The sequence below is a fragment of the Bacillus rossius genome, chromosome 1, assembly GCF_032445375.1.
Source record: "Bacillus rossius redtenbacheri isolate Brsri chromosome 1, Brsri_v3, whole genome shotgun sequence".
Classification (NCBI taxonomy): Eukaryota; Metazoa; Arthropoda; class Insecta; order Phasmatodea; family Bacillidae; genus Bacillus; species Bacillus rossius.
In genome coordinates this window covers 242,410,532-242,532,427 of record NC_086330.1, presented here as the reverse complement: position 1 = coordinate 242,532,427, position 121,896 = coordinate 242,410,532, and the positions used below count along the sequence as shown (strand labels likewise).

The 121,896-nt window shown below is 38.5% G+C and overlaps 2 protein-coding genes across 2 annotated transcripts; both read right to left on the bottom strand.

The window, feature by feature from the left end:
• Positions 1-13,643: 13,643 nt before the first annotated feature.
• LOC134527422 (uncharacterized) lies at positions 13,644-17,176 on the bottom strand. The gene is made up of 2 exons (XM_063360094.1): positions 16,060-17,176; positions 13,644-15,920 (listed from the first exon to the last, which is right to left on the bottom strand). The coding sequence occupies exons 1-2, from the start codon at positions 16,433-16,435 to the stop codon at positions 14,491-14,493; spliced, it is 1,806 nt and encodes a 601-aa protein (XP_063216164.1). The 5' UTR covers positions 16,436-17,176; the 3' UTR covers positions 13,644-14,490.
• A 77-nt stretch (positions 17,177-17,253) lies between these two features.
• LOC134527423 (GMP reductase 1-like) lies at positions 17,254-108,385 on the bottom strand. The gene is made up of 6 exons (XM_063360095.1): positions 108,188-108,385; positions 107,932-108,051; positions 101,473-101,730; positions 82,966-83,154; positions 81,605-81,807; positions 17,254-35,710 (listed from the first exon to the last, which is right to left on the bottom strand). The coding sequence occupies exons 1-6, from the start codon at positions 108,272-108,274 to the stop codon at positions 35,530-35,532; spliced, it is 1,038 nt and encodes a 345-aa protein (XP_063216165.1). The 5' UTR covers positions 108,275-108,385; the 3' UTR covers positions 17,254-35,529.
• Between the last annotated feature and the right edge of the window lie 13,511 nt (positions 108,386-121,896).

Here is a 121,896-nt window from a genome sequence, read left to right as displayed (position 1 = left end):
TCCTTACAAGAGTTCTTAAAACAGTCTTAACGAGCAACCTTAGTAACCTTCTCGTATGGAACCAGAAATATCTTTATATTTCAAATTGCAATTTGGCTTTGTTGACTAAATGCAGTATGTTGTTATAAAAAGATAATTCCAACTGTATTTTGGCAATCTTGCAACGCCTCCTGAAACTGAACCCTCTTGGGGTAAATCAATAAGTCTTGAGGTCTTCTAGTGTATGTTCTATTTTTACAGCCTTATGCAACCTGTAGATTTTATTTTACTCATTAAGACATCGCTTAATAAACATTATTCACTCAAGTTCTCGTCTGTAAAATCATAAGTCTAAAATCCTGCGGTGGCTTAGGGCCGAACCAAGGAGCCAGTGTTGCCAGACGTACCCGAATTCGGGTATGCATACACGAATGGCATCTCTCTTCCACTCGATTGGAACGACCATCAATTTGACTTTTCAATAACATTTTCGTCGTTTGAATTATTAATATTATGTAATTTAATGATTGTCCACCGATTTTCAGCACAATCGGTACAGTTATTTAAAAGTAATGTTGAATATCCAAATACGTTTTGAACCAATAATGGTGTTTTACAGTTACACATAATAATTCAAATTACAACCGGGATCTTTTGCACAATGTTTTAAAAAAAATATTGTAACACATTATAAATAAGTTTGGTGTATTTGGGATGCGTATTTGTTATAAAATCGAGTTATAAAAACGAAATAATATTATTCCCCTACTGTGAACAAAATTTTTATAAATGTATATATAACATCTGAAACTAATAATTATCGAATGTGGCCTTGTGGGTGAACGGTCAGTGGCGCTGTCTTCTAATTGTAAGGTTGTCGGTTCGAAACCCGGTAGGTGCGAAGTTTTTTTGTACTTTTAAAAATAAATACGGCGCACGTAACATTTCAAAAGTAATAAATATATTTGAATAATGAATGCAATTAAAAGTAAATTTATTAATTAAATTGTACATTTCATTTCACTCCTTTGTATCCATACAAAATAGTGATAATTCAATAAAAATGATTCAATTTTATTCATAAAAGTATGCAGAGGTAGATTTTATCATACAAAAGATAGAAAAATTTAAAAAAAAATTCTTCCTCAAAGAATATAATATTTTTAATGCCTAAATGGTTTGGTTGCAAAAACCTATTACGGCTCAGTCTCAGGCCGAATATGATATTTCCTTTTCTTCTGGATCAATCATTTCATCAATGTTTTGTTATGACGTTGTCACGTTAAACTATCGTCCTTAAACCGACTTTACAGACAACCAATTTTTTTATTTTAATAAAATATTTCAGTTTTATAACAGTAACTTTATTAGCTAATATTTTAATATATGACATTGTTTTAGGCATTACTAAAACATACATTTTTACAAGATAAATCCACCCAGGAATCCTGTTTTCTTTTTTACCTCTTTGTCCACTTAAAAAACTGTGATTCCCCCGCGTTAGTCTGAAGCAGGTCAGTGAGGTAAAGGGTAAAGAACTGTTTCTATTTCTGTGTGCAGTGTGTGGTTGTAGTGTGTTAAGTGGCAGAATATAAGTAGTGAGATAACTCTAGAGTTAAGTTTGACCCAACATACTTGGAATATATTGGGGATTTACAGGTAAACTAATAATAAATATGAAATATTTTCGTGTGTAGAACCACTTGCTTGAGTTGCCTGTTTTTATGTATTACTACTCCTGCATTTTTAATTGTGCATGGTTTACATGAATGAAATTATTCAATGAGTCTTTTTTCAATTGTAATTGCCTGGTAAACTGCCTGCTAAACGTATGTAACGTCAGAGTTATTTGGCTATTTATATTTATTTCACTTAAAATATCTTAATATTCATGGCACTAAGGTGGCATGTATTAATTTGATAGCTGGTTTGTGGATAATTATGCAATATAAAAGCCAATTCTATTGTTTCTTTGAGTAGTTTACAATTCATGAAACCATGTTCTCATGAAAGACATTTTAATTGCCATAAAAATCTCTGCATTATTTTTTTTCGCAATAAAATAATTGTATTACTTAACTCACAAATAAACTTATTGCTATGTAACACCAATAAGAGATTACTCAAATATGAAATGTGTGGTGTGTTTACATCGAACTCTTGCAACTGTATCTTTCGCTGACATTTTTCTTGTGAATTTTTTGTTGAAGACTTAAAGCATTTTTAATTTATGCATTGTTATTATACGATCAATAGTCAAACTCCCCCCTCCCTTTTTGTCATTTTGTGCAGCTATACCAAAAAATAAGTTATAAACCAAAATACGTTAAATTTAAAATATTAAGAACATATATATATATATATCCAGATGTTCATGCCAAAGTTAAGAATAAGGACAGTCATTCGTTCTTCATTATGCAAATGGGATATCCTATGATTTCATGACAAAAATGTTCTCATCCTTGCTGAAAAGTTACTATATATGTATTTTAATTTTATTTATTGCATTTAGAAGCACCAAATAAGCTTTTGGTTGCTTTATTATATAAAGCGAAATTCTTGACACTGTAAGAAGCCTAAAACAGTGATTGTTCTTAGTTCATGATATGATTTTGTTGCGGCGGCACTTGTTGCGGCACCACTTGTTGCGGCCAGGGGTCGTTCGGACGGCTTTAAGGTGATAAGTTAGTGGGCGCCACCACGTGGTGAGGCACGTGGACCCGGTGAACTTCTAACTCAGGGCGTGACGTCGCCCATGTGAACCGTGATTTTACCCCCCTGAAAACACCTAGCACTAATTCCTGCCCGCTCTCAGCGTTGGGCACGCTATTATCTACGCAGTGGGCTCTCAGGCGTCCCACACACCGTCACACTCCACGTGGTCATGCAGATTTAAAATAATAAAATAATACGTTAGATTTACACACCTGATTTATTCGGCTAACTCAACTCGCACATGTACACGATTGAAACTGTATAAAATGCCCGCGGCACGAATCGGTTTAGGTGTAATGGCCCGCCACGTGGTCACATCTCAAATTACGTATTACATAGGAAAAAAACCGTTACTGGTCGTAAGATAATTAATTAAACAGTCCCCCGACCGAGAGTAGCTCCGAGGACAAAAAGAAAGCGATTTGGAAAAGATTAAAGTTAAACAGAATGACTTAGCAGTGAAAACAAGCGGTGAGGTCCCCGGAGTGCTGAAGCGTCTGCTCTCGGTCGTTGATGGCGGAAGACTGGGCTGAGCTCATGGCTCGGCTCGACTAACATGGCGTCCTCACGCCGAAACAATTGCCGTTAAAGATATTTATGAATTCGTGCCACGGGAAACTAAAGTAACATGACAAGAATGATTTAAAAATTATGTGACATTTTCTGAATAATGAAAAAGAATACTACAAATTACTATTATTAAGAATAACATTTAAATATTGTCTGGCTTCGGCTTTCCTCGGGAATGTCCGGAAACGCTCTTATATTTTAATACATTATTGTAATTAAAAGTACATAAAACCCTCCCGGCCGACCTGCCGTCACGTTGCACTTGGGAAACATTAAAACAAATGACATAATTACATTTAATTATGTTTTAGGGGTGCGGCGCACTGACTCGACAGCGCCCTCTTGCCGGGCGAACACACACGCACGCACACATACGCACGGGTAAGCGGGAGGTTTGAATGGAGGGTGGGTGGTGTTTGGGCGGTGGCATATTGGGCTCAAAGGGGCCGCAGGCCCGGACGATTTCAATTTATAATTTACGACTCCTAAAAGCAAATGCGCCTTAGGTGACCTAAATGCTGCAGCTGACTAATCCCAACAGCAAGTTTTTTCAAGGTGCTGTATGGCAGTGAAAATAGTTCAATAGAGTATATTTGGCCTACCCTAATCTTGTAGGTCATCTTAAGCCTTTCTGTGCATGACTATGTCACATCTAAGCATTTTTTATAAAATTATTATGCTAAAAATAACTAATTGTGCACTTATAAATTAAAATTATATTTTTTTCTGCAGACAAAATGGCAGACACGAGTGAGGACGATACAGAATGTGGACGATCCACCCCAAAGAAAAAAGCTAAAACAACATTCACGAAAATTAAAGGGAATTCGAGATTGCAAAAGTACAGAAAAGAGTGGGAATCAGATAAAGAAGTTAGTACATGGCTAGCACCTGATTTAAAAGACTGTTACAAGGCAATGTGCAAAGTTTGCAATTGTAAAATAAAATCTGACATTACAAATATAAAGTGTCACGGGAAAAGTTCACGACATATAAAACTCTCAAGTGCCTCCACAGAAAAAAGTAAACAAAGCCTTAATTTTTATCTCCAGTAAGAAAGTAATGCCACAATCAATGTGCAGGTAAAAGAAGCTGAAGTAAAACTCGCTGCTGCATTTGCAGCTCACAACTTGCCTTTTTCTGTAATGGATCACCTACAAGAAGTACTAAAGGGATGTTTTCCCGACTACACATTTGGACAGTCCATTCAAATGAAAAACACTAAAACCACTGCTGTTGTAAAAAATGTTATTGGAGACAGTCATAAAAACATTTTGGCAGATCAACTTCGTGATTCAAAGTTCTCAATTTTGACAGATGAATCTACAGACATCAGCTGTGTGAAGACGTCTTGCATCATTGTACGCTTTTTCGATGATATTTAAGGAAGAGTCGTCAGCAGATTTTGGGAACTAATTCAAGTGTTCGAGCCCAGTGATGCTGAAAGTGTAGAAAAAGGAGCAACTGCGCAGCATCTGTATGCAAAAATAGTAGAAAGCTTTCAGAAGGCAAACATTTCACTAATTAATGTCATTGGGTTCGGGTCGGATGGCTGCAACACAATGATGGGCGAAAAAAACTCTGTTGCTAGTAGTTTCAGAGAAGCTTGCCCTGGGATTGTCATAATGAAATGCATATGTCATTCACTACACTTGTGTGCTAGTACAGCATGCTCTTCCCAGGAGATGTGAAGATTTTGCAAGAAACATACATGGGTTTTTAAAGAATAGCAGTAAACGACAGTGCCAATTGGCAACATTCAAAACATTACTTAACATGGATGTACATAAAATGCTTCATCCATCTCAGACTCGTTGGTTATCATTGTTAATGGTTGTAGAAAGACTTTTAGAAAACTAGGAACAACTTCGCCTTTTCTTCATCGACAGGTTGTTAGGAGAACACCTTCTGAATGCTGAACAAATTAACCAATGTTTGAATGACCCATTTATAAAATCGTTCTATCTCTTCCTTGACTGGGTACTTCCAAAAATTGTCAATTTGAATAAGTACGTACTTTCAGTCACAGAGAGTTTTAATCACATCTTTGCACGACCAGCTGACTATAACATATATGAAAAGACAATATGTAATGAAACAGTCACTGCAAGACAAAAAGCCAGATGACTCCTGACATTTTGTACCCTTGCATGAATTGTACCTGGGAGTTGGAGTAATGAGTCGGTTACAGACGAAAGAAGTCATAAGTAATCCAGAGCTTGTAGAAGACCTGAAGGTAGAATGTAGGACTTTCCTAGTAACTCTCTGCATAGAAATAAAGAAGAGATATGATTTTTCAAGTGAAATAATGGCATTCTTATCGGTTTTCAATCCAGAAAATTCTTTGTCACAAAAAGCAAGAGAGAATACCTCTTCCCTACTACCACTGGCATTAAAACTACCAAGAATCACTTCAGATAAACTTCAAGACCTGGATGATGAGTGGCATCTCCTTCCTTTACATTCACTGCCCGACGATATTTCATCATGCTCAGATGTGGACGAGTTTTGGAACAAGGTATAATATTGTCACATTCTTGTAAATTATATTTACTTTAGATAGATTGATCGCCACCATTTTGGAGTTTTTATTAGTAACAAATAGAAGCAATTTTTGTTCATCAATTCGGAGCTTGACAGATGAGAAGGCATTGCTTAATTCATTTTATAACATGTCAGTATTTATAACATGTTGCAGTATTTTTTGCAGTTACTAAGATCTGTGATTTCTTCCTACTGTTATAAATAAAAATGTATATACTTAGGTCAAATGTTGGTAAGTTTCAAAATATATTATTTATGCCTTGTTATGTAGAAAACTCGGAGCATACTCCGAAATTGAATTTATAGCGAAATATCGATCAATCCATGATGGTGGTGATCTTTCTGTTAACATTTTATGCACAGTTTGTAAAAACACTTTTGTTCTATTTTCAGGTGTGAAAACATAAAAACAGCACAGGGGAAAATGTTTTCAAAGTACTTCCAAACTTTGTGCTGAATGCAGTCTCGATCCCCCACTCTAATGCTGACCGTGAACGTATATTCAGCAAAGTGAATTTGATCAAAAAGAAACAAAGAAACAAATTAATCACTCCAACTTTAAATGGTGTACTGCTAGCTAGCGAGTGTGTCAAAAATCCGAATCGTGTTGCCATAATTCTAGGCCAACACCAGACATGGTTAATCCAATGACAAATGCAAATGTTTATGCAGACCTGCAACCTCAGACATCAAACCAACTACATATCACTGCTGAAGACGATTTCTCTTTTGATGACTGAACGTCCCACAAATATTCCCTGAACTTTCTATAAATTGTTAAACACACGTGTGATATAAAAATTTGTGTAATTTTTTTTTTTTTTGCGAAAGTCTGTTGCACTTAATTCTAAAACCGCGATTCACGAGTGTAACACTTAGCAAGAAAAAATATCAGTATATAGAAACAGTTATGTACGTAATTACAATTTAACCCCAATAAAAAAAATGGTGTTTAAAGCAACGTCAACTACAAGAAAACACACACACTTTAAAAACAAAATTTTATCCTATGTGTGCAACAAAATTACGGAGTGCAGACACACGGTCAAGAACTAGACAGTGGTAAGGTAAGTGAGAGAGAGCAGTCTTAATACTACAAAAATGGACTGTACTATTCCCTCACAAAGCATTCAATCATTCGTAAAGCTAGATACATACAGTATTCTCAAAAATAGTATCAACTGATATTACAAACCAATCTTAAAAAATTATAATATGCCCATTTGTTCACCAGTAATACTCATAAAAAGAAGCAGCAGCATAGCCATGCGTTAAGGGGGTTTGGTATATTTAAAAAAGAGGGGTAGTTGGGTGTGAAACACACTTCACAGTACCAGGAAAACTTATATATAATGCTTAAGATCTTATATTCATTTTAATTTACTTTTAATCATATAATTGAGCTGTTAACTAAAAACTATAATATTAGCAAAGTTATTTGTTCCTGTTACTTTTTTTTAATTTGAGACCTAATCTACCCCTTCCACCTCGTTCTGCCAAAACAACACATTTTAATATTCTACACACGGGCCTTCAAACTATAAAAGTTTTTGCTATGAGATTGTGTCATATCAGGGCCCCCACATGGCCGGTGCTACCGTTGCTATGGCAACGGGGCCCATGGGTCTAGGGGGCCTGCGAAGGAAAGAAAAAAAACCTTAATACAAAAAAGTAGACAATTTTAAATAAATCATAGAAAACAATTAAACAGTAAGGCCTAAATTTAGTTACCGATGAAATATTACACCAGAGTAATATTATTCGGAATATTCTGTGCGTACAGAACGTGTCTGAATCTACAACTGTGAGTATGTAACAAAACCACCATCAATTGACGTGACACCATTTTGACAGTGCAGAACACTTACACTCAATTATTTGCCATTGTTCAAAATCAATTTACGTTGACAATCGAAACACTGACTTAAAACTAGTTTTAATGTGTTTTAAAAATAATTGTGAAAAGGTTAAAAAAAAATATAACTGGAAAAAAAAAAACATTTTTTTCTCTCTGTTAGAAAAAAAAAGGAGGGGGGGGGTTTATCATGACTTCTAGCAACGGGGACCACAGAATGATGTGAGGGGCCTGTGTCATATGACTTTTTTTTGTTTAAGAAGATAGCCATTTATGTTTTAATCCTTTTTTTTTGTGTGTACCGGAATGATACCCAAAATAAGAAATTCTCGTACCCGTAAGTACTCAAATTTTGAGGTAAGTGTATCTTTATTTTGTGTGCTACGCCTGGCAACACTGGTGCTCCGTCAGAACCGACGTGATCGCCACATGGCACACACTTCCAAGAATTCGGCGAGCAGAGACTTTAAACATTCTGGGTGCAGATGGCTCCTTGTAACAAGATCGCAGGGTAAGTGTGCATGTTTAATTTTCAAAATGGACAGTTTGTAAGAGAAGCATGAATGGGAACGTGTTTCATGAGTAGGGAGTATGAAGAGAGAACTGTACATTTAGTATTCGTGAAGGGGACTGTTTATAAGAGCATGAGAAATTTCAGTTCGTATTGAAACTGTACCCGCACAGGTGGAGACACATGCTTCAACATGTACGCACACGAGCATGTGGGCTACAACTTTCTGCGATCTAGGTGGGATACTGCCTGCTGAGTAGCCAAGGGCTACAAATGCAGTTGGCGCTACGAGTACCACGTGTGCAGGGTGACAGACACTACGATGGGTCCCGCTGCCACGACTGCAACAGTATGTGTCACCGTGTCTCAGCGAGCACGAGCGAGCCATCCTACGCAATTACTTTACCTATAGATGCCAATCAAGTGTCACCTACCGAGCTAGCCAGATGCAGTACATCCTCCACACGCTTGCTGTCTGACAGATGCCCGAACCAATTCCGCAACCACTCTTTGTGATGCTGATCGCTCCTATCACAGCTTTATCCAACGTCCCGTGGTTCGTTAATTTGACATCACTCATCTCGATACCATTCCAGCCATCTGTGAAGCTTCCTTATCTGGTGGAGATCGCCACAGTTACGACTTCCCCGATGGCACCTTTAATTCGGCCGGCACAACACCCCTTATTCCACTCCCTGACACAATGCAACTTGCCAGCATTACACTTGCACTGACATTAACACCTGTCCCGACGCAATTCACATCGCTAGCAACGACGCGCAGTGTGTTGAGGCCGCTTCTAGACGTCGCACAATGCCACCAATGCCCCACACCTGATACCTACACCACACCAGTACATCGTGATGCCACACAAACCCCTACTCATATGTGATGTCATGAAGCCTAACACCCGCATTAGGCACAATGTCTGATTCGTCGACACCACGTAACGAGATCGCAACCAGCTGAGTTCGTTGTTTTCGCAAAACCAGTGTTGTTACACGACGCCCGACTGTACCACCACCATCGGAATTCATCCCCTGTGCTTGCCTAGCTGCACGGCACAACTGGTGGAGATGATTCCAATGCCAGATTGTGCCAGGGGGCCCTATTCTTGACACTGTCGGCTAGCAGAATTGCTTAATTCCGACCGAGATTTGCTAAATCCTATTCTTGAACACTCGCTAGGTTGTTGTTTTCTGTACTTTTGTTCAAGATGGATGCTCTGTTATGGTTCTGAAATACTTTAAATTGGCGTGGATGGCTGGTTAAGTTAGGTTAGCAACATTTAAAACCAGCACGAACTTATTCACCTCGTTATATTGTGATATATATTCAGAAAAAAATTTAATTTATTCGTAAAGTTAACAAAACATTATTTATATAAACTCATGTGCGATGGGTTTTAGAATATGTCCAATTTCCTGCATTTAAAAATTGCAGCACAAGTGTCAATCCAACCTTTAAATTTTGTGTGTTCATGACTAGAAATAGTTTTTTTTTCTTTTCTTCCTAACCTAATTACAACTAAGAGTATTTGGGAGGGTTTGGGTTAGGGAGAGAATTGAGCTACAATTTAGTCTAAGAATGTTATATTTGTATCTACGATTGGCAATGTCAAGTTTCTTAAATATTAGGTAACAAAAGTTATTTTTATAATTTTTTACACTAAATATTTCAAAAATGTGTCATGTTTTGATTGGATCAGAACTAACTTGGCAGGGATATATAAGCCATGCACATTTATTCATAAGACAGTACATCTATTACAGGATCAAAATAAGTCCATGTATATATGAATTTAAATTACATTTGAATTTGAAAATAAAGGTTATCCTTTTTACCCCTCCCTATCTAGCAAACCTAGCCAATATTCCTGCCATGCAGAAAATTTAGTTAAAGACAACATACACCCATAAAAACCCACATAAATATTATTAAATAAATAATGATAGAAAAGAAAGTTGCTGAAAGATTTTTTGATAGATTGTTTTCAAGAAGCCCCTACTCTAAACAATTTCAAAATTTCTCCCCGAAATAGTTCATAAAAGCTATCATTTTGTAATGACTTGAAATTGTAATAAAAATCTTAACGTACACATACATAAATTATTGCTGAACCAAGAAACTGCAAAAAATTTATCTTCTCCTCAAATTATTCTTGAAAATATGATACAAGTTGGAGCCAATTAAGCAGAGATTATTCACTAAAAAGTGTCCTTTAAGTGATACAAATTTTTTTTAAATAAAAAAAAAACACCATGAGACTAAACATTTTCGTAAATATTTGTGTTTTTGTAGTATTTTTTCCAACATGAAATAAAGTTTCCAATGGCATTCCAGCAATAATATTTTTCCCTGCTAAAAATGTATTTATACACATAACTTACATGTCCATCAACTAGAGAAAAAAGATGAACATAATAAAAAAATTAATACATTTTTTGTTAAATTGTCCTTCCCACATTGTGATTGTATTCCTACCAGTGAAGTTATGTAAACACAAAAAACAACATTGTCACACTTCCATTACAGACTTTTCGTCAACCCGACAATGTTGATTCTGGTAGCTGCTATAGCAGTGTCAAGAACTAGGCCCTGATTGTGACTGACGCTGACACCACTTCTGAAGGATTAGTATGCCGAGATACCTGAATGAGCAATCGTAACGACAACCACTCATACTACTACTCCGGCTGACATGTGCTTGCCTTGATGCATCGCATGCCACACATGAAAAGTTGAGACGCCTTGCGACTGTTGCAAGTTTGCCCTGGCTCCATGTGCTCTATCGACGTGATGCAGGTGGACATTGAGCGCCACCAATCCACGTGACGTACGCTGTAAAATCGCCAGTTGAGATCAGTTACTAAACACCCGGCCACCTGTTGAGCTAAACCAGACTGCTGAACGTCACACGCAAGAGAGCGCTGTAGACGAGCCGGCCTACTTTGAACGCCGCAGCTGCCACACCTGTCGGCTGGCGCCCTGCCTGCCACTATCGCCACACCTGACTGTGCAAGGGCGCGAGGCCACCCACAAGCAGTAGAGACCAACACTGCACCCGGAGCATCACCCCACTAACAGTCCACCAGCGCCCAAATTCTGAGTGTATACATCTCCAAGTGCCCCAATGTGTACTCAAGTCGGGTCAATGTAAACATTGCAATCCCGCCACCTCTGGAACTTGCAGCGGTGCCAACACAGCCAAGCCTTATCAAATATAAAAATGTGAGCCATGCCCACCACATACTCAGCAGAGATGTGTTGACATATAAAATTACTTAAGGTTGGGGGAATTAACATCGTCTGGGGCTGTGCCCATCTTAGCCTGCTATGCCTCCGCCGGGTATGTGCATGTGCCTTGTTTGAATAGTGCACCACAGATCACTCTAAGATTCACTTAAGCCAGCTGTGCTGTTAGGCATTTGATCCATTCTACTTAAGTCTAATTGTAACTGCTGTTGTTTGTGGTATTGTGGCATGTATTAAAAAACTTGTACATCAAATTGTTTTCCTCTGTGGCTATCCACGTGTGTAACACCTACTACATGCTGGCATGTGGGACTCCCCAAGAGCCCACTGCATTCCCCACCATAGCATCCCCAATGCTGAGAGCAGGCTGGGTTCAGGGAATTTGCACAATTTAAGGGGGATATGAGTCATGCCTCAGATTCAACTGTTGATTACTTGACCTGGTCGTAGTTGTGTGCATGCCAAAAGATTTTGATGTTGCATGTGTCACTTCGCATTGGTTCATTAAAATTAATGGTTGTAAAAGTAAATGAAGGTTTGTAATTTTTTGAAACTTTTTATCCTGATTTTATTCTTATCAAAAGTTATGTTTGACTGTACTTATATTTTAATTTTGTCATTGTTATTGGACATTAAAGTTGTTTGAAATAGTAAATTAGTGTAATTTAGTGAAAGAGCATTGGTTGCAACTCTGACCAGAGAGCGACAGTGTTGTTCACCTTCACTGGTGAAGTACATGACTGGCAGGGGTGTAACACCTAGTAGCCATTGATTATTTCAATAAGTGGCTTAAGACTTATGCTCTTCCAAACCAGGAAGCCACCACCATGGCAGATACACTTGTCAACAATCAAATTTGCAGATTCCAATTTCTGAAGGAGATGCTCTCAGACCAAGTCCAAATTTTGATTCGACTTTACTCCAGGAAGTACGTTGGTTACTGGGGATAAGAACACAAGGACCACAGCCTTACATCCTCAGTCTGATCGCATGGTGGAAAGGTTCAACAGCACCTTGCGAAGGTTGTGGCTGAATCAACAAGATTGAGATCAAACCATCCCATTATTATTGATGGCTTAAAGGGTTGCCATTCATAAATCAACCAGACAGACTCCTGCAAATATTGTGTTTGGCTTCAAGCAGTATGGGAAGGCCCACATGAAGTGTTGAAATGGCTAAATGATGTGGTCTACTGCATCCAAAGAGAAGAGGGGGCCGATGAATGTGGTACATTTGGACTGATTGAAGGAATACACTAGAAGAGTTGGGGATGAACAGGTTTAAGAAAGGGGCAATGTTACGAGTATAATGGAGGCAGGGCCTGGTTAGTCAGTCAGCTGGCCCATTACTGCTAAGCGGCTAATTGGATCAGCAATGGTGCCTCACTACCGCCCTCCTCAGCACCTCTGGAGGGTTCGGCACGTTCCACAGCCCTGCTTGTGCAAAGTGGCGTAACTAGAAGCCATGGTTTTGAGAGCTTCCGGTGTCAAGTCAACCCTTATGATGCGACACTTCAGAGGGTTGCGAGATGATTCAAGAAGGGGCCTAAGGGGTATAAAATTGGCAAAGCCAGCCTCACAGGTGAACAAAAGCAGACGAGTTAAGGGCTTCATATGCGAAGATTGGTGCAACAGGACTACCCTCTTATCGCATAATAGTCACACCTATATTTTAAGGCGTCAAAATTTGGATAAAAAAACCTCTCGCGTCAACATTGCATGATGTTTTTGGTCCTGCTTTTAGATTCTGAGCGCTTTACGTGGGTATTTTTTCCACATGAAACAATGTATTTTAAAGTAGAAATCTATTATTTATTTGGACATAAACATTAACTTATTTAATTAACGGAAATACGAAGTTGTCTGATGTGTAAATTTTCTCTTAAAGACGTTTTTAAACGTTATAACCTTTATCTGTTCATTTGCGTCGCTGCTGTGTACCACTTGCAAAAATTTAGCCAGCGCTAGTTGGCATCATTTATGTTTGGTTATGTTGCTTCCCGTATAGAGCGCGCACACATAGTCAAAAATCGATATCTCGCCTATCAACGCGCGCTCTCTTTCAAGTGCCGAGTTAACTACATTTGATGGCCTGCACTCTTTCGTGGTAAGTGTGTACTACGATAGTTACGCATTCGTTCAAGCTCGCATTTGGATCACAGATTTTGTTTTTCTATTTTCTATTTAAAATTGAAGAAAGGTTTATGTCGCATGACTTATTAATTTAAATTGTTTGGCGTGCTCTTGTATACTTCACTTTTTAAATAAACGTACTTTCTATTAATGGGTTATGTTTTCCTCGCATAAACGTAGCACCCCTACTTTTCAAACTTGATTTTAGAATAAAATGTGCGACGATTATGCGATAAAACACAGTATGTTGTGTGTGACGGGCAAATAAGAATGTGAGAGAGTGTGTTGGGACAGAGGTGCGGGGTAATAGACAAGCAGTAGGGAGAGCCTCTGTTGGGTCGAGCTCGAGTGGGGGGAGTAAACTGTGGACTAAATAAAAGAATGATTAATTTGTGGACAGACATTTTAAGTGTTGTATTTTCATTAAGTGTTAAAGTAGTAAATAAATAAAACAGCATTTAATTAATTTGGTGAAGGAGTTTCCATCATTGCCTTTGCTAGAATGGATTCATCTAAAGGTTTTGAGAGACATTTTACTGAAAGAAAAGATCCTATTACAATTATTTAATATTATTTTAGTTTCTCTTTTACTACGGACTATAACGTAGAGCCCTACTTTAACGGTAAATAAAATAAGCAGATTTCGCCATAAAAATTTTTATATTTCGTCATAAAAACTGCACTTCGGAAGTGTGAATTAAAAAAAAATACACGCTGTACTTACAAAAATTATGTCATATAGAATGCAAATATAATCGGACAGGCCTACATTTTTTTCCAGCTTTCCACAAAACAATACAAATTACAAATCAACAGTTTCAATAGTTAAAAATTACAAAAATTATTCAATATGTAAGACAAGAAGCAAAATTTATGCTAATAACAATTCAGCACTGTAAGTATAACTTAGTCCGAGTTTCTTCAACATGTTATGTTTTACTTCCAAAGTACAATGAGACCATAAGCTCAACGTTTTGAGGTTTCAAACTTCGCCTTTTGTCTGAAAACACATCGGAATATGCTGAAAATGTCCTTTCAGAGTCAACATTTGATACTGGTATCCAAATGGCTTTCAGAGCATTGCATGCAAAAGCTGAATGGTCCAGTTTCAAGGCCAACAGAATTGGAATGATATCCACACTTCCTTCACTCTTTTTCACTTTCTCAACTACTATTTCCTTTAAGGCTGAGTATCCTTCCAAAAATTCTTTTCCTGAAACAGTTGAAACTGAAACAAATGGCAATGATTTTCCTGCCCTGACCATATCATTGCAAACATCATCCAACATTATTTCCCGTGGATTAAACAGTTGCCCCAAGTTTTGGAAGATATTTTTGGAAGGATCTTCATTAATCAACTTCATCAACTTTGTGTGACACCTCAACCCACAGGACTGGAACTGGGATTTAACCAAACCTTGTTTAACAGCTGCCAACAACTTTAGACTCTCATTTGTTTTTGAGCCAAAATTAAAATCATTCACCAGCTGCAAACTTTTCAACAAGTCTGAGAGTTTTCCACTGATCAAGTGGGACATGGGGTAGCTTGAACCCTCCAGCTGCTTTGTCAGCTCAACCAAAGCACACCCATGTTCGACGAGAAATTCAGCCTGACATTGAATGATTACAATCTCTTCCACTGACAAGGTTTGAAAATACATCAGAGCTTCTGACGACTCGAGCTCCAGTGACTTCAGGTATGTTACCAAGTCGTCAAGGTATGTGTTAACATAACCCACCGACTCAAACCATGAACCCCATCTTGTAAGGACTGGTGATGGAAACAGAACATGAGGCTTTTCTTGTTCTGGATAGCGCTGCTTGAGAAAACACAAGTACTTGTGTTTCCTTTTGCGCGTGTTCATAAATGCTGTTTTCGTTTTGCTAACAAAATTGTTAAGCTCCGGCAGAGATTGGGGCCAAATATTTTGAATGAGATTCAGTTTATGACTCCAACACTGATCATGAATGACGTCCCTACCCTCAGACGAAAGAACAACTTGTAAAGAATGCACACACTTTGTCATGTAGCGTGCACTGTCACACACAACCGCAACAACCCTTGTATGGTAAACCTTAAATTTTGTCAGTACTTCTAATATTGCCCGCGAGCACTCACTAGCATTAGAATTCTCTAAAATTTTGACCCCGGCAACAAGAAGAATTTGTGAGTCTGAAGCTTGTAATGTTTTGAAAAGCACCACAAAAACACACTGTCCCTTTTTGTCAGTGGTTTCATCACACAAAATAACAATATCTTGTCCCTCAATTGATTTAATCCACTGCTCCTCAGCCGCTTCTTGGATCTTGGGCACATACGTCTCACGCAATGTTTTTACACATGGTAACTGCCCTCCACCTGTAAGCAAATGGTGCCCTCTAGCGGTATAAACATGAAAAAAAATTTAAAAAATTTTTAACTTTAACAAGTTTTAACAGATTAGATGGGGTCTTGGAACGTAACAAATAATTTATAATAAACAAATATTCATCCTTACCAGGAACAAAAGTTTCCACAAAGTTTTTTATTGCAGGATCGCCGAGTTTCTCCAATGGTATGTTCGCTTCCTTGAAAGCTTTTGTCAAAGATAAGGCAAAAATTTCTTTGTCAACTTTCGTCTTTTTTGCCACCTGAAAGCTGTCACCAACAGAAATTTGCCTTTTGCTTGTGCAGGCTTGTGATTCAGCTGCTGCTTTTTTCTGTCTGTGCACTGTACCATCGCGGCAATGCTTGACACACGTGTCTTTGCGAGCCCACTCTATTTTAACATTACAAAATTTACACATCAATGTTTTGTTCACTTTGTCAAAAACGTAAAATCCATCGCTCTCAAATTCACGTGCGCGATCAAAAACACTTACAACTTTCGGCATTTTCAACACTCAGTATTAACAAACACGTATTTCATCAATCACGAGATAATTTTATTGTGAACATCCCTTTAGTAAACACATGAACACAATGCGCGTGGCCACTGACGCGGTAAACGGATAGAATCGTTAATAGACTGCACCGGCTACACTTTTACGCACAGAAAAAACAGTTGCCATGAATGTATCGACACTTAAATCGATTATCTCGAACTCGGGCGCTTATCGCCTACGCTCGCACTCGCGTCTAGCAGGCGTCGATGTGTTTGTTTTGGTTTTCGTTCGTAGGTTACGTTACGTGGAATAGAAAACAGAACAATATTAATTCACATGGGGTTATGAAATGTAGATTTTATGAATAAAGAGCATATAATATTGCTGTAAATAAGTGTAACGCGAGTTTCGGGTGAAAGCAAAATACGTAAATTAGGGTGAACGCTTATGTAAACCAGTGAATTTAAATGATTTAGCGGTTATTTCGCGAATAGATGGTTTATTGTGGAATTTCGCATATAATGTAATTTTGGTGGCATTTCGCGGTATTTCGCGTTATTTCGCGGTTCGCGAAAATTTCCGGGCCCTAACTATAAGTGTTTGCTTATTAAACACAGCAAAAATTCCATTGCAGAAAGCCACACCATACCACGATACCATGGAAAATAAGTACATTAATGAATCAGTCTTGTCAACTAGGGTCATTACATATAGGAGAGATGTTGATGGACTGATGGTTGGGGAAAAGAGGAGGTTCAACAAAGATGCTCATATGATGTGTGTATATATATATCAATATCATATGTATAATGCATATACAACATGAAAACAAATTCTTTATGAATTTAATGTCAACAATATTTCATACAACAAAAAACAGAATAAAAATATTTTTTTTCAAACATTTCTTATATCATTATATTAGATGAACAACACAAGAATAAATGAGATAATACATCACAGCACAAATTAAATACTTACAACAGGTAACTAAAATAGTCCAATATCTACCTATGCATCTTGAAGTAAAATACTATTAAAGTCTTTAAAATCACTAAAACCAATTAAACATCCTGGTTGATTATTTATGCACAAAACAAAAAACACAGCAAGTCACAATCCATCATCCAAATAACTTTACACAATTCAATTTTTAGGCAACATGGGCAGACAGCAGACACACATGTTTTGAAAATCTGAAGGTCTTTTTAGCACAAGTCCTCAGATGGCCAGTACCAACACTATTATATCCACTATATTTCCCCCGCACCATCTCTCTCAATAAAGAGCTTTTTGCCTGTAATTGTTTCTGGAATATAAGAAGTGAGGGCTCCTCGTAGACAACCCTGAAAGAACGAAAGAACAAGAGGCAGGAAGAGTAATGATACTGCTGCTGTAAATAACTCTGTCAAACAACTCAGGGTTCATCACACTATATGTCACCAACCTTTAATAATTATAACCAACTCCTTCTTTTCCTTCTACAGACAGTCCTCAACTTTCTTATGTTCAAAGCTCTTACATTTGTATGTTACATGTTACTACTGATAATTCAACTTTCAAACAACAAATTCTGATACTTTTGTGTAAACATGCCCACATTGATACATTGCAGTTAGCACAAACTCATGCACAAATATTGATTGAAGCCGTGAACCAAAGAAAGAAAAGTATATATTTTTTTTGGTCGGTAGGCTGTGTTTAAAGATAAAATTTCCCGTTGAGGTTATAAATGGCAGTGAAAAAATTTTTTTTTTTGCTTGTAGGTTTTTTGTAAATAGTAAATAAGAATCACAAACAAAAGAACTAAGTAGAAGAAAATGTGATTAGTAAAAAATACAGGACAAAATGTAAATACTATAGAAAGAAAGTCATTAACTATACCATCTAAAAGTGGAATCATATCCAGTCATCGGACATGTGTATAATTTAAGTCGTTTCATTATTAAGGATAAGAAAAAAAATCCAAAATTATGTTAAAAATACTGGAAATGTTTAAACAGTTATCATTTCAAAGAGGCACGTCATCGTAATTGAAGATCGGGAAAGTGTGGATTGAGAATCACCATAAAAAAAAATTCCTTGTCCCTTTCAGTGATTCAGGGCAAAGCGACCAGTTTGTATAAAGATTGTAAGCAACACACGGGAGAGGAAAACACTGATTACGCCAAGGTTCCAACCGTTCCAAGCAAGCAAAGGTTGGTCCGACAAGTTTAAGGCACAAACTTTGTTTGCACAGCATTAAACTGACTGGAGAATCTGCTAGCGCCAATAAGAAAGCTGCTCAAGAGTATGTTTAAACGTTTTTCAACATTGTTGAAGATTCAGAATATTTTCATCAAAATTTAAATGTTAATGAGACAGGCTTATTTTAGAGAAAAAAAATGTCTTCACAGACATACCTGTTGAGGACATAAGGCAGTTAAGAATAGACTTATAATATTCCTTGGTGGCAATGCTTTGGGAGACTTTAAACCAAAGCCAATGTTAGTTAATAATTGAGAAAACCTCAGGGCATGTTTAGGGGTAAAGAAAAGACAAAGCTGCCAGTTAAACAAATTTGTCTCAGTAACTTATGGTCATTACTCCAAAAAAATTGACAATGACACACTTTTGGTGTTGAAAACATATTTCCTCATATTACAGATCATATTTTTCATAATTATACTTCTACAACGTAAAATACAAGAGTAATATTTTACACATTACTTTCTACATAAAATATTACATGATTGCACACATTCTTTTGAGGGAAATTCACAATCTGAAAGTATTTGCAACACTTTTCATATCAATGAATTTATAGACTGTGCTTTACCAATTCAACATACCGTAATCACTCGCGTAATGTCCGCAGTAATTTGAACACATTTTTGGCCAAAAAAATGGGGTGCGGACATTATGCGAGGAAAAATAAAAAATACAAAATTTTGTGTATTAATTATTACTAAAAAGGCACAAAACGTATCTAAAATCAATTTGGATTTCACTAGCTAGGTATTTTAAAAGAATATTTCTGCGGGATCGCTTGCAAACAACCCGGCTTAGACCACGTTTACTTTGCTGTAATTGCCACCGGTAACCGTCTCGCACCCGCCGGAACATTAAAAAAAATTACGCGCTACACTGAAATAAGTGTGGTTACGTGTGCCTTATTAATGTGATTAATATGTGATGGATTAAAACGGCTATTAACGGCATGGCTGCAATATTTTAGCCGTACCATATCCTTACGTGCGGCGCGTAGGGAACCAGCGAGCTGGCAACAGCGCAGTGACTCACCAGTTCCACATCTTCTGCGCACTGTACTCCCCCCCCAACCCCCCTCAGGGTAATCTGATGGCCTTCGTGATGTAGAGAAGGAGGAAGGGGAAGGAAACATTTAGAGCGTGAGAATGGCCAAGGGAGGGATTCCAACCAAATGTAAACAAAGAGGGGTTCTGTTCTATCCAGACACGTAAAACAGGGTACACACTAATTAAAGTTGACGTTTCTTTTACGCTGCGCTGCGTGTCTTACCGCAACAGAAAACAAGACTGATCCATGCCGTGTTGCATTTGTTGACTGCAACTGTTCTTTTATTTTCCGCCACTGACGAACACTTTTTTCGTGCACTTCAAACTCCCTTTCAGCAGCCCTGTTCCCATGCTCTTCAGCATAACGAACAACTCTTAATTTAAACCGCGCAATGAAGGATTTATATTTACCCATTCTGTACTCTACACTACAAAACTCGACGCGAAACTCATGCCTTGAACTTGCGTGCGTGTTGGTCAGCTGTGTTTACCGTTACCGTGCTTTGTTCAGTTCAACGAATTTCCCCACCCTTTCAGGACAGGAGAGAAAGAACAGCTCAAGGTCACGGCTTTGTTTACAGAGCCGTCAACTTTCCATTCCTACTGCGTCCTTTAGGGGTGGCCAAAGTTGTGTTGCCCGCCGTAGACGACTGGTGCGGACATTATGCGAATTTTAAATTTTTTCTTTTAAGGATATATAAATAAAGGGTGCGGACATTATGCGAGGGCGGACATTATGCGAGGGCGGACATTACGCGAGTGAATACGGTATTTAACAGTCTGCATTTTTTACACCACTTGTACTACTAACACAATGCATGCCCAGACAAGTCTACACCAGGAGGTCAATAAGAAGAGAAACTCATGAAAATGAGTTAGCCATGCTAAATGCATGGAGATAATTTTGTATACATATATAATCATTTGAGAACTTGTCATACAAGTTTTGATAAAAAAAACTGCATTTATAAGTGTATAAGAATTTGTAAATACACTGAATGTTGGTAATGAAATTATTTTAATAGGCAACATGAAAATGTAATAATTTTGGCTTATTTAATAACAATTTACTAATAGGTATATATTTTCAATGCTATGCATTGTTTACAATACACTAAAAGTTGGTGGCCAAGTTTTTTTGAATTCAAAATACACAGGTTGTTAAGGGATTGTCATCATGTGACAGGAGTAACTATCTGGGTTTACTGAAATAACAGCATTCAAGTAACAAAAAAATATTAATGCTTTAAAGTAGTTTACAGCTTACATTCATGATCTTTAAAATGAGTATATGAAACAAACATGGAATCTTTACCTTAATGCAGTTATAAGAGGTTTAATTCTAAAGTTAAACACAAACAACCAAATTCATTATTTGCTTGTGAATCAACAACTTAAGTCCTTACGTTATGTGATGTTATTGTCTAACCAATCATGGTTATTAAAGAGTAATGCATAAATAACCTTAAATTACAAATACTAAAACAAGCCTCAGTGCGGTTTCTAGTTGCAAATAATTACAACACTTTGCTCTTTGTTTTAAGATAATAGTATTTAAATAAAAACCATCTTTTTAAAGAAAAACCTAGCAGAAGTGTACATAGTGTTCGATGCAACAGTATAGTGGATAACCAGGTACTGTGAATATAAGCAAGTGTTTCAGAGTTATAATCAAAGCTCTACCAATATATATTCTTTAAATATTCTGTAAAACAAAACACTAATTTTCAGGAATGTGGAACTTCTTCGTGATACCTTTAAATACAAAAAACTGAGCAACATGGAAACAACAGGAAGCACTGTCATTAAGTCAGACTACATTTCTTTGCTACACTACAAATGGTACAATAGTGCACTTTGAGAACTCAACTCCTTACACAGCAGAGGAATATCTCGGGCTGTGAAAACACCAGTTTCAACAGGTGCTTATATCAATGCAACTATAATCTTCAGATCTTTCAAATTTTAACTGGAAGGCTACCATCATACAGGCTCACAAAGACAACCTACCCATTTGGCAGGAAAAATGCAAACACTTATTAAGGCCAAATTGATCCCAGTCAATTACACACATCAAAAGGATATATAAAATACTTGAATGAAAGATGTTGCAGATGTTACCTGTAAAAATAAATTGTATCTGCACCCAACTAACAGCACACCTGCCCCTTGAAGTAAAGCTTTAATTTGTTCCCGGAAAATAGAGCTAATCATAACAGCGCTAATAAAAATTGTTTTTTCTTTAAGAAAGTATGTTAATGAAAATAATTAATTTGCCAATTAGGTAAGTGATCACTGACAAACATTTTAATCAAGACATTACTCATGTTGAAATCAATTTACAGTGCCAATATATGTATAACCACATTTGAAGTTCAATTAGATAAATATTGAGCAACATTTTGGGATAAAACAACCTGATGTTTTAAAACAATTCAGGGACCACATTGCTTACATAATAGTGCTTGGGCATAACAATCCTAAGAGGCTTTAACAGCATTTCTTGTTTACAAAATAATATGGTTCTTAATAAAGGATCTATATATATTTAAAATCTAATAGAATTAAAAAAATATTATAAACTAAATATTTTTACTATTAGAAGGGTTATTCAAAACTGTTAATGTAATTCCCCGACACTGTTGTTTACTAAATGTGTGTCTGCCATAGTGTCATGATTTGCCACTAGCTCATCCTACTAGGCACGGAGTACACTAGCCCTGAAAGCCTATGGCTTGACTCTCCAGAGCTGCTGCATAAATACGGGATGGTGTACTATAAACGTGGGCTGAACACTTGGGCCATTATAGGCGATAAATACACAATGAAGGAAGCAAATAGCTATTAAAGAAAGAGCAAAATAAATACAGTTTGTTAATTCATCAAATTGTTGATTCAATGTAGTGTATTTAATGCTACATACCGTAATCGCTCGCGTAATGTCCGCAGTAATTTGACCACATTTTTGGCCAAATAAATGAAGTGCGGACATTATGCGAGAAAAATACAAAATTTTGTGTTCTATTCAAGTCGTGCGTCTGTTCCAAGGAGCATGTAAGAAGATCTGGAGTGGACATGTGTAGGGCGAGAGCGAAGCCAGCCGGTTGCGAAGAAGGGTTGAAAAGAAAGAGGAGGAGAGCGTATTTCTACTGCAAACGCAGCCCCAGCCCACTTGTCCTTGAGGTTTGAGTGGCGCTGGTGTGCGGCTACAATGGTGATTTCCTGTAGCGCATATGGCTGTACAAATCGATGGAATTCCAAGCCGGATGGCGTTGCTTTTCACATGTATTAAAGATTTTTTTTTTTTCATTTGTTAGCTAAATTAATTCCCAAAACTTTTGAAGCATTAGAAAAAAGTGGCAAATGTTTTAAACAGAAGTAACTAATCTTCGAACTTTTAGAAAAACCTAAGAAAACTATTTAACAAAGAGAAGTAGTTTCAGTTGTATAATTCTTTACTTTTTTCATAGATTTCCAAAACGTGACGATCAACGACAGATCTGGGAAAAAGCGACAAAGCGGAAAAATTGGACTGCGTCTCCGAACCATGCATTGTGTACAGGAAGAAGACAAATGGGTCTTAAGAAGCGAAAATCTAACTCGATTAAAGGATGATATGGTGTTCGGTATAATAAGGTTTCCCTCAAAGGAACGGTTTCACAATGCTTTTAAGATATTAGATAAATCCCAACATAAGTTTAAAACATTTCTCTTAAGAGTGTGCTTCGTAGCATTAAAAGACGTGCCTTAATTATTTTGCAAATTTATCATTGTTATGGTGACGATGTCAGGGGTTTTCGTATTTTTTTTAGAAATATAGTACAGTATGTATTAGCAACTACGTTAAGAACTGTTATTTTATTCACACAGAGAAAAGAAATACAAAATGCTAAAATTTGGCGTCTGTCTTTTTATATCCTATATAGGCTTGTTATTATATGTGTGTTGTAACATGTATAAAAATGTTAAATATATTCAACAATATTTGGTAATTATATATATTTAAAAACTTTTATGTACGCTACTTGAAACTACGTGAAAGGTTTTCAGTCTATAAAGGCTTATTCTATGATTTTTTAAAATTATTTATTCTTATGCAAACAATTAATAAAATTGAAAGTTTCTTACATTGTCAGTATATGCATAGCATTACAGTTATTACAAACAATTCTCTACCAGTGTTAAGCTAAGGTTTGCATGTTACGTTGGTTGAGTAAGTAGACTGGAACATGAACATGATATTGGAAAGACTTCTAACTCCTACTAATACACGTATATTACAAGAGATTTGTAATAGATTAAATGAAGTAAGTAAGAATTCGTTTTTTATAAACGTTGTGTATGAAATTATAAAATTTGAGAAGTATAATAACAAAAAGAAGTGTGTTACGAAGACATATGTCGGTAGTGTTACCCACTGAAACATTATTCCCACTTCAACTCTCTGTAAAAATAAAAGTATTGGGTTGAATGCGTCTAGAGTGGTATATAAATAAAATTTGAAGCTTCTTCCTAATTTCATTCGCAGGTGTCCCCCACCTATAATTGCAAACAAAAATTTTTCCTCGATGTTGAAATTTACTCTGCGTATTCACAAAAAAATTTGGCAGTAAATAGGTATTTAATTTTTAAAAATGAAAGTATTCATGTTTCGAAAAAAATATTAAAGCGGTGTGGGGAAGAATGTTTACAGGTAATCCAGTAAAATTTTCAGTTTGATTGTTTTGATAGTTTCGGAGCTGTTGCGAGTTTAGTTTGGAGGATTTTTCCGCCGCGCGAGACAAGTTTGGCTCGTTTTTGTTTTCTTCCAGCGTAGGAAGCAGGGTACAAACGGTGATACCCGGCTTCACCTCGCATCCTTTGCTGGCCTTCCCTTGTCCTCTCCAGATGTATTACTGTATATTAGCTCCATGGTCTGTTCTAATGTGAAAGGACGGGGGAGGCAGCGACGCGGCAAGAGGAAGAGAGGCAACGACTCCGCAGGGGGGAGAGGCAGTGCAATGCCGGGGGGGGGGGGAGAGAGGCAGAGGCAGTGCTAAGACGGGGGGGGGGGGGGGGAGAGAGAGACGGGTGGAGAGGGACGGGGGGAGAGGGACGGGTGGAGAGGGACGGGGGGAGAGGGACGGGGGGAGAGAGACGGGGGGAGAGAGACGGGGGGAGAGGGACGGGGGGAGAGAGACGGGTGAAGAGGGACGGGGGGGAGAGAGACGCGTGGAGAGGGACGGGGGGAATGGAACGGGGGGGAGTGGGACGGGGGGGGGGGAGAGAGGCAGAGGCAGCGCATTGGCAGGAGGGGAAAGAAGCGGGGGGGGAGAGAGGCAGAGGCAGCGCTGTGACAGGAGGGGAGAGAGACGGGGGGAGAGAGGCAGAGGCGTGGCTTAACCTCCCTCCTGCCAGCTAGCCAGCCAACCAAAGGAGTGTTAGAATCCTTGACCCACTTCCCTTCCTCCTTCACTTCGCCTCTTCTTCTCCGACAACACTCCACATCAACACAGCGGCAGCGCGCGAGACCAGCTTTCTTTATATTTATGTCGTTTGAGATAGGACTAACTGCTTACATCTGGCATGTCTCACGACGGTCCTACTGAGAACGGAAAACTATAATACCAGTCTCTGTATCACTGCCGCTTACAAAATCACCTCCCGCCGCTCACAATACATGGCTTGTTTGATGCATGCCAAGCTGCCCTGCCCTCAGATAAACCCAGAAAAACACGTTTTTAAATTTTTTCTCAAAAATGTTTACAAAACAAGGAGGGGGGCTTATACGCGGGCGGGGCCAATACGCACTCATGCCTTGAACTTGCGTGCGTGTTGGTCAGCTGTGTTTACCGTTACCGTGCTTTGTTCAGTTCAACGAATTTCCCCACCCTTTCAGAACAGGAGAGAAAGGACAGCTCAAGGTCACGGCTTTGTTTACAGAGCCGTCAACTTTCCATTCGTACTGCGTCCTTTAGGGGTGGCCAAAGTTGTGTTGCACGCCGTAGTCGACTGGTGCGGACATTATGCGAATTTTTAATTTTTTCTTTTAAGGATATATAAATAAAGGGTGCGGACATTATGCGAGGGCGGACATTACGCGAGTGAATACGGTAAGTGCTGTTCTTGTGTGCGCATGGAAATAAAGATTCACGTAAAAGAAAAAGAACACTACTTCAGATCATATAGTAATTTATTGGCGCAGTTACTTCAAAACCACGCCAATTGAACACCGTTACTTAGAGGGGCGAGTGTAACGTATAACTTAAAAACATTCCCCCCCCTCCCCCCCCTCCCCCAAAAAAATTATCAAATATTTAAAAAAAAATTGAATGAGAACTAGCTTACAATGGTATTGAAAAGTTGCAAATGAAAGAAAAAATCACACAAAAGGGTGATGAATCTTAAACCTCACATTATTGTGTGTAAAAGTGGAAAGAAAGAAGAAGAAAAAAAAACCAAGCTTCAATTTTTTTTAAAAGCAATCAAACTGTAGACAACATGATTCATAAAGAAAATTTTTCAGCTGAGTCATCGTAACAGTGCTGACACCACGCTGATATGGGACCTCCTGATGTCGGCCAGTGGTGAGGGGAGTGTACCCACTATCCCCAGAGCACTGGTCGGCTCCTGGCACTGGCCAAAGCAGCCTGTGTTTAAGATAATTCGGTCGGATCAGGACCACAAGCAACCATCGCCTGCAACTTCAGAGGAATCAAACACCAGGCATCCAAAACATGGATCACTGTAACTGCATGTTTTGTCACATCACTTGATCAGGTTAGGTAGTTCCACATGGTGGTCTATTACAGGCATTAGTTAATATAAACTTTGTTTAATAAGGGACATTTTAGCTATAAAGGCTTAAGAGAAAATAATTGTTAAAATTAAAAATGATAATTTTAATTGGTATTGAGTAATAATATATATAAATAAAGTAAAATATGTTCCCATGTTTATAACCTTTGTTCTATTGCATTTTGCATAAAATCAGAGGTTTTTGGGAAAGAAACTGGGCTTAACATTACTATTATCCACCACAAGCTTAACCGAAGTTAATACATTCAAAACCGTAACATTCCATGTACAAAAATAAATACAAATACACAAAAAATCACACTCTTCCCACAAATACAATTGAGATGCAAAATAAAGTAGAACTTACAATGAAACTTTTTATGTTGGAAAGTTTCCCAAAAATATACTTTTTTCACAAATAGAATATTTTACAATTACAGTGATACCATCAAATGTGATACAATATCAGTTTGTAAGAATTGTGTTTTATGAAGATATGGCAATATGAAAGAAAACCTTTTTTTTGTCAAAGTTAATACGTACAAGAGATGTGTAAGCTAAGTCAATAAAGCATACTTATAGCTAAAATGTTGCAGAATACATCTATTCAGGCACTTGACGAACTAGCCTTACTGCACTTTACACTACTTTGCAAACTTACTTAGGACATACTTACCACAGACTTCAGTCAGGAAAACCTCATTGTAAACACTTTTATAAATTTCAAAAATGATCTTTATAGGGAAAATTTACAGAAACTAATCTACACTACAGGCTTGATAATGGTGATGATTTCTTGCTAAATAGAAAAGTGTTTCCAACTATTTAAGTAGCAATTATCCATGTTTGCAGAACAAAGTGCTGAGCCATCTGACCATTAGTGACGACAAAGAATAAATCCAAAATCAACAATAACATAAGTCAATACTTAATCTCTTCAGCACTTTAAACTTTGAATTATTATTAGCTAATTAGGCTTCTGCATGCTGAAAAATTAGAAAATATTAGACAAATCTTTTTTGTAGGGTTGCACTGATGCCATAATGATGGTTGGTAAAATGTGTGTTCCCTGGCAGAATCGTTACTGGTCGTATTTAAGTAATGGCCCCACATTTACTGGGTAACAGAGAACTTAAGAAAAAGTACGTAAGACCTCAATGGTAAATGACTACTACACGCACAAACAATACACATTTGGTAGGGGAAGGAACAAACTGTTGCATTATGAAGTTAATGTGTGGATATATGCCACAGAGGATGGACCATATAACTTCACCCCACATACACACACATACATACATACACACAAACATGCACACACAACTAGGTAGGCAATCCCATTGTGCTTCATCTATAAAAAGCATCACTTAGTCCCTTTTAACCACTGCCCATTGCCCGACTCACTCTTTGCCAACATGCTGGGCACATCGCTCTCTCCTACTTCTTCTGTTCCAGTGTTTAATCCTAGTGAAATGAGTTCACTCATTACAAACAGTGAAATGTAAAACATTAACCCAGTGATTAATACTGAAAAAACCCGATTCTGACTGTAGGCAACCTCCCTTCTCCTTCCCCTCCGTCCTTGAATTTACATTTTTTTTTTTAACTCTTATACTTGTTATTTCCCCTCTTGTGCCTCTGCAGGGCATAAACACTGTTGTATCCCGGCCTCAGGCTTAGTCTGCTCTCTTATCTTCTTTAAGGTTTACTTAGTGAAGTGTTCAGCGGCAGGCACGTCCGCCTAACATGGTCCGTGTATTACTTGTTTGCTTGTCAGGTGCTTAGTGGCTGTACCCATTACATAATTTCTTAACTTTATATTTTCCTATTTTCTAAATTTGCTTTGGCAGTGTTACCTGTTAATCATTGCTTAGGATAATGATAGGTTATGTTAAGCTGCAGCATGTTATGCTCCCATTCACTTTAAGGTATGGTAATGCCTTGTCTTTGCCAGCATTTTAGGGCTAGCCACCTTACTAAAACTTATTTGTAATCAAGGCCTTTGCTTACAATTTCCATGCATCCTAGTATTGTGGCATTTAGGGTTATTCAGAAGTGTTTTCCTTTTAATGAGTCACATACATGTGGATGCAGGATTGTTCGATACTCATGCTTTACCTTGTTACATCGTATATAGTTTACAGTTCTACTGTCCCATCTTTGAGTCGTTCTCTGAATGACTGTAAATTCACGTATCTGTGTAATTACAATGTTGAGGCATGCCCCCTTTGTAATGGTTTGATTAGGGCTTTATACTGTATGGTGCTGTATTGATTTCTTTCAATCCATAATTTGATAAATGTGCCAACGTGCTATATTTTCCTAAATTATGGGCATGCTATGCTTAGGCTTTATAATACATCATAATAATATCATTGTGTAATGTATTTCAGCTGGATATATTTTGGAAAGTGTGAATCGATCTTTATTAGTCTGGTGTTTTTTTTTCTTCTTATATCCCAGGCTTTTTAGAGGCTGCTGGAACCTTCTTCCCAGGAGGTTTCATGATATACATTTTACCTTTCTAATACCTGAAAATCAATACTAAAATGGTTTAAAAATATTTTCTTGCACTAAGTGCATTGAAAAACTAGTGCCAACCAATTTATATTAACTTTAAGTCCTACTGAGAAGTCTATTTTTAAAATCTTTTTAACTGAAAATTTTACTGGACTGTCCATGTGTCTGGTAAATAGCAACTGCAGACAAAAGATAACCATTAGTATCTGTAACCATTTCTTACCGTACATTACAGTTGACGGAAAAATTGAACATGAATGGTAACAATTCATAAAATCAGTATTTTTAGTAGGCCTATCTTTAGATTATTATAATACTTAGTACTTATTATTGCAAATAAATTTCATAAGCACATTACAAGAAATGAAAACCTTCTACATTGTGCCGGAAATGAGGTTTTTCGGCACAATTTTTTATCTTTTATTTTAGTTTTTAATTTATGTTTGGAAAATTTATTTTTCAAATTGAATGGTTACATAAGGGTGTAGTTTTTTTAAGTCGACTGTACCGCGACTCGCCCCTGGTCGACCATATTGCGTGCAAACTCCGACAGAGGGAAATCTTTAACGATAGTTCACATCGGGCCGGACGATGAGAGTTGCCGAAGGTTTCAGACGCCCCTCCACCCTCTAGGACAAGGTCCTTGTTTGAATTAGCGACGCGGCGCCGATTTGAGCGGACTCTGACTCTGCACTCTGGAACGACCGCGTTGGTAGTCCGCTGAACGCGTTTCGGGCTCAGTTCAGTTAAACCAAAGCTGACGCCGAGCAGCAGTACTAAGATGTAGTCTGATCAGAAAAGGGATGTTTCCCTATTTACCTTTTGGTTTTTTATTTTAGTCATCTCAGCATAGCCTCTACGTAGTAATCCAAGTTTCTACGCGAACCAAATTTCTTGTTTGGTGCCACATTTTATTTTTCTTTTAAACGCGACGTCGACCGCGCATCGCCCTCCATCGTCCGACCAGGCAACATGGCTGTGCTTAACAACTACTACCCTGTTTTGTTAAGTTCTCTCTTCTGTCCTTTGAACTTTGTCTCTCTTGCGGTCGTTTTCTGACCCGACCTTGTTCTGTCTGTGGTGCAGATCTAATTTTTTTTTTTTGGTTTGGTCTGTCCACAGACAGGGTCCTGGTCCTAGTCCCCTAGTCCCCCCCCCCCCCCCCAAAGAGAAAGAAACCATCATGGGGAACTAAGCAAGCCCGGCGACCTCCAATTTTGAATTCGTGGTTTCGCCAGTGGAAGCCCTCACTCCTGGCCTTTTCGCCATCAGCTACGAACCGCCAGCAAATCTTCAGTTCGTGAGAGCGAGTGCCAGTTAAAGTTTCTTTTGTTAATTTCCAAATGTAATTTCAGATATCAGATTCAAACCAGTTTAACAGTTTTGGTCTCTTCAGCCATCTCGAAATTGTATGTGTGAAATGGTTATAATTAACCAATGATAAGCTAATATGGTGATCACAGATTATTGTAAAATGTTAAAACTTTACGGTTTCTTTAAGAATGATGTATTGGAAAAATAATTTTCTATTCCCGGCCCGGGTCGGCAAATGATTGGGTAAACTGAGCCCTCTTTAATAATGGTTAAATGATAGAAGTGTTTTCTCTTTATAGCTTGTAACAGAAAGTCTTGAAAACAAACTTTAATCTTAAATAAAAGAATGCCTATAAACATAACTGTTTGTTTTTATTATTCAAGGCAATAACGATCCACACTATTCTCCGAGGTCTTGATAGGGAGTTTACAAATTTTCGTTGGACCCACCCCGTGTCCGCCTCTGATGTTTAAATTTTGTTTTTATTTATTTTTTTCTGCCCGCCACTTCCAAGCCCTGTTTTGTCGACATTTTGTCAATATTAATAACAAGGACACGAGGGGCGTTTCAACATAGTCACTGATAAACTTATAACTTCTTATTCAGCAAGCAATCTTTCCTGACACTTATAAGGAAATATACTTTTCAAACCTACAGCTTTATAACAAGTGAAATATTTCTTGACTGGCCATTCTATCATCAATAAAAATGTGTGTGTTAGAACATTAAAAATACTTGCATACTTGTAAAAAAAAAGCTCATTTTCCTGTCCTGTAGTAACCAGATGAGCACAGCCCTGTGGTCGGAGGTAGGTGGCTGACAGCACTGTCACATGTCACGTCCTTGCATTCACTTCCTACATCACTGCTTCCCTGGTCCTGGGTAATTAAGGCCTGCAAGAAGCTACTGAAAATACACCCGTTGTGCAGTTGTTAAAACATATGCAGTGTGTTGTGTTTAGGCAAGTTCTGGCACCAAGGTGATGTCATACATTTAGCTGTAGGGTGTTACATTTTTTTCCTTCAGAAATGTGCTAATACAAATAAATTAATATTTAAATTAAAAAAAAAAAAATTTGAATTTAGTGGTTGGAATGAGTCTAAATCAGTTCAAAGTCCAATAACAACCCTCTTCCCAGAAACTTTAAGGGTCATAAAATGAGAGTTGGCTGTACTATTTGTTCAGGTGCATAGCATCGGTATCTGTAAAAAATGTTGCCAGCATAAAATAGCATCAGTACAACCCTACATTTTTGTTTATTTCTTGTAAATAACTACTGAAATCACACCGTATATATACCTATATATAAATAAATAAATATATATATATATAAATATATATATATATATATAAATATAAATATAAATATATATATATATATATAAAAATATAAACCCAAACCAATTGCTACTTACAAAAACACTGCAGTTCAGTTAAGCAGATTATCTCAATATAAATGTTTTTGTATAACCTCATGGAAGTATATTCAAGCAGAACGTACCGTATTTACCCGCATATGGATCACACATTTTATGCAGATTTCTGGTGTAAAAAAATTAACTCTAGCCCTTATGCAAATTTTTTTCTTTGGGTTAAAAAAATATATACTCTACTGTGTGGTTGAATGTGTGTATAAATAACTAACCTAGGTTGATTTTTAATAAATATTCTCCACAAGCACGTAAAATTTGTTTAATAAAAATATTTCAGTAGTCCCGTGAACAGTGCAGTTATTGTACGTGTCGTGTTGGCCACCTGACCAGTCACAGAACCGGCAAGTGACGTGTCTGCTGTGCTGCAAGGGCGAGAAGAAGAGGGGAAAATCCAAAAATAAACAGACCAGAGAGAGAGAGAGCGCACAGGAGTGTGTGTGCTTGAGGCCATGTGGCAGTGTTGATGGTTTTTTTCTCCCTCTCCGTTGTAAATGTCCTGTGAACTGACTCCCTCAATAATTAGCGTGCATATCTTGACAGGTGTTAATGATGCAACTGTGACCAATCATTATTGTTTTTGCATGAGATTTCTAGAGGTGGGACGATACCACACTTTCGATACTTGATTCTGTATTGTTTTTTCAGTTCGATACTTTTGATACTCTAGGGAAAAATATTTTCTCATTATGTAACAATTATTACAAATAACATAAATTAGTTTTAAACTATATAAATTCAATCTATCATACCAGCACAATGTCAGATTAAACTTAAATACATAATGTGTACATAATTGCATTATATTAATGAAAAATATGAATTCATCATTATATATACATATAATAAAACCACCAGAAATGTAAAATACAGTCCATAATCAAGTAAAGCTGACATGAGAAACAGTGGCGTTACAAAATGTTTGAAGTCCTTTCTTGGTGGGAAGGGGGGGGGGGGGGGGGGGGAAGTCACCAAGCCTAAGTTAGAAATAAAAAAATTAGGCTATTGTAAAAAGAAAATCAAAAATTTTTGCTTGTTTGTTTCATTTTACAAACAACTTTATGCAACAACACATTTTCAATAAAATTTTAACTTGAGAAACGTAAAATGCAAAACAATCCGATCGTAAGAAAACAATAACAAACTGGGATATTCAGTTCAAAGATTAATGAATGCACAAAATATGAGATCCGTGCCTTGGTAAAGCGCGTGCACCATTTTCATAATCATTGCTAGTTTGCGCCACTAGTCTCGCTTGGTGCTGGCCATAGATACTACTAGCGAAGTGCACAGTCTTCCTGATACTATTCATATCTATGGTGCAATAAAGTTATTTTCTTACGTTTTTCAAAATAAAAGAATTAATTAAAATGTAATTTATCAGGAGGAATATATATAACAAAAAAAATTGTGAATTTTAGGACTTTTCCGCTTCGTAAAAATGTATGAAACGGGAAATTAATAATTTTATAAGTGTATGTTCTGGGAAAGTAAACCATTGTAAATATAGTACTTTCAGCGGGACCAAAATTAATCGGCGTATGACACGGGAAAATGTATGAAACGGGAAAGTATCATCGAGGTTCTATTGTAGTTGTATTTTGTACGATGGCGACTCAAAACTTAATTCAATACAAATGAACAAGCATTTCGGTATCGCAAAAATTTATCGAACTTACAATTTCGATACTCGATACTTTGCGATACTGTCAAGTATCGAAGGTATCGAGGTATCGAAGTATCGAAAATCCCATCACTAGAGATTTCTCATGCTTTCAACTGAACATTCCATGACAAAACTGCAGCCATTGTTGGTGTTTATAAGTAAACTTTTTATACTCTTCCAGCCCCGCTGTAACTTGAGTGCTAGTTATTATAGAAGGAACTGACTAAGAGTAGCTTGCTGCCTCTTCTCTCTCTGAGGCAAAGGGACAGTTAAAAAAATATAATTCAATAGACGCAAGGGAAACAAGGGTATGAAAAAATAGCAGTCTTCTTCTTTGTCTTGTTAGGAAATATGGGAATAGGAATAGGAAGGGTCTAAATATGGAAAAGGAACTGGGCCACATCACCCTCCCGTAGTAAACAGACAAAGAAGAGCTGTGGGTCCAACACCAGTCCCGTAGTTTACATGCTAATAAGCTGAGAAACGAAACACTTCACTTGTATCCATAGAACTCTAGTGAAGATAGCTACGTAGTGTAACCCTTATTTGATGGCAACCCTTACGGTGAAAATGTTATATTTTTTTGCCCAAAATTAAAGGTGCGATGACCCATGCGCAGGGGGTGACCTTTCTGCGGGTAAATACGGTATAAGCCTATGTGCTACACTTAATGAGACTGTAATGTAATCACCCAGTACAAACTAGATTAAATATAGAAGATAATTACAGGCAGCACAATATCAACCACAAGAAACATTAGGTTGTAAAAATTTGCCATACTAAGTTAAATATATAACTCTGACTAAAAGCCAGTTTGATCATGATTTATGCTAACATGATAGTATAATTATTCATCAAGAAACTTTAATGTTGTAATGTTAAAACTAAGAGGCAGGTTTTTATACAATGTACCTACATGATTAGTGCAATCCGATTTGATAGAGTGAGCACTTTACATCGGAAAATCAAACTGCTAATGAAATCTAGCAGAAGAACCAAACAAGTCAGTGAAAATTCCAATGTGAATTGTAAGTAAGGCATGTGTTTCACACGCAAATAAAAAACAGATTCACAATGATAATAAATTGCTATTATATGTATTCCTGTTTCACTGACTAGAGCAGTCTGTTATTTATTAAATTATATTTTTGTATTATCTTTATGTCCTTACTTCCAACAAAAACAGACAAAAAAATAAATTTAAAACTTTGTGTGTATACTACACAATATTACAACACTGACTTCCGGACCACTTGGGATCTGATGCCACATGCCGTAGCTATTCAGGCCAAAATAAGAGTCCAATATTAAAAGGAGATTCATCAACTAACACAATAAAGCAAAACTCAGCACTCGAATGACACTGGTACTTGGCAGATTGACAACATGTGGCTCACCAACACAACAAAACAATTAGGAACAAAAAGCAAGCTCACAGTTTACACTAACTTAACCGCCACAAATAATACTGTTCACAATTTATGTACAGTATAATCATCTGATCAGATGAAACACAAGGAACAATGATGTCAGCAATAAAGAGATTATGCTAACATTGTGAACTTGCTTAATAACTGCTACCCTGTACCACAAAGGCCAATGAGACAATATAGGTCATAATCATAACATTTGTAATTAACAGTTACATAAACATTATAGGTCTTCATACAGATTAACAGAAAAAACCGAACTAATGTATGAAATTATCTTTTATAAAAAACACAATTAAAATAATTTTGCAAAGTGCAGTCCAAATAAAAGCAGTTAAAAACAGATGTAAAATAATACCCACAAAATGTAGACATCAACCTCTGAAAATAAGGAATTTTTCACTAATTTCTTAATTAGAATTTCTTTCACTATTTTCTCTGTTCAGTTACTTGAATAAGAAAAACAATTACATGCAAAAAAAAAAAGACTGGGTTTAATAATATGAAGTAAAATGATCTTTGGTATTATTCCACAGTAAAACAAGTCAAAAATACAAACAACCAATTTGGTAAGGACGAAATTCATTGCAATCAAGTTCTAAAAAGACTACGTGATAACCAATGGCATAAATAAACAACGTATGTGCGCTTGAAACACAGGTAGCAAAGCTAGCCGTACACAGGGTTGGCCTGTTGCGTGCAGCGAATGAAGGTGGCACGGCGAGGCAGCTCCTTCAGCTTGGCTGCGCCGGTGTACGTGCAGGTGGAGCGCAGTCCGCCCAGGATGTCCAGTACCGTGGTCTCCACGTCGCCCCGGTACGGCACCTCTACCGTCCTGCCCTCCGCCGCTCTGCACCACGCACAACACACCCTCACACCCTCACAGCCGAGGTTCCCACTAGCTGGCCAAGTCCTCCAGTTTCAGAACCATTACAAGTCAGATTGTTAGCACCAATAGTGAATTATGATACAGGTACCATGAAACAGCATTTATCAAGTTTCAAATGCTAATACGATCGGGTTCTTTTTTGAGCACTAGCGCTGTATAGGGTATGTAGGAAAGTTAATTTTTATTGCATCTCAAAACATGGCAATGTGTGTGCATAGGATGTATTGTATTTAACCCATATTCAATAACTCCGGTGTAAATTAGGTCCCCAAAACAATTGTGTTTCATCGTGCTTTTACTGTATTCTGTTCTGTGAAATAAATCTTTGGTACATTGGAAATTTTTTTAATTCTCCGACAAAAAATTGTTTTCAAATCAGCTTTACATTTCTGAAGCTTCGTATACCCCTAGCACCTGGGCAGGTTTTTCATATTTTGCTTGTCAGCACTCTTATGTATTCAAGTAATAGAAAACAACTCTTACTCATCAGTGGTTTATTGGTGACCAAAATTAAAGTGGGTATTGAATTTTACTTGCATGGAAGTATTTCATACAATTTTATTTAATAACAAGAACTAAAACTTATGACATTAAACTTCAAAACTTTCAGTTTTACCCTTTCGGTTTTGTAAGGAAACTAAGAATAATAGCTTTCTCCATCTGCTTTTCTGAGATAGCCAGCTTTTGTCCCAGTAAATCAATAATTTATATGAAAAGAATTGTCTCATGCTAGAGCAAGAACCTGAAGTCACATGAGCAATATTAGTAATGCTTTTTATATATTAACATTACGCTTAAAAATATTCTTATAAATACTTCCAAAATGTTAAATATGAGAGAAAAAAAAACTCTTTTAGAAGTAAAAATAACCTTAAAAAAATTTAATATAAAATAGTTGTTCAAAATAGCATAATGTACATGTATTTTTGAATCAATAAGATAGGAAGTACCAATTGCATAATAGCCAACAGAACACACAACTCCAACTTTAATTACACTGTAACTTTTTATGCAAATCGGCCACTATAATTTCCTTTCAAAATATTCATGGGAAGTAAAATTAATACAAAAACTATCAAATGTAACATGGGGCACAAGGAAACTAAAATATATTAGTGAAGTTCCATAGTAATTAAAAACTATAAATTTAGGATGATAATTTAAAACATTTAAATGAAATTTTTTTTTTTGGCACTGACACTATATTTCACCACTAATTCAAATATTTAAGTTTGTCTTTGCCACATACCCTGATGCTACAATTAATATGCCTAGTGTAAGAATATTCAGAGTTCATTGTAACAGTATTGTACAGATATTATGTAAACATTTTTATTTGTATGGTTTATGCCACCATCAATTAAGTAATAAAAAAAAGCTGGAAATACAAATCTGAACATGAAGTAAAAACTAGGATATAGAGGCTTGAATGAACATGTGGTAACATCAGGTGACAAGAGGTTCCACAAATGACCTACTTACAGTGAGAACAGTGTGATGCTGGCAGTTTGCAAAAAAAACAAACAAATAGTTGACAAACAAGGTTTTACACTTGCGCAACATGCATGTAAACAGAAAACCATCGCTATATAAGAACCTAATAGTTTCTCTAATGAACAGAAGAAAACCCCAATGCAAATTGGTGTTAGAAATACATCATCCCTTAAATCAGTATCTAAACCTAACTTCAAGAAAACCAATGCCCTTTCTGAAACACAAACTAAACAATGATGTGGTCCACATAATCTGGCCTCCACTGAATATTTAACATCCCCTACGTCCACAGCTGGATGTTGCAGTATGAAACATTAACTATTTAGGATTTAAATTGGTAGATACCTTTAAATTACAGACTTTTGCGAATATCCTCCTTTGTAGACTGGAAATTTATGCAAATACTGTATTATTAGACCTTTTAATTTTAATGCATGATAGTGATATAATCAGGGTTCGACTTTAACGGCCAGCCAGTATCCCGGGCTCTGCCCCACAGCGAGCCAGCACCCAGCCAGAAGTGTCCGTCTTCATGCTGGTCTTGGAGCAATCCGAGACCTTTATGACAGACTCGATACTGGCCATGACCACCCTGCCCACGAGCCAACTTATAGCCATATGGCGCAACCTACAAGCCGAGCTCAAGACAAAATCCAAAAAACCATGGGCTTTGTCCAGCTACTTGCTGCCGGCCTAAATGGCAGCAAGTAATCACGGACCACATACAACACCTACGACCGGTAGTAATAAGCTAAATAAAATCCTGTTATGGAATGCACAATGACTTGAGAATAAAATGCTGGAATTTATCTATTATCTTGAAAAATGTAAAATCTATGTTGCGGCAATAAATGAGATACACCTGCAACCGACTGATTGGCTTACTGTGCTTAGTAATGTACTCTACAGGTGCGATAGTGCACAAGAGTACTAAACACTCGGAATGCCAGCTCCCCCAGTTTCCTAACCTAGAAGCAGTTGGCTTTATCCTAGCAATCAATAACCAACAAATAAATCTAATCTCAATTTACGCCCCACCAGGCAGGTCCCTTGACGAAGCTGACCTGGATGTTCTCTATCGTGTCGGCCTTTTTGTTCTGGCTGTCAGTGACATTAATGCCAAGCATCCAGAATGAAACCTCTAGCGCTCAACAGAAAATGGCAGGTTACTTCATATCCACCACCAATTAAATAAAACTTACCATGTACATGCTTCCTCAGAGCCCACACACAATACCAGTAGTTTAAACAGCATTCCAGATAACCTTGACGTTGAAATTAATAAGCAAGTTAACACCGGATTTGAGCTATAGGTAGTACATGACATGTCGTCTGACCACATCCCTATTCACATCATATTTGATGACGTGAACCCAGAAATGAACCTGCCTCGTAAAGTTAATGATTACAAAAATGAAGATTGGTGAGGCTTTCAAAATTCATAGAAAATAATCTCCAAGACACGACTGAAATCAACATTAAAAACAGTGATGTTTTGAGGCTGTGATCTCTGAACTCACAGACTAAATCCATGGCATGGCCAGGTGCATTCCATAAAGGAAATTAGGTTAGGTTAGGTTAGGTTAGGTTAGTGCACTACGAACTTCTAGCATACAGATGCCAATTAATCTCACAAAAAAAAAAAGCCTGCGCCGCGAATATACATGACGCAGGCAGAAAGAAACAAAGCGACGAATTAATGAAGTACAGTCTGTAATTTCAGAGGAAATTAAATTGTGGCAAGACATCACATGGGAGCCGAAAATAACTATAATCAAGATTCAGGGCAACAGTGCCAGTGATTAGACGTCGCCAACAAATCAGAAAAAATCCATACACTCCAAACTGACACTGAAATAGCTTTCCAGCCCCACGATAAGCCAGAAGCCATCGCAAACACCTGGAAACTACATACATATACAGGGAATTGCGTTTTAAATTACACTAGCCAGCTGTGTCAGAACCATGCCCAACTCAAGCACAAGAAATTAAAAGGGCAATTAAATGCATAAAGCTCAGAAAAGCCCCCGGCATTCAGACTGTCGGTCTCAAACTACTTCCAGATGAAGCCCTGGAATACTTAAGCTTCGTGTATCAATGCAATGCTAACGTTAAATTGCTTCCCCTCTCAATGGAAAGAAGCCAATGTCAGTATCTTTACAAATCAGGGAGGAATAAAACACTACCGCAAAACTATAGGCCAATCAGCCTAATCAATACTCTCTCGAAAGTAGCAGAGTGTATTCTACTACACAGACTGAACAGACAGGTGCAAGAGAACAACATCCTGCCTGATAAGCAGTTTTGTTTCCGCAGTACCTACTCCACAGTACAACAGCTAGTCCGCCTTATAGAGGAAATAATGAGTGAATTTAATGTCCAGAACTATGCAGTGGCTACATTCCTGGATGTGGAAAAAGCCTTTGACAGAGTCTTTCATGCAGGCTTAATATATAAACTGTACCATTTAAGCTTCCCTGACTGCTATGTAAAACTAATTACCTATTACTTAGCTAACAGAACATTTAGAGTCACCTCAGAAGGCTCTAAATTAGACCTAAAATCTATACATGCAGGCTTGATACAAGGCAGTATCCTAGACCCTGAACTATTAATAATTTACGTAAGCGACATGACTAAGCCAGATAATTGGCTAATTGCCTTATAAAACTAGGCTGCTATGCAAACGACACAGTCCTGTATAGTAGATAACATAACCTACAATTAGCCATTGACCGACTGCAATTAGCGCTCAATGCAATGTAGCAGTGGTGCACGACATGGCGAATAAAGATAAACACTAACAAATAAGAGGCAGTGCTGTTTACTCGCAGAAATCTACAGATAGTTGATCACAGGACTCAAGTAACCCTGTTTAGAAAACACATTTCCCACAAGGATGTTGCGAAATACGTGTCCAAATGAATCCAAAACTACTATGGCGGACCCACATAGAATCAAAGAGAGGACAGGCGTACAGCAGAATGTGCACACACTATCAGTAATGAGCAGGTGTGCTGGCAGTACAGTGGAGAACGGACTGCTGCTCTACAAAGACCTCATCCGATCACTAATTAAATGCGCAGCCCCAGTGTGGGCTACTGCAGCCAACACGCATCTCATGAAACTGCAGCAAATACAAAATAGACTCATTCGCATTGCCACAGACGCGCCCAGATACAAACCAGGAGAGAGAGCCATTATACCCCGAGACGAACACAGAAACCTTGCATGATTTCTATGTCCCAACCATGGAAAAATTTTATGACAAACGTGAAACATATCTAAACCCACTATTTCATCTCTTGGCAATTATGACCCCAACAAGATACAAAATATAAATGTCATAAAATGGTGCTGTGCCGCCAATAGTGATTTTCGGCACAATTTTTAAATTTGAATTTTAAATTATCATCTTAATAATCATTTTGGATTTAAATTTGTTCAGCCAACTGTAACCTCCCACTTAATTTGGTTCGGATAGTTCCTCGAGTCATTCCCAGAGCAGTATCTGAGAATTTGTCGATTTATTTCCGAGGATAGCACCGGCTTCATCTTTTCCCCGCCCCAGTACACTTCAGACATATGAAAGAAAATAAATCGAAGCATGCCTATAGACGAAACTGCATTCTTTATTTATTATTATTAAGTTACCGATCCACAGTCACCAGTGTTTACTGGGAGGCATTATCTTTTTCTTTGTTTGGCATTTAGTGTCACCTCTGAGGTACTAGGTTTTGTTAGCCTTTTTCAGTTTTTTTTTTAATTCCAGCCACTTCCAGGGTAAACTATTATTATCTTATTATAATTTTATTATTATATTTCACTAAAAACTTTATAGACACTAAGGCCGTTACAGTATTTATGCACCGACCACTGTGGTGCATTGTGATTGACTGAGCCGAGAGCTTTTGGCCAATCACAGTGCAGCTTCCCACGAGCCGACCCCAGCCCTTACGCACTGCAAATGGTAGAGAGAACTCTGCCCTATGCTCTAACACTGAGCTGGGCAGTGCGTGCTTATTTTTTATTTTAAATATACCGGTGCACTTAACACAAGTATGCTGGCAGTTCATAAACTTATACTAATTAAGCGGAGTGTGTCTCGATGCACCAACTCGCGGTTACACAATTTTAAATTAATTAATTCGAAGCTCCTGAAGCATAGAAGCTGGGGCTAGAGTTTTGCAATGACCGATTGGGGTAATTGAATTGGTTTTTTTCAGAAACCCCATAAGTCATTGTTTTTCGGAAAATGATATTTTTGCAGATATTAATCCTTCTCATGTAACTGCACACTTCATGCAAGAATCCCATTAAGTCAAGGAACTCTATGCCATGTGAATGCATCTATTTTTCAGAAACCTTGTAAGTCATTGACTTATGGTGTTTCTGAAATAAATGTATTTCTTTGTGCAGAAAATCCTTGAGCCACAGGCTTGTGAGTTTCGGAATGAATTGCTCTCAACAGTTGGTATCCCTGATAATGTGCATTATATAGTTGCAAAATGGCATCTGTTAGTGGCAATGATGGCCCGAGGGTGAATTAATTTAAGACAGTGAGCAAAATGGGTGAAAGCAAGGTAATAAAATATATAAATGGGATATTGTTAAAGAAGCTAGAGTTAAGTGTTTACCCTAGGTTAATTATAAAGGGAAGTAAGTTCCAGAGAAGAAACCTGGTGATGACTGCAAGTAAGTATAAAATATCAACATAAGTTATATTTGCCCCAAATAGTACTAGAATTTAATTTTTGGTAACATAATATATTTTCAAAAATAATTGTTTAATGTTCCATTAAATGTAAACTTATTTTCCTGAGTTACGTATTTGTTTCTGGTTACTGTATAAGAACAGTAAAACAGATATTATTCCCAAGTTACAAGACATTCTGAGATCTAGTAGTACCTTATTCTTCACTTTTTTGCTTGTAGTTACTATATCTACCGCTAGATGTTACAGTAAATTATATGCTTATTGAATAAACCTATGGTTATTTTATACAGATAAATGCAGTAGTAAAATCACAATAAATGCATTAAACTTAAAAATAATAATGAAGGTACTAAGTATATTAATTGAAAATACTATGCAACTTATTACTGATGTGTGGTTGTAAAAAAACAACATATTTATTGAATTAATTTAATAGTATACATGATAAAATCCATTGATTTTGTTTTTGATTTCAGATGCAACAACAATGTTACAGGAAAGTATTGGAAGCAATGTAAATTGAGATTTTTTGAAGTTCATAAGTTATGATTAAAAAAAATCAGCAAAATGTGTCTCTGATAAGCTTGGTTTCATCGTACCAGTGAAGCAACGCCAAATAAGACTAGACACAGCCGATTCAAGTAAACCACCAAGATCTTCCTCCTTTAAATAATGTGTCTACTTCAGTGGGAACTGTGGTAGTTAGTAAAACTGCGTTTGTTAACATGCATGCCATAACCCATGTGAAGAGTACGCAGGCTATGTAACTTGGGTAGTTATTAAGGGTATGTCACCCACAGATAGGAGAGGACAACAAACCTCAGGAAATGTGAACCGACAAGCTGTGATTAATAATGTATTGGAGCACATTTCTCCATTTCCTGTAAAGACAGCACACTACAACAAACAGTAAAATTACTTGAATGAAACACTTAACCTAGAAATAAGGCAAGAACTCTTTGTACTGTCTGTGACTGGCACGGGTATGGGGAGGTAGGGGTGGTGGCGGTTGGGTTTCCTGGAAAACAGGGGGGGGGGGGGGGGGGGGAACGGGACGGCAGTTGTTTGCTTGTCGCCTGAGCAGTGTTAAGTTTTGCGCGCAAACATCGGTCCTCTTCTCTAGAAGTCAAGTTTTATTCGAAATGTGCTGTCAGTTTAACATGTGAATGCTAATCATTGTATAGACAAGTAGACCTAAACGTTTGTTTCAGTTACAATTATAATTGCTAGTACTTTTATTTGTAACTGTGTGAATGTGGCCACTGTAAATTGCAATCTTTATTTGGGCAATGGCTTCTAGCAGAACTAAAAAGAGGAAAGTGATACGCAGTGAAGGACGCGAAATTATAAGTACATACGGTTATTGAGAAGTGTGACAATGAAGCTAAAGAAGGTGTTCTAGCATTTCCTTTGATTCAAGCAACACGTCGAGCTGATCATTACGTACGTGTAAGCAAACCAACGGTGAAACAAATAAGAAAGGAGAACAAAGTACGCAATGCAACTACCTAATAGTAGTTCTTTATCAACACCTGGTAAAAAGCGAAGTGGTTGGCAAAAACACACTACCATGGTTGTGGATGATTTCGATATATGCGTTATCAGAAATACAATACATAACTTTTATGTTCGCGAGAAGAAAATTCCAACTGTCCCGAAATTGTTGCCCATAATCTAGAACAAAATAGAGTTTCCATGGGGATCAAGAGCGCTACATCGATTGATCAGAAGCATGGGATTTAAGTGGAGGAAGTACAGGTCCACGAGAAAAATACTCGTTGAAAGAGCGGACATAGTGACACGGCGTAATGACTAACTTCGCAAAATACGACACTATCGCGAAGTTGGCAGAGATATTGTCTATCTAAAGGAAAGATGGATAAACAGAAAATTAACTGTTTCTAAATGCTGGCAGCATGAAGATGAATTTGGAGTTCAAACAAATGCTAGTGCAGGTACTGCGAATGGATTCATTCCTAATGCACTGCTTTTTTATAAAGCAGAAACTGCCACGGGAGATTACCACGGCCAAATGAATAATGTCAGTTTTGAAAAGTAGATAGATGAAATATTATTGCCCAATCTTCCACCAAATGCTGTAGTTGTGATGGACAATGCTCCATACGGAGATTAATAAAGTCCCGCCCAAGTATGCAGTAAAAAAGCTTGTAGAACTGCATAAGCCCAAAGAAAAAGCATACAGAATAGACTGTAAAATCAATCAGTTTGGTCACACACTACTCAGACTGCCTCCTTACATGTGAGATCTAAATGCAATCGAGTTAGCATGGGGAATAATCAAGAAACTAGTTAGAGAGAAGAATGTTACTGGCGATTTATCACTTACAAAACTTAAAGACTTGACAGAAGCTTCAGTTTCATCGGTGACGAAACAAGACTGGGCGGGATTTTGTAGACACGTGCAGCATGTTGAGGAAGAATATTGGAAGAAGGATGGAATTATTTCGGACGTGATATACAGTATTAAGTGACGACAGCGACTTTAAAACTGATAGTGACGAGTCATCATGTGCTGCAGTGCCGAAGTGATAACACTGATTCGGAGTCAGAACTGGTGCAGCCGTTGGAAAAAATGTTAAGAAAAGAGTGAAGTGATATGTTTTATTTATGTCTGAAAAACCATAATTATGTAAACACAGGTATACAATTACAAATATTACAATATAGACTTTTGTCAACTGCATATCTTATATTCATACTTGCGGCCCTCGACACATGACTTCTACATACTTCTGTCTGTGAAACTGGAATCGAATAGGTATTAATGGTGAGTTCATGTCTTACTATAACTTTCGTAGCTGTACTTTGAAGCATGTGAAAAGTATTGAAGCATGCCATATTTTGTGTAATCGTTTTGTAGAAGTGATTAGGGATTCTTTGTTAAGTAAACACACGTAGTGAATACCTTTTCGGATGCTTCTATACATCTATTTTTTGGTGCTAAGCAACAACATTGTCTTGTATTCGTTGAGTCGAGTCAATATTTTCACTTTGCACAGTATCACACACTCCCTTGTCTCCGTGACCCTCGTGACGTCAGTGCTCCTCTTCGCGGCTGCATTCCTGGCAGGGATCTTCCCATCAGTCACGGACAGTAGTTAAATATCCTAATGTGTTACTTACGGATTCTACAGGAAGGTATTCCTAGAAAGGTTTAAATTGGCATTTGGTAGGCCGCAAGTGGACATATGCAGTATGTGTGAGGAACTTAATGTTAAAATTAAAAATAAGTTCCCGAATACGAGCACGTCAAATTACAGCAACTGAAAAGATGATTAATTTGTTGTCGCTCCAAAAAATTTGACAGATGAAAGCAATAGAATATATTGTAAACCATAATAATGAAGTAGCAGGCATTGCAGTAGATTATATTCAATTGTACACATTTCCAAAATACCTGTCCAGGAATCATTCTATTTGAGACAGCTGACCATCAGTGTACAGTACATTCACAACCTCAAGAAAACCAGTAATGTGGTATTTTACGTATATCATGAAGGTGTAGGTGGAAAAGGCCCACATGAAGTTTGCAGTTCCTAAACATTACATTGATGAATATATTCCATTTAGTGTAAAGCATTTGCACTTTTTTACTGGTGGGTGCTCGGCACAAAACAGATATAACATTAATGTAAGATAGTTTTCAGCACTAGTAAACTTAAAGAGATTTGACACAGTGAACCACTATTTCCCAATTCGTGGACATTCATTCTTACAGTGCAATCATGATTTTGGAATTGTAAAATGAAAGTTGAAACATTCTGATTGTATATACGCAGTCAAAGAGTATGTTGAACTGATTGTGTCATCTAGTAAAAAACAGAAATTCGACTTGATTATGCCAAACACTGACATGATTTTGGATTTCAAGAAGTGGTGGCATGCATTTTACAAAGTAATTACTTTATGTGTTGAAATATCTAGGCATAAAGTACCCAAATATACGGTATTATTAAAGATGACAAGTGCCATGCAGTTCCTTCACACATCAGAAAACCCTGAAGTTGTAACAGCAATGGATTTCATTGACGGTATTGTTGAACACAACTTCATGCATGGACTTTGACCACACTGTCTTCCTAAAGCCAAGGTATATCCTCAAGGATGTGTTCCCATTAAAAAGGAAAATACTGAAGACATTAACACTAGGACTACCGGCACCAACTGACTATCTAGAACTACCACAAGGGGTCAATTTGACCCTTTTTAATTTTTATCTTTAAAAAATATATTCCTAAATAGTTGTAACAAAATTTATTGCAGAGCCAAGAAATATTGTACTGATTTAAGTTTTTCTTATCTAAAAAAAGTACTAAACCAAATTAATGCACTATTTTTATTCACTTACAATTTGACAGGACACTAAATCCTGGATACATTTACACATATGCGATATTTACTTGAAATGCATTTACCACACCCAGGTTTCGTACATCCTGCAATATTTGCTTTTTATGTGTTATTTCTGCAGGAACAGTATAACCATTATTGTTGTCACTAATATGACATATAATTCGCCACATGAAATGTTTACTCCTAGTACTATCTTAACCACACAATGTTTTTATACATTGCTGCGACACTAGTCATTGTTTTTTTCCTTCTGCAGCAATGCATTATTGTACCAAAAATGGCAATACTATTGTTCAAAAACATTAAATAAAAACGTAACAGCAATATTATTATTCAGCCTAAACATTACCAGTAAAAAAAAATCATAACACTACTATTTTCAGCAAAACTTGACATCATACAAAATCCTATTTACATTTTACACAGATGAGGCGTTTACTCCCAACATATTTACCACACACTGGTTTTCTGCATGCAGCACAAATTGCCATTGTTTTGTTCTTTCTGCAGTTGCCACACTTCTTTCGCGATTTTTCTGTTTCTTCATCGCCGTTTCTAACAATATGTGGCTTAGTATTCTTGTTGGCCAGGTAAGCCGCTCGTAGCTCTTCGCACAGCTCCAGGATAAATTTTCTTCTTTTGATTTTCCTTCCAGTTACTTCTTTGTACAGGATCCATGCATTGATACACGCAACACATTGAAAAAAACATGAACCGGCCAACGTCTTGATCCTGATTTGACAGAATATTTCCGCGCCATTTGGTCCAGAACATCAACGCGAGATGATAATTATCTTTGTATATAATATGTCTCACTAGTGAGAGGAAAGGCGGAGTCAGATAACAATATCACAGGCCCTACGGAATGACGCTGCATGACCATGCACTGAGAGAGCAATTGTTTCCTTCGCAGATATTCCACACAAAATATCCTTTGGACACATTATTCATCCATAAAAGGAGTATATTTTGTTAATAAGACATTACTAAAAATACTTATTTACTAACATGTACTTATGTGGTATTTATTATTCACAAACTGAATACTTTTCTGCAGAGGTCAGTTTGGCCCCTGTCGGTTGTTCTAGGTAAAATTAAAGTATTTGCTACGTTATTGTACAAAAATATTGTAATTAAATAGTTTCCGCATAAAACCTGAGTAACTCGATGTTCAAAAATTGTTAACAACATAATTTTAGGAAAAGTCACGAAAGGTCTGTTAATTTGAATCAGATATATAGATTGGCCATCATTTAAAAATATCGTAAGGGGTCAAAATGATCCGCTTGGTAGTTCTAGTGTTAAGAAACTGGAGCAATATCTACCACAAGAAGATGTAACAATACAAGACCCTGCCCTCCCCAGCTTGTAAGAGAATTTTTAAGGAATTAATATGTTTTATTTATTCTGAGGAATAAGCTGATTACATAGTTTCAACTTCAAGGTTATACTGAAATAGTTTTTATACTGGTATATTACCATTATTAATATTCTTGAAAATTATTTTTGTGTTAAGATGTTTTATTTAGAAAAGCTGTTTAACTATCATTTTACTGTTACTCATTTTTTATAGAGTTATTATGAATATGAATACATTTTTTCAGTGTGTTATTTACTTTGAATTTTGTTTTTAATACCTATATTTTCCATTAAGCTTTAATAATTATTGTAGAACATTTGGTATTGTTTGAGTAAAAGAAAAGATGAGACAGGTACGCGACTTGGCAGAGCCATGTGTTTTTCAGCTGCAGACACATTCTGGTAATTTCTGTGTGTATTCTTATGATAGGAAAGTTGAACTCTTGCAATTCCCACAATGTTTATCAGTTGACTAGAAAAAAAGAGAGACATTTATAATGGTTCGTTATATACAAGAAATAAAAAGATGTTACACGGCAATTTTAGTTTTTGTTTTTGTTTTATTTTTCAAAATAGAATGCGCAGACGAATCCAATCACTTTCAATATGTTTTGCTCACTTATTCAACACGTATATCCGCCTGTCGAGAATTACTCGCAGCTCGGGCGATGAGAATTAACGAAAACAAACGTAGTTTAAGTACTTCAAAACATTTTACTGTAAGTACATGAAATCGGTGCGGCCTCAAACCTGGCCGCATCCCACCGAACGCGCCCTCCTCGTGCAGCGATCGACAGACGACTGGTGAGATCATGGCACTGTGTCCTTCACGCAGGGAGGGCAGTCACATGACTTCACCGCTTCATATCACACACACACTTCATTCACACTACACATCACAAGCCAATAAGAATACACGACACACCTTGAAAACAGTTTTCTACACACAGAGCCAGGGACTTTACATCCTCGTTCTCTCTCCCACACTGTGAGACCGTAGTTATCAGGTTATCACTCAGTTCCCACGACCAGTGGGGAATCCCAGCTTTTGTCTCTGTTACCGGGGAATCACTGTTTCGTTCTCACTCGCACTTATAGGCCTCTTATGCCTCTCTCTAATACATCCCACACCAAATCCATTGTTCTGGAACCTTATTAACCGCAATCATAATACAAATTACTTTACAAAATTAAACATATTTAGAAAAACCTGAAAAAGTAGGCCAACACAGGCAAAAATCCAGTACGACTTATTTGTGAATAATTACATAAAAAATAGTAATGATTTAAAATGTCTGTAAAAATACATCGTACATTCTTAAAACACATAGCACGTGCAAATATCCACCCTTAAATACATAAAAACGGTAAAATATTCTTATTGAGACTTTTTAAGAAAAGTTTACATTCATGAAAATAGTTAAAAAAAAAAAAATATTTAGCTAGGAGGGTAGGGGTCTTGCAACGTTACACATTAAAGAAGGCACGGACTTCTTGAAGATTTTCTGCAGTGAAATGTGTCATGATGGGTTGCTTTGTGAGAGCTGTGTTGTGATTGGTTGGGAAAGTTGTAATGTTGCAGAACCCTGCCCTCCTAATTAAATAATTTTTCTTTTAAACTATTTTCATGAATGTAAATATTTCTTAAAAAGTCTTTCTAATGATATTTTACAGTTTGTTATATATTTTAGGGTTAATATTTTTCACTTGCTATGTTTTTAAGAAGATATTTTGTATTTTATTAGACATTTTTAATCACTACTATTTTTTATGTATTTATTCACAAAGAAGTCGCTGTTCTAGATTTTTACGTGGTTAGGCCTACTTTTTCAAGTTTTTCTCAATAAGTTTATTTTGGTAAAGTAATTCGTATTATAATTATTGTTCTTAAATTTTTATTAACGTGTTGTAATATAATTATAAATCACGGGACTGTGTCTGGGCTTGTGTGATGGTTAGAAAGAGAGGCATGAGAGGCCTGTAAGTGGGAGTGAGAAAGGAACAGTGCTTCCCCGCCAACCGAGATAAAGACGGTAATTCCCCCCCTGCATGGGAACTGAGTGATAACTGCTGTCTCTCGGTGTGGGAGAGAGAACGAGAATGGGAGTCCCCGATTTCGAGGTGAAATTGAAAAGAGATAGATCAGGGGAAGCCCAGAGTTCTGTGTGTAAAAGGTTTTTTCATGTGTTGTAACTTGTTCTGTAATTGGCTTGCATCAGTAGCGTGAATGAAGAGTGCGTGTGATTGGTCGGTGAGGTCAGGTGACTTCTCCTCCCTGCGTGGAGAAGAGGGTGACCAGATTTCTCCAGTCGTCTGTCGAACGCTGGACGAGTAGGTCGCGTTCGATGGCTTCTCGCTAAATTATCATGTAATTTACGAAGAGATCATTTCACGTTGGTGGTCGGAGCCAGGCCTATATTTAAATCAACCTAATTTTCTTTTTTTTCGTTTTGGATATAACTTAATTAGAAATTGCGGCCACCTTCGTAGGCATGTTGGCTCGGGGCGGAATTCGTTTTCGCTGGGTGCGGTTCTCTTCGAGGTCGTTCTATTTTCTTGTACTTGCAGTAAAACATTACTGAAGGACTTCATCTACGTTATTATTTTTCGGTAATTTCTCGTCATGCGAGCTACCAGCAGTTTTTCGACGGGCAGATATATGTGTGGAACGAGTGATTGAACTATTGTAAGTGTTTGGAATCGTCTGTGAAACATTCTATTAAAATAAAATAAAAACATCAAAATTTGCAATCGGCGTTGAACTGTTTTATTATGTATATAACGAACCGTTATATTTGGCGCCCAACGTGGGGCTTGAATTTGGACACGACCCTGAGGTTAAGACGGACATTTTCGGCAGTAAATAAAAAATATAAACATTCTCAAAACAAGTTTGCGACTACGATAACCTCAAATAACAACAATCTACGATAAATGGTGAACAGTTTAGAAGAAAACGGCAAAGTGTTTCCAGAATTATCGGCGCAGCTGAGCGGCGAAGGCGGTTTTTCTTCGCGACGAGTGTCTACGAGCTGTTTCAGCGAGTGAAGTGTTCCAGAGAAACGATGGAAAGCAGTACATAGAGGGACAGAGCGACCCAAGTCACCATGGAACTTCAGGCTTGTCTCAACGAGGGACTTCAGGACCTCATTGCCAGACTTCGAGATCGTCACTTCGCGGGACATCGCGGGATTAATCGCCGAAAAATAGCAAGTCAAAAAAATGGAACTAAATTGATTGTTTAGATTGTTTTTCTTTTATTTTGAACATTCAAATAAGATTTGTGGTTATATTTTTGTAATTTGCATAATTCATTATGACGATTAGTAGCCCAGTTAAGGTTATGGGGGGGTCAGACCAAATCATGCAGTTACTATTGGTAATGCAACAGGAAATGAACCAATACTATCGGGAAATTATACAGGGACAACGTGAATTTATACAGGAAATGAAACAAGGACAACAGGAGTTAAAACAGGAATTAAAACAGGAAATGAGACAGGGACAGAATGAAACCAACAACAAAATAGATCAGGCAATTCACGAAATTGAGGTAAATACACAAGAAATTGCGAAGTTAAGGAGCGAAATAGGCACACATTTGCGACAGGAATTTGGCAGGGTGGAGAACAAATTTGATGACTTTAAAATTAATGAACAGGTAGCCACGTGTACGAAAAAGGTAGATGAATGTGCAAATGAAGCAAATGTAGGAAAATGTGAAAGGGAAATAGTAGTGTCAAAAGAAAATGTGGAAGTTGTTGTACATGATGTACATGAGCAGGTAAACATTGCGAATAGATGTGAAAAATTCCTAGATGAGGTAAACAAGGGAAATGTGGAGAATGGGGTTGAAAAAATTCGTAAATTCAGAGGTAATACACATGGACTCAGGATTTTGTGTAAACAAATGAAAAAAGTAGAAATTGAAATGCAAACGTTCTCAGATACACTTGAGGATGAGTTTGCTGAGGAATTGATCAGTGAAGTTAGTTTTGCAAATTGCGGAGAAATATTAAAAGGGAGATTTTTTCCAAGTGTAAACAGTAATGTACCAAGATGTGGGTTGTGTATGCCGAATAGTGTACAGACTAAAACTTTCGCACTGATCCATGTGGAACCTGGATTGAAAAGAGCTGTGAAACAGGTTCAAGGGTTTTGGGTGTGGAAGCACGTGTACAGAACTATCGCCGAGATAGTAAACAGTTTTTTGTTCTGTTCAAAGGCAGAAGAAAGTTATGGTAAATGGACAGGGGTGATGCAACCTCTGGAAACAGTGTGTTTTGACTTGTTTGGCCCACTGCCTAGATGGAGGGGTGGAGTCAAAACTAGTTGTGTCGTGTTTGATGTTTTTTAAATTTTTTGCAAATTTTGCCATTTTTTTTAAAATGTTTTTCAGATTTTTTATTCTTTGAATTACGTACTTTTTGATAATTTTTTGTATCTTGTAGAGTTTTTGTATTTTTTGAAGAATAGTTATAGTATAATATAGGAATGTATATGTAAGATTTATGACAGCAAGTTTTTGAGATGAATAAGGTTTTTAAAGAGAAGGAAGGTTATACACATAAGTTTTTAAGATAAATAAGTATGTTAATGTGAATATTTTGTTTTGAAACAGTAATAATAATAATGGTATATAATAAATTCTTTTTGAGTAGACAGTTACTAAATATTATGTAAAGAAAGGCTTTACATTGTGAGAATTGCATTGCACTTGGGTAATGAATGTTTGGTTTGTTAAATGTTGTGTCATGGGAAGATGTTAACTAAAATTTATTATGAGTTATGTTTTCGGAAAATGATAGAAGTTTGAAAATGGTTAAATATTCTAAATTAAAATGCCACACATATTGGTAATACTAAATGTTTGTTTTGGATTAATGACAGGGTGACAACATCCTATATTAAAGGTATGAAATGTAATACTAAACGTTAATGCATAACAGTCGTCGTATTTTGAAGCTGCAGAAGCAGTTGTGTGTTCATGATGGCCAGAGGTTAGGTTAATTTTTTGTATTGTCCTAAATAAGCAGCAGATGTTTTGTTTTGTGTGTGAGGCAGCTGGGGGGTCAGGAGGTTAATTTTAAATATGTTTGCCGGCATGGAGTCCGATGTTTTTTTTTGCAAGGGTGTGTTGTCCCTTCTCCTTGGTCGCTCCCACCCCTCATCAAGGTTAATTTTATGTGCGATTGTTGCTGAAAGGGGAGATATGGTATGAAACATAAGGAAGGGCATTAGTTCATGTAATTTGTTTTTGAAGAATAGAAACGTACGACTGTATCTTAATGAAGTGTTTGTCATGCCATGACTATAGAATTGTCAACTTGTTGTTTTGTGGAAATTTAAGTGAGATATCTAAAGCTTAAAATTTGATGTGTAATGACAAGTGCAGTGTATAGTTGTGTATAGCTTTGTATAATTTTTTGTTTTAAATTTCAGTGAATAGGTTGGCCGAGCTGACTAGCAGCTAAAAGGGTTGTAGTTGAGCGTCCCTTACCTTTCGGCTAGCTCAGGAGTTAGGAAGGAATGATAGAGGAGGTTGGAAAAACTTTATGTAATTTGTGGCTATATTTTTTTTTTGTGTAAAAGGTTAGCCGAGCTGACTAGCAGCTAAAAGGGTTGTAATTGAGCGTCCCTTACCTTTCGGCTAGCTCGGGAGTTAGGAAGAAGGGAGTTAGGAATGGAAGATGAAGAGAGTTGGAAGGACAGTGTGTATTTTTTATGTGTAATAGGTTAGCCGAGCTGACTAGCAGCTAAAAGGGTTGTAGTTGAGCGCCCCTTACCTTTCGGCTAGCTCAGGAGCTAGGAAAGATGGAGAAGGCAGTTGGAAGAGTTTGTGTAATTTTTATGTGTAATAATAATGTTTTTGTGGAATTTTTATATAATGGTTAATGATACTAAGAGACGTAAGTAAATAATGTCAACAAATGGAAATTCAGTGTGTGGATAAAGAATTAAGTTTGGATGTATTTTGGTGTAAATATTATGAGGTTGTGTAACTTTTTAATAAGAAATTTTGAATATGATAAGTGAAGAGGTAGTGTGTTGTATAAAAGTTTTTGAAGTTTCAAATAACTAATTTAATGTTTTTTAGAGTTGTCTTTGTGGTGGAAAGTTTACTATGTGAGTTTCAGTGTCTTAGGAAGTTGATGCATCTGTTCAGAAGTTAGTATTTCTTGGGTTATCAATGTTGAGCAGACTAGGTCTAATTTTGAAATAAGTGTTGTCCAGTGGTTGAAGTTATGATAGAGGTATTGGTGAGATTCTTAAAATGTTAGAAGTTGTTTTTTTTGATGGAATTTAGGAAAATTTGGTGTCAACAGTTTTGAAGTGATAGTGTTGTCAATGTTTTGTTGGTGCAGATATGAGGAGTGGAGATATTGGTGGATTTGTGAGTTAAAGTGGTTATTTCATGGGATTTGAGGAGTTTGTCAGAAGCAGCAGAGAATCAGAGTAACAGCGGTATTTTAAGGTATTTTAAAGGAGATAATTTGTTTTGAGGTTATTTGTCGTCGTCATTGAGGTTAGAAGTTTTTATCGTCGTTGAGAAGTTTTTATCGTCGTCAAGGTGGTCATGGAGACGTAATTCCTGAAGGTTTTGTATTCGTCGAGGTAGTCATGGAGACGTAATTCCTGGAGTTTAAGATTTTTCGTCGTCATTGAGGTAGTTATGAAGTTTTTTACAGCTGGTGTTGAGGTTTCCACGGTTGTAAAAGTAAGTTGTTCAGAGTTTTTGTTGTTATTGAAGATTCTTCGTTGACCAGGGGGTGTCTGCTTGAAGCTTATAGAGAAACCAGTTTCAAAGTTATTTGTATTTTGCACTGATGAGAGAAGATAACCGTTTGTGGAGAGTTGTTGACATTTTTGTAGTAAGAGAGATGTTTTAAAAATTTGGCTTTTTAACAAAGAATTGATGTTATTGCAATATTTAAGAAACAGTTTTTTGAATTTATATATAAACAAGTGTTTTAATTACTGGATGCATTTATTTCTCAGGATGTTTTGTATTTATTTTGTACAGATTAGTTTTTCACTTTTGTAACTTTTCAATTAAATGTAGTGTTAATTTAATTGAAAAGTTGGGGGGGTAATGTAATGTTGCAGAACCCTGCCCTCCTAATTAAATAATTTTTCTTTTAAACTATTTTCATGAATGTAAATATTTCTTAAAAAGTCTTTCTAATGATATTTTACCGTTTGTTATATATTTTAGGGTTAATATTTTTCACTTGCTATGTTTTTAAGAAGATATTTTGTACTTTATTAGACATTTTTAATCACTACTATTTTTTATGTATTTATTCACAAAGAAGTCGCTGTTCTAGATTTTTACGTGGTTAGGCCTACTTTTTCAAGTTTTTCTCAATAAGTTTATTTTGGTAAAGTAATTCGTATTATAATTATTGTTCTTAAATTTTTATTAACGTGTTGTAATATAATTATAAATCAAAGGACTGTGTCTGGGCTTGTGTGATGGTTAGAAAGAGAGGCATGAGAGGCCTGTAAGTGGGAGTGAGAAAGGAACAGTGCTTCCCCGCCAACCGAGATAAAGACGGTAATTCCCCCCCTGCATGGGAACTGAGTGATAACTGCTGTCTCTCGGTGTGGGAGAGAGAACGAGAATGGGAGTCCCCGATTTCGAGGTGAAATTGAAAAGAGATAGATCAGGGGAAGCCCAGAGTTCTGTGTGTAAAAGGTTTTTTCATGTGTTGTAACTTGTTCTGTAATTGGCTTGCATCAGTAGCGTGAATGAAGAGTGCGTGTGATTGGTCGGTGAGGTCAGGTGACTTCTCCTCCCTGCGTGGAGAAGAGGGTGACCAGATTTCTCCAGTCGTCTGTCGAACGCTGGACGAGTAGGTCGCGTTCGATGGCTTCTCGCTAAATTATCATGTAATTTACGAAGAGATCATTTCACGTTGGTGGTCGGAGCCAGGCCTATATTTAAATCAACCTAATTTTCTTTTTTTTCGTTTTGGATATAACTTAATTAGAAATTGCGGCCACCTTCGTAGGCATGTTGGCTCGGGGCGGAATTCGTTTTCGCTGGGTGCGGTTCTCTTCGAGGTCGTTCTATTTTCTTGTACTTGCAGTAAAACATTACTGAAGGACTTCATCTACGTTATTATTTTTCGGTAATTTCTCGTCATGCGAGCTACCAGCAGTTTTTCGACGGGCAGATATATGTGTGGAACGAGTGATTGAACTATTGTAAGTGTTTGGAATCGTCTGTGAAACATTCTATTAAAATAAAATAAAAACATCAAAATTTGCAATCGGCGTTGAACTGTTTTATTATGTATATAACGAACCGTTATAAAGTGATGCACCTGCGTGTAGGCTGTGGCATCATCTTGCCAGTTCTCTGCTCGATGTTGTCTGAATAAGTCGCGTTGGGCAGTGGCTCAAACATTGTGTCATGGCGGACTGTGTTTTGGTTGTGCAGCTCTAAAAAGTAAATATAATTAGAAGTTCTATTTAATCTTTTTCTTCAGTAAAGACTGTCAAACTAAATTTGTACTTAACCTTAAACTAAAAACATTCACAAACATTTTCAGCAAACTTTATTATTTTGAAAGTGTTTATGAATGTTGCAAATCAGGTCTTCTTTCAGCCGGGACAATCTAAGTTGTAATAAAAACCATATTATTTATTTATATTCAGAGCTTTTTTTGTTTGGCCCACTATTGAAAAAGAGATGGGCTGGATGTGTTTTATCTTCATTAATGCTAAAGCAAATTTTGTTAATGAAGATTAGCTAAGTGGTGTGTAACACCACAGAATTGTGGTAAATGGAAGTGTAGACCTATAAGGTATGACTTCTTAAAGTGTTCAATAAATTTTCATTCATTTTTGTGTTTGTGTGTTCAATTTGTGCATTATGTGTTTTCTATTAAGTATTTTTCAACAATATGCATGATTTGTTTAAAAAAAATGATTAACATAGTGAATTAGACCTAATTAGATCTTTAAGCTATTGTCTTTAATATAAATGATAATATTTACCAGTTATATTTGAAAGTTTGATGTATCATTTGAAGAACATAATGTTGGGTTAGAGTTATCATAACAAAGTGTTTTGAGAGGAAAAGTGTATGATATTTTTTTCTATTTTCAGTAAAAACACCAAAAGTCACCATTTGTTCAAATATTTCCCCAAGCACTTATTTGTGAAAAAAAAATATTTTTTTGCTACAACACATTTTATCTCAAAACAATACTTTCCATATAAAAAATAGATACTACCTCATGATGCTCTAACCTACTGACGCCAGCCGACGGTGCTCTCTCTGGGTCGCACAGGCCATTACATCCCAACAACACTTACTCGAATTGCGTGTGCAACGAACACGTCCGCGCGTGATGTCCGCCGTGTGAGTTAAAGTGCGCCGCGATGAACAGCAAGTCAACTACAGCGCCTGGCCGGGTGTGGCAATGCGCTAATGTGTAATTAAATAAGTAATTCCTTTTTTCAAAACCAAAATAATAACAATTAAAAGATACTGAAATAATACCAGAATTATGTGCAATTGTAAAATAATTATGTAATATCAAATTTAACAACTAAGTCCAAAACTGGTCGTGGCTGTTTTCCGTGCTAACGCGTCTTGGCGCGAGGTCGCGCGGCGCTCGAGCGCCAGTTACCGTCGGGAGCTCACAGGCGTCGGTCGCTCTGCGAACGCAGAGCCTACAGTTTTCGCGCCACTTTCCAGTTCATCGCCATAGTCATAAGTTTACCTATATTAGCTCTGCGCCCGACCCCACTTAGCCGTACGTTCTTACATGCGGCACTTCGCCTAATCATTTAAATACGAACAGGAATATTTTGGCATATTACGTAAATATTGTGTTCAAGGTACGCGGACAGCGGATTTGAGCCTTACGCATTTTTCCAGGCTTCGACGCCAGTTAATAGTTGTTTGATAAGAGCTTCTGGCAAGCCTTTAGTGTTATGGTGTACTAACTTTTTAATATACGTGTCTTTGATTTAGCTAATGTTGACTCTGTGATAAATGTATTTGCAATCTAACTTAGTAATAACTTTGTCAACCTTTAAGGAGCTACTGTGACTCTCGTATTATTTTCATCTAGCCGGGCTTACGCAAAATTTGAAGCATTCACATTGTAGAGGGTTAGATTGCAATCACGTTTAAGAACGTTTGATCGTAGACTGCTGCCATTGTATGTTTATCTTCAATTACTATATAAACAGTTGGAATTAGAGCTGGGCCGATCACCTATTTTGCCGATCATGCCGATGCCGATCATCTGCTGCCGATCTTGCCGATCTTCTGAGCCGATTAGAGCCTTTCAAGTACCTCTGATTACACGTTGCTTTTGACGGATCACTATAAACAGTGAAATATTCCCAGAAAAAACTACTTTTCATTGACATGATTACTTATAAATCACCACACACACGTACACACAATTAACTGCGTTAAAATGTAATAAGGTCAAACCAAATCTTCAACCTAATCACAACTACGTCATTCTGTGATCCGTGTGTGCCGGAAGACGTCAGCGATGATAATTTTATTCCCCCCAGTGCCGCCGACAAACTTTCAATAATTCCCGATTGTAAGTTAATTTGTGAATACGAAATACAGTAGAACCTCGTTAATTCGTAATGGTCGGGACCAAGATAATCACGGATTACCGAATTTCACGGACTAGCGATTATAAGCCCGGATGGTCTTGTCAAGCTTCTTAGACACCAGCGTGCAGCTGGGTTAAGGCCAAGGTCATGCGATGTAACATCTCCCGAGGCTTACTGCGCCTTGGCAGCAGATGGATAAAAATAGTAAACTCCCCATTATTCATGTTAATTGGGACCCGCCGATGCCCGGATAATTGAAATTCTGTAAAAAAAAAAATACTAATAATAAACATGGATAATCCGTTAACGGTAAGGGTCGTCTTCGAATTAGTGTCTCGGCTTAAAAAAATACGGCACTGCCTAGCCATTAGTTCACGGTCATTTACAACAGCCGAAGAGAGAAAGATAAGATCGTGCTGACCTTGCACACATAAATATTGGGTAGCCCCCACCCCCCTCACTTCATTCTACCAGCCGAATGCCAGCCAGACACGTCACTCGCCAGGCGCCTGCTGTGCGTTGGCGGGCGGAAAGTAACTCAGCAACACGTGAAACAACATCAACATTCAAACAAACGGGAGACGGGAAGCAGAAGTCAGGACATCCCCTCAAGTTTAAAGAGTGACAAATGTGACAGCTGAAAGGGGGGCGACACAAAGGGTCGGTACAAACAGCGTAGCAGAGTTTGGCGGCCCACGCGATGGCTTGCAGTGTTTGCCGGCCACCGGCCCGCGTGACGTAAATTTTAAGCTCTGACAATTTTAGATTCTCTTTTTTTTCTGCACTTTTAAATCGTCCCGGATTATCCGATTCCCGAATTAGCACGTCACGGATTAACAAGGTTCTACTGTACCACTAAATGGGGAACAAAACTCTTCATCAACCAGGTTTTTATACAAAAGATAAATAAGCTCTATTTCCCGCTAAACAGGGTAAGAATATTAATTTCGCTAAACAAAACTTTCAATAGGCCATATTTAGCGAGAAAAAACTAAATAGATGAATTCCCGAAGAGGTAGACTAGCCACAAGACTACTAGCGCTATTTATCTGTACGATTTCCGTCGCGCGACGCGCGTCACTCTAATCTCTGGCGTCACATAACCAACCTAAACAACAGTCGCCATTCGCCATTGCGGTTATATTAACCGTAAATGGTAAACAATTACATAGTTTTCGGTTCGTAAATGATAAATAACTTTGCAAATAGTATAATGGAAAATTATTTTACCGAAAGTACCGTAAATATACGTGGAAATTGATACTTAGGTATGTAACTGTTCAATGTTTATAAAACATACGCTATTTGTTTACTTTATTGGTATATTTTTTTCGTGTGCGGTTAGTTTTAAATTATTAAATCCTATTATTTTTCAATGAATAATTGAATTTTCTTCCCGAAAAGTACCGTAAACAAACATGGAAATTTGTTAGATATAGGTAATTATTCAATGTTATAAGTTTGCAGTAGGAGACCAATGATCGGCTCAAATAATGGGCTCGTTTTGCCGATCATTATGATCGGCAAAATTAACAAAATCGGCCGATTATTACGATCGGGGATCAGCATCGGCCCAGCTCTAGTTGGAATTTATAAGTTCTACAATAATTTGCCACAGCCTTCGAGTTGTCAGTATTGGTCTCAGGATAGTACTTTATACACGTGTTTGCAGCTTATTCTGTTCGCGCGTAAAGGCAAAGTGTTGAACCGATTGTGAAGCAATGGTCTGACAACAGACTCGGCCAGGCGTTGGACAGCCAAGAATACATTCTTCTTTCCTAGCTTTAAGCACATGCACTGACTGGCAGCCTGGAGGGCGGCAAGTACTGTCACCCACCACCTGGGGCATATGTATCACTGGTACACATCCAGATGCGAACAAGCACCAATGCGGGCCAAAAGGCCCAAGCTCCCAAACCCCAGCATGGTTGAAACTATCTGATCCGACCAACTCTTCTTCCTGGACCATCCTTCTTGTCCTGTATTGAACCTGCCCGCATAATGCTTGCAATAACTTAACCCCTCACGAATGAGTCCAGAGTGTGTCCATGCAGGTTTTATCTAGGCCCAACTAAACTAGTTATAGTCTATATATGATAGGGGAGTTAAGTCATGGCATTAATTGCTACCATGGCTGGCCAATCCCTGAACAAAGCTCACGATACATGCAACACTTTCTTCATGGCTGAAACCCAGCATGATTAGGTGTAAAGGCTTCGACCTGGGACTCACATACAGTCTTCTTTAATCCAGACCCATTCCAAACAAATACACTTTGTGTTAGTTAGGTTAGAAAAATTTTTTTGCAATATACCAAAGCATTTCACCGGAAGTAAATTGTATTTTCACCAGGTTAGCCATTATGCTTTCCGCGGTACCGGTACTGGTTCTCGTGCCAGTCTTTGTTGAGAACCGGCAGAACTGAGAACCAAGAAAGACCCATCACTAATTTCAAGAATACTGAAATTTTTACAGTACAAATTCTTGTGTTCTTCAGGTTTTGAAAACCTAGAAACAAAACAGCAGTCCTACATACAGGGACAAAACCATTACACATGTGCTTCCATGGCTTAATGATGACATTCCCTGTTTTATTGCATAATCGTCGCACCGATATTTTAGGGCGTCAAAATTTGGATTAAAAAAACCTCTTGCGTAAACGTTGCATGATGTTTTTGGTCCCGCTATTAGATTCCAAGCGCTATGTGTAGGTATTTTTTCCGTATAAAACGATGCATTTTAAAGTAGAAATCTAATATTTATTCAGACATTACTACTTACCAGGGTGACTACTCCAACCCTAGAATAAAATTCCTGGGTATTTCCAGGTTTTCCAGAAATTTATTTCCAGAATATTCAACTCATTTTCTAAACTAAGTCTATGCGTTCTTTGTAATACTAAATTACACTTAAAAACAGCAAAATATAATATTACTATACCTGCACAAATGTGGACATTTTTCTCGGAAACAGGTGCGCTGGAATAACTTGTCATATCAAAGAAAAACTTAGAAACTCTAAATTATTAGTTCAAATTGTGTAAAATAATATAACATCCAATCAATTTGGTTAAAATTAATATAAGAACACTGATATATGTTGTCAGTAAGCACAGCACTTAATTTCATAGCTTCACAGTTTTTTTTAACCAGCTAGTTCATCATCAATTTTTCTGGCTTCAGCACGAGCCTCTTCAAGAATTTTACACTTCTTGGCTTCCAGTTCCTTCACAGCCAAATCGCTTAGTTTGCGACGACGAGATTCTTCTAACTGGGCTGATGCTGCTGCTCTGCGTTCCTGCTGGGCTTCTGTGAAGCGAGCATGTGCATTGCGTGCTGCGTGGAGGATAGGCTTGGTAAGTGGCACTGACTGAATCCCACCCAGATAGCTGACAGCATCATACACACATCTGTGAGCTAAGAGGGTCTCTTCTTTCATATTGTCTATAAGACAATCTGCATTGACCGAAAATCCTCTCTCAACACTGGCATTACCGTGCGACATAATGAGAATGATTTTAAGCACTTTCCAAAATGCTTCGGTCTCACTGTCAATACTACTCAACAAATTTTTCCAAAAGTGGTCCAAATGATCTCTTGATCTAACAAATGTGCTAAATGCATCTTTGTTATCCCTCATGGAGCATACTGTTTTGTACTGCTGCATTGCTTTATCTGCAGTTGTGCCATCCAGCCAGTTATTGTCAACTAGAATTCTGAGTATGTCTTTGAGTCGTTTACTTGCAACGACATCATCTGCTGCTATTGCTGGATCAAAACATGACAATGCTTTTATAAGCTTAAATTTCTGTGGAGAACGTGTCATCGTCTTTTTAACAAATTTTTGAAATCCTTTTTTGCAATCATTGCGGAACCTCAAAATGTTGATCTCTTTAAGCCCTTTGCATTTCCTTATAGCTGCACTTGTACTAAAGCCTATGTCAATGTTCTTGACTGGAAGAAGTTTATCATTTTCATCAACATCAACAGACATTTTCACAGACTCTGGCTTCACAAATCTTCCCATGATAGTTTGAACCACAGAACTCAATGCACACTATGGAGAAATGGTATGAGAGGCCAGTCTGACTGAAAATCTCTCAAAAATTGTTCATAATCTGAAGCTAGAGTTTTGAAAAATGCTAATTTAGGGCCAAGCAAAGGGTCTTTTACCTCAGTTTTCAAAATTTTTGTAACTAGCACTTGAAGGTTCCAACTTTTCTTTCTGAACAGTTTCAACATAAACAATGACTTGAGGCAAAATATCAATAGCTCTTTGAGCAACACTTGCATTCTCCAACCAGCGTACAGCACAGAACTTGAGAGGAAATACATTACAGCCAGTGATCAATGTGAACTGAGCACGCCGAGATGGAACATTCTTGAAAACAGTGTAAAGTGCCCTTAAAAAAGGCACTACATTCCATTCTGTGCCACCAACACCAGCTTTAAAGGCACAATGCATAGTATGGAGGCCACATGTTTCGATATCGAGTAGCACTCCGTCATTTTCATCATCTTTCATAGACTCCTTCAAGTCCCTTAAAAACTTTACATTTACATTTGGACCATCCAAAGAAATCTGTACAACTTTCCTCGAATCTAGTGGTAAAATTGATTGTTGAAATGCCTTCAAAAGGTCTACTGCTCTTGAACGATCCAAGAACGCTGATGTAAAATAGCGCACAGTCACGTCATCTTTAACACTGTCCCAGAAACGAATGTTAATGTCCATTTGTTGCCGCTTACCTTATTTAAAGATTCATCAAATCAAACCAATACATAGCTATCCTTAAACAAATTCTGAACTTCTACCTTGAAAAATGGCGCTAAACCAAAGACAATAGTGTATGCAATTTTGTCTTTCTGCAGTTTCATTTTTGCAGCTATCTGACTGTCAGGAAACATCTGAACAAAGAGATTAACATCTGTAGCAGCACTTCATATGGATTTGTGAGTCATCACACATTGCATTGCGCATAGCATTTCCGCTTTTGTTATGTCATCATTTAGCAAATACTTATGAATACCAGTAGGTTAGTTGGATCTTCAAGAGACTGCATTGGCATGCTTATAACATTTGTCATTTCTGTAACAGTCACTGGTATGCATCCCACATTTTTCACTGCTGTAACAGGAGCTGAATTTGAGCTGGAAGACGAGAGTCATAGCAACCACACCATCTGTTGCATGTGAAGATGAACTTATAGCTGGGCACAAAAATGTTTGCATATTAGAAGATTGCTGACTGCTCTTGCATAAGTTTGTGTGTTTTGCTCCTTTCATATGACTCACAACTGCAGTCCGCCCCATTGGTGACAATGAAAACACTTTGCAACAAAGAGAGCAAGAGGCTGAATATTTGTCACCCTGGACTTTATGTAACCAATCATTAAAATAAGGTTCATTAAGCCACTGTTCCTGAAAGGAAGACTTTCCTGCGTGGCCTGGTTTGGCCATTATTGAAAAAATTCACCCCCACTGAATATAAACGGATACTAACATATCAGTAACTAAGATTATTTAACGAACAGAAACTATCTTTAACTTAAAACATCACAACATGAAACAGAATAACAATTGCAAAACAAAAAAATTGAGGTTAAGTTACATACGACATGTTATTTTTCCAAGCTCGATCTTTCCATTTGTTACTTCAACAGTTATACACTTATAAAGTAGGACGTAAACGATTTTGTCACAGCGACATTAATTAATTAAATTTAAGTTTACTTCCAAGCCTGTCTACATAAACATATCCTAACAAAATGCCGAATTACATTACTTTCCGCGCAAATGCACATTGCAGATACAATGATATTGGTACATTAGATGAAGTGTTGCAAACTATTGACAAGATAAAAGTTTACACCTAAACAAGTATTAGCTGTTATAAAACCAACAACAATTATTTACACGATATACCGTATGAAAATTTAATAAACAGAATCCATAAATTATCCAACGATAAAATAATTAAACTTCATTTTTTTCTTAAGAAAATTGGAATTACACACGGTAAAAAAATCTTAATTCTGCTGCGCTCTAGTGTCAGGTTCTGAAAACGTTTCTCTGAGCGTCACAGTCACACACGTAAACATGAATGGCGTCAGGATTGCCGATCACGCTTTCATCTGTGGATGCTGACTCTCCCATGTCGTCTCTTATTCTAAAAATACATATTTTTGCACAATTCATTGTTTTTTAATATATATTCAATATCAATATCAATTGCAGATGTACATAATCAACGACTTTAACGTTAGACGATAATTACATTATGGAAGAATAACAAATCTCCCGAGGGGTGAATAAATTCCTGGGTATTACCAGTATTTTTCCAGAGGCAAAATATTCCTGGGTAATACAAGGTTTTCCAGAATTTCCAGACCAATCGTCACCCTGCTTACTTAATTAATTAATGGAGACATCAAGTTGTCTGATGTGTAAATTTTTTTTTAAAGACTTTTTAAACATTATAATCTCTATTGGTTCGTCTGCGTTGCCGCGGTGTACAGCTTATAAAAATGTAGCCAGCGCCAGCTGGCATCATTCATGTTTGGTTATGTTGATTCCTGTATAGAGTGCCCACATGTAGTCGAATATTGATATTGATATCTCGCCGATTGCATGCAATGCGCGAAGTACATTTGATGGCCGGCACAGTTTCGTGGTACTATGAAGATAGTAATGTGTTAATTTAGGCTCCCATTTGGGTCACAGATTTTGTTTTTCTATTTAAAGTTGAAGAAAGGTTTTTGTTGCATGACTTATTAATTTAAATTGTTTGGCATGCTCTTGTATACTTCACTTTTTAAATAAACGTACTTTCCATGAATGGGTTTTGTTTTTATGAATAACTTTACCCAATAAAATTTTTTTTACATAAAAATTACACCCCAACTTTACAAACCTTATTTTAGTATAAAATGTGCGACGATAATGTGATAAAACATGGTATGCTCTCAGTAACAAATTTGTAGCCCAACTTTGGGCAGCTTACTTGACAGCTGAAGTGTCAAAAATGTAATGTGTTTCTTGGCATATACCACTTGGTATGCACCTACATATTTAAATGCAGTTGGTGTTTGTAATGTATTATACTGAACTACAACTTATCATTTAATAATTTTAGTATGAACAAATTTGTTGGAATGTCAGTTTTAATAAGTTCTAAATTAGAACATTTAAATAAAAAGGGTTTATTTAATGTTTTTAATTCATTGTGTTGTTTAGAAGAAATAGGTACTTAATAAGTTTGCCAAATTTACTTTTGTAATTTCTAATAAATGGTTACCTAGTGCGTAATAAGAAAGGAAATAATCTAAAATAATACATAATATTTGTTAAAGATATTTTAACATGTAATTATGAAACTGTAGTTTCCTTTTTAAACATTACCGTACACAGAAATATTGGTAATCTATTTATAATCATATAAATATGAACACAATTAATTCTCAACTTCTATAAACTGCTATTGTTGTGGATATTTTTAAATGTTAGCTAGAATTATTAACGTAAATCTTGTACACGTATTTAATTGTGTTAAAGGTTATTCTTATAACTCGCAATGTGTCACTACATTGAATTCTGCTGTAAAATAGCATTACTGAAAGTTGAAAGAGAAGATTTCAACAGCATGTATATCATCATGATTATACTATCACGCTGGGCTTTCATGGCAGGTAGGAGTGCTAGCGGTGCGGTTGTAACTAGTGGTGCACCGATATGACTTTACCGATTACCGATTCGATTACCGATTATGAGAGCAATAATTGGCAAATACAGATTCAGTTACCGATTATAATGAACAAATTTTTTTTAAGTGCAATAATGCACACAAAAATTTTTTTATTCCCATGTGAATTTAATAACAAGATTAGGTAAAATTCAGAATACAGTTATAATAACAGTATAAAAATATATAAAATACACTATTAAGTCATTGCGAAGTGTAAATTAAATTAACTTCTATTTATATTTGTTATTGTAAACAACTTGAACTAGTCTAATAACTGTAATTTACAATGGGTAAGTTTTTGTTGCGGAAAACTATCATTATTATCGACTATCACATAAGGTTGCACCGAGAAATTACCGTTTAACAATGTAAAAATGTTGCTTTATTTTGTTCACTTGAGTTCATGGAAAAATGTTTCCGCAATTCACATTTTTTCTCCCTACTCACCATCTCACTATAATTATATTAAAAGAACTCAAAACCAATTCTGGCACATGTGATTTTATTTATGTTGACTGAATATATAAAATTATAAATACTTTTTCACTTTTCACATCACATACAAATAACACAACAACGGATAATGTTACCAAAGATGCCCATAACGAGTTTGTAAAACGCAGTGATAAACTCTAGAAGGTATTGGGACCACGATTTTGAACAGCTACGACTCAAAAAGATCGATTGTCATAGAATCCACTGCAACTGCTTGTGGTATTTGATTGCGTGCCATCTATTTTACGTCTCTGGCTATAGGTAATGTACAAGGCCACTAAACAAAAGACAGAACAAAAGACGAAACTAAATAAACGTGTAGGAAAAATGTATTTTTTATTGTTCGAGGCAATGAGATTTATTAAACTTAACTAAATATCTGTAACTATGATATGACGGAGTTAGATGAATTTTGTAATATATACAAATATTACGGTATTTCGTCCTAAAATGTGTAACAAAATATTACACGGTAAAAACCTACTTAATTACGCCGGGACATAGATAATCGGCAAAGTAATCGTTAAGATAATCGCCGATTACGATTATTCGGTATCCGCATCGGTGCACCACTAGTTGTAACATAGCATAATTCCTGCCCCTTGCTACTAATAACACTGTAACTGAGAATGTGTTACGTTACTGATGTTTTCTTAAGATTTCATAATTAATTTATACTAATGTTCCTTCTTTGTGCATAAGCATTAAAGGTCTTTTGTTTGTGCTTAAATATTAATTATTATTAATTTAGTTAGGTTTTACATAAAAATTAATGTGTCTTCATTCTATTTTTTCAATTTTGAAGCATCTTCTGGCTATAAGGCTGTAACATCATAGAAGGTTTTAAAAGAAAGGAAGACACAGGCGAGACACTCAGTGACTGATCAAGAGTTCTGACCGCCCTAGGCTAATTATGAGGACGCGCCCCCGCCAGGTGTTTGTGTTACGGTTGGCCTAAAAAGTAGTATGTTAGTTTTGACTTTGTTTACTAGTGTGAAAATTTTAACATGGTTCATACTACCTATAAAAGTAAAAATCAGGGAGACCCAAGCTTCTTCAGTTCACAGCACATTTAGTTTTAGTGTTTTGTCTTGGTCTAGTTGAAATATGTAGGGTAGATGCAATGGGGTAGATGCAATGATGCTAGATTATCGTATAAACCCAAGTACCACCCGCCCCCGGGTAAGAACCCGCACCCTTATTTTTAGAATGCAATGGTGAGAAAAAAATGTTTGTATTGCAAATCTGCATGGAAAAAACAGGGTTCCCACACACTTCTTCCACCCGATTTCCCTGAGTTTTCCCTGTTTTCCCTGTCTAACAAAAATGACTTAGGTATCATAAATAGTGTTGTGCGAGATCTAAAACCTCGAGAAAAATTTCGAGAAATATTGCATTCTCGAACAGCAAGCGAGAAAAATAATTTCTCGAAAAAAAAAAAAAACTAGAATTTTTTTTGGTACCGGTAACAGCTCATTTGGTATGGAAACTGAATTTGTTATTGATAGTTGTATTTTTATATGTTGAACATTACACACACACTGCCATTATTTTAGTTTAAATGTTTTAAAAATACCAAACGCGTCTGCCTGTTTGGACGAAAAATGACTTGGCGGAACACAAAGCAAACATGATGCAATCATTAAGAGATATTAGACTAGCCGATAGTCAACCCTCCAAAACCTTTATCAATAACCGAAACTGTGAATAAAAACTGTCATATGAAATTCCAATTTATCCTGAAAGAAAAACTGCCGTATTTAATTTTTAAATTATGTAAGCTGAATACATAATAAAATACGTTCGAACATAACCTAAAAAATTGGTTTTGTTTACATACACGTTATTACGGTAAAGTTATTAAAAGTATTACCTTTAATTTAGTCATAATATTTTGTTCGGTAATGTTTAATAGCATACTGAAATGTTGATTATTACGGCAAAATACAAAATTTACTTTTTAACGAACAAAAGGGAATGGTGGTCATGCTGCCAGCTGAGTCTGCTTCGCTGTTCCGTTTCTTATTTCATATCCAATAAAAGACTGCGCAAGTCATGTGATTATTAAAAGGACTGGAATGTAAAGGAATGGACTGAACACGCAGAACAATGCATGCCCTTGTATTACGTAAAATTACGTGAATGTGTGTGTTCAAACCCGTTGAAAAGGCAGAATAAATAGAATGTTCATCTCATTTCCTTTTCCACCTTTGTTTCACTCAGTCGTAAGACGTCACGAGTTATGAATCCCGCCAAAGCCTCCCTAGTATCAATTTCTTTGTTTTCATTACAGTACCAGAGTTTCCCGTTTATGCGAGCTACTCTGCGGGTATGAATAAATAATGTGACGCCTGTAAAATGTTATTAGGAATATGAGAATAATTTCCTAATACTGCTTTATCTCTAACTGCGGCGTAACCAAGTGGAAAAAAAAGTGTTGCGGGAATATAGCAGTTTAACAGAAGTAAACTTTGTTGTCAAATTAAACTTCGATTTTACGGTAAAATGAAAGATGTGGACATATCAGTGTGGCAGTATTACACAAAAAGTGGCGATAAGTCAACGGGAACCACAATAACATGTTAGCTACTAGACTTTTACCTAAGTGAGTGAATGTTTATTTATAATTTAGTCAGAGGTGCCCCCCCCCCCCCCTAACCTAAAGATGCGCCACCTCCCCCTCCCAACTGAAATTTTTTATGCCATTTTCTCAATGATTTACTCAATTATTTTATAATAACATTCTTTTTTAGTATTATATTTTGTCACATTTTGCATTAATTAAAACTGGTTTTCTAATAATAATTTTGGTCATATCAGGTAATATTTCCATCCTGAACAGACAGATGCCAAACTGCTTTTGTTGAGGAAAGTGCGGGGTTGCCAATTTGACTTACAAGATCCCTTTCAACTATCAAAGCACCAGAAACGTATTTTAACATTAGAAGCTATAAGTATGTAAATAATATATACATTTTTCTCGTCTTTTAACACCCCCCCCCCCCCCCCCCTGAAATTTTAATGACGCAGTCTGCGTCGTTACCCCCCCCCTTGTGGGCACCCCTGATTTAGTGTAGGCTTAGATAACGTGTGGTGCATGTCAGTTGTGCACAGGCAACTAAATTGACATTCTATACGATAAACAACAGTTTTATGTACAGAACAATATAATGTGAAAGTGATATCTATAGTAAATCTTGATTATTTAAAAATTTCTCATTCTCGTCTCGTTTCTCGCGAGAAAAATATTTTCTTTCTCGAAAATTTCTCGAGACCTAAATCTCATTCTCGCACAACCCTAATCATAAACTATTATATAACTATGTATTACATATCTCGACAACCATTTTGAATAATGATACACAGCACGTTTAATGAACAACAACCCTCTAAATACAGTAGAACCTCGATGATACGTTCCCGTTTCATACATTTTCCCGTGTCATACGCCGATTAATTTTGGTCCCGCCGAAAGTAATATATTTACAATGGTTTACTTTCCCGGAACATACACTTGTAAAATAATAAATTTCCCGTTTCATACGTTTTTACAAAGCGGAAAAGTCCTAAAATTCACAAATTTTTTTGTTATATTCCTCCTGAAAAAATACGTTTTAATGCTTTTATTTTGAAAAACGTTCATTGTTTACCTTTGCAAACGTAAGAAAATAACTTTATCGCACCATAGATATTGATAGTATCAGGAAGACTGTGCACCTTGCTACTAGTATCTATGGCCAGCACCGAGCGAGACTAGTGGCGCAAACTAGCAATGATTATGAAAATGGTCAACGCGCTTTACCAAGGCACGGATCTCATATTTTGTGTATTCATTAATCTTTGAACTGAATATAGCCGTTTGTTATTGTTTTCTTACGATCGGATTGTTTTGTATTGTACGTTTCTCAAGTTAACATTTTATTGAATATTGTTCTGTTGCATAAAGATGTATGTAAAATGAAACAAACAAGCAAAAATTTCTGATTTTCTTTTTACAATAGCCTAATTTTTTTAATTTCTAATTTAACTTGGTGACCTTTCCCCCCTTCCAAGAAAGGACTGCTTTACTTGGTTATGGTCTGTATTTTACATTTCTGGTGGTTTTATTATATGTATATATAATGATGAATTCATGTCTTTCATTAATATAATGCAATTATTTACACATTATGTATTTAAGTTTAATCAGACTTGGTGACCTTTCCCCCCTTCCAAGAAAGGACTGCTTTACTTGGTTATGGTCTGTATTTTACATTTCTGGTGGTTTTATTATATGTATATATAATGATGAATTCATATCTTTCATTAATATAATGCAATTATTTACACATTATGTATCTAAGTTTAATCAGACATTGTGCTGGTATGCTAGATTGAAAAAAAATGTTATTATTGCCATTCCCTTTTCATACACTTTCCCGCATCATACACCATTTTTGTGCCCTCCGTTGAAAAGTTTATGATAGGGGTTCTACTGTATAGTCACAAACTTAAGCCTAGGCAATATAACAAATTGGTGTTAGTCGACTAAATATGAAAATAATTTGTTAGATTGTAACTATTGCTCTTAATATGATACAGGTATGTACTCACATGGATTATTATCCAGTAACAGCACTGTGTATTCTACCGAGAATTCAAGCCTATATTCAAAATTATACACAGTTTTAACTTGAAATCTGAAGGGGAAAAAATGTATGTACAAACATTAAATCATAGATATTGCATTTCATGCTTTTAACTTACCGTATTTACTCGCGTAAATTATGACTCAATAAAGGGGAGGGGGCCTATACGCAAATTTGGAGGAAAAAATAGATTTTTCTTTTCAAGTCGTGCGTCTTTGTTCGAATGAGGATGTTTGGGGGAGGCAGTGACGCGGCAGGAGGGTGAGAGATACAACGACTCCGCAGCGGGGAGAGGCAGAGGCAGCGCTTTGGCAGGAGGGGAGAGGCAGAGGCGTGGCTTAACCTCCCTCCTGCCAGCTAGCCAGCCAACCAAAGGAGTGTTAGAATCCCTTCCTCCTTCACTTCCCCTCTTCTATTCCGACAACACTCCACATCAACACAGCGGCAGCGCGCGAGACCAGCTTTCTTTATCTTTATGTCGTTTGAGATAGGACTAACTGCTTACGTCTGGCATGCCTCACGACGGTCCTACTGAGAACGGACAAACTATAACACCAGTCTCTGTATCACTGCCGCTTACAAAATCACCTCCCGCCGCTCACAATACATGGCTTGTTGTTTGATGCATGCCAAGCTGCCCTGCCCTCAGATAAACCCAGAAAAACACGTTTTTAAATTTTTTCTCAAAAATGTTTACAAAACAAGGAGGGGGGCTTATACGCGGGCAGGGCCTTTACGCGAGTAAATACGGTATTTATTTATTCAAGTTCTACTTTTTCTTTTTCTAAATTTAATTTTTTGATTTGCAGTTGTTTTAGTTCTTCTGACTTTCGTTTCTTTTCTTCATGAGTAACCTTCTCTACACATAATTTCTTGTCTTATTCCCTTTTTTGCTCCAGGACACTCCTATATTTAGAACAAGATCCTCTGGCATAACTAACCATTGTTTGGTCAACATGCACAGCTTCTTCCCCACCAGCATCACATATACCATCATATACTCTTCTCAAGGCGATCAGTGACTCTTCGTGTAGATGTTCGACAAGCATGTCTTTATTTACAGAAAATCCTGACTCTACAAAGGCATTGCCATGGAAGAGTATTAACAAAAACTTAACCACAGTCCATATATCTCTAAACGCATCTTTGCCACTTAAAAGTTAGGCATAAAATATATTTAAGCTATGTTTCTCTATATTAAATGATTTAAGTTTATCTTGTTCTACCTCACAAATAAATTTAGTGAACTGCAGACTAGCTCGTTCTGAATGGAGTGCAGTGGTATGCTTGGTAGACATAAGCATTTGAAGACAAGTATCCAGGTCTGACCTGCATTCATCTTGTTTACTAATCAGTTTCCTTGGGTCCAAACAAGAAGCCAATTTTCCCATTGTATACATGATAGGACTTCGCTCTAAAAATTTTTTTACAGTAAAAACCATGAAGGTTTGGCATTGTAGCCCGAATTTTTGTTTCTGTAGTTCATTTACACGAGAAACATTCAATTCGTGCTTTGCAGCCAAACCAATATTCAAATTTGACAATTTGATTCCATTATTTACATCTTCTAAATCAGCCTGTGTCAGCTTGTATGCAGTGGTAGTACATATTAAAATGTCTGATTTAATAAATCGCCCCATCAATATCCTCACCAAATCTTCTACGGCTTCATGTAAAAATGGTACCATTGGTTTACAAGTCTCAAGTGTTTTTTAAAAATGGCTCCAACATGTATGCTATTGTCAAAAAGAAGTGAAGCTTAGCAAGAAGAAGTGGGTCCAGTAAGCATTCCTAACTTTCTGAACAGAAAATGTTGTGGGTAACTCAGAAGACTTAAAAAAAGTCTTCATGTGCGGAAACATTTTGATAACTGTCTCGCAAACTGGTACATTCTCTAACCAGCGGCAATTACAGAATTTGCGAGGAGGTAAACTATAGCCAGTAGTTCGTGTGAAATCAGATCGACGTGCAGGCGAATCCTTAAAAACATTGTACGTACAAGGACTTCAAAAATAACATTACATCCCAACCTGCTTTGTGACAGCCGGATTGAAAGGCACCATGAATAACATGGAGGCCACAAGAACCTAAATCCAACATCTCTGGATCCTCTTCACAGCACTTCGTTTCAGCTTTCAACTTTTTTAGGAATGACCAATTCACATTGGGCCCATCCATAGATACTTGTATAATCTTAGATAACTCAATATTTTCAAGACCTTTAAATCCTACCACAAGATCAGCAGCAGTAGAGTGACCCAAAAATGAGGAGTTCCAATATCTAGTAATAAATTTGTTTCGATTTACATCCCATAAAGGCACTGCAATGTCCATCTGTTGCTGCTTTGCAATGCAATTGAAGGATTCATCGAAACATACCACAATCTGTGTAGCAAATCGCACTTTGTCACTTAATTTTGTGATGAAAATATGGTGCCAAACCATAACAAATAAAATATGCAGTTTTGGTAGCACTCAACTGAAATTCTTTGGCAACTTGACTGTCAGGAAACATTTTTGCGAAAAGGGTGTTTATACCTTTTTGACTATTGAAGCTATAACCTTTCGCTACAACATGCAATGCCCAAAGAATTTCTGCACTTTTTACGTTAGTGTCTGAACGAAAACCTAGTTTACTAATCTGTCCAACCTTACTTGTACCAGGGGAAGGGGTTTCGGTCACATTTGGAGATGTGGGACATAGGCCTAGGCCTAATTGTGTCCCGCTGGTACATGCAGTATTTACGCACGTCGACTTAGTCTGTTGTACTATTTCTGGCTGAGGTAGGAATGTCATAAGACCTCACATGTTCCGTAAGCAACTGCTTGTGGTATTTTCCATTTTTGTGACTTTTGATGGCTTGCCTTCCTATTGTACTCAACAAAAAAATTTTCCAGCACAATATGCAACGAGCGCTGTTCTCTTTTCCATCAACACGACATAACCACGACTGTCAATTGGGAAAAAGTTTGCCGTCTAACCAAGAGGGGTTAAACTTGGACATCTTTAAAAACAATACAATTAACACATAACACACCATGCAATGTTTTTGCTTACATTGATGACACGTAATCGTAAAAATAGCTGGGAAACGTACTCGTCATGTGACAGTACAACGTCTATTATCGCTATTGGTATAATTGTAGGGAGACGTGAAACTTGGCTAAACAGCCAAGCCACTAGCTGTTTACATTGGTTGTATTCGTAGGGAGGAGTAGAGAACGGAGGAACAGCCGCATCAATAGCCGTTTGTTACCCAAATAAGATCGCTACAAAAAAAAGTCATTCGATTTTCATGAGGAAAGGGGAGCTTTGTTTAACTTTTCGCCATTTGACGGACTTAATGCTTTAAGCAACTCAAAAATATAAACAATCACCCAGAAAGCTTTTGTTAAGGCTGAGGAATATCACTAATGATGCCTAAAGAAACATAAATATCAATGCAGAGGGGGGAAAAAAATCAAAGATAAATTTAATCAGAAATTTCCCTGTTTTTTTTCCTGTCCCAGTTGAACATGTCCATTTCCCTGAATTTTCCAGGTTTTCCCTGTCTGCGGGAACCCTGAAAAAATATAATTTAGCCGTGATTTCTTTTCCTTTCAAACAGTAACAAATCGTAAAGAATTACCAAAAAAGTACTATGCTACTTATTACAGCCTCGGCATTTGTGTTAAAAGTGTACAGAAGGCAGGCAACTGCAATGTGGCAACACCGCGCGAGTAGAACGTGGCATCGGCGCACGCGATCAATAACAACACACCGTGTGTGCGCGTGACATTGCCCAGCTCCCAGCTGTTTACAGTTACAATCTTCCGCGTCTATTACCGTGCGCTGGGCAATGACCTCATTAAAACAAATAACGATAAAGCACACGAGTCCTAGCCACGCATAATAAAAACTATTTTTATTAAATGCATCATAAAAAACCTTGTGCCTAAATGTGGCATATACTACATAAAAATATAAATTATGTTAACACAAATATGGCATTTATTTAGACTTAAATAAAAGTGACGTACAAAATCACACAGACAATAAAATTAACAAAAGAATAACATGATGTCACAGCCACACCGGCCAAGAACGGACTTAAACTTCCTCACAGCTGTTGTCCACAGTGCTGCCAGTGTCGGAGCACTCATCATCGGAGCTCAAGCAATCGTCTTCCGTACCGTCGAGCGCATTTGAAATGCAGCACTTTTAAAAACTCTTTACGACTAATGTTTCTGGGATCGCAGACCAGGCATTGAGAATCCACTGACACACAAGATACAAGCTTGGTCGCCTTATTCTCCCGGTCGGTGTCATTTCGTGGTTTTCGCTCGCCATCCACTTGAGTATTGCCGCTTCAGATGCGTTTTAAACAGCCTATTGATACAGACGTCAAGGGGCTGCAAAACTGAAGTTAATCCTCTAGGTTTTACGACCTGATCTGTTCGCCCATCTTTCAGACGATTCGTTTCTTCGGTTAAATGACCACGAAAGCTGTCCAACACCAACATGCTTCGTAATTTCAACAAAGCACCGGGTCGTCGTTCCCACACACATTTAATCCAGTCCACAACCATTGCATGGTCCATCCATCCCTTCTCTTGAGCCCTCACAATAATACCATTAGGGAATATTTATTTTTTGGAAGCGATTTCCTTTTAAATATCACATACAGCGGTAGTTTTTTTTCCGTCGAAAAGGACTGTCAACATTAGAGTGCACCACATTTTTTCACAGCCTCCAGTTAAGATGTGCATTGTTTTTACACCTTTTGTTTCAACTGTCGTATTTGCAGGCATTTCAAAGTACACAGGCATTTCCAATTTGTGAAAACAAATAATTGCGTTGCTTCCGCAGCTTTAACACATGCCTCTGAAATGCTATTAATTTCTCATTGTAACTTGTCGGTAAACGTTGGCAGATTGTAGTACACCGCCTCATGGACACACCCTTTCTTACCATGAACCTGCACATCCAGTTCCTACTTGCTTTAAAGCCTTCACCCATGCCAAGTTCACTAGGAATTTGCAGCGCCTTTAGCGAATACATTTCCGTGCTTACAGCGTACCCGAATTGCCGTCTGTCCTGTATGTAGTCGTAGAGTTTTTCCTCTATTTCCGGAAACTTTGCTACCGCACCACGGAACGCACGTCTATCATCACTGGCCGAAAGCAGTTTGTCTTTACTTTCCTCTAAAGTCATGCGAGTATAGGATTTTTAGGTCGAGTCGAGTTAGAGCGAGTATTCAAGAAATGTTTCGAGTTCAAGTTAAATTTGAGTCGAGTAGTAAAATCCATAAATATCCATTATTTATATATAACTGTCATGTTTACAGACCAGCAAATATCAAGGCCCTACACAAATCTCGGATGTGAGGATTCTCATTGCTGCAAATATTTTCATAGTCTTTAATAATTTTGTTTCTTTTGAAAATGCAGACTATTGTTACGATCGCGCTTGGCGTCACCGCGCTAGTTCGTCCTGTCTGCGCCCCCTTCCACCTGCATCCTCTCCCTGGTATCTCGTGTCATACTATCTCGTGACATCCTGACCTTCGCAGCGCGCACCTGCCTCAGATCAAGTTACTTAAAAGAGGCCGCACTGCGGCATAAAAGGACTCAGACATGTTTATCGGCGCGTTGTGTGGGAACCCAATGCTTGTTGCGTTTATCGGCGTTCTTTGAGCAGCCGCCGCGTCCTTCGACGGAACTCACGACGCGTTTCTGGGCATTTCGACGGCGAAGGTCGCGCGATATCTCGAAGACATGCCCGATTGTTCTGGACGGGAACCCAAGGGCTATTTAAGGAGGTGGGGCCGACCTTCGAGTCAGTCTGAGCAGAGAGTTCAGAGTGAAGTCGGGAGTTTTCCAGCGGCGGAGTTTTCGGGCGATAACGTCGTGGGCGCGGCGAAGTTCCGAGCGAGGCGTCGAGTGGGATCTCGGGGAAGGGGAAGTGTGGCGGCGGCGGCGGAGACCCACGAGGGGTGCTGCGGCGAGAGTTGCGCCAGAGGTGCGGCCCAGCGAGGTGTGTGGAACGAGTGACTGGGGAATAGACATTTCTTTAAGTGTAGTTAATTATTTGCCATCTTAGAAGATTAATTGTAAGTGACAAGTAGTGGTAATAAATAAAACTGTGTGTGTGATAAAAATCTTTAATTGGGCTATCCTTTACGAACCCGCAGGTAAACCGTAACAGTATTATTAAAATTTACTTGTTAACAAAAAATAAAAAGTATAAAGGAATGTTTTAATCACTGACACCAAGCAAAATTTTATTCAAAACCATAGCATCTAAGTGCAAAAGTATTTGTCAACATTCTTACCAGTCACCTAGCTGCAGGGTATATTAAGGATTTCCACTGTTCCAGGAAATTTTTGTAGCCATACAATAAATATCATTAACTTTTTTTAAGAATAGTTATACTGTATATATTTTAATATACATGCCTAAGCCTGGACATAACTCAATATTTAAATAAAAAAAATAAAAAAGACAGCAACATTTTACTATAGGAATGATCATAATCAACATTTTTGTAAAAGTCTTTCATGGAGAAACATCAGCTCTTCAATGTGCTCTTGAGCAAGGTTTTCTCGGCGTGTGGATACAGTAGAATCTCGTTATAAAGTACATCAATAAAGTCTCAACTTTTATACCTACTTAGTAATGAAAGTACTTTTATTCTGAAAGTTACCTTTAAAACGTAGTACTTTTGAATTTTTGAAAATAAAGTAGTAGGGAATCAAATGTTACATTAGCTTGGAAGCAAATATTTGAAAAAACAACAAGAATTTAAAAAAAATTACTGAACTTAATATAGTAGCCTAAATTCTAGGCCTACATATACAAAATTTATATATGTCGAACACAAAATGACAAATGGTTTAAACTATTTTGCAGATATGTACATTTATTGGGATAGAATTCCTTTGTCATCTTTTAGGCGAAGTCTCTTGTGACCAGCAGATAAAGATGACTGTTCATACAGTTTAATAATTTTTTCGCTATCTTTTATTATTGTTGACAGTGTAGTGGGCACCAAACCAAACGACCGTGCCACAACTGCATTTTTCCTGCCTTTATCAACTTCTTTTAAAATTTCCACTTTTTCCTTCAAAGTAAACTGCTTGCGTTTCTTTTTATCTATTTGGCCATCCATCCTGATTAAAATATTCAATCAACAATATTGTTTGCCTCGTACCAAGTCAAACGTAAACAAACCTCTCATCCATAGATAACCATAGCTCCGCACTAGTAGCGCACGTCGCGAGCATGGCTGTGCCAGGCAACATTACGACCTTCATGGCAAAACAATTAAAGCGTGTCGGCCATGTTGTGACACCAAACAGTTCAAAAATTAACCTGCATAAATTAACATTATATTGGATTTTCTATTTTGTATATAAGATAAAATATAATTTTTTTTAACGTTTGTATCTGCGGTAATTGAAACTTTAAAAACGTGCTCTATAAATAACCAAAAGATGGCGCAGCTAAAGACAATTGTCTTGAAGAGAGGCAAGAGAGCAATCGATTGTTTAGATCGTCTCGTGCACTAAAGTGTGTGATCCATGGAGGACGAATGGCGCGTTTACTGTGTTTGTTTACGTTTGATACTTGTTAACGATTCTTGAAAGTGATAAAAATTAATCATAATGTACATTTATATTAAAGAACCCCTGCACAAACACAGTAACTATTATGTAAAATTTTCCTGATAACTGGAAAAGAATGGTCGTATTGAAAGGTAGGATACGTTTTTAATGTTAAAGTGAAATATTTTTACATTGTTTACATTGGTGTTTTGAGCGGGAATTTAAAATCATAAGTTGAACTGAAAGATACAATGGGTTTCTTTTATTTACATGCGCAAACAAGGTTAGTTAACACGTAATTTTAAATATTTTTATACTTAGGCCTAACCAAAAAAAGTCTGAAAAGACATCATTAAACTCGAACTTGACTCGTGAGTCATGAACGGCCGTGCCGAGTCCGAGCACTAATTAAAAACTCCACTCGAACTCGAAATTCGAGTACTTGCAGGTCTCTACTTTCCTCCAATCCCTCACACATGATTCGTCGATATCATATTTTTGCCCAGCAGCACGGTTACCGATTTCTTCCGCTTCACTGATTACCGTATTTACCCATGTACCACCCGCCCCCATGTATGACCCGCACCCCTAATTTTCAACACACTCTCCAGGAAAAATTTTTTTTTTCACTATAATGTCATTTACATGTGCCAGCATAAATAGGGAAAAAGAGTCTGTCATAGTAACAGCAAAGTAACAAAGTAAACACAGAATTTTATTAACATAAATTTTATTAACATAAATGCATGGAATATTAAGAAAAAACCAGTAATATTCAATTGCTAAAACAACAGACGTCAATTTGGTGAAATAAATTTTAAAATGTTGGTATGCAATAAAAACGATCGTCAACTGTTCAGTCCGTTTCAACATCCTGCAAAGAAAAATAAAGATTGTAGTGTTAACAAACTCATTCATAAAACCTGCCACAAAAGAAAACAACTGCAAGTAAAAATAGGGCCTACTTACACTGCCGTCACTAAGATCATCTACCATGCTGTCATCAGAAGAGTCATTGTCGTTCCAGACTGCGTCGTCTTCTTTCCCATCAAGTGAGTTGGAAATCCCACACTTCTTAAAGCTTTTGACAACAAGCTCTGCGGGTATGTTGTCCCACGCTGTTTTCACCCACTTGCAGATAACATCTACGTCAGGTCGCTTAATGCGGCCCGTTGGTGTCAACTGATGCTCCGCACTTGCCATCCACTCTGTGTACAGGCGTTTCAAAGTTGCCTTGAAAGGCCTGTTTACACAAACATCGAGGGGTTGCAGAAGGGACGTCAATCCACTGGGAATGATTGCAAGATCCGTTTTCTGCCTTTTTAAGGCAGATTTCACACTTTCCGAAGTGTGCGCGCGAAAACTGTCCAGCACGAGCATGCTGGGAACGTTCAGAAGTGCCCCAGGACGTCTGCACCACACTAACTTTACCCATTCTTCAACGAGCGTAATGTCCATCCACTCACGTTCTTGCGCTCTCACGATAACACCTTTAACGTTTATTTTAGGCACCGTTTTACGTTTCACCACGAGGTAGGGTGGGAGCTTGCGACCGTCGGCCGTAATGCATAGCATTACCGTGCAGCGTTGCTTCTCGTTACCACCGGTTTTTATGGAGACACTTTTTTCCCCCTTCTTGTTAATAGTGGTATCCAATGGCATTTCAAAATAAACAGGCGTTTGATCCGCATTCCCAATTTGAGAGAGAAGGTACGAATGTTCCGTTCTCTGCCGAATCACAAAGCGCTGAAAGTTCGTCAGTTTTGTTTCATATGCATCTGGAAGTCTTTGTGCGATGTTGGTACGACGGCGCAAACACAAATTAAACCGAATAAAAAACTTGTTTAGCCACGAACGACTGGCCTTAAAATTATCCACCCCACACTCTCTTGCAATTTGTGTGGCCTTCAATGTGCACATTTCTGTTGAGACTGCGTATCCAAATTGCCGTTTTTCAACTACATATTCATTCAGTTTTTCTTCTATTTCCGGATAAAATGTTTTTTTTCCACGGAATGCTCTCCGACTGCCCGCACTGTTAGAAAATATGTCCTTTTTTCTCCAATCTCGTATACAGCTTTCATCAATGTTGTATTTCCTACCCGCAGCACGATTTCCAATTTCTTCTGCTTCTTTTACCACTTTCAGTTTTTCACTTACAGTGAATGATCGCAATCGCTTAGCACTCATTTTCACTAATTATTCACCATTAACAGAACAATAACGGCGGGTGGAGGTGTAGGTGGTACTGGCTTGATGCTGCTCGGCACGGTCCGGCGCTGCCTGGAATGCTAGGTCGGCACGGTCCGATGCTGCTCGGCACGGTCCGGCGCTGCCTGGAATGCTAGGTCGGCACGGTCCGGCGCGGCACGGCACGGTCCGGCGCTGCACGGCACGGTTCGGTGCCGCCTTGGCACATCCCAGCGGGCGACGCAAGCTGTACACGCGGCGCACGACGTAGTTAACAATATTGCTTGTTTGCTATTCACCCGCGCTACAATATGATAGTAACGGGTTGGATACTTATATTTTCATTGTAATAAATGCTTCCAGCATTCTGTAATGTACGATAAATCCATTTTTTTCAGACTTAATTTTTGTCCAAAACCTCAAATTCCGTGTATGACCCGCACCCCGATTTTTTAATGTTGTTTTTCGGAAAAAATGTGCGGGTGGTACATGGGTAAATACAGTATTTTTAATTTTTCCACAACTGTGAAAGAACGCAACTTTTTGCGATTCATTACAATACTTGCAGCCAACACACGTGTAAAACCACTGGGTACTTTGCAAATGAGGATAAGACAGTGCGTGGGAGCACGCGTTTGTAACCAGCGAAGCCTACTGTGTGTGCATACCTGTACTCAGCTTTGCCACCCGCATGCTTCTCCATGGCGGTCTGCGACGCCATCCCATAGAACAGCTTGTAACTACAGCCATCACGCTGAATCAGCTCTCCACCACTCTGGTCGTGACCCGCAAACAACCCACCAATCATCACAAAGTCCGCTCCTGCTCCAAACGCCTTTGCCACATCCCCGGGGCACGCACAACCTCCATCCTAAAGAAGAAAAAAATACAAATAGTTTCTTACACTACACATAAACTAGGAACATTACATACACAACCAATTGTATCAACTTTATTTTAGCTGTCTAACCAATAACTCTAACCTAAAATACAGGATAATTTACAGAGTCAAAACCACTGGCCAACCAAAATTCTTTATTAGAATATTTCCGACAGAGTATTGGCTTAGAACACACAACTATGACTTTCGACTTTGAGAACACAGACTTAACAGCCAACTCTGATCCTTAAAAATTATTAAACATTTTCCAGGGAAGTAGAAGGGGGGGGGGGGGGGGGGGGAATCTTCCATATTAACAAGTATAATTTAAGTATTTTTTGAAATCTACTGAACATTTACTTCATTACTGTGAATGGTCTTTAATCTGGCATTCTATGTTTCAACACGTTCTGTAATCCAGCACAATCAAGCCGCTCACACTCAGATCTTTTCTAACGGATTACGGCTGATGTCCTCGACTGCCAGGTTGCATCACTGCGCTGTTGATGTTTCTAGTTCACTCAAGAGTTTATCATTACCGGTAGTTTTTTCATTTCAGTAGTGTTCTCTGATTACAGCGAGTTACATTTCATATTTCAATTTATAACATTTTTGATTGCCTTGAATTACTCTGACGTTCAATATTTTGGCCAAATCGCTTAATCTGGCATGGCCGGGGGCCTGAATATGTAGGATTGAATACCCTTTTCACCGTATTAAGTTTTGATAATTAACATAATTTGTAATTAATATTTAAGTTCTTTTAATTTGAATTTATACAATTTTGTTTTTTAATTGGCTTCTCAGTTAAGGAGTTTAGAGAGATGATGTTTCCAAGCATTGCTTTTAGCGAAGCCTAATCCTACTAAAGGTTTCAGCTGACGAAATTTTAAGTCTTGAGTTTAAGCTGTACAAAACAAACAAATAAGAAACACACCACAACTAACCCCAACACTAAGGAGACAAGTTTTCAAAAATACTTTAAGCATGATTGAAACAACAATTTCACATACGGCCTCCTTTCGCATAGTTTCATAGAAATGTTTATCGATACCACTGGTAACTTGATTGCACACAGTTGCAAAGAAACAAATGCTGTAATAGTCTCTCCTCGGACACAGATGATCCGAGGATGCGCGGGATGCTCACAGAGATGATGTGGCCCTGCAGGCCGTGGGCTGCGTCCGCGCACTCCAGAACTGCGCTCAGCTGAGGGTAGCCCACGCCCGTCTTGACGCGCGTGGTGCACACCGAGCCGGGGCCGATGCCCACCTTGATGATGTCCGCCCCCGACAGGATCAGCTCCTCCACCATTTCCCCCGTCACCACATTGCCCGCCTGCCAACATCGGTCCATTTTCCCCACGCTTCCCTCACCAGAAAACACACACCTACAGCCAGCTGTACAACTGAATGTTTGCTTTTTCAAAAAAATACACATACTAACACTGTGTAGGTAGTACACGTGAATCTTTTTTTCAATTATTTTTACTAAAGGTTTCTTAACCAATTGTCGCCAACAACCTTAATTATTTTTCTTTCTTTGTTTAATTTTGCTATGGCATTTAAATTTAATTTCTTCTACAGGTCACTTGGCTCAGTTAGTCCTTTGGTCTTCTCAGGACTCATAGATCATCTATACTAATATTATAAAGCTGAAGAGTTTGTTTGTTTGAATGCGCTAATCTCAGGAACCACTGGTCCGATTTGAAAAATTCTTTCAGTGTTGGATAGTACATTTATCGAGGAAGGCTATATGCTATATTTAGAGAGGGTGAAAAATCGTAAAAACGATATAGCGGCGAATTAATGCGACTCGTTAATTACTTGCGATTAAATGCGAAAATCCTATATTCCTGCGAATTGACACTAAAAACGTCTCGTAAACACTTTGCCGGGCAAAACTAAAATAAAAATACATCTTAGAATAATTTTTCAAGGAAAATTTGACATTTTAAATGTTAATTTTTCACGTAGATGTAATCAAACCCTAATATTTACTCTAGAAACAAACTAAGCCACCATGTTGCCAAAGAATTGCTGCCAACACTTTTTTCGGCATTGTCAACAACTTTACAAACAATACGAGAGAAATAAAATTTGGCCGCGGTATATTCTCTCTATGAAATTATCGAAGTTACTGCGTACGAGTAGTGTCGTTGAATCTCGTAGGCAACGGTACTATGTCGTTCGATATATTGATTGACGATTCTCGATGTATTTCCGTAACGCCATTTGCTACAGTACACATACGGTGCAGCTTATCTATGCGGGGCAGTAAACCTTTGCTTTGTTTTTACCGTTGGTTTTTACGCTGTTTGTCAACAAAGTGTAGTTTGTGCGGATTTTTGATAAAGTGCTCACATTTTACCATACAATAATTGTTTTTAGGTGTCCGTTTCCGTACATTCGCGCGCATCGGAATATAAGTGCCATGATTTTTATGTTAGCGATACGAATATTTTGATGTGCAAGCCGTGCAACCTTAGCATGAACTGTGAGAAAAAGGATACGTCGGAAAAACATATTAATACATCGGGTCACATTGACAGACTCAAGCAATTTTCTGAGCAAGATGTAAGGAAACGACAGGCAACATTAACAACCACACTGCATAACCAAAAAAAAGGCAATAAATTGAGAAAGAGGAATTTATTGGAGAGACTGTGAAAATGTTTCTCAAGGCTAATATCCCTCTTAGAAAAATTGATGATCCAGCTGTAAGGGAATACATCAACAAGTACATTCCTGGTTCTGGGGACATACCCCAAGCATCTACACCGAGAAAAAATTATGTCCCTGTGGTTGGTGAAGCGCTTATAAAATTCAATGATATTGGTAATAAATGCTATAAAAATGCTACAAGTAAATATTTAAATGCTATAAATGACCAGAATAAATGCTATTTTTCACCCTCTCTAGCTATATTATATTATCAATAACATTAGGGATCGTTACTAAAAGTCCAATTTAGAATTAAATGCGTTGGAGGGGGTTAGATACAACATGCAGTACACGTACGAAGTGTGTGTTGACAATGGTTTATTTCCTATTGCCTATTAACATTGTTGCCACGCACTAGATGCCTTATCATTCTTAATTTTCCCATACAAGTAAAAAACACCTGTGTGATATTAACAACGAAGCAATCAGTACCCTCATAAGAGTTCAATTAGTATTTAAATACTTTTTATCACTTTAAATCGCAAACCTAAACTATTGTTTTTTTCTCTCTCTCTGTGTTTAATTTTTTTTTACTGCCCTTTTTTCAAGTATATATATTTTACAGACTTGAAACTTCACAGTAATGTTCCTTATGTTACGCAGGATGACATTTTCCAAAAATTAGATCCCATGGGTGGTTAAAACCAGGCAACAGTGGGTACTTTGTCTGAATGAGAACAGGATTTTGCATTGTTCATGCCTTCTGCATCTCCATGGCAACGGGCATTGCGCGGCAGTGGCGTACCCACAAGGAGGGGCATGTATAATGAGCGGCGCAAGAGTGATCTGCCTGTAAACTGCCGTAGCGAAGTACGGGTACAACAGTTGTACGTTGCGTGCACGAGTCGGGAAATCATCGGTGCTATTCATTTTTTCTCCGGTACATTATACAGCATTGTAATAAATTTTCACTGATTTTTTTTAAATTTACTATTACTGTAAATGGGAGATGTGGCTTAATTTTTTTCCATTAGTATAGCCGTGCGAAGCCGGGTCGGGCAGCTAGTCCATTATAAGTCCAGATCATTGCATCAGCAGCAGTGCCCAATGGAATGGCTGCGGTGGCTAGTTTTACGAGTGCAGGCATGTAGCCCTCTCTGGTGCTCTGTGCATTAAGCGTGTCAGATGGACGCTTTGTATTCTGAAACGGACCATGTCATTTAGCTCCCTTATCAATTTCAGCTTGTCCTCAAGTTGCGTAGCACTTCTGAGCAATCCCAGCAAACAACAGAGTACCAACATAGTGTACGCATAAGTGTGTAACAAAGGTTGCAGATACATATTTTTTTGAGTTTTGGTAATTTGATATTTGGTTTTTGCATGTTCAGAGAGAGAGAGAGTTTTTTTTTGTGTTTAATTAAAAATTTTCTTGACTTCCAAATTTATAAAATTTTGGAATTTATTTTTGGATCTGTGGCAGGATGATGGGATTCCTTAGATGCAGAATATTTTAAGTATCAGCTAGGATATAAAAGTTGATTTAAGTTTATTTTACCTGTGAGGGAAGTTGGTGTGAATATTTAGTAAATCACTCCTTTTCACTCAAACACACACACATACACACATTCACACACACACATATATATATACACACTTATAGATAGATACATATACACACACACATCTATATAAAAGACCTGTGCTGGTCCCAGAATTTTTGATTCTGGTTTTGGTTTCCTTTGAAATACCTGCCCCGAATAGACTTATGAAATTTTCGGTTTCAGTTGAGGCGTTTTAGTATCGTAACCAGCTCAAATCGTTAATTTTCAAAAATAATTTTTGTGTAATTTGATAAATCATGGTCGATAATGTTACGCTAAAAAGATCTGAAACAAATGCAGCTCAATCAGGTCGAAAACTAGTGTCAAAAACCAGTTTTATTTCAAACCCAGCTCAATCCATGCTTCCACTAAAGGCCGCCATACAAAGATAAATTACGTGAACAATTTGCTAACCAAGTATTCTGGGGATCAGTGGATGGGAATCTAATCTCTTAAAATATTATAGACAAGTAATGTGGAACAAAATTTGACGAGAAAATAATGCATAAGACAATGAATGTGTTGCCAATATGAACTCTGATAAAAATGCTTTTATCTAATGAAACTTTTATTTTCTATCTTCTTTACTTACTTGAATTTTATTATAATATTTCTGATTCAAAGAAAAATTAAATTTTTTTTCCATTACCTATCACTAGTATATTAATAACTTTTTTAGAGATTTTTCCTGTAATTTTTTCAAAACCAGCTCAAGCCAATTTCTTTATTTATAAATAATTAGACCATACTGCTGATTAAAAAAAAAAAAAAAAAAAAAATTGGAATGTACATGACAACATTGAAACTGTCTGCACTTATCACAAGAAAAAGGTAGACAGACACATGTAGCAATTAATGAATAATATTTGTACAAAAATTTGAATTATGCCCAAAATTCAAAGGTTCTTGATGAAAAACAGAACCGGCATAAAACTGACCAATAAAAATCACAACCACACAGCCCAAATATATATATATATATTATATATATATATATAATATATATATATATTATATATATATATATTTAGGTTTAGAATCTATGATCATAATATGTGTCATGTTGAATGTTTAGGTTTGTTACAATCTTCGCTAAAATGCAAGCCACTTAGTTTCAGCTTCTAAGGATTATTCATCAATGTTAAAAATTTATTTCAATTAATTTTTTACACCTAAATTACATATCTGATAAAAGTAATTTAATTATGAATAATTATATTATTTACTAGCTAATGTCCGGCATGCATAGTGATGCCTCTTTGTAATTTTTAAATTAGTACACATATACAAAGCATCTCTATCACTATCTCTCTTTACCTCTATGAAATTCTATATATTCTTTACATTCATCTCTCCATATCTTTTAATCTATTTATCTCTATCTATATACCTCACTATATATATCCATATCTGTCTATATCTCTGTATGTATCTTCATATATCTCTAACTCTTTATTTTTATCTCTTTATATATATGTCGCATCTATGTGTGTGTGTGTGTATATATATATGTGTGTATATATATATGTGTGTATATATATATATGTGTATATATATATATATATCTCACATAGACAGTACGGTAATTACCATTACAACGATTTCCCCTCCAATATGGTCAAATGTATCGTTCCCGCCAATAATAAAATAATAAGATATATGTTATTTTTATTTTATTTATTTTTTCCAGTTTAAGATGTTGCTCAGGAACTTATTTTCCAGTATAATAAAATGTATTTTAAAGTTGTAAACCATTATTTTTTAGGATATTAACAGTTACTTATATAATCAACAGAACTAAAAAGTTGATGATGTGTAAAGTGTCTTTCAAAGATGTTTTCAATCTTATAATCTTTATCTGCAGCGCATTCATATTTGGTTAAGTTGATTACTGTATAGAGTGCGCTCGCATAGTCCAATATCAATATACATATACAGTTCGCTAATCGCAAGTAACACACGCTCTGTCTCATACCAAGTGAACTAAATTTAATAGCTAACATTCTTTCGTGGCTAGCCTGTACTACGATGATGGAATGGCGTAGATTTCGCAAAGATAATTAAATTATACTTTAAGGTTTTGTTTTATCGAAATCTCACCTGGACAGTCATCTTCCTCTTGTTTCAAAAGTCAAGTGTGAAAAGTTTCATTTCAATCAGATGAACTAAGAGGAGACAGATAAATAAAGAGATAGACAAATATATAGATAGATAGGGATATTAGAGAGATATGGAAAAATGAATATAAAGGCAAAAAGATATATCTAGCAAGAGATATTTAGAGTTACATATAAATATAAGTAAATAAAAAAAAATAAATAAAAATGCCGGCCCAAAATGTTTAGCAAAAATTACAATATTAAATATTGTAAATTTAAAGAAATGAATGAAATTAACATCGCAAACTTTAAAGGTTGTACATATAGTCTTTGCAAAACATCAAACGAATTTCCTCTCCTCGAACTGCTTTTTAACTGTCTGCTGTCTTAACTGGGTTAGACTATTTTTTAGTTCGTAAAGAAAATGATTGAATGATGCGGGTATCACCCGGGGCTGTAGATTGACGGTGATCGAGGTAGTAGGCCTGAAGATGGTGGATTCTGCTCAGGATCCGACTCTAGATGTTCTGGCAGAGGATTTTGGTTGCCCCAAACTTGGAACCCTGTCTGAAACAGAAATCCAAATTCCAAAGAATCAAAATTTCCAGACAGTACACTTAAATGGCGCTAAAGGACAATAGAGGGAAATTAAAGGGGAGATGATGTAAAGCCTTACCAGAACAGTGTGTTGGTCCTGGTGCTCAGGAGAGGGCATCTCGTTTCGGAAAACCCGAACCACCATGCGCGGTAGATGCAAAATTCTCCATAATTTAAGAAGAAAAAAATATATAAAAAAACTAAGTTTCTCTACTTTTTACTAATCTACTGACTGGTTAATCTAAATTTTCAGATAGGGACTACATCCCTATAGTCTGAGAAGACTACATAATACAAGATGCGATGCCGATAATTCACCGAAGAGCGCAGCTACAAAGAGGTACCAGTCAGCCAGGAGGCACGCACCGAATTCCCTTCAGCGTGGGATATCGTCAGTATATCATAAGCGTGGGATCTCTAGAGAATTGGAGGGGGTTAGGCTCTGAGCCGAAAATTACCGAGCCCACCCGAAGGTGTCTGGCATAAAATATATTAGATCTTACTGGAGTGACTGCGCGACTGAGGCACTATCTTTTTGTGGCGAGAAGAAGTACTAATAAATCGACTTGTGGCCAACGAGTGTGTCACTGCTAGGGGCTTATGGAGCAGCCAGTGCTGCCACCTAGCGGCCCGAGAAATACAGGGGAGAAAGGTTGTCGTTACCTCCGCGCGAACGCGCTAGTGTCTGCGCTGCCGACGCCCACGAGTGGCGTTAGTGACCATAGCCGTCGCTAGATGTCATTAAAGACCAGAATCGTATCTGCGGCTGTCAAGCCTGAGATGGCCTTGAATTCAGTTACCGTCCCCAGGAGTTCACAAGCAGTCATCGTTCCTGGCTTCAATTCTGAGAAGAAAGGGTGGGGGAGCAGGGGGGGCGATGACTTTAAAAAACGCATGGTCTGTGGGACGCAAGGCCCACAAGATCCTCCTGTTGTGTCTTGTTGCTAGTGAACCTTATACCGATTCGTGACAGATTTAGCAGGGCTCAGCACTGCTCCACGAAGCTGCTGTATGCAAATTTAGTCATGCGGTGAAATTAAGTTACCGGCCTTGGACGTGCCTATAGGCGGGAGGAATATTAGCCAGACTGCTAACCTAGCATTAGGGTGGCAAAAAAAAATCAGCTCGCCTCTGAGAACAGAGGCTGAGGGCCTGGTGGTAAAGATATAAGAGGAGTAAAAAATAAATTTCCAAAAATACTTAAGATAACAAAATTTTAAATAAAACGTGCCTAAATACCTAATCCACGGCACACACTCCCCCGCATTAAAGCGGAGCTTAGCGGAAAGCAAAAACAAAAACCCAAAAACTTCAGAAGGACGAGTTACTAGGTTCGCCTGTATCCTACTACTTACATACTAACACAAAAAAAAAGTTTTAATTCTCTTATGAACTAATGTGCACATTCTTAATGACTAACATGATTAAACTCATTAACTTAAATAAAATTATTAACTTAAGTGGCCACTTAAACTAACACATTCTTATATTAGGTTTCTTACAAACTTGTATCATGGATGTTTATTGTTACTAAATGTTACTACCTATGTTTAGCATCTTTTAAGTTAAACACCTTCTTGAGTCTTAAATATATATTTTTTTGGAATGCCAAGGCTTAGAGAAAGTAATTGCTCCTATTTTAAATTAGGATGCGCTTTCTTAACTAGGGTCTTCTAGAATCACAGTCACTGGTGTTAGAAATCGTTGTATCTCTTAATAGTCCAGTCCAGCGATACGATAACTTGGCCCATCGCTTATCGATGGCCCTACTCTGCGGGTGTGCTTTGCACATTACCGTGTCACCTACCCTATAGGGGTTAGGGGAGCGGTACTTATTGTACCTTCTCTGACTTGTTTGGCGAGCCAAATTTAAATTCTTACGCACCTTTCTCCAAATCTTCGCGATGTCCTTGGGATCATCCGGCAGTAGGTCTTCAAGAGACCAAAGATTGGAAAGGGGTGTATTGGGCTTATAAGTTAACATAATCTCAAATGGGTGGATCTGTGTCCATGTCGGACATTATTAAATGCCATCTGTAACCACACCAAATTACTGTCCCATTTTTCCTGCGCAATCGCGTGGAACGCTATGAGCGCCAAGGGTTTCGTGCGAGGGTTTCGGGTAGTATGGCGATGTCGTCACATGCTGTATACCATGCGAGAAACACATGTTTTTGAAAGTTCTAGATGTAAACTGTGTTCCGTTGTCGGATACAATTATGTTCGGTAATCCTGAAGTTTTAAAAATGTGATTTTGTAATGCACACACAGTGGTGTCAGCTGTAGCCTTACGAAGTGGGATAAGCCAAACAAATTTTGAAAAAGCATCTATGCCCACAAGAAGCATAGAGTGTCCGGATTTGGATCGAGGAAATGGCCCTACAAAATCAATAAAAAGTTTTTGCATAGGTCTTTCGGCTACTTCTGAGGCAAGAAAACCTTACTGTGTATTTTGTGCAGGTTTACTTAGTGCACATAGCTTACATAACTTAACTCGCTGTGTAATGTCCCGGTGCATTCCTTCCCAAATAAAATGGCGTCGGATACCTTGAATGGTTTTATAAATGCCTAAATGGTCACCGAGAGGTGAACTATGGTAATATGTGAAAATCATATCACGCAGATTTTGTGGAAGAACAATTTTAAGGTGTCTTGACTGTTGTGTACGTTTTTGTAGAAGACCTTTAGCTAACTTATAAAATTTCGGAGCTGTACCAGTTTTAACTTGTTCAATTATATTTGCCAAATATGGGTCGGCTTGTTGATGTGTTTGTATGTCCTGAAAAGCTAAGGGGAAATCGGTTAAGAGTGCCTGACACGAAATCTGAGGTTCCTCCTGAGATATTGTTTCGGAGGGGTTCTCGAACATTCGAGAAAGTGTGTCAGCCACAATGTTTTGAGTACCGCGAATATGTTGAATATTAAATTTGAGAGAAGAAATTTTGGTGATCCACCTTCCAAGTTTTCCTAATTGTTTAGGGTGAGCTAACAGCCAAGCGAGTGCCTGATTATCAGTTTCCAATAGAAATTCCCTATGTTCCAGAAACTGTCGGAATTTATCAATACCAAAACCTACTGCTAAACATTCCAATTCATACACCGAAGATGCTTTCCTTTCCTGAAAAGTTAATGTACGTGAGGCAAAGGCCATGGGTTGCCTGGCACCATCTATTTCCTGTGACAATACTGCCCCTATAGCAACACTTGAGGCATCTGTTTGTAAAATAAAGGGTTAACTAAAATTTGCCATGTGCAGAATAGGTGGATTTGCTATGGCTTCCTTCAAGAAATTAAATGCCTTGTCTTGTTCAGGACCCCAAATATATTGTGTATTTTTCTTACGTAATGCATTCAAAGGCGCCGCATGCTCGGCGAAATTTGGTATGTATTTGACAAAAAAATTAGCCATGCCAATAAAACGAGCTATGGCCTTTGCATCTTTAGGTGTTTTGAATTTCCTTATCGCCTGTGTTCGTTCTGGATCAATTGTAACACCTTTGTGTGATACCAAATGTCCAAGAAAATAAATTTCAGAAGCAGCAAATTTTACCTTTTTTGTATTTACAGTGAGGCCTGCCTTGCGCAGTCTTTCAAGGACAAGAGCCAGATGCTGGATGCGATCCTCAAAACTTTCTGAATTACAATATCATCTAAATAATTGTAAACAAATTTAAATTTAAAATCTCCTACTACTTGTTCAAGAAGTCGTGTGAGCACTTGAGCGCCTGTGGCCAAGCCAAAAGGTACCACATTATACTGGTAAAGATTCCAAGGTACACAAAATGCGGTAATAGGTTTTGAGTCTTGCGTGAGCAGGATCTGATGGTACGCCAAATTGAGATCGAACACACTGAAATACCTGGCCTTACTAAACCTATGAAAGGTCGAGTTCAAATCTGGGAGGGGTGTTTGCGGTATTTTAATCTGTTTGTTCAGTTTCCGATAATCAGTGACGAAACGTTGTTCCGTGCCCTTGGACACTAGAAATGCAGGTGAACTGAAAGGAGAATAAGAAGGTTCTATTACCTTATTATCTAACATTTTCTGTACATGTTTTCTTATAATTTACATTTTAGGACCTAAAAGTTGATAAGGGTGACTTTTGACTGGCGTGGTATCAGTCAATTCAATTTGATATTCAATTAGATTAGTTCGACCTAATTTCTTAGTTAGCACATCTGAAAATTCATTACACAAATTTCGAATAGCAACTTGTTTACTGGGCTTGAGATGAGCCAGGGACAAAGAATTTCTTTCGTCAGTGTTGGTAGAAACATTAGTAACTTGTCCTGACCTTTTATTTCAGGTTCCATGAATGATATGACAAGATGTTTATTAAATTTAAATACAAAACTTCCTGCTTGTAGATCAATCAAAATACCTGTTTTAGCGATGAAGTCGGAGCCTAGAATAAGCTGCGTGGCTAAGTTTTCTGCCAACAGAAAAGGGAAATTCCAAGTGAACAATTCTATCCTGATTTTCACTATAGCCACTTTGGATATACTAATTGGTTCGTCCGCTGCAGTAAAACAGCGTACATCCGTGACTTCTGTTTTCAGAACCTGCTTGTTCTTCTTAATTCCCTGAACAAATCACCTGAAATAAAACTACGAGTAGCTCCTGTATCTATCAGACCAATAATTTGATTTTTGCCAAACATTGCTTTAGTGTATGGTAATACAGTTCGGACGTAACCGAATATGTTGTGACACTTTTCCTTTGTTAGTCAGACTAACACACGTTTTGCAAATTCTTGTGAATTTCTCAGAATTTTCTTTATGATTAATTTGCTGTGTTAAGATCTTCGGTTTGTGTTTTCTGTCTTATGTATATTTATTTCTTTTATTTTTCTTGTGTTTTTGTTTTCCTGTGTTGTGCCTTTTTTTGATTTTCATTTTGTTTTTGTGATTCGTTAGTATGCACATTATGAACAGAAAAATTCCTCTCGCATGAAGTTTTAGGTGGACCAGGTAGAAATTTGCCTGGCCACCGGCTTAAGGGTTTTTTGCCTTGTTGAAACTTGGTTTGAAATTTTTGCGTTTACATTGTTCAATGTAATGTCCTGTTTGCGTGCAATAATTACAGAAAGGTGGTTGTTGTTGTATGTTCTTGTTTGAACCGTACTTATTATTTCTGTAGTAGTTTGTTTTCTGTTGTGGGTGGCTATTCAGTTGTTTCGTGTATGGAAAACTATTTGCAGTTTCTGCCTGAGAATCATGCTTACCCACAGACTTCGCTGACCTGTTTCTCTGAGTGTCTGCATATTCGAACTCACGGCCTGTATACAGAGTTGATCTAGTTCTACAAAACTCCGTGGCCTAACCTGGAAAACAGCGCGTGAGCGCTCTGCCTGATTTAGTCCGTCTAATATGTAGCTAACTATTTAACTCTCTGATACGCCCAATCTGAGGACCGCCACGGCTTCTCTGATTGATGCTACATAGTGCAGCAATGCTTCATTACTTTGCTGTAGCTTGTTGTACCATTCCAAACAGTAATTAGTCAAAAGTCTGGCAGGTATAAAAAAATTCAAAATTTCTTTGTGGTATTTGTCAAAAGAGTAACTATTTTCTATTGCTTGACTCGTTTTTTCACTCAGTGGTGGTTGGGTGTAGGGAAAAACTATCTCCAACAACTGTTTGTCAGGAATGCCCCCTTTCTGTCAGATTTTAAGTAAGTGCCTTATGAATTTGATTAATTTATTTGGGTCAAGACCACTTGTTTCTGGAAAACCAACAAGTAATCTCTCGACTGGATGGGCAATTTTCCCATAACAGCTATACTCAGCCACCCTTGGTGTAACTGGTAATGATGTTTCTTGTTGATTCTGCGTTGATGGCAGAGGTGGGGGTGAAGGATGTGCAATTTGCGCGGTGGGGATGGTAGGGATCGGAGTTCTTTGCCCGGATGTCAATAAAGAATGAAACTGGGAATATGGATTAAAATATTAATGGTTTGTGGCGAATGGGAAAAACAAATTTTGTTGTGTTAAGGATGCGGATTTGCAGGCAAGTTACCGGAAAATGTGACACTGGTAATGGGAGCTGTAGAAACATGCATGCCTGGGGGAATGTGAGTGGTGGTTGCTGGGATGGGAGGGGTTGAAACTGTGATGAGTGATTGAGATGTTGATGTTGATGTTGATGAAATGGGCGTAACCTGCCTTGTTTGGCACCAAGACACTTGTGTGTCGGGTGGCCTTATTTCCTGGGGAAATTCCGGATTTTCACTCTCTACATTTCTCAGTGATTCCATTCCTAGGTTTTCTGTCTGGGGAATGTTGGCCCGAAGGTCCTGTTGAGTTTCCAGTTGGGCTGCCCTAGCTTTCCATTTAATTTGGAAGTCGTTTGTCTGTTGCAGACAACGATTTAGCTCTGATCAATAAACACCATTGAGCACATCTGCGGAAAGTACCACTAGATTTCCCAGTCTGGTGACATGCTCTAATCGCATAATGTGTAGCTTTACACTGGGCAAATTCTCTTCCCCATCTGAATAACTCACGAAAGCAGCTATGTCGTAAAATTTGGAGCAAGCTATGTTGAATTACTCGAGTATTTCTAAATTTAGATTATGTACTGAGGTAGGTAACTTATCACGTACTGCGGCTCGAAGCCTCTTTCGCAGCTTTTGCGCATTTCCAGTAGCTGGTAAATTATGCAACTGCAACTCGTAACTTAATTCATCTACTAGTAATAGCTCCAGAGTAATCATCCTGTCCGGATTTATAGTATTACACAAAACAAAACACTACCCTCTTAAAATTATCTCAAACTCTAAACTTAGGTATACACTTAAATCTCGCTTATAATTAAAACAATTGCTTTATTGCGTTGAAGTGTGTGCCTTTGTAATTTATTATTATTATTATTACTAATACTATGCGCGTCGGGAAATGAACAGTGTACTCTGGGTGTAACAAGCTGTCAGGTTAGCTTGCAGAATACAGTACCGACAATGAACATCATGTCAGCCAGTAGTACTGACCTTGGCGCGTAGCGCCTTTAACTTGGTGTGTGTGTGTGTGTGTGTGTGTGGGGGGGGGGGGGGGGGTGATATGTATCTCGTCCAGCGGACACGTCTGTTGATAAGCCATGCGCACGGCCCGAGTTGTGTGGGCGGGCAGCAATCTGGCTCTCAGCCCGCACTCAATGTAAACACAGAGACTGAAGTGCAGCAAAACTTATGATAATTTTAAAATTCAAGGGTCTATTTAGCTACTATGTGTACCAGCAGACAGTTCACAAATTACTTACTACAATAAGATTCTAAGTAACCAAAAAAAAAAATAAAAAAAATTTCAATTTTTTTAAATTTAAATATTAGGTATGACTTTTCACTTTAGGTATGCCTATAGACGTAACCACGCTCTGCTACCATTTTGTAATACCCCTTAATGTCTTAAAGAATTATTAAATAAGTAGGTAAAAAGATATGGAAACTTTTAACACTGTGGCCCTCATTTAATAGCTATCAACTGTCAACAACAGAGGCAACACTAGGAGTAAACAAAGAAAATTTAGTGCCTCCCTACGAACACTTGGGAGAAAAAGGATTGTTATTATAGATTAATTAAATAAACACAACAGTTACGTCTATACACTTCCTTATTTTATTAAACATTGTTCTTTCTTTTTATAATTGATTAAATTTTCCTTTGTAACATCTGTTTTTCATTGAAAGTGATCTTACATAAACTCATTATTACACTTATTATATTATATTCTTTAACTTTATTTACGAGACGGCCGGCCCTTAATGTTTAACAAAAATTACAATATTTAAAGAAATGAATGAAATTAACATCGCTAACTTTAAAGGTTGTACATATAGTCTTTGCAAAACATCAAACGAATTTCCTCTCCTCGAACTGCGTTAACTGTCCGCTGCCTTAACTGGGTTAGACTATTTTTTAGTTTGTAAAAAAATTATTGAATGATGCGGGTATCATCCGGGTCTGTAGATTGACGGTGATCGAGGTAGTAGGACTGAAGATGGTGGATTCTGCTCAGTATCCGACTCTAGAGGTTCTGCAGAGGATATTGGTTGCCCCAAACTTGGAACCCTGTCTGAAACAGAAGTCCAAATTCCAAAGAATCAGAACTGTTTCCAGACAGTAAACATAAATGGTGCTAAAGGCCAATAGAGGGAAATTAAAGGGGGGATGACGTCAAGTCTTACCAGAACAGGGTGTTGGTCCTGGCGCTCAGGAGAGGGCATCTCGTTTCGGAAAACCCGAACCACCATGCGCGGTAGATGCGGAAGTCTCCATAATTTAGGAAGAAAAAAATATAAATAAAAAACTAAGTTTCTCTACTTTTTACTAATCTACTGACTGGTTAATCTAAATTTTCAGATAGGGACTTCATCCCTATATTCTGAGAAGACTACATAATACAAGATGTGATGCCGATAATTCGTCGAAGAGCACAGCTACAAAGAGGTACCAGTCAGCCAGGAGGCACGCACCGAATTCCCTTCAGCGCGGGATATCATCAGTATATCATAAGCGTGGGATCTCTAGAGAATTGGAGGGGGTTAGGCTCTGAGACGAAAATTACCGAGCCCACCCGAAGGTGTCCGGCATAAAATATATTAGATCTTACTAGAGTGACTGCGCGACTGAGACGCTATCTTTTGGTGGCGAGAAGAAGTACTAATAAATTGACTTGTGGCCAACGAGTGTGTAACTGCTAGGGGCTTATGGAGCAGCCAGTGCTGCCACCTAGTGGCCCGAGAAATACAGGGGAGAAAGGTTGTCGTTACCTCCGCGCAAGGGGAGAAAGGTTGTTGTTACCTCCGCGCGAACGCGCTAGTGTCTGCGCTGCCGACGCCCACGAGTGGCGTTAGTGACCATAGATGTCGCTAGATGTCGTTAAAGACCAGAATCTTATCTGCGGCTCTTGAATTTGGTTACCGTCCCCAGTAGTTCACAAGCAGTCATCGTTCCTGGCTTCAATTCTGAGAAGAAAGGGTGGGGGAGCAGGGGGGACGATGGCTTCAAAAAACGCATGGTATTTGGGACGCAAGGCCCACAAGATCCTCCTGTCGTGTCTTACTGCTAGTGAACCTTATACCGATTCGTGACGGATTTAGCAGGGCTCAGCACTGCTCCACGAAGCTGCTGTATGCAAATTTAGTCATGCGGTGAAATTACGTTACCGGCCTTCGACGTGCCTATAGGCGGGAGGAATATTAGCCAGACTGCAAACCTAGCATTAGGCTGGCAAAAAAAAACCAGCTCGCCTCTGAGAACAGAGGCTGAGGGCCTGGTGGTAAAGATATAAGAGGAGTAAAAAAATTAATTTCCAAAAATATTTAAGCTAACAAAATTTTAAATAAAACCTGCCTTAATACCTAATCCATGGCACAGTAACAAACCTAAACATTCAACTCTCATACTATTGATCGATGTTGGTACTATTTTTGTAGAGAAATTGTTCGAAGTTTTTGATCGGTACTCTTGTGCCGCATACGAGCTGTTTCTACATTTACCTCTACAGAGTATAGTAAATTTATTATATTTATTACTAGCTGCCCGACCCGGCTTCGCACGGCTATACCAATGGAAAAAAATTAAGCCACATCTCCCATTTACAGTAATGGTAAATTAAAAAAAATCAGTGAAAAATTATTACAATGCTGTATAATGTACCAGAGAGAAAATGAATAGCACCGATGGTTTCCCGACTCGTGCACGCATCGTACAACTGATGTACCCGTACTTTGCTCCGGAAGTCTACAGGCAGATCACTCTTGCGCCGCTCATTATACATGCCCCTCCTTGTGGGTACGCCACTGCCGCGCAATGTCCGTTGCCATGGAGACGCAGAAGGCATGATCAATGCAAAATCCTGTTCTCATGCAGACAAAGTACCCACTGTTGCCTGGTTTTAACCACCCATGGGATCTAATTTTCGGAAAATGTCTTCCTGCTTAACATAAGGAACATTACTGTGAAGTTTCAAGTCTGTAAAATATATATACTTGAAAAAAAAGGGCAATAAAAAAACAAATTAAACACAGAGAGAGGAAAAAAAACAATAGTTTAGGTTTAGATTTAAAGTGATAAAAAGTATTTAAATACTAATTGAACTCTTAAGAGGGTACTGATTGCTTCGTTGTTAATATCACACGGGTGTTTTTTACTTGTATGGGGAAATTAACAGGGTTGGGAAAAAACAGTTTTTTTAAAAAAATCAAATAACATGTTTTTTATTGTTTTAAACTGTTTTTTTTTAGTTTAACATTTTTTTGTTTTTAATATTAATTTTAATCAAAACCACCAGAATATGTTTTGCACGTATGGTTTCAGCAGAAGTCCCATCAGGTGTAAGGTATATTGCTACACATTTTTGAATATGGAATTCCCTGACATTGCCCGGTTTTCCCTGACTGTAGCCATTCCGGATATTATTAAGTAAAAGGCAAAAAGTTTACCTTTCAAGGAGTACTTATTCAGTCCTGTAACACTAAAAGAGATTAAACCTCTAGTATGGTGGATGGCTTTGGAGAAAAGTACTCATCATGCAACTTTGAACCTGGCACATCAGATACACAGTGCAGTGGCTTCGTCAGCTGGTATTGAACGTCTTTTCTCCACATTCGTGTTTGTGCATAGTTCTGTAAGGAACCAGCTAGGAACAGAGAAGGCTGCCAAACTTGTAACTGTTTTCTGTGGAACTGGCACCCTAAAAGGTATGACTGGTTTGACCGCAAGCAGTGCTGGTATTTTATGTTTACGTGAGGAATGTGTTTCACTTCAAAACTTCTCATCCTAGTCTGGATATTTATCACAATTGGTGACTTACAATGAGACAGTGATGCTTGCGATGAAAATGTCAATATGCAGTTTTCGTTTTCGTAAGGAATAAAACTTTTTTTAAAATACACATATAAAAACATGTTTAAAACAGAATGTTTTAAACATTGTGTTTTAAACTTGTTTTATTCAGAGTGTATTGTTTAAAACAATTTTGAACACATTGTTTTAAACATTTTGTTTTAAACGTGCCAACCCTGGAAATTAAGAATGATAAGGCATCTAGTGCGTGGCAACAATGTTAATAGGCAATAGCGCCTGCAGCATTAACACACACTTCGTACGTGTACTGCATGTTGTATCTAACCCCCTCCAACGCATTTGATTCTAAATTGGACTTTTAGTAAGGATCCCTAATGTTATTGATAATATAATATAGCCTATAGCCTTTCTCGATAAATGTACTATCCAACACTGAAAGAATTTTTCAAATCGGACCAGTGGTTCCTGAGATTAGCTCGTTCAAACAAACAAACTCTTCAGCTTTATAATATTAGTATAGATTGCCACAGGTATTCACGTTCTTTGGGAAGGAATTGATATTGTACTCAAGGAGGATGCAAACATGTCGAATAATGTTAGTGTTGTTACTATTTTTGTATTCTGTATTATAGGGATCACACTTCGTTTTTCGGAATGCCCCTCAAAGAGGATTTGCGTTACTTCTGCGTATTTGTGGGCTGTATTAATTTTTGTAAATTGTAAATATGAATTCTCTAATACTTTTTCTTTTTGTTATAGTGGCGAGATTTGTATTCCTTCCAATCGTGCTTCTTGGATGTTTATAATCAAAATTTATATTATTTCATTCTTTACTGTTTAGTTTAAAGATTTACTGACTTTGTGGTAAATAAGCCCCTAGATCTTATTTTTACATGTTGGTTTGTCAAGTTACATTTTTAGGTGCCTTAACACAATTTTTTAAAGTATTGCTTGTGTTACTTGATTCATAAATAATAACGGTAAAGTAGTTTTCTTTTGAATTTTTTTTCCCCGCCATGAGTTTGTGTTGAAAGCTGATGCCATAGTTTGGATGGTTGCGTGAGGTAAGAGTGAGAGAGACAGAAAGTTCAGCAAAAGTGGGAATAAACTCTGTAGTTCCTCAGACCACTGTTGCCATGCGCCATGATTGGATGTTTGTTTTAAATTGAAATTTTATGATTGGGCAGTGAGACATCGTACCTGCGTTTGCGCCCTAGCATATCTCGGGATAAGATTTTTTTTTAAATGTAAAAAAAATAATAACATTTGAGCTCTGAAAGGATGATATAGTCCCATGCCAAATTTCATTGAAATCAAAAATGACGATGCAAAGAATATTTATTTTTAATTTGCTGATTTAAAATAATAATTTCAAAGTTTCTCAGTAATGTAATATAATGTTAAGGTTAATAATTTTTCCTGTTATATAAATTTTCTATGATCCACCCCAGTTCTTCTGAAGACCTATAAAGCAACCTATTAAACATACTATGTGTTCTAAAATACATATGTGAACATTGCCTTCCCACCCCACCATATTAACTGGTAATAAAATCTGTCACAATGGGAGGGCAAGTGTTTCAACAAAAAATGTTCAGGTGTCTTAATGAACTGATGTCTTAACGCTTCTATCGTACAAATTTATCTAATTTTACATTAATACTGATTCCTATCATATGCAAAATTATTCAATTGATACCCACGGATATTGTTTTGGCAGTTAAAGAAATGTATATTTAACAAGGTAATATGTTAACATTGTATTGCAGATTAAAATAAAAATTTTTTCCCCTAATTTTTCAATGCTTTCCAGACCCATAGTCACCCACAGCACACAGGATTATCTCTGCACTTAACATTCAAACCTACAGCAGTTCCTGGTTGGTACTCACGATGATGGTGTGGGTGGGGAAGGTGGCACGGACCCGCCTCACGTGCTCCACAAAGTGCTGGGAGTAGCCATTGGCGACGTCGAGGCAGATGAACGACACATCTGGGACTTCCTTTAGGATGGTGGACAGTCTCTCAAAGTCCTCCTGGCTCGTCCCGGAGGTGGCGGCCACGTGGTCCAAGCTCTCTGGGCTGCTCTCCGCAAACAGCTTCCAATCCTCCACAGTGTAGTACTTGTGTATAGTGGTGAACAGTCCATGCTGCAACAACACAAGTACAGTTGTGGCAGGTCATGTTGAGAAGGACTCTTACTTCCCGCAACTGCAATTACAATTTGACCCTTATACAAATTACCACATGTTTAAGCAATTCTTACTTTTAAGCAAATATTTTCAAATCCCCGCAGGAGATTACTTTTACTAAAATTAAGTAGAAAGTATTTTCATTAAGTGCCAAAATTAACAATTCATGAATGAATTAATAAATTGGGAGTTGAACATCGCTTTGACATGGGGGGTCATTAGAGCCGATGCGGGGTGAAGATACAAGAATTGATCATTGAAGGAATGGAATGATGGATGGAGGAAACAGGAGAATCTCAAAACACCAAACTCACAATAAAGTATGGCACATTTCTCATTTATAAAAAATTTCAGTTTAACTCTACTGGGAATCAAAATTTGATCAGCTTGAAGAGAGGTCAGTGGTCTTAGGCAGTGTTACTATTGTGGGTCATCGCTCCTGCAGTCTTCATGTAGACCACCTGCTGTCCCCTTTGCACTTCCTGTCGGAGATGTGTTTGCTATGCCTTCCACTACCTTTCCCATTCTCCCACCCTCCTCTTTCCTTGCCTGCTCTGGGTTATAGCTTCTGCAGTCTTAATGTAGACCACCCGCCATGCAATTCTTCCCTTCCAGTCTGTTACGTGTTTGCATTCCCTTTCCATTCCCTTCCCCCCCCCTTCCACCTTCCTGGAAGGAAGGTTTTGGGTCTACCCTCCTGGAGTCTTCATGTAGACCATCTGCTGTGCACCTCTTCTCATTCTATTCTTGACGTGTTTGCCTTCCCCTTCCATTTCCTTTCCCTCAACCTTCCTCTTTCCCCATCTGCTACCTATGTGCTTGCTGGCAGAGGGGGTTACCTGGCATGACACTTACTGATCAGTGGATTGCTGTGGAGCACAGCTAAATCAGGTTGATGGTGGCAAGCTAGTGAGGTGTAGATAAAGCGTAAGTTGGGTGGGCTTTGTCCTTTACGCCTTTACTTGTGTGGGCCAGTGACTCCGTTAGCAGGGACAAGATACAAATTAAGTGTCTTTTTAGTTCTTTAGATTCCTTCATGGTATGCCCTCTCTAAATTATGTTTCCAAGCGTAGGGTTTGATTTTTATTTGGTGTTTAGCTTGGCTGTACTGTGTGATGCTGTATTCGGCATAGCTGTAATGGTCTATAGCTGTACCATTAAACTCAAAGAGTTTTGAGCCTTCACCTTGCTTTTGATTAGGTATTATTTACTGTCGTTTTTTCCTAAGCAGCGGCTTATAGTATGTTCTGGACTATTATTGTATCCTGGACACGTCTCACTTTGGAGGACGTTGAGTTGTCTTATATGTAGTTGCTGTTCTCTTATGATAAGTCTGTCATTTTAACTAACTTCAATAGTGTTATTTAACTGTTTAGGTACAATGTTCACATGCACGTCGCAATTGAAGTCGGCCGCAATGTAATGTTCATGTACATTTAGCTTTTTTTTTGCAACTTTGGCTTGTACCTTTGTATAATTATCTCTCTGCCACTGTGTTTGAAATAAATAATCAAGAAGACAAGGAATCTTAACTTCGTTTCCTATACCACATAGTTGTCATTGCAGACCCCTGCCATTCACAACTTTGCAGAGTTTTCTTATGTAATAATATTATTCCATAAGTGTCTCAGCTAATTACATGGTTCAAGGTAATTGTGAACTAGATTTGTAGTCATATTTCACTATATTCTGTAATAGTTTCCATAAGTGTCTCAGCTAATTACATGGTTCAAGGTAATTGTGAACTAGATTTGTAGTCATATTTCACTATATTCTGTAATAGTTTGATATATTATTAATTTACTTAGAAAAACTTTTTAAATACACGCATAGTGTTTTTATGGTTTTATTTTACATTAAGGTTTATTTGGAAGCTATTCGTGGATCTGACCCATTGAAATTACCTTCATTCATCTGTGTTGGGACCACTGTGCTGAGTGGTAGATCACTTGCTTCCCACCAAGGGTACCCAAGGTCAAACCTGGAAATTCTGCAAGTGGGAAATATGGCAGACAATGCCGTACCCATAAACATTCATTCTGTCAACGCTCCAATAGCATCTCATCATCTTTCACAGGCTCTAATGACTTCAATGTTAAGACTAGACTTTTAGCTTAATTCACATTGCACTTCTGCTTATTTACTAAAGTGCCGCCTATGAACAGCCCCTAGCGTATCTTGTGTAGTGCATACTACCTAGACAGAAAATTTAAATTAACTATAGGCAGTTCAGGCAGTTTGTGAAAATGGCTTACTTAAGAGTGTTCCAAGAAGACCACCTTGTGTTAATTTCAAAGATCTGGTTATTAATAAAAAATTTATCACAGCTTAGTGTAAAAAATAATATCAGACAAATGGGTATCAAAACTATTTTTAACAAAGGATATTACAAAATTAGAAACTATGTTTTCAAAGATTTAAGATACTATAAACATTATTCACCTAAAGGTCCTTAGTTACAACTAGTGTCTGATATTTTTTTCAAGAAGGCACTTCAAATTTGATTTTATAGGTGCATAACTCTCATAAAATTAATGAAAAAATTATCTTCTACTTTCTTATAATGAATCACTCGCCAGGCTTTCTCAGTGTTGTAGGGAAACACCCTCATTACCAAAAATCATTTAGACTCCAGCAAAGGGAATAGGCTTACAATGGAACAGTTGCTCTTAGTTAATATGTGAAGCACTTTACTGTGTTTGCTCATGACTTGACTTACTGACTTTGTAACATTCAAAACCTTTGGTTCCAGGAATATTAAAAGTATGTATCAACTTATATTAGAAAATTAAAACTCCTGTCTGCATGAAATACATTCACAAGTAAAGAAACAACAAACAGAAAGCACCACATATTTTTGGGTTTTGGTAATGACATACAATACAATTTTAAAAAACATAAATGTAATAATTTGTCACTGTTACATAGGTTATGCAAATACAAATTATGGAAATATCTTTACACATTTCCTTTTTGATAGAAAAAAATTTGATTCATCACTGCAAACAAATATTTGTTTAGAATGCATACATAATAAAAGAAAACAAAAATCAATAATTAATTTGTTTGCTACCTGACATTTTCTAATCATTCTCAGAAACTGAATTGCAATATTGCAAGTAGTTTACCAGTAATTTACTGTATAAATGGTTGGTAAGATAAGGTTAGCTACAAATTTGTAGTACATTAAGTTTAGCTACATTTAAAAATTGTAATAAAAATGTAAACAATTTATAAAGTTAGGAATACTTCATTAGTTACGAGTTACATATTATTAACATGCAAACATTCTGTTTCAAATTATAACTCTACTGCTATAATACAGTATGATTATAAAAAATACCAGAAGTAAAAAATTATATTTTTTAATATTTGCTTTAATTTCCCGCCTCGTTCCTGGATAATTACCCTAAAAAGTGGAGACTAGAAAATAACTCAATTGGTATAGGCCTAGTCATAATTTTAAAAAAAGTGCCCATGGGATGAGAGAAACATTAGTAGTAACTAAAGACAAAATAATTTTAATTTAATTTTTCTTTCATGTCCATGATCTTTTGACGTTCTGAATTAAAAAGCAAGTATCATGTACCACAGGATCAAGCCTTCAGGATCCGGGGATAATCTTGGATACATGAAACAACAGCCATATCAAACACAGAATATACGATGGCTGTAATCAAAGAATTCCATGGAAAGACTCAAAATTTAATGTGTCTGCTACTTTAGTGCACAGCGCGTATTCCTCACAAAAAATTAATGACATTTACGATTAAATTAAAATTTTTGGCTCACATTAGATGCGTTCGATACGTGACTCAAAATAGTACATACTTTAAATGCAATGTTGTCGTTTGGGGGGGTTTTCAGATAGACTGAAACTGCGTAACTTGGGCACCACCACGTGTAGGGGCACGTGGACCCGGCCATAGACTCCTGGCTCGGGGCCGTGACGTGACCCGTGTGGGGACTAGGCTCGACTCCCCCTTTGTGCAGTAGCACTAGTGGGCTCTTAAGGCGTCCCACACGCCTCGGGACTCACACGGCTGCTCAGTGAAACTCTCAGAAGTCTAGGGAAAGCTCTTTATTGATGTCGAGCGGCACAAAGATATAAAATCTTACATAAGTAATTACGTGAAAAGAGTTATTCACTGATACACTGAAATAACATGGCAACAGGAATATTACCTCGGCTTAAAGGCTGACCAGGTCACCTCGTGGCCTGGCCTCGAAAGTTCGTTACGTACAAAGAAATAAAATATCCAACTGGATTTAAATAATTACGTTAAAGAGCCATCCTCCCGGGGTAGACCTCGAGGAAAAGAGTTATAATTGTATTTTTTTATAACCTGCCTAAAGCAGAATGATTTTACAGTAGCATATTCATACACCGATATAATTTCCGCTATGTTGAACATTTGAAACAGAATGTTTGCATGTTAACAATATGTAACTTGTAACTAATGAAGTATTCCTAACTTTATAAATTGTTTACATTTTTATTACAATTTTTAAATGTAGCTAAACTTAATGTACTACAAATTTGTAGCTAACCTTATCATACCAACCATTTATACAGTAAATTACTGGTAAACTACTTGCAATATTGCAATTCAGTTTCTGAGAATGATTAGAAAATGTCAGGTAGCAAACAAATTAATTATTGATTTTTGTTTTCTTTTATTATGTATACATTCTAAACAAATATTTGTTTGCAGTGATGAATCAAATTTTTTTCTATCAAAAAGGAAATGTGTAAAGATATTTCCATAATTTGTATTTGCATAACCTATGTAACAGTGACAAATTATTACATTTATGTTTTTTAAAATTGTATTGTATGTCATTACCAAAACCCAAAAATATGTGGTGCTTTCTGTTTGTTGTTTCTTTACTTGTGAATGTATTTCATGCAAACAGGAGTTTTAATTTTCTAATATAAGTTGATACACAAGAAATAATTATGGAGCGACAGATGTTAACAGATCAGTGAAACTAAAATATTGAAGTCGACGAGGCGCGCGCAGGCCTTCTACCCCCGGCGGCGAATGGAAGCTGACTGACGAGGCCAGGGCATCATGGCCGCCGGGAAGCGTTAAGTTCCCGTTATGTTACCAGGTATCCGCCTGGTAACATATTAACATGAAAAACCCTCTTAAACATTAAGCAAAAACTGACCACAGTGATTTACCATTACCAAACTTAACTTATTTTTAATTTATTCGTTAAAGTTCAAAAAAGTAGTTGCAGGTAGTTCCGGGGTTGCCCACCTGGGGCACTGCACCGTCCTTACTAACTACAACTTAAAACATAAACACTTAGGAATTTAAAAAAAGATGAAAATAAAAGGTTTGCATTACAATTACTTATTATTGTAACAAAACAAACATTTCGTAATACAATTACTTATTATTGTAACAAAACAAACATTTCGTAATACAATTACTTATTCTAACAAAACAACAAACATTAAATATAAGCAACAAAAATTCCTTACAATTGCAATACAGTCGTTATTTTAACAAATTAAATTATTACACCACCACCTACATTAACTAGAGTTATCAAAAAAAAATTATAAAAACCTAATGGGTAAAAAATAAATGTCGGCAATTGTGTGAATATATAGGTTTGTAATGTAAGATGGAAACCGTTATTTTTTCACAAACCATTACAAATTAAGAAGCTTTCATTTAAGGGTTAATTCAGGAACATCGATAGTGTACGGGAAAACATACATTCCTATTTATTGCGGGTAAAAAATAAATGGTGATAAAAATTGAATAGTGATAAAAAATGAATGGTGCTGTGATGTAAGATATAAAATTTTAATTTTTCTACAAACTAGTTCGAATTATGAAACCATCCCTTCGAATAAATTTAGGGACTTGTGTAGTGTGTGAAAACTATGTTTTATGATTTTTTTCTTTCAGTTTTAAAAAGCTGTGACGTCCAATAATCACACTCTCTTTATGTACTAGAGTGGACACTTTGCCACATTTTTTTGCATTCATAGCTTAGCTCTTAGGTTAGGGTATACTATGCTATATGCTAAGGAAATTGTTCATTCTATTCCGCTTAGTATTGGATGCAAAACTGGATGAATAAATACTAAAACAAGAATGTAACTTTAACACCAAGGTCTAACGAAACAATACAAACCTTGGCCAGTGCTTTTGCCATTTCAAACGTTCCAACAGTATCCATATTAGATGCAATTACTGGTATTCCTTTATAGCATCGCTTTGAATTTCTGAAAGTTATTTCACGATGAAGATCAACCTAGAAAGAAGAATATGATGATATCAGTTAAACAAACCATGAAAATCTGTTTACTACATTAGTATTTTGTTAGACAACTTGAAAATGCAGTCAGTAAACTAGGGCTAGGTCAGCAAATATACACTGTTCTACTTACGTCTATTCTACTCTTAAGGGTACTTCTTTTAGGACGTAACATGACATCTTTAAAGTCTAACTTAATATCGTTGATAATATTGGGCATTTTAAAGTATTTCTAATCTTATCACAATTTACACTAAAACCCTGCCTTCTCCAACACCCGGAGTAATAAAATGGATTTGGACAACAACATCTACATACATACACAATCTCACATGGTGGCCATGACACTTTCACTGTTACAAAAACCTCAAAAACATTTGCTGCATCCGAATACTAGCCTAAGGGATAACGTAGGAACAGGATTCCTTAGAAGTGCATCGTAGTGGACGCAGCCATATTTTTTTTTTTGCTTCCGAATTCTTGGGAAGCCAATAGTTAACAGGGATCCGTGTTTTTTTTCTGGCGAGCCCCTATATCCCGCTATGCCAGCGTGAGCCCCTTCACAGTTCCGTAGGCCCTATGGCATGCATGTTAGTAGCTCAGTTCCAGTGGCGTAGACACGCGTGGTTGAGGGGGGTGGGGGGTTGGACACGGGTGACATGTCCCACACCCCCCCCTCCCCCAAGTGAAACAAAAGTTTGCCCTAAAACTTACACGCCTGGAGCACGGGATAAGTATGCACACCCACTACCTGACGTGCGTTGGACAGAGCGTACCTGCTCCTTTCCTTCATTCACACAGCACACAGTTGTTGCCAAGGACTTGATAACAGTACAGTGCCAGGGCATGTTGGGTGCGTTTGTCTGCTACAGTTGTAACCTGTATGGTGCCTTCCATCAAATACTGTAGAGGGAGAATACAGGACAGCTCGCTCGTTTTCGCGAGAAACCGACGGTGCTGCGCTCTCGCGGCTCGGCGTGATGACTACCCCTAGCTGCCGCGACCACGGCCGCGCCATACGAAAACCTCTGAAACTAAACTCGCTGAAGTACAAAGATTAACCGTCAGAATTGAAAGGAATTATTATTAAATATTTTTTTAAAAATTCTATTGCCTTATAGAATGTAAAAATTTTCTCCAAGTCAAAATATTTCTCTTAGAAAAACATACTATCGTGAGTTGTAATATTTCCCCCTTCCCGCATCAGTGAAGCGCACAAATAGAGAGAGGGAAATTTCTACTGAAAGAATAGAAAACCCTAAAAAGCCTATTCAGTTGTTGTCGACAAGAATATATGCGATTTTTGATGAATGTTTTGTGAATATTTTGAATATTTCTTGCAGGAATGTCAAATTAAAAACGATTAGATTGATTGAGAAACCCACTGAAATCGAAATGTGTGACGAATGCTTCAAAATTTTTGTTAACAAATATTTTAATGTCATAATCAATTGTTTTATAAAATATGTAAACGATGAATGTGGGAGAACCCGGAGTAAAGAAAACAAAAAAGCAAAAAAAGTCATGCACATGTAAATTGTATGGAATATCTGGCATAGCAGTGGTTATAAGGTATGATCGGGGAAAATAAACTTCTTGCTACCTATTTAGGTACAGCTGGATAAAATTTTACAAGCATATTTGTCTCTTGTATATTATTTGCCTTTTTCATTTACAATGGAAGTGAATCTTGTAAAACTTGTTCTAGCTCTGGTACCATTGTAATAATGTATTTATTTAAATATTATTATTTTTAAGTAACGAGGTATTAATACATATTTAATATTTATGGTAGCTTAAGATGGTGCAATTTTAAGTTCTAATTTAAGGATTATATTGTTTATTTACTTTGTGTCAAACGCTATGTACTTCTACATATTTATGTCATACCTACTGAAATTATGTATTTTTTCATCTCCCTTTAATTTTCAATATTATTTAAATGTCCATGTTATTTAATTTCATAATATCGTGCTCAAATCTCTGTTAACTGTACATATAATTATTATATACGTATTATACACTATATGAACAACTGTACTCATTATATTGCACATATTCATAAAAAAAGTTTTAACTAATAGGCTGTTGAACGATAGCAAATCAATAGTATTTAGTGGCTAAAAAATTTGGATAATTTAATTAATTCATTAGATAATTCCCTAAATGAACGATGATTAGCAATATAATGCTTTGAAAATTTTTACTTCAATTTTCCTTGAAAATATGCTGTTCATTGTTAACTATTTTTTACATTGAAAGCAACTAACTTTTCAGCAAATAAATTTACATCTGCATGGCCGCAAAGAATACGAGGGTCAACACAATTTTTTTCAAAAGAATCTGTTGATTAGTCTAGGTGCAATGACGAGTTGAATTTAATATATTTTAGGCTTGGAATGCATGGCCGTGGGTGCTGTTATCACGCCGAGCCGCTAGGTAGCAGCGCTGACGCTCTTCGCCTGCGCGGCTGTGCTATTAGCAAATACTGTAGAGAGAGAATACAGGACAGCTCTATACTAATAGCACAGCCGCGCGGGCGAAGAGCGTCAGCGCTGCTACCTAGCGGCTCGGCGTGATAACAGCACCCACGGCCATGCATTCCAAGCCTAAAATGTATTAAATTCAACTCGTCATTGCACCTAGACTAATCAACAGATTCTTTTGAAAAAAATTGTGTTGACCCTCGTATTCTTTGCGGCCATGCAGATGTAAATTTATTTGCTGAAAAGTTAGTTGCTTTCAATGTAAAAAATAGTTAACAATGAACAGCATATTTTCAAGGAAAATTGAAGTAAAAATTTTCAAAGCATTATATTGCTAATCATCGTTCATTTAGGGAATTATCTAATGAATTAATTAAATTATCCAAATTTTTTAGCCACTAAATACTATTGATTTGCTATCGTTCAACAGCCTATTAGTTAAAACTTTTTTTATGAATATGTGCAATATAATGAGTACAGTTGTTCATATAGTGTATAATACGTATATAATAATTATATGTACAGTTAACAGAGATTTGAGCACGATATTATGAAATTAAATAACATGGACATTTAAATAATATTGAAAATTAAAGGGAGATGAAAAAATACATAATTTCAGTAGGTATGACATAAATATGTAGAAGTACATAGCGTTTGACACAAAGTAAATAAACAATATAATCCTTAAATTAGAACTTAAAATTGCACCATCTTAAGCTACCATAAATATTAAATAAGTATTAATACCTCGTTACTTAAAAATAATAATATTTAAATAAATACATTATTACAATGGTACCAGAGCTAGAACAAGTTTTACAAGATTCACTTCCATTGTAAATGAAAAAGGCAAATAATATACAAGAGACAAATATGCTTGTAAAATTTTATCCAGCTGTACCTAAATAGGTAGCAAGAAGTTTATTTTCCCCGATCATACCTTATAACCACTGCTATGCCAGATATTCCATACAATTTACATGTGCATGACTTTTTTTGCTTTTTTGTTTTCTTTACTCCGGGTTCTCCCACATTCATCGTTTACATATTTTATAAAACAATTGATTATGACATTAAAATATTTGTTAACAAAAATTTTGAAGCATTCGTCACACATTTCGATTTCAGTGGGTTTCTCAATCAATCTAATCGTTTTTAATTTGACATTCCTGCAAGAAATATTCAAAATATTCACAAAACATTCATCAAAAATCGCATATATTCTTGTCGACAACAACTGAATAGGCTTTTTAGGGTTTTCTATTCTTTCAGTAGAAATTTCCCTCTCTCTATTTGTGCGCTTCACTGATGCGGGAAGGGGGAAATATTACAACTCACGATAGTATGTTTTTCTAAGAGAAATATTTTGACTTGGAGAAAATTTTTACATTCTATAAGGCAATAGAATTTTTAAAAAAATATTTAATAATAATTCCTTTCAATTCTGACGGTTAATCTTTGTACTTCAGCGAGTTTAGTTTCAGAGGTTTTCGTATGGCGCGGCCGTGGTCGCGGCAGCTAGGGGTAGTCATCACGCCGAGCCGCGAGAGCGCAGCACCGTCGGTTTCTCGCGAAAACGAGCGAGCTGTCCTGTATTCTCCCTCTACAGTATTTGCTATTAGTATAGAGCTGTCCTGTATTCTCCCTCTACAGTATTTGCTTCCATTGACCGGATTTTTTTCAGCCAAAATGATTTGTGAATGACTTAGGTATAGATAGTTCCTTTAATGTAACATAAATATAATTAAGATATTTCTTTGTAAACCAGTCTTCTAAGCTTGTTCAGTCGGTCCGCCTTATCCGCGGACTTCACATTCGCTCGTACTTGACCATTTTAGTGAAAAACAGCTTACACCAGGGCCCTGATTACGGACTTTTACAATATTCCCATTCTGAATGTAATTTTTACAGTAATTCAAAATAATTTTAACTGTTCGATGTTCGTGCCACCATTCAATGATGAAAGTATTTCATGTATGCAATATGCCCCTCCTATACCTAAATGTTATTTATATAGAGGTGGTGATTTATCGCGGAGAAATTAGCTATTTGCTGGACTGCAATATGCTGTGCAAACTGAAAATACATGACTGACTGTAGTTTTCATTTCGCTATTTGCCGGCGTGTGTGTAGCAAGAATGCCACTACTACAATGCAATAGGTACGTCTGTGATTGGCTATCAAACATTTATGTCGTGACAAAATGCCAATTTACAGTTAAAACACTAAAAGTAAGCTATGTTATTTTGAAAACTATGCCGGCTTGAAACATTTTTGCGATAAATCATCATTTCCAATTATTAACTTAGGTACCTATCATATAATTAATATAGTTTTTCCTTTCTGTACATTTCATCCTTTGACAGTATCTACCTAGGTTAGTTAGAAATTTTTTTTTCGCTTATGAATCGAGTACGAGGAATGTTCTTGATTTAAAAAAGTAAAATGAGACCTAGCAATGCAGTAATGCGATGCTTACGTTTACATTCTTCTAACTATTATATTTAAATTATTTTCTCAGGTTCAACATAAGATTTATAACACACTACAGTGTGATTTTATTGTTTATTTCAATTGTTCTATTTAAATTAATAATCTGAATAGGTTCAAAACATCCACAAATTCCGTTTTTCTTTATATTTCAGAAACAAAATTGGGACATTCCGTTGTCGACGTTAGGGCCGTTCCCGTGGTTCGGAGTCGCTGCCCAGCTGCTCCGGTAGAGAGGGTACGTGCCACGTGGCAAGGGAACTATCCTAACTCGGGTGAAATAAAAAAGTTTATGACGTTAAGCTGGGTTTAATGCACACGTCACACACTGTACATGGGCTGTCACGGCTCCCCTCTGTGACAGTCCATCAGGGCGAGGCCCGGCTTCACACACTTTGAGCGCGACACGACACTACCAGTGACCTGACTGGCGGTGACACGACAGTGACGCGACTGACAGTGGCGTGAATGACGGTGACGTGACTGGCAGTGACGCGAATGACGATGACATGAAAGACTGATGTAACTGCCGACGCGAACGACGGTGACGTGACTGATGGTGACGTGATTGACGGTGATGTGACTGACAGTGACGTGACTGACAGTGACGCGAATGACGATGACACGAACGACTGTTACGTGACTGACGGTGACGTGACTGACAGTGACGTGAATGATGATGACACGAAAGACTATGACGTAACTGCCGACGCGAACGACGGTGACGTGACTGACGGTGACGTGACTGACAACGCGAATGACGGTGACGTGACAACGGTGACACAACTGACAGTGTCCGTTCGACTCTCACTCACAACATCGCGACCGCACTCTCTCATGCCACTCAGGCGACTGACTCGACCCACGCTCCGCGACGTCTCAGCGGCCTCTCCCCTTGCCGCACGCACATGAATCCCCCCTCTTCCCTTCGTGTGCGAGTGCGTGGAGCCACATGGTCACAGGCGGGGAGACGCGACTCAGTCGCCCGGGAAACACATCTACAGGTACACAACAAGACAAATAGATATTTACACCCTCACATAATTACATAAACAAAACCTTTGTTACACTTTTGCGCACGGGCGCCGGCGCACACGCAAGCCTGAATCAGCAACGGGCAATAATGGCCTCAGTGAGACGGAGGAGCACTTGGGACGACTTAAAATGCCCCCCCCCCCCCCCCCCCCCCCGAGGTCATTTTGCCCGCTGATGCTACGATCACACGCACTTCACCATTAACACTCGGGCACTCGGGCGTTCATTTTGGCATCCCATGGGCGGAAGTAGGAGTAACCTGCTGGGTGAGTACCCACGGCCAATAGTCTAGCAGGTAGGAGGGAGGCCTGCGCTGACGAGTGGAATGGCGGGCTATTTCCGGAACCGGGGAATTCGGTGCAGTGTCTGGGTGCATAGGTGGGGATCCGTCCCCTTCCTTCACCTCATCAAGGAGTTCAATGATGACCCCTTCCTCGGGACCACAGGGCCCTTCAGGTGGATAACCTATGTGGTGGTGGTACCCATCCCTGTTTAACCCTTCCATTACTTCCTCGGGGAATACTATTTTAGGGATGGTGTCAATGGTTGGCAGGGCCGCTGAGAGAATTTGTGGGCCCCTGGGCAGCTGGGGTAGTAGGCCCCCTTCCTTTTTTTTTGCATACCACGACTACCTAGACCTATATCATAAATATATATGGTATCGTAAAATTGCATCCTTCATTTGAACATACATAACGATTTCCTAGTTACGCAAAAAAAGAGAGAGCATTTGCATGTATTATCTCAGTGCACTTTTGCATTGTTAATCCCATCAAAATACAAATAATAATTTTGATGTAGGTATTGCTAAAAAACAAAAAAATCTTAAATGGTAATCAGAAATTGCGTTATTATATAAGTGTTTAAAATACATAAGCATAATAATTTATTCTGAATGTAAATATTATTAAAATAATGTAAAGTAATAATCAATTTTCTTACTTCGAAAACATCAAACACACTGAACCACGTTCATTACATTTAAAAATTTGTAATACATATTAATTATTTATAACATTCCAGGGGCGTCGGAACGTTTTCATTAGGGGGGGGGGGGGGGCGAACAGATGTATCACACTTACCTCAGTCATAGAGCGGGGGGTGGGGGGGCCCTCCTCTGGAAAAATTTGGAATTTTAAATGCAAAATTGTGCTATTTAATGAGTTTCCAAACCAAAATATTAAATATACCATTCTAAGAATTTGATGACATAGTATGTATTAAATACTGCTCTGACAGTAGATGTATTACAATTTAAATAAAATACCATTTAGGAATTTGCACTCATTTTACAGTATATTGACAATCATAAATTTGATTTTCTAATCAATGAGATCACCAATGCAACGTTTGTAACTACTGGTTGAGAAAAATACTACTAGGAGCAAACATTTATTCTAAGAAAAGGAGGGGGGAGAAATGCTACTCTCGCCCCACCCCCCCATGCATAACAGCACGGGGGCGACTCGCCCCTGCTGCCCCCCCCCCCCCTGTTCCATCGTCCCTGTAACGTTCCCGTTTCTGCTACTACGCAAGTATTTTGGTGTGAACTGAATGTTACAAATACCTACTGCTCGGTTAGGTTATTGGTTATCGACTGTAGTTAGTTTTAGGAACACACAAAACAATATATATATATATATATATATATATATATATATATATATATATATATATATATATATATATATATATATATATAGTACAAGATGTTTTAATAGCAGGGGGAAAATTTTTTTCCAGCCATTTATTTTCCACTTCCCAGCCGGGCGCCCGGCCCCTAAGGCTACCGGGCCCCTGGGCATTTGCCCCTTTTGGCCCCCCCCCCCTCTCGGTGGCCCTGATGGTTGGTAACTCAGGGTCCTCTTCATCAGGGATTGGGGTAAGGGATGTGTTAACGACGGAGTTTTGGGCATCCCTGGAGTCCAGCCTGTCAGCAAGCTCATTTAGGTGGTCCATGGTGAAACCGTTGGGCTCATACCCATATGCTTGTTGGGTGGGCGTAGCTTCTCGGGAAAATACTGGAGCTTTGGGATTTAAAGAAACCTCGCAACCCGCTGGGTTGGTATAGCCAGTGACCATTTCGTCCCCGAAGTTCGTTGGCACCTGAGGTGAGTCCGATCTCCTTCCTTCCCTACTGCAGTGGTTTCTCCCAGGGTCGGTGTCTAGGGGCATCGGGTCAGAATTGGCACAACGGCCTCCTCGCGGTGTCTCTGGTTGGTCCCTGGGGCTGTCCTGGTCTGTAAAACTATCCGCGGCTCCTGCGGTTGACGGCTGCTGCGGCATCGGGACCGTGGCTAGTCGCAAGGCATCACAGTGTATTTTGGCCATTCGGCCATTCGGCTGCTGCACCAGGTAAGTGGTCATCCCCAAGCGAGCCACCACCTCCCTGGGCTCGGACCACTTGGGCGCGAGGCCCGCGCAAACCCCACGGCCCTTGGCTGACAGATGCTGGAGCCTTACATGCACAAACAGGCCTGGAATGATCTGCGGGGGTGGATTTAGGGACTGGGGCGTTCGATGATCCAAAAACTGGGCCGGATGCCTGCATGCCCCAGCCCGTAGGTCCTCTACAGGGAAAGGTTCTTCTGTGTGAATGACGCCCAGTTCGGCTGGCAATGCTAAGTTGTGACCATGGAGCAGCTCAGCTGGAGAATATCCCGTGACCTCGTTCGTGCGCCGGCGGAGGCAGTACAAGAGGGTGGGGAGGTGAATGTCCCACTTAGTGTGGTCCTCATCAAGGCGGATACGGAGCTGGGTCTTAATGTCTTGGTTGCGGCATTCAGTGGGATTTGATCTGGGATGATAGGTAGGGGTGGTGTGATAATGGACCCCCCACCACCCACATGCCTTCCGCCAGCTGTGACCCGTAAATTGGACTCCATTATCCATGAGCAGCACTCTCGTATACCCATACAGTGGGAACACCTCTCGGTCCAGTAGGGCGATGATTGTTCCCGCCTTGACATTGGCGACAGCAAACGCCTCGGTCCATCGCATGAACACATCAGTGACTACAATGATGAACCGCTTTCCCCGGGAGGTGCATGGGTAGGGGCCCATAATGTCAAGGGCCACCTCCTGGAATGGGTGGTCAGGGCGTCGGGGAACCTGTTGCTCCACGTCATCAGGTCGACGCGCCTTACACTGTTGGCAGCGTTGGCACTCACGCACGAACTGCTTAATGTCGGCCGTGACCTCCGGCCAGTGGAACATCCTGCGGATTTCTCGCAGGGTCTGTTCAGCCCCAGGGTGCCCCGCCAGCTCATGACTGTGGAAGAACAGTAGGATGGCTGGCCGTGCAGCAGGGGGTGCATGAAAACTCCAGCGGCTTCCTCTGCGAGCACCACAGGTCTGAAGCATGCCATCGAGACTACGCTGATAGGGAAATGCTTGGTCGCCACACTCGGCCAGTCGGGCTCGCGTTTGTGGGTCGTCCTGCTGGGCGTCACGCACGTGAGCCACCAGCTCTGCCATGGTGGCCAATTGGGTGGCCGGCTCTGGTGTGCTGGGCCCAGGCAGCATGTACAGTAGGGAATCGTCGGGGGCCGGGTCCGAATAGTTGGTAATCGGAACCGGGGGTAGGAGGTTGTCCCACCCCTGGTCATCGTAGACTATGGTTCTGGGGTCCGGGTGCCGGGAAAGCTCGTCTGCGAGCTCATTTTCCCGACCGGGAACATGTTCCACCGTGAAGTGGAAGCTCTGGAGGAGAAGGGCCCACCGGGTAAACTTGGACTTGCTCTCCTGCACGAAATCCAGCCATTTGAGGCACTGGCTGTCCGTGCGGAGAATGAAGGGGCGCCCCTCGAGGTAGTGTCGGTATCTTTTTAGTGCCCACACCACAGCGAGGCACTCTTGCTCATTGACATGGTATCGTCTTTCCGCTGGGCCAAACTTGGCCCTCGCGTACTCGACAATACGTCTCTGGCCTTGGCCGTCCAGCTGGTACAGCACCACCCTCATGCCTTCCTGGCTGGCATCGGTCTGCACGAACAGTGGTTCGTCCGGCACCAGCCGCGACAGGGTGTGACAGTTGCGGAGCTGTTGTTTTACCTCGCCCAGGGCCTGGTCGGCGGCCTGGGTCCACCGGAATTTGTGCTTAGGTGAAAGCAGGTCGGTCATGGTGCGGTAATCGAGGTGAAGTGGGGAACAAATGACCTCAACCAATTCAACAGCCCCATGAGTTTCTGGAGCTGCTTCCGTGTCTTGGGCGCCTGCTTGCCCTCAATAATGGACAGCTGTTTGGGCAGCGGGCGGCATCCCTCTGCGTCCACAATATGGCCCAGAAACTCTATCTCCTCCGCCCCAATGTGGCACTTCCTCGGGGCGCACGTCAGCCCGTGCCTGGCGAGCCGCTCAAACACCAAGGTCAGATGGTGTGCGTGTTCCTCCCACGAACATGACCAGATGATCACATCGTCCAGGAAGGCTTGGGCAAACTTGCCGATGTAGCCATCCAGGACACGGACCATCATGGTCTGGAAGGTCGCAGGAGCATCCATCAGGCCGAACGGCATCGCACAGAACTGGAATCGCCTGCCGTCTGGGGCGGTAAAGGCTGTTTTGGGGCGGTCGGCGGGGCATACTGGCACTTGTCAGTACCCCGACTTGAGGTCAAGCTTTTACAATATGGTGGCTTTACCCAAGCCAGCGAGGGCATCCGTGATGTTGATTAATGGTGGTGGTGCCGGAATGGTGAGGTGATTTATTGCTTTGAAATTTACGCAAAATCTCAGCGTTCCATCTTTCTTGGTGGCCATTACGATACGACTATTATAAGGTGAATTACTAGGTTCTATGACGCCACTCGCCAGCATCTCCTCGATTTGCGCCTGTATGGCATCCTGTTCACGGGGTCCGAACCCGAACACTTTCTGGAACGGAGGGGTTTGGGGCACCAGGGGTATGCAATGCTCTGTATTGTAGTCCTCTGTAACTGGTCCGCAGCTGCAAACACTTGCGAATGAGCCCTTATCACCTCGTCGATGTGACGTGGTGCTCGGCTGGAACTCCGTGGGTCAGCTCATCCAAACCTACAACTGTGATAGGTGGGGATGGAATAGGCCGGTGGATACCATAGACAGTCCAACGGCCGCGGGTACCAAGGTGCAAGCGCCCGGCACAGACTTCGATTGTAGCATCGACCTGTGCCAGCCAGGGGGCTCCCAGGATAAGCTCCTCTCGTAGCTCATGCAGCACTATGGCGTCCGTTTGGCTAACATTGTCCCTTATGTGGATTTTTACCTGGGGGCGCCCAGACGTGAGCGCACAAGCTCCCCTGGTGGCCAGCAGGACTGTCCCAGCCTCAGCTGTCACGTCAGCACCGGTGACGAGGTGGGCGGCAATATAGCTGTGGCTGGCAGCGGTGTCCACCAGCGCCTCCAGTTCCCGGCCGTCCACCCGGACAGGTATGCGCAGTAGACTGCCTTCCTCGGGACACATGCGCCCGAGCCGGGACAGCGTATCCTCTAGCCCCGCATCTACTGTCGAGGCCCCCAGCGATGTAGTGCGAGCGGCAGAGCTCACCGAAGACTCGGGACACGGCCCATCGGGCCGGTGCGTACCGCCCCCGCCGACGTCAGGTGGTCGGGGCAGTAGCTCACTGGCGCCCGCAGCTGCTGGCAGGGACGCCGACGACGTGGGGCAAGCGGCAGAGCTCGCCGAAGACTCGGGGCACGGCCCGCCCCCGCCGACGTCAGGTGGGCGGGGCGGTAGATCACTGGCGCCCGCAGCTGCTAGCAGGGACGCCGACGACGTGCGGCAAGCGGCAGAGCTCGCCGAAGACTCGGGGCACGGCCCGCCCCCGCCGACGTCAGGTGGGCGGGGCGGTAGATCACTGGCGCCCGCAGCTGCTGGCGGGGACACCGACGACGTGGGGCAAGCGGCAGAGCTCGCCGAAGACTCGGGGCACGGCCCGCCCCCGCCGACGTCAGGTGGGCAGGGCGGTAGATCACTGGCGCCCGCAGCTTCTGGCAGGGACGCCGACGACATGGGGCGAGCGGCATAGATCGCCGATGACTCGGGGCACGGCCTTTCGGGTCGGCGCTGACTGCTCCCGCCGACGTTAGGTAGGTGGGGCGGCATGGCTGGTTGGAGTTTCGGAGAGCAGGGCCCAGCTGTCTCATCGCCCTCACCTAGGCGTTTCCCGATGGTGTTGTGTCACCTCCGTTTCCCCCTTCTCCGGCGGCCTTGACGGGGCATTCACGGTGCCAGTGGTACATTTCTGTTGGACAGTACCTGCAGCGGGGAGGCCGCTCTTCGCGGGCTGTCGGGCCTCCGCGTCGCTCCCCTCGGTCAGCCTGCCACCAGGACAGCCGCGACTGGCCCTGTGGCTCAAGGTTGCGTCCCTGCGACCCCGGCGACTGGGCGGATCTGTCCGGCGGTGCTGGCGGGCCAGTGTACCGCACCACCGCTCCAGCATCTTCTGGTGACAGCACCGCCGGGGTGGGGTTGGGCCTCCACTGCATCATGGACTCCGTTGCACTCTGTATGGCCTGGATGTCTCTCTCTGTTTCTCTCGCCATGGCTAGGAAATCGTCCACGCTTCTTCCCGCGGCGTTACGCATGAAAGGTCGTAATTCCGGTGACAGTAGCTCCACAATCACTGGCAGTATCTCGGTGACTGAGCCGCTTGTCGTCAGACGTCGGTGGAGGCGTAGCTTTTGATAAATAAAGCCTTCAACGCTTTCCCCGGCCCGCTGTGTTTGACAGTACAGCTGGTACCGACAGCTGGCACGGGAACGCGCGTCATCAAAACGGGATTCGAACCGGGTAACGAATTCGGTCCAAGACATCCGGTATTCACCTGCCATTGCCCACCAGGCTTGGGCACTGTCCCGGAGCTGTCCACTAACTCTGTCCATGAACTCGTCCTCAGGCACCGCAAGTCTTGATAGTCTGTCCCAGCATGCTTGCAGAAATGTATGCGGATCTTCATGTGCTCGCCCCGTGAATACAGGTAGTGACACCACCACGGTAACGGTTCCAGTTGTGCCTCGGAGTCGCTGCCCAGCTGCTCCGGTAGAGAGGGTACGTGCCACGTAGCAAGGGAACTACCCTAACTCGGGTGAAATAAAAGAGTTTATGACATTAAGCTGGGTTTAATGCACACATCACACACTGTACATGGGCTGTCACGGCTACCCTCTGTGACAGTCCATCAGGGCGAGGCCTGGCTCCACGCACTTTGAGCGCGACACGACACTACCAGTGACCTGACTGGCGGTGACACGACAGTGACGCGACTGACAGTGGCATGAATGACGGTGACGTGACTGGCAGTGACGCAAATGACGATGACACGAAAGACTGACGTAACTGCCGACGCGAACGACAGTGACGTGACTGATGGTGATGTGATTGACGGTGACGTGGCTGACAGTGACGTGACTGACAGTGACGCGAATGACGATGACACGAAAGACTATGACGTAACTGCCGACGCGAACGACGGTGACGTGACTGACGGTGACGTAACTGCCGACGCGAATGACGGTGACGTGACAACGGTGACACGACTGACAGTGTCCGTTCGACTCTCACTCACAACATCGCGACCGCACTCTCTCATGCCACTCAGGCGACTGACTCGACCCACACTCCGCGACGTTTCAGCGGCCTTCCCCCTTGCCGCGCGCACATTAATCCCCCCTCTTCCCTTCGTGTGCGAGTGCGTGGAGCCACATGGTCACAGGCGGGGAGACGCGACTCAGTCGCCCGGGAAACACATCTACAGGTACACAACAAGACAAATAGATATTTACACCCTCACATAATTACATAAACAAAACCTTTGTTACACTTTTGCGCACGGGCGCCGGCGCACACG

Bases quoted from the DNA above. Each gene is read 5' to 3' on its own strand.
- LOC134527422 (XM_063360094.1), bottom strand. From the start codon at position 16,435: ATGCCGAAAGTTGTAAGTGTTTTTGATCGCGCACGTGAATTTGAGAGC. The intron at 15,921-16,059 runs GTAAGGATGAAT...ATTTGCTTACAG, and splicing joins TGTGGAAACTTTTGTTCCTG to GTGGAGGGCAGTTACCATGT.
- LOC134527423 (XM_063360095.1), bottom strand. From the start codon at position 108,274: ATGCCCAATATTATCAACGATATTAAGTTAGACTTTAAAGATGTCATG. The intron at 101,731-107,931 runs GTTTGTATTGTT...GTGTTGTTGCAG, and splicing joins TGGCAAAAGCACTGGCCAAG to CATGGACTGTTCACCACTAT. The intron at 83,155-101,472 runs GTGAGTACCAAC...CGATGTTGGCAG, and splicing joins TCCCCACCCACACCATCATC to GCGGGCAATGTGGTGACGGG.